This window comes from Chanodichthys erythropterus, chromosome 6, assembly GCF_024489055.1.
Source record: "Chanodichthys erythropterus isolate Z2021 chromosome 6, ASM2448905v1, whole genome shotgun sequence".
NCBI classification, from domain to species: Eukaryota; Metazoa; Chordata; class Actinopteri; order Cypriniformes; family Xenocyprididae; genus Chanodichthys; species Chanodichthys erythropterus.
In genome coordinates, this window is record NC_090226.1 from 17535442 (window position 1) to 17679620 (window position 144179).

The 144179-nt window shown below is 35.7% G+C and overlaps 7 protein-coding genes across 19 annotated transcripts; 6 read left to right on the forward strand and 1 right to left on the reverse strand.

The window, feature by feature from the left end:
• The first annotated feature begins 2842 nt into the window (after positions 1 to 2842).
• qrich1 (glutamine-rich 1) lies at positions 2843 to 14075 on the forward strand. 5 transcript variants are annotated; one of them, XM_067388317.1, is made up of 13 exons: positions 2843 to 3023; positions 4238 to 4514; positions 4606 to 4686; positions 5094 to 5141; positions 6637 to 6774; positions 6854 to 7570; positions 7741 to 7900; positions 9561 to 9715; positions 9816 to 9930; positions 10011 to 10119; positions 10199 to 10350; positions 13015 to 13105; positions 13194 to 14073. In XM_067388317.1, the coding sequence occupies exons 2-13, from the start codon at positions 4266 to 4268 to the stop codon at positions 13381 to 13383; spliced, it is 2205 nt and encodes a 734-aa protein (XP_067244418.1). In that variant the 5' UTR covers positions 2843 to 3023; positions 4238 to 4265; the 3' UTR covers positions 13384 to 14073. The 5 variants fall into 5 exon arrangements, with proteins under 5 accessions (XP_067244418.1, XP_067244420.1, XP_067244422.1 ...); XM_067388319.1 differs by having other exon boundaries at positions 4606 to 4680; XM_067388318.1 differs by lacking the exon at positions 2843 to 3023 and adding an exon at positions 3300 to 3448 and having other exon boundaries at positions 13194 to 14075.
• A 539-nt stretch (positions 14076 to 14614) lies between these two features.
• Positions 14615 to 20287, reverse strand: rpusd4 (RNA pseudouridine synthase D4). Its single transcript, XM_067388322.1, has 7 exons — positions 19924 to 20287; positions 19652 to 19817; positions 19163 to 19367; positions 18854 to 18947; positions 16277 to 16427; positions 15984 to 16081; positions 14615 to 14953 (listed from the first exon to the last, which is right to left on the reverse strand). The coding sequence occupies exons 1-7, from the start codon at positions 20086 to 20088 to the stop codon at positions 14756 to 14758; spliced, it is 1077 nt and encodes a 358-aa protein (XP_067244423.1). The 5' UTR covers positions 20089 to 20287; the 3' UTR covers positions 14615 to 14755.
• A 547-nt stretch (positions 20288 to 20834) lies between these two features.
• On the forward strand, positions 20835 to 34227 carry twf2b (twinfilin actin-binding protein 2b). 2 transcript variants are annotated; one of them, XM_067388323.1, is made up of 11 exons: positions 20835 to 21384; positions 22010 to 22221; positions 22991 to 23068; positions 25739 to 25917; positions 26081 to 26176; positions 28690 to 28794; positions 29008 to 29049; positions 29548 to 29667; positions 31533 to 31683; positions 31800 to 31921; positions 33869 to 34227. In XM_067388323.1, exons 2-11 carry the CDS (start codon positions 22197 to 22199, stop codon positions 34034 to 34036), a joined length of 1086 nt encoding a protein of 361 aa, XP_067244424.1. In that variant the 5' UTR covers positions 20835 to 21384; positions 22010 to 22196; the 3' UTR covers positions 34037 to 34227. The 2 variants fall into 2 exon arrangements, with proteins under 2 accessions (XP_067244424.1, XP_067244426.1); XM_067388325.1 differs by lacking the exons at positions 20835 to 21384; positions 22010 to 22221 and having other exon boundaries at positions 23031 to 23068; positions 25744 to 25917; positions 33869 to 34226.
• Positions 34228 to 35325: 1098 nt separating this feature from the next.
• On the forward strand, positions 35326 to 42466 carry cishb (cytokine inducible SH2-containing protein b). Its single transcript, XM_067388326.1, has 3 exons — positions 35326 to 35852; positions 36945 to 37104; positions 41537 to 42466. The coding sequence occupies exons 1-3, from the start codon at positions 35841 to 35843 to the stop codon at positions 42010 to 42012; spliced, it is 648 nt and encodes a 215-aa protein (XP_067244427.1). The 5' UTR covers positions 35326 to 35840; the 3' UTR covers positions 42013 to 42466.
• A 2560-nt stretch (positions 42467 to 45026) lies between these two features.
• uba3 (ubiquitin-like modifier activating enzyme 3) lies at positions 45027 to 59586 on the forward strand. Of its 3 annotated transcripts, XM_067387346.1 has the most exons (18): positions 45250 to 45302; positions 45436 to 45474; positions 45910 to 46030; positions 49068 to 49148; positions 49273 to 49355; positions 49447 to 49527; positions 53163 to 53206; positions 53365 to 53429; positions 53569 to 53724; positions 53809 to 53911; positions 54040 to 54153; positions 55199 to 55252; positions 55364 to 55400; positions 55491 to 55572; positions 55669 to 55769; positions 58306 to 58369; positions 58684 to 58738; positions 58854 to 59586. In XM_067387346.1, the coding sequence occupies exons 1-18, from the start codon at positions 45283 to 45285 to the stop codon at positions 58940 to 58942; spliced, it is 1389 nt and encodes a 462-aa protein (XP_067243447.1). In that variant the 5' UTR covers positions 45250 to 45282; the 3' UTR covers positions 58943 to 59586. The 3 variants fall into 3 exon arrangements, with proteins under 3 accessions (XP_067243449.1, XP_067243447.1, XP_067243448.1); XM_067387348.1 differs by lacking the exons at positions 45250 to 45302; positions 45436 to 45474 and adding an exon at positions 45027 to 45045; XM_067387347.1 differs by lacking the exon at positions 45436 to 45474 and having other exon boundaries at positions 45265 to 45302.
• Positions 59587 to 60417: 831 nt separating this feature from the next.
• Positions 60418 to 73065, forward strand: tmf1 (TATA element modulatory factor 1). 4 transcript variants are annotated; one of them, XM_067388330.1, is made up of 18 exons: positions 60789 to 60923; positions 61246 to 61325; positions 61878 to 63196; positions 63794 to 63897; positions 65295 to 65421; positions 65514 to 65619; positions 65762 to 65904; positions 66039 to 66205; positions 66334 to 66490; positions 68334 to 68426; positions 69163 to 69319; positions 69441 to 69633; positions 69713 to 69782; positions 69872 to 69964; positions 70159 to 70281; positions 70368 to 70523; positions 70688 to 70813; positions 72082 to 73065. In XM_067388330.1, the coding sequence occupies exons 2-18, from the start codon at positions 61271 to 61273 to the stop codon at positions 72220 to 72222; spliced, it is 3330 nt and encodes a 1109-aa protein (XP_067244431.1). In that variant the 5' UTR covers positions 60789 to 60923; positions 61246 to 61270; the 3' UTR covers positions 72223 to 73065. The 4 variants fall into 4 exon arrangements, with proteins under 4 accessions (XP_067244428.1, XP_067244429.1, XP_067244431.1 ...); XM_067388327.1 differs by lacking the exon at positions 61246 to 61325 and having other exon boundaries at positions 60418 to 60923; XM_067388328.1 differs by lacking the exon at positions 61246 to 61325 and having other exon boundaries at positions 60418 to 60923; positions 70371 to 70523.
• Positions 73066 to 73245: 180 nt separating this feature from the next.
• Positions 73246 to 91881, forward strand: eogt (EGF domain-specific O-linked N-acetylglucosamine (GlcNAc) transferase). 3 transcript variants are annotated; one of them, XM_067388331.1, is made up of 16 exons: positions 73246 to 73566; positions 76181 to 76414; positions 76631 to 76731; positions 78793 to 78901; positions 79121 to 79215; positions 79367 to 79471; positions 80496 to 80602; positions 80699 to 80802; positions 83973 to 84065; positions 84149 to 84220; positions 84485 to 84571; positions 85917 to 85985; positions 86179 to 86240; positions 86325 to 86444; positions 87974 to 88076; positions 90995 to 91881. In XM_067388331.1, exons 2-16 carry the CDS (start codon positions 76217 to 76219, stop codon positions 91139 to 91141), a joined length of 1572 nt encoding a protein of 523 aa, XP_067244432.1. In that variant the 5' UTR covers positions 73246 to 73566; positions 76181 to 76216; the 3' UTR covers positions 91142 to 91881. The 3 variants fall into 3 exon arrangements, with proteins under 3 accessions (XP_067244432.1, XP_067244433.1, XP_067244434.1); XM_067388332.1 differs by lacking the exons at positions 73246 to 73566; positions 85917 to 85985 and having other exon boundaries at positions 75448 to 76414; XM_067388333.1 differs by lacking the exons at positions 73246 to 73566; positions 83973 to 84065; positions 84149 to 84220 and having other exon boundaries at positions 75450 to 76414.
• Positions 91882 to 144179: the final 52298 nt, after the last annotated feature.

Sequence of the window (144179 nt, forward strand, 5' to 3'; positions counted from 1 at the left end):
GGGGCTTAACGTGTTACTCACAGTAGAGACAACATGGTGGATTTAACCAGATCTCATTTGAATATATGTCAAACACTCACACACAAACCCACATAGAGAAGAGGGATTTTACCTTCTTCTGGCTTGAAAACGTTTTAAAGTAAAAATAGTTTATGCACATAATAATTAAAGCACATTATTTGACATAATATTGTATCGCAAAAATAATATTGAGGTAAAAATAATAATGCTATATGAGTATTATATTCCCCCAAGGAGGTTCTATGTGAATCATATGCAAATAAAAACATGAAAATAAAAATAAAATAATTTAAAATGCATTATATTGGTATAAATTATTGGCTTGAGGTCTTTTCATCAATATACTGGGATAGCTTGAACAGTTTGAGTGATGCTTTCAAAAAAATCTAATTATTTATATTTATTAAAATATCTATTCAACTATTATCAGTCGAAAATTTCACAATAATCCCCAAAAGCACTTTGCAAGAATGAGGATAGGGAATTATACCTAATTATGATTTCACTATATTGAAGATAAATATTTTCTGATATTTATGTGCTCTATGGATTGTGAAGAGTTATGTTTATCCAAATTATAGGACAGGGTCATTGTGGGGTTAAGAGAGAGACCGTGGGAATTAACTCTTTCTGAACTCATAACAGTTATTTGACATACGACATACAGTATATCTCACCCGGTCCACCTTAAGAGCTCAGTCAGGCAGGCTTTTGCAGGGCGATCAGGGGGAGGCCCTCACAGACACATGCTTAGCACTTTAAGGCGGACTGGAGCGAATAAAGCTTCGCTTAAAGGCACAAGCACGCTGAAATGGCATATACTGAATGACTTTTTTACTCGCTCTGATACGCAACGTAATCATAAAGCATTACATCCGTTCAAAATTATTTTGTTGCCTTTAGTTACCTTGCTCTCGTTACTAAAAGAAAGTAAGTTACAATGCAATTATAAGCAGTTGGTCCACAAAATGTATGGAAAACAAACACATGGGGGGAAAGCATCTAATTTACTACTGTTTGAAAATACCAAACAGCCTTTATAATGAGTTTCATCATATTGGTGTAGCCTATAAGTTATACCATGAGCATAGCAATGGACAGCGTACATAGGTCTGTATGTTTTGGGAAGCAGTTTAACATAAAGTGCCATATGGAGCGAGTGCGCGCACCCGTGCACTGCACCAGTGTTGCCATGTCCGCTAAATTATAAGCGATTTTGACGGTTTTTATTATTATTATTATTATTTTATATAATTATCATAATCATTATAATTATCAGTCCCTGATTGAGTTTGTGGACTTATTTCCAGAACACAGCAGCGTTTTTGAGGTGTTTGGCTCCCTGTAGAATGATAAAGTGACCAACAGTGAATCTATGAAATATACTCTTGACACAATAATCATTATACAAATTGTTACATCAATTTAGAATTGTGAAATCAACTAAGAAATCAGTAGATTAATAGGGGAATATGTAAATCAAGTAAACATTGAATTGTGATGGTAAATAGATCATTGATAATCTAAAGATAACCATAAATAAACAAATTAAAAATATAATACTTAGTTTAGTTCAGAATTCAGTTCTGTATATACTCAACATAGGTATTACTACTACTACTAACAGCAATTATTATTATTAGGCCTATCATCATTGTTAGAAAAAGCTTATTAAAGGGTTAGTTCACCCAAAAATGAAAATTCTGTCATTTATTACTCACCCTCATGCCGTTCAACACCTGTAAGACCTTCGTTAATCTTCGGAACACAAATGAAGATATTTTAGTTAAAATCCAATGGCTCCGTGAGGCCTTCAGAGGGAGAAATGACATTTCCACTCTCAAGATCCATAAAGGTACTAAAATACTAAAAACATGTTTAAATCAGTTCATGTGAGTACAGTGGTACAGTAATTCAATATTAATATTACAAAAAACAAAATAACGACTTATATAGTGATGGCCGATTTCAAAACACTGCTTCAGAAAGCATCGGAGCATAATGAATCAGCATGTCGAAGCTGTTCGGATCGCCAAAGTCACGTGATTTCAGCAGTTTGGCTATCTGAATCATGATTTGACACGCTGATTCATTATGCTCCGAAGCTTCCTGAAGCAGTGTTTTGAAATCTGCCATCACTAAATAAGTCATTATTTTGTTTTTTTTTGGAACACCAAAAATATTCTCGTCGCTTTATAATATTAATATTGAACCGCTGTACTCACATGAACTTATTTAAATATGCTTTTAGTACATTAATTGATCTTGAAAGTGGAAATGTTATTGCTCCCTATGGAGGCCTCACGGAGCCATCGGATTTTAACCAAAATATCTTAATTTGTGTTCTGAAAATGAACAAAGGTCTTACGGGTGTGGAACGGCATGAGGGTGAGTAATAAATTACATTAATTTCATTTTTGGGTGAACTAACCCTTTAAAACGCAGTTATCAAGTATTTTATTACCTTTTTATTATTTCTCTATTATCGTTTTCACTAAATATTATATTTTAACTTGATTATTTATCTTATCTTTTTATTGTCTTAACTTTATTATTAATCAGATTATTTTCATACCTTTTGATTATCAAAATATTCATTCTGTTTTTCTGTGTATCTTTGTGTTACAAATTAGTTATTGATTTCTCAGTTGATTATTGAGCAGCATATATGGGTTCCCGATAAATGTATCCCTTGATTTTCCTCTTAATTCTGCTTATTATGCATATTAGTTAAATTTTGGGTTTCCCCCTCGTGATCTGGCCAGATCTGGCAACACTGTGCTCCGCGTTCATGGCATTGTGAATGTGCGTGCGGCAGCAGTGGAGCCGGAAGGGGGAGCTGCGATTCCGTCCCCGCCTTCACGCTACAGGACAGCCCGGGGTCTAGCGCTGTCACAGCAGGCCTACTTCCGTCAGCTCTATCGCAAACATCATTATTAAAAAAATAACATTTACAGCCATCCAAGCCGTCCAAGCAGCGCGTTTGTGTATTTTTCAATACGGTAGGACATATCTGCACTCGGCCGCATCGGGGATTTTACTGTTTCATTTATGTGTGTAGCAGAATAAGCACACGTCACGACATAAATAGCACTTAAATAAAGACAAATGTGTTTGAATGCAAAAATAACGAGATATAGCAAAGCAAACGGACTTTACATATGCATGGTCAGATTTAGTTGAGCTTTAGTGGGGTTTTTGTTTTTTGAACGGCGTGTTTTGGCGGAAATTGCTTTGGCTTTTATTTAAGGTAGCATGGGATGATTAGCACGCGAGCTCACGTTAGCCATTCAACTGTGCGCGCGTTGCCGCATATACTGTGGGAATAATGGCTAATATCACACAGCAGCATATCATAAATCGATTCGACATCGTAATGCAAGTTCTTGCACCTTTTTTGTTGATTTTGAAGTTTCGTTTGACAAAGGTTAGCGATTTAGCATTAATGCTAGCATATTTTCTAGGCAAAAGCATTGAGGTGTCCAGTATGCGACCATAAACACTCCTATTTTACAATCACATAATGTTACCTATTGCTCATGTCTCCTAATTTTAAAAAAAAATGTAATATTTGATCGTTCAGAATGAGGTTTGATTTGTGATTTTGAAAACAACCTCAATACAACTATTTATATTTTGCTCGAGGGGGTCCAAAGTCCAGCAAGGTTATATAGGCTGTTTCTATCTGAATGCTTTATACACAGAGCTCTTCATCTCTACTAAATCACATGAAACACCTTTAGCCTCCAGTTTATACAGTTATATCTACATGCAGATTTCAAATGTTTATGGCTGGATTGCCCGCTGGTGCATTATACAAAATGAAATTAGATCTGCATTGTGCAGAGATTGTGTTGATACGTCATATGCCAATGTAGAAATAGCAGCCATACAAATGATCTTATATTACTGTTTTTCATATTCAAAAAGATGCAGTGCAATTTTACCTGTTAACATTTTTTTTAATGCCTATATGCTTTTCACGTGTATGTGTATAGTTGGTTTTGAGCCGTTAGTCTAGGTGTGTATGCACAATTTTTACATTAATAATCTATACATAGAAATGACCTGTCAAAACACATTAATTATGACTATAATTTTCCAAAGAATAATAATTGCTTTAATTTAGTCCTTTGAAGATCATGCAAAACAAAAATTAATTTTGTCAAATTTTGACTGGTAGTGTTAATATTTATACCCCTTTTTTGTGTTCCAGGCTCCTGTGCAGGGTGGATTGACCTGTCATGAATGAGCCCATTGAAGGCGGTGCGATCTCGTTCGACGAGTATGTGCGGCAGAAGGCGCGCACTATACCTCAGCACCGCATGAAAGAGTTTCTGGAGTCGCTGGCCTCCAAAGGCCCAGAGGTGCTGCAGGAGTTCAGTCAGCAGACCAGCGGCACCACCACCACTATGGTGTACCAGCAGGGTGCCAACTGCATCTACACGGACAGCACAGAGGTGGCAGGGTCGTTGTTGGAGCTGGCATGTCCGGTATGAATAGAATCATTTTTTTTTTATTGTTGTTTTAGCTGTTACTTGAGAAGTTAACTAAGTAGTCACATTTTTTTTAATCTTTGCGCAGGTACAGGTGACGTCTACACAGATCTCCCCCCAGCTGGCTGCAGCTGTGCATCAAGCTTCTGAACAGCAGATCCAAGTACAGGTTTGACTCTGTCATTCTGTTTTTGTGCATCTTATCTACAGGGCAGTTATACAAAGTTTGCCAGGCAAACTGACGTTGTTGGATTAAAGTCGTGCTAGTCTTTTCTTCCCTATTGTGACGTATATCAGAGTGAAACGGCTTCTCGAACAAGTAGTAGTGTGTAGGTTGGGACTTGATTGTTATGAAAAGAGAAGAGATGTTTAAGTACAATTTTAATTTTTTTTTTTTTTTCTTAAAAAAATAACGATGTGCACAGATAAATCATTTATAAGAAATACTGCAATATTCCATAAAAAATAAGAATTCATTTTGATTTCATGGTGACTTTTAAAGAGATGGTTCACCTAAGAATTAAAATTCTGTATCACCATCATGCTGTTCCAAATCTGTATAACTTTTCTTGTTAGGAACACAAAATAAGATGTTTTGAAGAATGTTGGTCACCAACAGTTTTGGTAAGCATTGATGTTGAATGTATGAAAAAACAAAATAAGAGACAGGATAGAAAATAGCTTTTTACTTCTAAATGAGGATGTTTTTGTTGTAAAAAATCTTGCTGGCATTATAAGAGGACCTCAAAGAACATTATAACATTTTTAAAAGTGCAGTTCATGAACCCTTTAAAATATGTTTTTAATACTTTTATTCAGCAAGGATGCAATAAATTGATCAAAAGTAACAGTAAAACCATTTAAAATGTTACAAAAAAAAATCAAATTTCAAATACAAGTTTAAAACACAAAATTTCAAATAAATGCTGTTCCTTGCTGTTCTTCTGAATTTTCTATTCCTCAAAAAAAAAAAAAAAAAAATTCCTGAAAAACTTGTATCACAGTTTCTATATATATATATATATATATATAATTAAGCTCAACAAATTTTAAACATTGATAAGAAATATTAGTTGAACACTAAATCATTAAAAATATTTTTTTTCCCTTTTAGGCATGTGACGGTATCAAATTTTCATGTTGAGATAATTGTTGAAGCTTTTATCATGGTATATGGTATTATCACCATATTGAAATGAGTTGAAAAAAGTTTGTCATACTACATGTAACAAAAAGAACTTTCAACATATAAATACAATAAAGCAATACACAAAAAATGTATAAAGTAAACAAACCTTTCAAACAGATTAAAGTGCAAAAGAATCACAAAGAAAAATGGTATTACTTTACAATAAGGTCTCATTAGTTAATGCATTAACTAACATTAACAATGAGCAATAGCTACAGTTGTTACAGTTAAAAATACAACTTATTTCATGTTAGCTCAGGTCCATTTAAATAATACAGTAATGACTTGATTTTAAAAATGTGTTATTAAATGTTGAAATTAAGATTAATGTTCTAGAAGTATTTTTCATTGTCAGTTTGTTAACTCATGAATTAAATAATGTTGAATAATGGAGTTTTATTGTAAAGTGTGACTGAACAGTAAAGAATTAGAACATCTGATTGGCTGTTTAAAACATTTAAATACTGTAGCAGCTGAAGTGTTTTGGGGGGGTAACCGCTGCATTTCTCCTGTTGCATCAGCGCCATCTGCTGTCAGAGAGTGAACGTGCACTTTCATTCAGAGCGTCTCCTTGTTTACATCAGTGCGAGTGCCTCTTTGATGCAGCATACAGCAGTGTTGTGCATTTTAAACGGTTGATAGGTAAAGTGTTCTTAAAATGCATTCTAAAAATCTGAATAATTCATAATAAATAATTATTTGTGGTATTTTGAAGTGCTCACTATAACAATATCACGCATTTTCATTATTGTGAAATATCGTATTACCGTATACTGGCACATGTCCATTCCATTTACAAAAAGAAAATACACACCAGTGTGCAAATTTTTCAGGAAAACAATGACGTACATGACAAAACACCTTACTTCAGGCCATTGGGCCATTTTGTGGTACCCTTCTGTAAATACCTCTCCATCTCCCCATTGGCAGGTGCAGATCCAGGGTGAGCAGGGTCAGACAGTTGGTCAGGTACTTCAGGTGGCGTCTCCCACCCAACAGCAGCTACAAGGAGTTACCACAACACAGCTGGTACAACAGGGGGAACTTACAGAGGAACAACAACAACAGGTAATGCACACAAATAGATGATCAGCTTCTACAGTTTATGTATTTTAGATTCATATCGTAACCTGCGTATGTCTCTCAGATCCAGGCTCAGCTGGTGGCAGCAGTTGCCGGAGGTCAGCAGATTCAGATTCAAACTGTGGAGGCTCTGTCCCCCCCTCAGCAGCAGGGCTCCCCTAGGGAGGCAGAGAGACGACCTGGAGCCTCACCTGCTGTCCTCCAGCCTGCAAAGAAACGCAAGGTAGACGTCCCAACAGTTGTGTCCTACTCGCTTCCTCAAGGGCAGCAGCTGGCTACTGTACTGGCCATCCCACAGGGCCAACAGCAGGGCTACTTGTCACTTCGACCAGATCTGCTGACCGTTGATAGCACTCATCTCTACAGTGCCACTGGTACCATCACAGGCCCAGCGGGTGAGACCTGGACCATACCCGTGTACTCAGCCCCACAGCAGCAAGGCGTGGCCCACATCGCCATCCCTCAGGAGGCCTACAGCACCGTGCAGGTACAGGCCTCACCTACCGATAAAGACAAAGACAAGATGGTAATTGGTGCGTCTCAGGCTGCCGGGGCAGTGGCTGTTCCGGTGTCTGGCTCAGGAGTGACCACTCAGGAGGAAGTTGTACATTCGCTGTTCCCAGCACAGTTTATGAATGGAAACATTCACATCCCTGTAGCAGTGCAGACTGTAGGGGGCGCTTACACTGGGACAACACAGGCCCTTCATATATGGGATCCGCAGCAGCAGCAGCAGCACATACAGGATGGGGAGGCTCAGGAACAACAGCTCCACCTGCAGGTGAATATATTCTAGGAGGAATCCTGCATGCTTGAGTATTCATAGCTTCCATGCCATCTTAAGTAATTTTGGATTTTTTTAGCAGGTGATGTGCATTTAACTGTAGTGAAAATTTAGCATCACTTCTTTGGCATAGTAATGTGTCAATGATGATGTTCTGTGTTTATCAGGCGCAGACAGAGGCGGAACCACAAGTGGAACCTCCTCCTGAGCTGGTCCTCCCAAATACGCTGAAGCCTGAGGAAGGACTGGAGGTGTGGAGGCTTTGGGTTCAGCGCAAAAATGATGAGCTGGACAAGAATGAACAAAATAAGCTGGCACCTATTGGACGTGAGTTTGTTTCTGTCTCTACCTCTCTTTTTATATACCGCCACTCAATATAAGGTTGGCACTATACTAAAATTTCAGTAGTTGATAGCAATATGAGTGAAATTTCATGGTAAAATAAAGCAACAGCCTTCGAAAATTTCTCAATTTTGTGTGCGCGTGCACTTGTAAGTATTCAAAAGCAGCTTCCAGTCTGCACTTGGGTACAGAATTGAGTCAGTAGTTGGTACTACTTTATTTATATATTTGTTTGTTTGTCAGTTTTAGTATTGGTAGTTCTTAAGTGTTTTAAGGTGCCCCTATTATGCTATTTGGAAGGTTCCTAATTCTGTTTAGGAGGTCTCCTACAACAGGTTTACATGCATCAAAGGTCAAAAACACTTTCATTTTCTCATAATATAAATTGCACATCACCACATTTTTAAATGATTCTTAAACGACTTGTCGGATGATTCAGTCTCTTTAAATCCCTCCTTTCTGTGAGCCTGCTCTGCTCCGATTGGCCAGACGGCCCAGTCTGTTGTGATTGGTCTATTTCTTACAGCACGTGTCGGAAGCAAAACGCCCATTATCATAACTGGTTCAGCTCCGGAGCTTCCTAAATCTCAGCAGCTGTACACACTGTAAAGACGGTAACAATGGCATTGATTTTACCATATCGATCCGAGCGCAATGATGAAATATTGGAAGAACTAGTTAATCGACCCGAACCTTCAGCAGGACGTTTCTCAGCGATATTCTACTCAGTTTGACGTTCATCATAAGATGTTGCAACTGTAATTCCTCACCATCAGCATTGTGTATGTTCATCAACAAACTGATGTGTATATTTCCAATTTATTGTGGTGTCATGGAAACTATATTATTAACAGTGCATATGCTAGTCGAGCACTACCGTGAATGACTAATGCAACATTAAAGTTTGTAAAACATCTTGCTCCATTCTTTATCATTATTCAGAGTAGTAAGAACGACAGACAATATGCATTAATAGACTCAGGTGACACTGCATGAAAGGTAATTTTCAAAAATTCATAATAGGGGCACTTTAATTCTGCATGGTCACTAGAGTGTTAATACATCCGTTTAAAATGTATTACATTTTTTAAAGAATGTTTTACAGTCACTATTTAATATCTTATATCTTGAAAAGTATATAAAGGTAAACTTGTAAAAAATGTTATTTGCTGTTTTGGTGTAATTCTTTCATGAATAAATACAGCTAAAAACTGTAACTTGAAAACATATAATTTTTAAAGAGTAGAAAGAGAAATTAATGTTTTTTTTTTTTTGTTTGTTTTTTTTGCAAGGATGCAATAAATTGACCAAAAGTGACAGTAAAGACATTTAGAATGTTACGAAAGATTTCAAATAAATGCTGTATATATAATAAATAAAGGCGGTTTCCACAAAAATGTTAAGCATCACAACTGTTTTCAACATTCAACAACATTAAAACAAATCTTACTGAACCCAAACTTTTGAACAGTAGTGGATAATATATTTCTTTTGTCACAAAATTGCTTGTTTTTTTTTTTTTATAAATCTATTTAAGTCTTTAAAGGTCTTAAATTTAATTCCCTTAAACATGTCGAGTCCATGGTCAAAACTGAACTATTTTTGTCAAGCCTTTTGTGATGTTTATTAATATCTGTCTCTGCAGGTCGACAGCCACTGCGCTTCCAGGACGATCTTGTGTCAAGTTCAGTGGGCGAGTTGAACTTGGCTCTGTCCCTGATGACCCAAGAGGCTCGTGGGCTGGAGGGGGAGCCATTTGAGCCTGATTCACTATACTATGTATTTTTATGTATACAGAAAGTATGTCCTATTTCTCCTTACGTAATGCCTTCTTTTGGTTCTACTGTTTGTTGGATCTTTTGTTTGCATAAGCTGATTTCGTTTTCTTGTATTTGTACAGTACATGTTTGAGAATGGTAGGGTAGACGACATTTTCTCTGATCAGTACTACAGCCGGTTTTGTCAGTGTTTACACAAAATTCTCGAGGAGTGGAGGCCCAGTGTTCACCCTCTTGGTAAGTAGTATGTATGTGTATTGAAATGATCTACTTTGGAGTCTTGTGTAGTGTATGTTGATTGTCATTGTATTTGCCAGGCTATATTATCCCAAGTCATGTGACCGAGGAGATGCTGTGGGAGTGTAAGCAGCTTGGAGCTCATTCTCCATCCACTCTTCTTACTACACTGATGTACTTCAACACCAAGTGAGCCTCTTTTCATTCTCAATTCTTTAAAGATTGTGGCAGTGAGTGCTCCGGGGTTTAAAATGTTGCCTCTGCACAGGTACTTTCACTTGACTACAGTTGAGCAGCATATGAAAGTGGCCTTCTCCAAAGTGCTCAGACACACTAAGAAGAACCCCACCAACCCTAAAGACAAGAGTACCAGCATCCGCTACCTGAAAGGAGTCGGGCCCCACCATGTTGGACAGAAAGGTTAGCCATTATATAAGGCTGGATGTTGTCACGTTTCAAGATAAATATAAACTTTACACTTACGTATTGTGTACACTACTGTTTAAAAGTTTGGGATCAGTAAGAATCCTTTTGTTTTGAAAATGGTTTTTGAAAGTAGTTTCCTATAATGCTCACTATTGTTTTCTGTTTCAATATGTCAAATTGTAATTTATCCCTGTGATATCATTACTCCAGTCTTCAGTGTCACATGATCTTTCAGAAATCATTCTAATATGCTGATTTGCTGCTCAAGAAACATTTCTTTTCATTATCAATGTTGATAACAGTTGTGCTGCGTAATGTTAAAATGTTTCCAAAGTTATAATTAACATTGATCAACCAATATGGGTGTAATACTAGTTGTCAAAAGTACCGACTTTGCTACCATAGGTACTGAAATTTTTAAAATATGACGCTTTGAGCGCTGTTGAGCGGATTCATAAATACCTCTGATTTGCCATTGTGTTGATGCGCTAATCGGATATGTCTGTGATCGGCTACAGTGATCAAGGCATGGGAGTGTTTGAAAGCACAAGGAAGTGTTTGAATTCGAAAGCAGGAGCATTTCAAAGCAGGCGACTATCAGTGGACCGGTTCGCGATAGACGCCTGCTTTCAACACATCTGTGTAAGCACTCAGTGAAGAGTTTCACTGATGACTATTTACAACGTTTTTGAAGCGTTGATCATTGTAGCCAATCACAGACGTATCCGATGAGCGCGTGAACAGTGGCCAATCAGAGGTGTTTACGAATCCGCTCAATGGGTCTCATTCATGAAACATTCGTAAATATACGAGTAAATATGTGATTTGCGCGTAAAGAGACCTTCCCGAAAACTGTTCTCCTAATTCACAAATACTTCGTAAACGTCAGAAGTGATAGTGAAATGTGTGTGCGTGTTAATGAATTCCAATCAGTCGTAAATGGGACGCACGTGCACGCTCATTCTCAATTACCATAAATCCCGCCCATTAAATCCGACTGACAACTATATATGGGCATCATATTATGACACCAAACGAAGGATTTTGGCCATTTTATAGGAAACAATTTCCATGACAATTAAGGGGCCATTAGTTTGCCCAGCCCTATTGAAATCAATTCATTATTTGATTAAAGTGCTCCGTTTGCAGATGCTATTACTGGCTCTCAGAATAAAAGTAAAAAGAAAAAACGTATGTAATTACTATAAATAATATTTTTTCAAAATGCTGTCTAATGTACCTTATTAAGATGAATTAAAATGCAGGCTTATTAAGGAGCAAAACGGTCGGATGTTAAACACACTATTTACGCGTGGCTGGGAGCAGGTGTAGATTTCTTTCATACCAACTAACATTTGGAAAATACGAACATTTTAATGAATCCGAAAATTACGCCAGAACCACTTTACACACGATTTACACAAAAATTCGTTCTGCTCGTTTTTCATGAATGAGACCCAATATTTTTTAAAAGTTTGTACTTTTGACAACTCTATGTAATACTACAGCTGTATCTATTAGGGGTGTAACGGTACACAGAAGTCATGGTTCAGTACAAACCTCGGTTTTGGGGTCACCTTTCAGTACAATAGCAAAAATGGTCACTTTAGTTTTAGGGTCCAACTCTCATTAGTAACTAACTATTAACTTCTGCCTCAAACCCCTAATTACTGCTTATTAAGGTTAAGTTTAGGTATTGGGTAGGATTATGGGATGTAGAATATGATCATGCAGAATAAGGCATTAATATCTTTATAAGTACTAATAAACAGCCAATGTCTTTGTAATATGCATGTTAAGCATCAAATCCACAATACAAGGTTTCTTTTCATTTATTTTGAACACAGTAGTGCAAATCAGTTTGTTCCACCTAGTGGCATTTAGTCCCCTAGTTGGTGCAGTACAGCCTCCTTAAGTGTATGAAGCACTAAGTAGTAAACAGTAATGCACTGTTGAATTGGTCATATTTTTTTTTTGCAGGGCTGATTAAAAAACAGAAAGAGTTTGGTCACAATCGGCTACAAAAATGAAAAGCATCTCATGTTATAAAAGTACAAAATAAACAGAATAATGGAAAATAAAATGTGTGCATTAGGAGTGTTACTATTTGCTCCACTTAAATTATATTTAAACATTCAAAGTTTTAGCCCAACCATTCTATACTTAATTTTCAGTGTACCGCTACGTTTTGCACACATTTCGAAGCACGAGCCTTCCAAAGTATACTCCTTTGTCCGTGAGCACAGAAAGACTTATTCGATGCATGCATTTAGAGGTCATTCGCATATGCGCCGTTCTTCTTCTGCTCTTTTTCCTGTTGTAGCAAACAGTGTTGCATTACCGTGCACACCCCCTTCTGGATTGGAGTATAGATCGTCTGTGACTGACTGTATTCGTCGTCTTACTGCATGAACCAAACCGTGACGTCTGTACCATACGGTTCGGGATGAATACATGTACCGTTACACCGCTAGTATCAATAGTAACTGGTAACAAAAAAAAAAATCCAGCCCTGGTCATGGAAATTTCTAAATTATGCCTGTATTATAACTGAAGACATTAGAAATACTTTTGTGTTATTGTTCTGTGAACAACTGGAAAAGTTTATTGGTCAAAAACTCTGGAAAGTTATAAATATCATCTTTTTTTTGGTTCTAGTGACAGATGACATGTACGCAGAACAGGCTGAGGACCCAGAGAACCCGCTGCGTTGTCCTATCAAACTCTATGACTTTTACCTCTTCAAATGGTGAGCCACTGATTTTATCAAATATGTATATTATAAAATAACTTTCCTTTTCTGCCTCTCCCTCATTTTTTTTATTGTCTGTCCTCAGCCCTCAGACTGCCAAGGGTCGTAATGACACGTATTACCTGACGCCAGAGCCAGTTGTGGCACCGAACAGCCCTATTTGGTACTCCACTCAGCCAATCACGAGCGAGCAACTGGAGCACATGCTAACACGCATCATGATGGTGCGGGAAATCCAGGAGATAATATCCATTGCGCAGGCCAATGTACACTGAGACAAGATGAGGGCAAAGAAAAGAAATCAAGATGGAATAAGAGAGAGCAGCTTTCTCCATCTTGCCATCATCATCTCCTTTTTTCAAAGAGACTGAATCAAGTTGCCTCTGCAGCCTCTCCTTATATTCATTCATGATTAAAAGGAAAGCGAGAGGTTCAAGAGGGGTTTTCAATGAACTGGACATACATACGGGCCTTTTTTTGTTTTAGATACAGGAACCTACTTCTGTTTGTTCGCCTAATGGCCATTGAAACGTATTTGCCCAGATCCCTTGATGTGTGCATTTTCTCTTTCTGCCATGTATGTTACGCTCCATCTGTCTTCACACTGTCTTCTCTCTCTGTTTATTTTCTGTAAGGATCTGGTGTTTTTTAAGACCGCAGGCTAAACTGAAGTCGTTATTGGCAGTGGACTGGAATACCATGTGATTGTCAGGTGAATATACATTTAAAAACATGGCCTCATTGATCTGTAATGCCTAACATAACCCCCGCTCACCCCCAGGAGCTTGCAGTAGCAGAGTTCACGTACCTGAGGAGTGTATTATACATGAAGAATTTTTGGTTCTGTTTTTATTTTTTTTATATATATACATGCATCTATGGTAACCTGATATGTATTGATATTATAGTGGTGCTGGAGAATCGAAGCCTGTCTTTTCAAACATGCTTTTTTGTACAGTGAATTACCTGTATGTGTCGTCTTTGACCCTTTCAGCAGCCTTTGGGCAATTCTGCCACACAAACGCACATGGGCCTCATTCATGACATAGTTCACTAAACTATTATCATTACATGCATTATTGAATTGAATGCTACAGTTATTTTGCAAAGGATTTGCACAAGGCATGCCGGTATTAAAATGATACCCACTGAGAATTATATTCATTATGGCAGATTTACTGAAATAGCACACATTAATCTACCAAAACACTAAACTATAATTTCAGCAACTATAAAATTCAGCAAACTTCCAAATAATTTAGAATCAGGCAAAACAAGAATTAAACTAAAGATATTTCTTATTTTAAATTTACGCCCTCAACAGTTTTTTTTTTTTTTTTAAAGTCTTAAACCCTGGATGTATGAGGAAAACAAATTTGCATTTTCTAGATCTGGAAAACTCATTAAATGGTACAGATTTAGTGTGGCTCGGTAGTTTGCGCAGTCATAATTCACTCAAGTCTTACAGGTTTGGCAAAAATGTAATTTTTCTCCATTAAACGTTTTCAATGATCTTTTATTACAAAGTCTGGAACCAAAAACGTCAGAGCGCACGAAATCTGGTTTGTACATGACCTTTTCTACAAAGTCAGATCCAATGCAACTGTTAACACTTTTCAAAAGGAGTTAATAGCTATGTGATCCACTTCATTCTTTTCCCGGTAGTGGGATCTGTAGTCTCTTTAAGGTGTTGGTGAAGTATTTAGGAAGGGGGCAGGACACTGTAATGTCGCCTTGACCTTTGACCCGTGGCAGAACGATCCTTCGGGAGTGCAGGTGAAGAGGGAGATATCGTGTTTTACTCTGCACCAGACCCAGCCGTCGCAGTGTGCCCTCTGGCAGCTTCTGTAATCCGAAATATGAGACCCACATGTGGTCAGTCTTCAAACGTGACAATGAGTCATGTCTCAAGAAAACACTACACCACCTCTTGATGATTCATTATTAACACAACACTTACGATGTTCATATACTGTTGTAAAAACTAGACCATGACTTGACTAGTGGCTCACTTTGTTGTGTGCCAACAAGCTTGGATTATAAGCAAAGGTTCTTTAAAAATATGCATGGTTTAAATCATTTTTAATCTGGAAATACTCTACCATTTAAAAGTTTGGGATCAATAAGATTTTTTTTTTTTTTGTAATAACTGCATTAAAGGGATAGTTCAGGTCTCGTGACCCTCAAGTTGTTCTAAACCTGTACAAGTTTTGTTCTGTTGAACACAAAAGAAGATATTTTGAAGAATGTTGGTAATCAAACAGTTGATGGTACCATTCAAGAATGGTACCATCTTGAACAGTGGCCAATGGTACATTCTTCAAAATATCTTCTTTTGTGTTCAACAGAACAAAGAAACTTGTACAGGTTTAGAACAACTTGATTAAATGATGAAAGAACTTATTTTTGGGTGAACTGTCCCTTTAAATTAAAAAAAGGACAGTGAAGACATTTATAATGTTACACAATTTTTCTATTTCAAATAAATGTTGTTTTGAAATTCAAAACAACTATTCATCAAAAGAATCCTGAAAAAATATGATGGTTTCCACAAAAATATTAAGCAGCACAACTATTTTCAACATTGATTAATAATAAAAATATTTCTTGAGCACCAAATCAGTATATTAGAATGATTTCTGAACGATCATGTGACACTGAAGTAATGATGCTAAACATTCATATTTTTCATGGCAAGAAGAAATTACATTTTAAAATATATTACATTGAAAATAGTTATTTAAAATGTAATAATATTTCACACTACTGTTTTTACTGTATTTTTCATCAAATAAATGCAGCCTTGCTAAGCATAAGAGACTTTCAAAAAACCAGTGCTACAACACTTGCTCTAACATTGTAATATTTATCATACCTGGGGTGCTAGTTTGTTCCAGTGAGCATATTTATGGTCTCCAAGAATGGGGCAGGTCAAAGCAAGAGCCATGTGCACTCGAAGTTGGTTTTTTACACCTAAAACAAACATTATAAGTGGTTATGGTCATCATATGTTTACATTCCTTCATTTAAATTAATAAAAAAACCAGGGAAGTTACATTATATATGGGCAAACTTAGTTACATTTATAATAATTAGGAAGTATAAGGCACAATTAGGAATGACACTCTGAGTTGGGTAAGCTTTTCACATGTCATGGTCAGTCAGTACCTGTGACAGGCTGTAGTTCCACCAAGCTGCAGCCACTAGTGCTGTCCAGAACCCGATACTGTGTGACTGCATTTTGTGCCTGCCGATTAGCTCTCACCCTGGTCACTCCATCTCCCTCGTCATTCACTTTGAACAATGGGCTCAGACCCATCTGAGCAGAATAAACATGATTCTTCACATTAATTCTAGTAATGTAAGAAAACTGGAGAACATCCTATTCTTAAAGTCAACAATTTTCTAAGTGCATCATGTTGATTTTATTGTGAAGAATTCATCTATGGATGTTTCTTTTTTTGACCTCATAATGTTTAATCAAAATTTCTCTAGTGTTGTATGTTGGACTTATCCAATCATTAAGTCTGTTTAAACCCTGCCCCTTTCTTACAATAGATTGAAACAGTCAGGTTCCGACTGCATTCAGTTTCTCCATGGGGAAATTGAAAACTAGTGTTGTCAAAAGCACTGACCGCGATACCAAGTCGGTACTGAAATATGATGCTTTGAGCGCTGTAGAGCGGTTTCGTAAACACCTCTGATTGGCCATTGTGTTCATTCGCTCATCAGATGTGTCTGTGATTGGCTACAATGATCAACTCATGGGAGCATTTGAAAGCACACGGAAGTGTTTGAATTTGAAAGCGTTTTGAGAGCAGGCGTCTTATCAGCAGGATCGCCAATCACAGACATATCTGATGAGCGCGTGAACACAATGGCCAATCAGAGGTGTTTATGAATCTGCTCAACAGCGCTAAAAAGCGTCACATTTTTAAAATTTCAGAACCGACTTGGTATTGCGGTCAGTACTTTTGACAACACTATTGTAAACATTTAAAGACAGACCTGAGTTCAGAGGTTGTTAATCCATGATATATGCTTTTATTGAAGCCATCTGTATGCATTATTTCAACTTATTTTAAAAATAAGTGTGTTTAACAATTAATGGAGAAAAACTGCATTATCCACGATTAGGGATGGGCATATCGATATGAAGTATCGATATATCGATACGGACGTTTAGTATCGAAAGTATCGATACTCAAATAAAAATATCGATACTAAGGTGTGTTTTTTTTTTAACCAGTGATTTTGTTTAATTAACAATAAATTTAATGCATACAATATGCATTGAATTGGACAAATAACCTATGTTAGTGAATAACTGTGCAGTAGAACTATTTTCCTGCTCATCTGAACACGCAAATGCTGCAAGTCAGAACCAATCAATCGCAGAAAGCGTTCGCTCACTTGCCGACACTACATTCAAATGGCTGCATGAGTTTAATATTGTAAGAAACCATTGATGCTTTTGGGAAACGCAGGCCTGAACATTGCTTAACAGCAGACAGAACAACATAATAGGTTTGAGTTATTTCACAACAAACAAAATGAAATAGTAGCCTACATAGTTTTTGCAATTACATTTATTTAAATTGAACATTAAAAGTTCGTACTGATGTTCTGTTCTGTAACTACACTATTAGAATACAAAGTTTGCATTTTATGTGTGCAACAGCCTGTCACTGGCAGTCCCTTATGAAACTGAACCATTACTACAGTGACCATAGTTCAGCTAAGCCTATAGTATTTGTAGATTTCCATGGTTACCACAACAAATAAACATTTTAACCATGTGTAAACAAAAATATAATCTAATAAATTGCAATTAACGCACATTGAATGTTAAAATACCTTTCAAATATAATTATTATATTTTTACTCATAGTAATTCAATAATTTAAGGACTTAAATTCAGATTAAAGGGTATCGTATCGGTAACGATATCAGCGATTTTGGCCTTGAAAGTATCGGTATCGTATCGAAAACAAAATAAGTGGTATCGCCCATCCCTACCCACGATGCTGTACAGAAAATTACACCAATCAGAGAATCGCAACAACTAAACCCTTTCCAAAAGAGCTCTTTAGCTCCGCCCACTGCCATGAACCACCATAAATTATTTAATCGAATAGCTCTCTCTACGGTCTCAAAATACTTAAATATTTTAATACATTTTACAATGAACTTAAAATATATTATTTTTATAAACATAATCAACAACTTTAAATAGTTTTATATTTCTCTATTGTTTTAAATTTGATTATGTTATTCACAATGCTTTATGGGATTGTAGTTCTTTCCCTATTGAAGCCGTTAAGTACACAGTCTTGTACCTTTGTATTTTAATTGTATTTTTTGCTTCATGCAAAACAATGTAATGCTGTGATACATCTCGTAACTGGTTGGCTTGGTTCTTGGTTTATAACAAAAAAATATAAAATTAAAATATAATATTATAAAAAAATTTTTTTTTAAGATGTCTGTGGAGAAAATGAATGGAAAATATGCATCCGGAACAAACGCCAATGAAAAAGTGGGCGGCACTAATGTTATCTATTGGCTGCAAACTCAGATTCAGATCTGCCCCCATCCAATGGAAAGAACCAAGCCTCGCCCTACATTTAATTATTTTTTCAATACTCTGTTTCACTCAGATGTCAATACAGAAAAAAAAAAAAATCTGTTACTTTATGGGGTCTTTAAAAACAGGTTGTTTTTATGAATACAATGTTATATTACCTTAAAATGCGGCTGAGGTCCCATGACCTCCTTCTCTATAATGGGAATGTCAATCACTCCCTCTGAAGGAACAGGCACACCTACAGTGACCGCCCTGAACAAAACAATATGCTTAATATGTTAAGTAGGTGATATGTTGTGTAGGTTATGCTGGTAGTGGTACATCAGAATCAACTGAAAATAAGGAAAAAATGTTGCACTAGACAAGCACTACCACAATGGCTTACTATCAAATTAGCCTTACAAAAAACAATTATTATAAATTGCATCCAATTAAAGACAAGCAACAAATACAGGTTTTGAACTTACATAAATGTCCTTTCCACTTTGTGTGATCTGATGAGTGTTTGTACATGTTCAGCTGCTTCCTCTGTTTTAGCCAGGATCAAAACACCAGTAGATTCTTTTTTTAGACTGTGGCAAAAATGCAACTGTGATCCTGCCTGCATGCCATCAGTTATCTTTGCCAGCAAAGGCAGACACTCTGCAATGCAGTTTCTGATGCCATCTACATCTATAAGAATGGAGCAGGCAAATTAAGGAATATATTAGTATATTAAATGATCTGTCTTCAACACTGTATTAGCTGATTACATTAAATGTTTTTTTCAACTAATATTTTTATATAGAAATAAATGTTGCATAATTTAAAAGTGAATATTATCTAGTACCATAAAATCTCTTCAATATACAAAATATTTCAGAATAATTAATAATAAATATTATTGAAACAAAATTTAGTACATTCATTCAATTAATAAGTAATACCAGAAGGTTAATGAGATGTCAAATACTCACTATGCAAAGGGACACCATATGGTTTATTTATGGCGATTATGTTTTGGTCTTCATAAAGCATGCTCCTGTAAAGAGCTTTTGTGAGCACACTAGGATGAATAGACTGAAGCTGCTGAGTGAACTGTTTGAGTTCATTCACTCTGTTCTGTAGAGGTGACACCGGAACCTTTGGAGAGGAACGAAAAAACACGGAACATAAATGGTTGCACATAAATTCACTTTAGTCAAAACGGTCAAAACAGAAAATACATGTATAAACAAACGTAGCCAACCTCATTTTTGTCATCTGTCCGTTTTTCTTTTTCACCCCGGAGTCTGTTCGCGATATCTGCTGCTTTCAGTCCTGTTTTCCGGTTAGAAGCGACGGTCTCAGTCTTTGAAGCTGTGGCATACGCTCTCATGAGCATCGTATATGTCACCTCACGTGCGTGTCGCATTTTCACAGATCAACAGTTCAAAACTAACTCCCTTTCTATAAACCTGCGCCACGAGATCTTACATCACTCATTGCTATATATATCAGATTGAAAATGTGAGTATGACAGCTAAAGCCGAGTAATCAGGCGGAAACTAAAACACAGATGTAAAATCAGATGAGCAAGGAGAAATAATGCACAACAGTTCAAAATAAAAGTCACTAGACAGCCTAATATAATACAAAATCAAACAGAAATTTCGTTTATTTTATTTACAACATGTTTTACAGAATAATTATTTACACAATGTTTTCACTAAAATCTGCTCAATAGAACAATTCGTTCCATTATGGTATGTTTTTGATTCATTAAGAAGAAGCGACTCAAAAGAGTCATTTGTTCTGGAATCTGACTAGTCGAGCTGTATGATTTTAATTAATAATAATAAAAAAAAAAAAAGAATAGTTCGGTGCTGTTTGTTATTTTCAATTCATGAATCTTTCCTTAGACCAATTTGTTATAGAAAAAACAAACATAATGTCAGAGTAAGCCAAGTTCTTAAAATATTATTTACAGTATCAGGTTGGGTTAGATATTTAGATTTTTTTTTTTATCCAGCTGGACACTTAAGTTACTCACAATTTATGAATTTCATTGCATAAAATACTAAGCCATATGTTATTACAGATATTAATCTAAAAAAAAAAAAAAAAAAAAAAGTAGTGGATGAATGACAGTTCAAATAAAATATTTGGACAAATTAAATATTAATTTTATTGAATATTAAATACAAATGTAATACCAAACTAGCAAAAGTATGGACATATACGCTATTTTATTCACAAAATGATTTGATTCACAAAAATTGGCTCATAAGAGTCATTCGTTTTGAGAATCAGACTACACTGGTGCATGTTTCTGATTCACAAAAAAGAACCACTCATAAAGTCATAAAAAACTGAACTGCTTCTGAATGTTTCAGCCCTATTTGTCAGTAAAAAGTTTGATAAACAGGGTTGCAACCATACAAAATGTAGGCTAATATGAACAACAGTATAATTTAATTTGTAAATTTGGCATGCTTTCTTAAAGAGGGCTGAGATTAAAAACAGGGTGAAATCATTCTAAATATTGTCTAGCAATGCATACGGACAAGTGTATAGTTAATGTTAAAATTAAAAGTGTGGTATGTGAAAAAGAAAGAGAATCTATGTGTGCATCTTTGGAGGGAGGGCTGCGCTGAATAATGAATAATGGCTGGGTTTGTGCTCACAACTGACTGAATTAAACATGAAGCCAACACTAGCAAACTCACAGGTAAGTTCTCTCTCTCTTTATACACATAAATAATATTAGATTTAAACATTTTTGTCCTTTAGATGCTGACAAAATAACTCCCCCTGAAACACTTTTTAAAAACACAACAAGGCACTTTTTCCTTCAATCAAATCTCAAGCATAATCTCAAATAGTGGTAGAAACAGTTTACCATTAGAAATGGCTTTTCGGTAGCTGGTTAGGTTGTCTAAATGAACAGCCTGTCCTGCTGGTTGGGGGTCAGCAGTCGCCTGCACGGTATCTCATGTCAGCCTGATGGAATTTGAGCTCGCACAGGCCGCTGGTTTATATGCTCCTATCAGGTCCTCGATGTGTGTGAGTGATAATGTGCCATTTCTTTTCACAAATGGAAGGTTGCATAACTGTTTGTAGAAGAGCAAGACAGATAGATAATGCCCAGACTCTCCATTACAGTAGCAGTACAGTACAGCCTTTTCTTTTACACCAGAGCAGCATGCATCATGCAGCTCATCACAGATAACAGATGTTGTCATTCACTTTATACCCCATTAGGGCCACCAGTGATGGGTGAATAATACTAGATAGGTGGTGTGCTGGAACTCATCCCCTGACAGGTGTAATATTAGGCTACACATCTTTCTCAGTTCCGCAGATCGAGTTTCAAACAGGATTCCCCAGGTAAGATGCTTAAGGGGCGTTGATGTCATTGTACGGAAGTGAGTTGGACCACACTGCTGGGCACAGATAGCAGTGCCACTGAAGACAATAGGAGGACATCGTGGGAGTTACAACAGGAATTCGGACTGAGCTGGAGCATCACCGGCACTTGGGATGTCGCATCAGACTGGTATACATGGTAAGCACGAAGAAATCTTTATTTCAATACCCTGTAGCCCATATGGATGTATAGTATTTGAGTAAAACCACTTTATATACTTTTAGTGAAAGGGAAGCATGATTTTGTAATATGCAAAATGAAAGATGTTTGGAATGACACCTGTAAAAGCTCCAGATTAAAAAAAAAAAAAAAAATAGTGCATCAAAACCTTATATTAACCTTTCTCAGATTTCCATGGAGTCTATGTGCAAATATATATACATTTGAAGGCAAAGGGAATTATCTTTAAAAAAAAGAAAACTTTTATGTTTTGTGTAGGAAAATTGCTTTACTCTTGGTTTTAGCAAACACACATTTAGTATATATATATATATAGTTATTCAGAGGTATTTATAGTTATAAAGGTTTGAAATACAAATTATAATATTAGACTTTGTTTTATGTGAATGATGATGGGAGGTAATTTAAGCTTACGGGCGGAAGCGCCGCTCCTCATCCATCTCACCTGCACCTACATCATTTATGAGTCCTGATGCCCTGTTACCATGGTGAGGCCAAGAATGAGGCACAGGCCGCACAGTGTGGAAGCAGTGTAAAATTTCCTTTGTTTCAGTCAATTTTCTTTTCTTTTTTTTTGTTTTAACTAAGTGCTAATGTAAGAATTTATAATATGAAATATGATGGGATGGTCACTTTAGTATTTTAATATGACATATGGCAGAATTATTCTGTTTTAACCACTGTATATTTTCTCTCCTGTATTGTCATACCTCTCTGCTGAAACCAGCAACTCCAGACTTGAGAGAGTTCCTCATGAAGGCGAGAAGAGGAGCTGTCAGAGCGATGAAGATTGTTATAAGGAGCGGTGAGTAGGAGCATGTGTTTGTGAGAACTTCCCTATGTATATTTCAATACTGATATTTCAATACACTGAGGATGGTTTGGTTTGAGCATAAATATTGAGGGAGCTTTTAATTAGTTTAGTGCTATTTGCACTTTCCAAAACATACTGTAGAATTCACTAAGTAAAAATTTTATTTTATAGAGTACCACAGGTTGGTCACAATTAGATATCATATAGTTGCCTCAAAAATAGATTTAAATTTAAATGCATTAGATAAATTATCAAAATATATCTACAAGCAATAAATTATGCTAGACATTTGACTTACATTTTTAAGTCTTTTTGCAAGGTCATGCATGTTTAGTGGATGTATGAAGTTAGTACCCTTGTGAAATTACATATTTAAGTTAATATATTTTAAATGTTCTAAATTGCAACTTGATCAGACAATAGAAGTCATTATGAAATTACTTAGTCCCAGTGCCAGTCCTAGATTTCTGGGGGGCCTAAGCAAAACTTTGTCAGGGGGCCTCTGTCAGTGTGTTCATAAACCCCCCCAAAATGACTTAATCTGTACTTTAAGAGTAGTTTCACTGTCAATAAATGTGTTTATAAATATTTATTTATACAATAAAAAAAGAAAATTACAAACAATAGGACAAATACAAAAGAAAAAAGATAAAAATTTAAAAAAAATGTAGCCTACTAAAAATAATAGCATACTATACAGAAATTGAAAAAAGTAATCAAATATAAAAACAACAACAACAAAAATCATATGAATTAAATATACATTGATTGAAGTTACTAAAGTTATATAGTGGAGAGCATTGAATGGTTCTCTTGTTTTCTTTTGTTGTTTGATTAACATTAAATGACAGACAAAGCAGTTGGTTTTTTAGACTGCTGTCACTTTAAAACTGAAAGCACAGATCTACTATAATGGCAATAAATTGATTACATCCCCAACTGTTCACTTAATAAATAATGGACTGCATTTAAGTGAAAACTCGACCGACATTCGGTATTATATATATATATATATATATATATATATATATATATATAGATAGATAGATAGATAGATAGATAGATAGATAGATAGATAGATAGATAGATAGATAGATAGATAGATATTTTTTTGTCGCTTAATCGCACACCTCACCTATACTTGACTTGTCCGTGTTTCACTCTGTCTCGGATCACAAGCACAGAAAGCCACCTGGGGAACAGTATTCTTTCGCAGCTAAATACGCTTTTAACTTTTTTTTAGTATCGAGCACTTCCGGCAGGAGACTGTATATTATGATTTCATGAACGTCACGTTACATGATTTGACTGATTTGGATGTGAGAAAGAATGCGGTATTGTTTTTTCATAATCGTTGGAAGCCAAGATCAAAAATGAAACTAAACTTCTATTAAAGGTGCTCTAAGTGATCCTGGGTGGAGTAACTTCCTGTTGACGTTCAGAGTGTTGTCAAACAAAACAGAGGCTAGCTAGACCCTCCCTCCTCCTCCTCCTCCCCCTCCCCTCCGTGCTTCCTGAAACAGTCATGAACGCGCATTTAAAATCATTCTTGTTGGTTATTGGCTGGAGCATGTTTATTATGTTTTGTGGTCCAGGCTGCACCAGTTTGTTTTTATTGCCATTTTCGAAGCTTGTGGCAACTACAGAGACGTTTTTTCACAGTGTGAGACCTTTTCAGGGAAAAGGCAACTAGCGGATAGTGAGGAGATGTTTGCTGCATGTGACAAAAAATGTTTTTGCCTAAAAACGCGTGACATAGAGCACCTTTAATTACACAGCACTAGTCATTAAATCATCTTTGAGTGCAAGGGGGCCTCCTGGTGGTTCGGGGGAAACAGAAGTTGCAATAGTCTTTTCTTTCCTATTGTGACATTTATATGAGTGAAACGGCTTCTCAAACTAGAAAAAATGTGGCACAGGACTTGATTTTATCCAGGAATAGATTGGATCATTGGGTGGTTGTGGTTTGCTATTGGTCGATCTCATGTTTGTCTCATGTTACGCCAGTAAACACATCATCAGAAAAGAGAAGACTGCAAGTAGGAGGGGAAGTTATTTTGATTAAAGATTACGAGGGCACATGATTTAATGATGTGCATGATAAATAATTTATGTAAAAAGAAAAGAAACAAGAATTATCAGTTTTGATTTCATTGGGATTTCATTTTAACATGCAATTTAGTGCTCGGAAACAATACGTACTCTTTTTAGATAAGTACTCTTTTTAAAAATTATACTTAAGTGTACTTCTTTTTCACAAGGGTACCACCCAAGTTCCCATGGGGGTGTTCATCGTTTAGGTTTTGTTTTATCATTTAAAACCAAAAAATAATATATATATATATATATATATATATATATATATATATATATATATATATATATATATATATATATATATATATATATTTATAAGATTATTTTTAAGAGTAACAACTTGTACCTTAACAAATATATTTTAGTCACTAGCTGACCCTAAATAATGTCAAGTAAAAGGTGAAGATAAATTGGACTGTGGAATGTTACACATGCAGTGTGTGATAGCAGTGGCACCATGCTGTTTTTGGACCCAGACTGATAGTCAGTGCATTTATCTGGGCCTACTGCAAGTAGTCAAGGTGTGTATGTGTATGTGTGTGTATCTGTCTGTGTGTGTTTCAGAGCAGCTGGTGTTGGGAGCATACAGAGAGGTTTCTCAGAGCTGGGATCAGGACTATGACGCATGTGTCCTGCCCATGCTGGACGGCCTAGAACCCTGTTATATCCTCTACCGCCTCGACTCACAGAACCAGCTGGGATATGAGTGGTTGTTTATCTCCTGGTCACCAGACCAGTCACCAGTAAGTAGGAAACACATGATAAAGTGAAATGTGCGCTCAATACAAACTTGCACCCACTCAGTCAGTCTATAAATATAAATAATGGTCCCTTTAGCCCCTTGGGTGTAAAATACCACAAATTACCTTTCTGAATGACAATACCCATTTATTCTACACCAAACAGGTGAGGTTAAAGATGGTGTATGCTGCTACCCGAGCCACACTGAAGAAAGAGTTCGGAGGAAGTCACATAACTGATGAGCTTTTTGGAACAGTCCAGGTGTGTAAACCGGTTAATTTAGCATGAATTTATTTTATAATTTCACCTGTATATATTAAAAATTAGTTATCAAGAGTGCTTCAAATACAAAAGCAGAGGAAGTGACAGTATATTTGACTGAATCCCTCTCGTTTTTGAATTCCATTCCAATCAATCTCTCTATTTTTTCCCTTTTTGGAAAGTCATGGAAAAGCTATCATGGATTTTTTAATTTCCTTTTGGGAACGCAAAAATCACATCTGTATCTGATTGCTGATATTCTAGTAGTATTCCAGAGAGTTCATCATTATGTTATGCCTGAATGTCACATCTTACCAATCAGAATATAACATTCCAGAGAGTTGTGTAATATGAATTATTTAATATTATCTAATAATATGTTTTCCTGACATATTACACTACCGGTCAAAAGATTTTGAACGGTAAGATATTTTAATGATTTTAAAAGTTTTTTCTGCTCACCAAGCAGAATTATTTGATCCAAAAATACAGCAAAAACAGTAATATTGTGAAATATTTTTACAATTTAAAATAACTGTTTTCTATTTGAATATATTCTAAAATGCAATTTATGTGATGGCAAGCTGAATTTTCAGCATCATTACTCCAGTCTTCAGTGTCACATGATCCTTCAGAAATCATTCTAATGTGCTGATTTGCTGCTTAAAAAACATTTATTATTATTATCAATGTTGAAAACAGTTGTGTATAATTTTTTTCAGGATTATTTGATGAATAGAAAGTTCAAACGAACAGCATTTATCTGAAATAGAAAGCTTTTGCAACATTATAAATGTCTATACTGTCACATTTGATCAATTTTAATGCATTCTTGCTGAATAAAAGTATTAATTTATTTAATTTCTTTCCAAAAAAAAAAAAAAAACGTTTGAATGGTAGTGTATAAAGTTACAAAAGCTTTGTATTTCAAATAAATGCTGTTCTTTTGAACTTTCTATTCATCAATTAATCCTGAAATGTACAATGTAACTGTTTTCAACACTGATAATAAATAATGTTTCTTGAGCAGCAAATCAGCATATTAGAATGATTTCTGAAGGATCATGTGACACTGAAGACTGGAGTAATGATGCTGAAAATTCAGCTTTGCATCACAGGAATAAATTGCATTTTAAAATCAAATAGAAAACAGTTATTTTAAATAGTAAAAATATTTCACAATATTAATGTTTTTGCTTTATATTTTGGATCAAATAAATGAAGCCTTGGTGAACAGAAGAGACTTCTTTTAAAAACATAAAAAAAAATCTGCAACTGTATAGTGTACCTTTGTCCATTTGTTTTCTGCTTTAGATACTTAAAATAGATTCTTTGTTGGAGAATGTTTAACATCCATGGAATCTTTCCATTCCACAAATTATACTTTACAGTGGAAAACGTTACTTCAGAACATTAAAATGATCTTCACACTTAAGAAAAAATGGTTCTTTTAAGAACTGACAGGTTCTTTGGAGAACCAAAAATGGTTCTTCTATGGCATCACTGTAAAAACCCAGATTTGGAGGCTTTTTTTAAAAGAGAAAATTAGTTCTTTTAAGAACTGTTCACTGAAATCTTTTTTGGGGGGAACCCAAAATGATTCTTCTATGGCATCACTGTGAAAAAAAACAACTTTTGGATCCTTTATTTAAAGGGTTAGTTCACCCAAAAATGAAAATAATGTCATTAATTACTTACCCTCATGCCGTTCCACACCCGTAAGTCCTTCATTAATCTTCAGAACACAAATTAAGATATTTTTGTTGAAATCCGATGGCTCCATGAGGCCTCCATAGTCAGCAATGATATTTCCTCTCTCAAAATCCATAAAGGTACTAAAAACATATTTAAATCAGTTCATGTGAGTACAGTGGTTCACATCTTAAGAGTTTAGATGTGATTTTTCTTTTTTGCTGGGTTAACAACAGTAAACCTACTATGAGCAAATGTTTTCTGTTCACTCACCTTTGTTCAGGTTCCTTCAGCTCACATGTTAAAGGGATAGTTCACCCAAAAATGAAAATTTGATGTTTATCTTACCCCCAGGGCATCCAAGATGTAGGTGACTTTGTTTCTTCAGTAGAACACAAATGATGATTTTTAACTCCAGTCTGTCAGTTGTATAATGCATGTCAACGGTAACAAAATCTATGAGAGTAAAAAAAACATGCACAGACAAATCCAAATTAAACCCTGCGGCTCGTGACGACACATTGATATCCTAAGACACGAAACGATCAGTTTGTGCAAGAAACTGAACAGTATTTATATAATTTTTTACCTCTAATACACCACTATGTCCAGCTGCCTTGAGCGCGCGCACGGCATCATACAGCATTTTGTTACCATTTTGTTACGATTGTGTTCTACTAAAAAAAACAAAGTCACCTACATCTTGGATGCCCTGGGGGTAAGCAGATAAACATCACATTTTCATTTTTGGGTGAACTATCCCTTTAGGAGTGTGATGATGTGTCATCTAAGTAAGCACTATTTACTGTTCTGACCTACAGGAAGACATCTGTTTCCAAGGTTATCTACGACATCTATCCTCCTCCTCCAGCCCGGTCCCCCTCACCACTGCTGAGCAACAACTCCATCAGATTAAAATAACAGAGGTGAGGAAGGCCCAAAAAAAGTAAATCGCTGCATACCAAAACTGAATATCTTACAGTTTTTATCTTACTTTAATATCTAATAAATTAATGTATTTCTTAACAATGCACCTAACAGGACAAAGTGGCACGGGTAAGTGTCCTGTGATTCATTTTGTTTTCAAGTGTGCGAGTACTAAGTGGATTTACACTAAACTTTTATACTTTTCTGTTTAGGACGAGCGAAGACGAGTTGCCACTGTAAGTGGACAAGCAAAGGTAGCCTCAGCTCTCTATTCGCATTAAAAATATAATTAGAAATGTGTATATATGAGTTATGTATATATATATGTATATGTGTATATATATATATATATATATATATATATATATATATATATATATATATATATATATGTGTATATATGTATATATATATATATATATATATATATATATATATATATATATATATATATATATATATATATATATATATATATATATATATATATATATATATATATATATATATATATATATATATATATATATATATATATATATATATATATATATATATATATATATATATATATATATATATATATATATATATATATATATATATATATATATATATATATATATATATATATATATATATATATATATATATATATATATATATATATATATATATATATATATATATATATATATAATGTGTGTGTGTGTGTGTGTGTGTGTGTGTGTGTGTGTGTGTTTCTGATACAGACAGAGATCAGCGTGGAGAGTAAAAATCCAACTTTACAGGGTTTGGCGTTCCCATTGCAAGAGGAGGCTAAGCATGCTTTACAGCAACTTAAACACAAACGTATCAATTACATTCAACTAGTAAGTTCCACACGCATACACTATACATACATTTATTTTTAAATGTAGGTTCAAAAGCAAAATGTTCAGACTGCCACTTATACCTTTAACAGTAGAGGATGCACTGAATAAGCACATTTAAAGGTGCCCTAGAACTTCTTTTTAAAAGATGTAATATAAGTCTAAGGTGTCCCCTGAATGTGTCTGTGAAGTTTTAGCTCAAAATACCCTATAGATTTTTTTTTAATTCATTTTTTTAACTGCCTATTTTGGGGCATCATTAACTATGCACCGATATATAGGTTGCGGCCCCTTTAATTCTCGTGCTCCCCCTCCCCCGGAGCTCGCACTTGCCTTGAACAGCATAAACGCAGTTTACACAGCTAATATAACCCTCAAAATGGATCTTTACAAGTTCGTCATGCATACTGCATGCATACATTGGATCATGTAAGTATAGTATTTATTTGGATGTTTACATTTGATTCTGAATGAGTTTGAGGCTGTGCTCCGTGGCTAACGGCTAATGCTACACTGAGATTTATAAAGAATGAAGTTGTGTTTATGAATTATACAGACTGCAAGTGTTTAAAAATGAAAATAGCGACGGCTCTCTTGTCTCCGTGAATACAGTAAGAAACGATGGTAACTTTAACCACATTTAACAGTACATTAGCAACATGTTAAGGAAACATTTAGAAAGACAATTCACAAATATCACTAAAAATATCATGTTATCATGGATCATGTCAGTTATTATTGCTCCATCTGCCATTTTCCGTTGTTGGTATTGCTTGCTTACCTAGTCTGATGATTCAGCTGTGCACATCCAGACGTTAATACTGGCTGCCCTTGTGTAATGCCTTGATCATGGGCTGGCATATGCAAATATTTGGGGGCGTACACCCCGACTGTTATGGAACAGTCGCTGTTATGTTGAGATTCGCCTGTTCTTCTGAGGTCTTTTAAACAAATGAGATTTATATAAGAAGGAGGAAACAATGGAGTTTGAAACTCAGTGTAGGTCTTTTCCATGTACTGAACTCTTGTTATTCAACTATGCCAATATAAATTCAATATTTAATTCTAGGGCACCTTTAACGATATGCATTATGCATTCTGCATTCAAATAAGTTGCTTTTCATAATACTGGTATTGAATATCCTGTATATTTTGCGGGTTTTTAAAACAGGATTCTCTGCATACTAATATTTTTCTGTATAAATTAGGAAACAATACAACTAAATTCAAAATATGCATAATGCAGTAAACATATACTGTCATTCAAAAGTTTGGGGTTGGTAAGATTTTTAAAATATTTTCAAATAAAATTCTTATGCTCAACGAGGCTGCATTTATTTGACCAAAAAAATATAGTAATATTTTTAAATATTATTACAATTTAAAATATCTGTTTTCTATATTTTAAAATGTAATTTATTCCTGTGATGTCAAAGCCGATTTTTAGCAGTCTGCAGTGTCACATGATCCTTTAGAAATCATTAAAATATGCTGATTTGCTGCTCAAGAAACATTTCTCATTATTATCAATGTTGAAAACAGTTGTGCTGCTTAATATTTTTGCGGAAACCGCAAAAATTTTTTCAGGATTCTTTGGTGAAAAGAAAGTTCAAAAGAACAGAGAAATCTTTTGTAACATTATAAATGTTTTAACTGCCAATTTTGGTCAATTTAATATATCCTTGCTTAATAAAATACATTTTTGTTAAAAAAAACAAAACAAAACTTACTGATCCCAAACTTTGAATGGTAGTGTACATATTTACATTACCGCATAGAATATTATGCATGCTGCAATCCATATAATCTACATAATCCCAATCACAAAGCACTTTTTTTTTTTTTTTTACTGTGTCATCTTTAAGAGGCTGGACACTGAACGAGAGACAATTGAGCTGGTCCACACTATTCCTACAGAGACCAAAGAGCTGCCAAGCAGAATCCCCACTGATGCCCCACGATACCACTTCTTCCTGTACAAACACACCCATCAAGGACAGCCTCTGGAAGCTGTAGGTTAGTGTCAAGATATTAATTAACTATTTTCTGACCATATCAGAATCAGCTTCCATAGTAATGATGTTTCCACAAAGCTAATGTTTGTCATGTTTATGCTTGAATATGTGGACCAGTTTTCATCTACTCCATGCCTGGGTACAGTTGTAGCATCAAAGAAAGGATGCTCTACTCCAGCTGTAAGAATCGACTGCTGGATGAGGTAGAGAGAGACTATCACATAGAGATCGCCAAAAAGGTACAGTAACAACAACAAATGGTCCTAATACTGTACAGTATGTTTTTCAAGTTAGCTGTTGAAGAGTACAAGCTTTGACCTGAGTAGAAGAGTACAAGTAAAAACAATCATTTAACTTTACTTGAGTATGTTGGAACAGAATACTTTACTGTAAATATGTTTCCATAATACTTTATTCTTATATATATATATATATAATTTCCATATACAGTACTGTGCAAAAGTCTTAAGCCACCACCAGCTTTGTTGTTTTAGCAACCATCCATATTTATTTTTCAGTCTCTTTATTACGATACAAACAGAAAATACAGGAAGTATGTACACAAAATGTAAAACAAATTCTGAACTAAATTATTTCTTTAAACAAAAATCAGTTATTTAGTGTGACCTCCTGGTCTTATTCCATTTTCTCAAAAAAGAAACTGAGAAACTTCTCATCAGATTTTGAAAGTTTTCTTGGCCTTCCAGTCCTTTTCCATCCTATTTATGTTTAAGAGAGCCTGTTCCTGCTATTGCTCAAGGGGAGGTCAATAAATACTTGCCACTTTAGCCTATAAAAGCTGTTTTCCCCCATTTTTTTATACTGCATACAAATCTACTGTATTTTCTGTTTATATTCTAATGAAGAGACTGAGAAATAATTATATATTGTCATTATATCACTGCTAATACAACATCTAAGACTTTTGCTCAGTACTGTATATATACATATGTGTGTGTATCGTAAATTAAAAATAAATAATATATTCAGCTATATAAGTAAAATCACAGTACCTTGAACTTTACTTTTATTAAGAAATTGCTATTGGCCACAACTGGTTATTCATCCTAGACTCAAGTATGAACATATTAAATTCAGACATGATCCGTCTATAAACATCTTTATTGTGTCAACATCAAATAAGAATATAATGAGCTGAATAAAGTGGCCGAATTTACAGTTTAACAATTTCCGTTAACATGTTTCAGGATATTGGTTTAAGTTGAACATATGGTATGCCTTTCAAAGAGAGAACGTGATGTGTGTGTGATTACACAGGTTACTCTGCACAGTTTGTGCTTGAGATTCCTTAATGCGAACCACCCTACTTTCATCCATCAATAGATTAAAAAAGTTACTTTTAAATACATAAGAACAGTTAAATTTGACTGCTTATGTGTATGTTATTGGTTACATATACAATACATTTTAATAAAGTAAAACCTAAATTAGTGAATATATGCTATTAGAATATATACTATTGTTCAAAATCATTCTAATATGTTGATTTTGTGCTCAGGAAACATTTGTCATTATTATCAATGTTAAAAACAGTTTTGCTGCTTAATATTGTAAACCATGATACATTTTTTTCAGGATTCTATGATGAATAGAAAGTTTAATTGAACAGCATTTATTTGAAATAGATATATTTTGTAACATGTCTTTACTGTCATTTTGATACATTTAATGCATCCTTGCTGAATAAAGTATTAATTTATAAAAAAAAAAAAAAAAAAAAAAAAATATATATATATATATATATATATATATATATATATATATATATATATATATATATATATATTTTTTTTTTTTTGTTAATAAATTAATACTTTATTAATACATTAAATGTATCAAAATGACAGTAAAGACATGTTACAAAATATATCTATTTCAAATAGATATATATATATACATATATATATATATATATATATATATATATATATATATATATATATATATATATATATATATATATATATATATATATATATATATATATATATATATATATATATATATATATATATATATATATATATATATATATATATATATATATATCTTACTGACCCCAAACTTTTGAAAGGTAGTGTAACTTCATAGAGCATTACTTTTTGACATTCTAATCAAATATTAATGCTAATTTCAGTTAATCTGTTTATGTGTCATGTGTGTAGATGGAGATTGATAGTGGAGAGGGGTTGACGGAGGATTTCCTGTATGAAGAGGTGTACCCGAAGCAGCACGCTCTGAAACAAGCCTTCACCAAGCCAAAGGGCCCTACAGGGAAACGAGGGAACAAGCGTCTAATCAAAGGAGCGGGAGAGAATGGAGATGAGAGCTAGAATCATACTGTCAACAAATGTAAAATGACACCGGATACACGTTTAATTTCCCCCTCAATGTTCTGTAGCCTATTTCTTGTCTGAGCTTTCCATTTCTTTGTTAGTATTATTTTTTATGTTAGATTTTAACTAATCTTCTTTCACTCTGAAACACATTTTCACACGGTTTTCAAGGCCACATAAATGTGTTGTTTAGGTGATGATTTTTATGTTATAATTAAAATAAAATCTATTAGTCTGTCTTATTAAATCTCAGTTTTTGTTTTACTATGGAACAGCATTTTGTTAACACTTTTAGCACTTTTTTTTGGTAAAGCACATTTTAACTGCTGAAAAGAAAATTGTATTATATATATATATTATATGTATATATATATAATACATAAATATATATATATATATATATATATATATATATATATATATATATATAATATATATATATATATATATATATATATATATATATATATATATATAATATACGTCAAACCAAAAATTATTCAGACATTTTGCATATTTTTGATATATTTTTACTAGTGGGTGCAGGACACTATAGTTCATATGTGAGGATAGCAAAATCAAAATAAACTGTGACATATTATACCCAAAATTCTTCATACAGTGGACTACCAGTAAAACTGATACAAATTTGGAATCAAAAATTATTTAGACACTTTGACTTGACCATGATAATTTTTTTTCTGACAGTTTAACTCTGAGTGAGATCTTGTCACATTGTAGTATTACCATTTTTTTTAAACTCTAGTGAATAAAATGAATATATATATATATATATATATATATATATATATATATATATATATATATATATATATATATATATATATATATAGCACATAATAAATAATTTTGGGGGCTTAAAAATATTACTGGGATTTTATTTATTAGCCTATTTTTTATTTTATTGATATAATTTTATTTATTATTTATTATAAACATCTTTCCATGTTTTTTTTTATGGGTATGACTATTAAAGGGTTAACTCAAGCGCTGATCCAAGGCCTGATTAGTTACCAGGATGTTAGACGTTATTAACAATGTGACAAACATTCTGGCAATACACATTTTCTGGAATTAGACTACCCTGCACTACGCTTACCTTGCAGTCACCTCCCATCACAGCCCTTACTATATCTCAGAGATCTCTCAGTCCATGCAGCTGGCGCAGAGGTCAATTTCAGCGACTGTTTCAGCATTCCTGGAAAGCTCTGTACTGGGAAAGTCATCCGCAGCTGAAACCGGCCCGGGCGCTTCGTCAACGGCACTCTGCAGCCAATGGAAACGCAGCGCCCGATGATGAGGCCGCGAGCGCTGAGATGTAGCGCAGTTCTTGGAATGAGATTCCTAGAACGCGCGTCAACTCATGAAACGGCCAAACGTGAGGCAAAGGCGTTTCTTACTGCTCTTATTTCAGGAAAATAATAAACCACCAAACCAAACGACCTTTTACTCTTATGAAATTACTACTATAAAGCTCTTTTGTTATTCTTCGTCAATCTCGCCCTCATTTCGCTTTGCACTTCCCTGGAGAATATTTGGCAAAGAAGGCTCGTTCGGGATAGACAACATTTGGGAATATCCCTTATGTAAAATGTTTAGGTTTTAACGCGATTTCCTCGGTTTGTGGCGCTTTGTCGCCATTATAGCACTGATGAAACAATGTCAGCAGCTTTGGCACGCGACTGGACTTGGATTCGCGTAAATTTTAGCGCCTGTAAATCTTCAAACTGTCATCTTCCATTCTGCTGTCTGTCGGTGACGTGCCGAAGGTGACGATTTTATGCCGGCAAAGGTAAGAAATCTATCTATTTGTCTTATTGAATATCTTTTTAGTTTCTTAGAAACTGTCAAGTGGCCAGACCTGTTTGATGGGTTCATTAGTTTTTGATGAACTGAGGAGTGGTTACATTTAGCTATGCAATAATTAATTTGCTTCGATCTTGTTGAACATCCTGTTAAAATAATCCTGTGAAAATTCCTGCCGCTGCTTATGATGTTTCGAAATTGAACATCTCATCTAAGTGCCTTTTTAACAAATTTAAATAGGCTAAACGTATATACATTTATAGAGGCACAGAATTCAGCTATTTAGCTATTTTATGTTATTAATGAAATGCATTTTTAAATGTATTTTTGAAAATGTTTTAAATTGTGGTTCTGTTGTTTTCCAACACCATCATTCTAGAATTTGGATCTGAGTTTTAGCATTTTATGGACTCGATAACATGCCTGTGATTATATTTTACAGTTTGTGTAAATATAAAATCTTTAAAAAAATACAACTTAGTGTCTATATAAGAAAACAATTCAATCTTTTGAGAAACAATCAGTTATCTCAATCCCTAAAAGCTCTGTTTGTAAATTCTGTTGCTCTCATTCACAGAGAAAGCCACATTTCTAAATGTCACCTTATGTCTTCTCAGAAATGAGTGTTTAAAAATGCTGCCTTAACCACTGATGTCATGATAATTATTTATCATATTGTACTTCTTAAGAAAGGACAGATTTTGACTCACTGACGTTGAAACAGAAATAAAAACAATCATTCCTATAACATATCGATCTGATTTATAATGTTTTACTGTTTGTGACTTGTTGTATTGTAAGATCTGTTGTTTACCCTGCTGCTTTCCACTGAAATTCTTGCCACATGGTGTAAATAGCATTTGAGTGCATTCTCTTGTTCTTGGCACACTGTACTTCCTTTGTTTGTTCAAACTTTGAGTTCAGTTGAAATTATAAATGACAAAAGACTGATATAGAAAGAGCAGCACAACACTTTTTAACCTTTGAACTTTTAGCTCTGCTATCTCCCCTCATGTCATTTTGACATGTAGAAAAATGTTGATTACATATCAAGATGTGTTTTTTATTCCATATGAAGAAATCTTCAGGAATGGTTGCAAGGGGTACAAGTGCTCGAAATGAGAGGGACGAATCAGAAGTTCAACAAATCCAGCAGTCCCAAGCAGCTCCCTGCTCTTGGGCCCCAGCTGAGGACTTGCGGTTCATCACCACCACCTTTCAGCACCTACACACCTCAGGTACACCTATAGTCTTAAAAAGTGACCTGCAGACACTATAAATATATAAAGAGAACAGTCATTCTGTTTTGTTTATATTTTATAAGACGTACTTCATAATCCTTATTGCATCAGTCAAGTGTCAGCAACTATCAGGTCAAATTCCTTCCATCTTAACTGGCCAATAAAAACCTAATCAGTTTCTGATTTAGAACAAACATGACAAAACAAAACAATGTACAGTTTCAAAAGATCATAATCGTTTTAAATTTTATGAAGAATACTTTATGATCAAGGTTCTAACGTGTATACAGCAACAGTTTATCTCTGTTCTGATTAATTATTAATAAATAAAACAAATAATTTAATTATTATTGTCAAATTATTATTCTAATTTATAATAATTTCATTTATTTGTAATATTAGTTTAATTATTTGTTATTTTTTCTAAATCAATATGATTAATATTATTTATTAAAAAATACTATATTTTAAAATGTAATTTATTCCTGTGATGGCAAAGCTGAATTTTCCGCATCAATACTCCAGTCTTCAGTGTCACATGATCTTTCAGAAATCATTCTAATATGCTACTTTTGTGCCCAAGAAAAATTTATTATTATTATTATCAATGTTGAAAAACTATGGTGCCTTTAAAGGGACATAGTTAAGAAAAAGGAAAAAAAGGAGATGGAAGACAGGAGGTAAAATAATTAGTCAATGCTTTTGTGTTCTCTCACAAATGTTTTGCATTTCCCCAAAACACTTTGTGTTTACTCTCAAAAAGTTTGCATTCCCTTGGAAAACTTAGCATTCCCTCTCAAACATATTGCGAGTGACAACAAAGTTTCTCAAAGGAACGCAAACATTTTACGAGTGAATGCGAAGTTTCTTGAAGGAACGCAAACATTTTACGAGTGAAAGTGAAGTTTCTCGAAAGAACGCCAATATTTTGCTAGTGAACGTAATGTTTCTTTTGAGAACGCAAACAATTTCCGAGCGAATGCAAAGTTTTTGGGGAAACGCAAACATTTTGTGAGTAAACGCAAAGTTTCTGGAAGGTACGCAAACAGTTTGCGAGTGAACGTGAAGTTTCTCGAAGGAATGCAAACATATTGCGAGCGAACTCAAAGTTTCTCGAAGTAATGCAAACATATTGCGAGCGAACTCGAAGTTTCTTGAAGGAACGCAAACATATTGCGAGCAAAGTCGAAGGAACGCAAAGATATTGTGAGTAAACGCAAAGTTTCTTGAAGGAACGCAAACATTTTGCAAGCAAATGTAATGTTTCTTTTGAGAACGCAAACAATTTCCAAGCGAATGCAAAGTTTTTGGGGGAAAGCAAACATTTTGTGAGTAAACGCAGAGTTTCTGGAAGGAACGCAAACATTTTGCAAGCGAACGTGAAGTTTCTCGAAGGAGCGCAAACATATTGCGAGCGAATTCGAAGTTTCTTGAAGGAATGCAAACATTTTGCGAGTGAACTCGAAGTTTCTCGAAGGAACGCAAACATTTTGCGAGTGAACGTGAAGTTTCTCGAAGGAATGCAAACATTTTGCGAGTGAACGTGAAGTTTCTCGAAGGAATGCAAACATATTGCGAGCGAACTCAAAGTTTCTCGAAGGAATGCAAACATTTTGCAAGTGAACGTGAAGTTTCTCGAAGGAATGCAAACATTTTGCGAGTGAACTCGAAGTTTCTCGAAGGAACGCAAACATATTGCGAGTGAACTCGAAGTTTCTCGAAGGAACGCAAACATTTTGCGAGTGAACGTGAAGTTTCTCGAAGGAATGCAAACATATTGCGAGCGAACTCAAAGTTTCTCGAAGTAATGCAAACATATTGCGAGCGAACGCAAAGTTTCTTGAAGGAACGCAAACATTTTGCAAGCAAATGTAATGTTTCTTTTGAGAACGCAAACAATTTCCAAGCGAATGCAAAGTTTTTGGGGGAAAGCAAACATTTTGTGAGTAAACGCAGAGTTTCTGGAAGGAACGCAAACATTTTGCAAGCGAACGTGAAGTTTCTCGAAGGAGCGCAAACATATTGCGAGCGAATTCGAAGTTTCTTGAAGGAATGCAAACATTTTGCGAGTGAACTCGAAGTTTCTCGAAGGAACGCAAACATTTTGCGAGTGAACGTGAAGTTTCTCGAAGGAATGCAAACATTTTGCGAGTGAACGTGAAGTTTCTCGAAGGAATGCAAACATTTTGCGAGTGAACGTGAAGTTTCTCGAAGGAATGCAAACATATTGCGAGCGAACTCAAAGTTTCTCGAAGGAACGCAAACATTTTGCGAGCGAACTCGAAGTTTCTTGAAGGAACGCAAATATATTGCGAGTGAACTCAAAGTTTCTCTAAGGAACACAAACATATTGCGAGTGACCGCGAAGTTTCTCGAAGGAACGCAAACATTTGGCGAGTGAAAGCGAAGTTACTAGAAGGAACGCAAACATTTTGCGAGTGAACGTGAAGCTTCTCGAAGGAATGCAAACATTTTGCGAGTGAACGTGAAGTTTCTCGAAGGAATGCAAACATTTTGCGAGTGAACGTGAAGTTTCTCGAAGGAATGCAAACATTTTGCGAGTGAACGTGAAGTTTCTCGAAGGAATGCAAACATATTGCGAGCGAACTCAAAGTTTCTCGAAGGAACGCAAACATTTTGCGAGCGAACTCGAAGTTTCTTGAAGGAACGCAAATATATTGCGAGTGAACTCAAAGTTTCTCTAAGGAACACAAACATATTGCGAGTGACCGCGAAGTTTCTCGAAGGAACGCAAACATTTGGCGAGTGAAAGCGAAGTTACTAGAAGGAACGCAAACATTTTGCGAGTGAACGTGAAGCTTCTCGAAGGTACACAAACATATTGTGAGCGAACTCAAAGTTTCTCTAAGGAACACAAACATATTGCGAGTGACCGCAAAGTTTCTCGAAGGAACGCAAACATTTTGCAAGCGAACGTAATGTTTCTTTTGAGAACGTAAACAATTTCCGAGCGAATGTACAGTTTTAGGGGGATACGCAAAGTTTCTGGAAGGAACGCAAACATTTTGCAAGCAAACATGAAGTTTCTCGAAGGAATGCTACCATTTTGCGAGTGAACGTGAAGCTTCTCGAAGGTACACAAACATATTGCGAGTGAACTCGAAGTTTCTTGAAGGAACGCAAACATATTGCGAGTAAACGCAAAGTTTCTCGAAGGAACGCAAACATTTTGCAAGCGAACATAATGTTTCTTTTGAGAACGTAAACAATTTCTGAGAGAATGCAAAGTTTTTGGGGGAACGCAAACATTTTGTGAGTAAACGCAAAGTTTCTGGAAGGAACGTAACAATTTGTGAACGAATGCCAAGTTTCTCGGGGGAACACAAACATTTTGTGAGTGAACACAAAGTTTCTCGGGGGAACGCAAACATTTTGTGAGTGAACGCTAAGTTTCTCAGGGGAACACAAACAATTTCCGAGTGAATGCAAAGTTTTTGGGGGAACGCAAACATTTAGTGAGTAAACGCAAACATTTTGTGAGTAAACGCAAACATTTTGTGAGTAAACGCAAAGTTTCTTGAAGGAATGCAAACATTTTGTGAGCAAACACAAAGTTTCTTGAGGGATCGGAAACATTTGTGAGAGAACGCAGAAGCACTGACTTATTATTTTTCTTACAAAATACTAAAAACCTTTTTCTACATACACTAACTCTATCAAAACAGCACACCTGATTCTAAATAAAGTTGTTTTGTCAAAACACTAGCACTAGTTTAGTAGCACTAGTAGCACTAGTAGCATGAACATATAGTCAGAGCACATGTCAAAATACTAACAGTTGATGGCATTACGAAAACTGCATTACTTGTCATGTTTCAATTCTGCCTATAGAATAAAAAAGTATAAATTGTGACTTTTTTTCTCAGAATTGTGAAATATAAACTAGGAATTGAGAGAAAGAAATCAGAATTGTGAGATGAAAAGTCACTATTTTTTATTTTCTATGCATAGCAGAAATAAGCTTTTATAGGTTCTACATGTATAAGGGGGAAAAGCATAGAGATGCACAATCCAGTACATATTCTTCCTCCTCTCCCCTTACTCCTCTCCTCCCTTGTCCTGATCCAACTACTCCACTCCTCCTTCAACTATTCCTCTCCCTAGACATTTTCTTCTCTCTCTGCTCCTCTGTGTTGTCCTGCATCCACACTGAACAAAACCAATTCAGAGTCCTATTTTACTGTGTCCAAGTTATGAAAAAAAAAAAACTTCAACACCTGACTATGCCTCCAACTGAGATTAGAATCTGCTATTTCTCAATATTTCAGTTATCTGCTAATTAAAAACTGCTTATCAGTTGTTTCAGTATTTTTTTTTATATTTTTCAATACTTATGAGCTGCTGTTGTTGCAGAAATGTTGTTAGCAATTGAAAAAAACTGTAATAAATAAGTTTCTTTATGTTTTAGGATGGTACTGGGGTGGTATGACAGCCAGTGAGGCAAGGAATGCCCTCAGTGGAACTTCAGAAGGTACTTTCCTTGTGCGTGACAGCAGCCATCCACTCTACCTCTTTACTCTCTCCATAAAGACCCAAAGAGGCCCAACTAATGTCCGCGTAGAATACGACAGTGGCCGATTCCGTCTCGATTCCAGTTTTCCAGCCCGATCTTGCCTGTTGTCCTTTTCTGCTCTTCCTAGTCTTGTGCAGCACTACGCATCCACAAGTCAAGAGGAGGAGAGGAAAGCAGAAGAACATCACATGGTGTCAAAAGACAATGGCATCCTGCTGAAGCTCAGGAAGCCTCTCCACAGGCCTCAGGCCTTTCCAACATTACAGCACCTTACACGCCTCGCTATAAACAGAAACACTGATTCCCATACACAGCTGCCGCTGCCACGGCCATTGTTGCTTTACTTACAAGAATACCCCTTTCAGGTTTGAGGACACTTGGGGAGGACACTGGTGCATTTTAGTGGTGCAGATCCATGAAGTCGCAAATCTTGCTGCCCGGCAGGATTGTGGATCCTCATATTATTGTCATATGAAGAAATGTGCATTCGTGCAAATAAACAAGGACTACTTTGTGTAAATTTTTTTAAAAAAATATTTGTAAATATTTCTCTTTTTAGTAAACAAAAATGTTTCTATAACTTTCTGTGCTTCCAAGTGTTCATGGAGCTCCAAAACTACATACTTCCATCACCGGAACATTGGAAAAATAAAATATCAAAACCAGTACACATAAATAATACTGTATCTTGAGTATCCTGAGTAATACTGTGTCTGTGTAATTTCTAACAAAAGTGACATAAAGTGTCAGAAACCATCACAGATGCCCTGGCAATATGGGACATGCTGTCAGTTCATAGGCCTTTATTTGACAGAATACATTTAACTAGACGACAACATCATTCTAGGAATGATTTTTTTCTCACACACTCCAAACACACAAATAAAATGTACAATTTAACATAAGAACAAACAAAAAAATAAAAAGTATTTAAATGTGTGCAGGACAATGACCTCAATTTTACATTTTCAAACACCATATATTTTCCATACTAATAATTTGCATAAACAAGCATGTAATATTTTGAAAAATATTATGACATTTGATAGCCATAGGATCTTGTAAACTAACAATGGCAGTGACATATTTTAAGATCTGTCAGTGCAAGTTTCTTTCAGTTAAAACAGCTCAAACATGCATTTTAGTCTAGGACTAGCTTAAGCCTTGTCTGTGAAACCAGGGCTATGAATTACAACTGTCCTACTCTAAAAACAGGCTAACAGTCATTTTAAGTGAATAATACTACATGTATTACAAAAATAATACATTTTTCATTATAAAAATTATAATACGCCTACAATAAAATTTAAAATACAAGCAACTCACTTGTTATTATACTAAACTTATAATGTCAAAATTATGACTTAGAAGTCTGGTTTCACAGGCAGGGCTTAGATCAATTAGGACATTTAAGTAGCTTTTAGAAATGTGCCTTAGGAAAAAACAAAAAACAAACAAACAAAAATAGCTACTAATGTGCATTTTGAGACAAAACATTTTTAAGATATGTCAGTGCAAGTTGATTTAAGGTAAAACAACTCAAACATGCAATTTAGTCTGGGACTAGGCTTAAGATTTGTCTTTGAAACCGGGGGTTAATGTCATAATTTTTACTTTTTATGTCATAACTTTGTCACAGTCATGACAAACTAAGTCTTAGTAGGCTATGTCATAATTTAGACTAATTTAGACTTTTTATGTCATAATCAGTGTTTGGGGGCAATTGCATTACAAGAAAGACGATTTACCTAATCAGATTACTTTTTTCAGCAAGCTATCTAGTAAAGTAATGCATTAATTTTAAATTTACTTTAGTTACTTTTCCAAATAAGTAACGCAAGTTACTTTGTTTTTCCATAACTGACACCTCTTCTTTCCTCATGTTGGGAGAAACCGTCAGAGAGAATGTGCAGAGGTGTTGTGTGTGCTGTGTACATGATGGTTATTGTAGTTCTAATCTAGACTAAATGTGTGCATGCATTCACTCATCTCACTTGCACAAAATTAATAAAAACAGGGAAATGCAAACTGCAAACCTGCAATAAATATGCTTTACGTACTTAATATAACTTTATTAACTTTATTATCTTTAGTTAAAGGTGCTAAAGAGGATCTTTTTGTCGACTGAGAAACCAAAGACTGTTAGTGAGTTTTTGAAATGAGCGCATGCGTAAGAACAACCCCCCTCCTTCACAGGGAACGCCTCACAAAACTCGTGCACGAATATTGGAACACGAGTGTTTACGAGTGTTTTATTCGCTGTGTCATGTTAGTGGATTCATTATGTCGGACTCACCGCAGGTAACTCGGTGTCTGCAGTTGTTATTCCTGTCTCCTGACAAAAACATTGCATGCAGCGCCTGTGGAGTGTGGAAAGTTACTGGAGCGCGCAGTCACGCTCGTCGAACGTCATGGCAGTGATTGACAAGCCAGAGGGCCAATCGGCGCACGTCTCTCACAAGGAACGTCACGGCAGTGATTGACAAACCAGAGGGCCAATCGGCGCACGTCTCTCACAAGGAACGTCACGGCAGTGATTGACAAACCAGAGGGCCAATCGTTTATGCGATGATCGCGTAAACGATTGGCTGATGTTTTTAAGGCCCTACCTCGTGCACAGATGATGTATATTAATATTATTCCTTTCAGTGCACCTAATAAATAGTCTTTTATCAGTTAGTAAAGACAGTTTCAAGTAATATTACAAAAATGTATAAAACAAAACATCCTCTGTAGCACCTTTAATTGTTGGAAAGAGAGTTTGAACTTTCTTTTCTTGCGTCCTGCAATCGAGATTGGCAGCAGCAGCAAGCACAGCTGAAAGGTTTGTTTGAGCGGCGCCCTCTACTGTACAGACGTGAATTTGCATTTCATTCAAGCTTCACTTTTGGTGTATAAGGGCCTTTTAAATTTGGCAAAATAGAACTTGTTTTGTTTTTTTTGTTTTTCTTATTAAAAGCAATCAAGCAAGCTCAGCCATGATGAGAAAACGTAACGCATTACTTTCCATAAAACGTAACTAAGTAATGCAATTAGTTACTTTTTTAGGGAGTAACGAGCCTACCTTTAAAAGTAACGTAACAGCTCATAAATAATTATGACATAAAATCGTCTTAGTATGTTATACTTTTGCCTTTTTGTCATATTTTAGACTTTTTAATATCATAAGACCTATTTTATGTCATAATTTCACCTGTTTATCTCATTATTATGACTTAAGTATATCATAATTTTCACTTTTTATCTCATAACTACGACTTTTTTTTTTAATTCCATAATGGTAATTTAACAAAGCAATATGTTCTTATGTGTATAAACTCCTTCCATAGTGTTCAGTGATAGGCTGCAGAGCGGATGTTGATCGCTGCGCTCTGATGGATTCAGTTCAGTGAAGGATTCGCCAGGTCAGACTGATTCAAACCGTCTTTTTGAGCTGTTAACTGAAAAACTGCCTTATTTGTGCCCTATTTTTTGTTTATTCACATTAAAATATTTGTTACTAGAATATTTTAAATGATCTGTCAAACGGCTTGAACGCAAGAGTCGAGACTTTTATGTTGAAAATAACAGTGTGCGTCAGGTGGAAAGCAGTTTTTCCTTGTCATAAGGTTGCGCATTTCACTTTGAACCTCTATGACAATATGGCGGAAGGAGAGGAGCCGTAAGTGAAATTTTATACAAAGCTGCTCATAAATCCCTCGTAACAGTGCTTGTAGTTCAATCAACAGGACGCAAGAACGTTAACTTGCGGGTAGCAGAGCATGAATGAACCTTCTTTTATTCTCTCTTTTTAGGGAGAAGAAAAGAAGGAGAATAGAGGAGCTGAATGAGAAGTTAGTGAAATGAAAGATGAGAATTTAGATGTGGCAGCCAGCAGGTTTGCTTTTGGGAGGTGTTAATTCTTAATATTAGCTTTGTCTATAATCCAGACACTTTTCGGACATTATTTTGAACAGCTCTCCGCATACACTGTAAATAAAATACTATACAATCTGTCTGAAAGCTAGCAAAACCTCCAAACACTGCTGTTTGAACACATGCCATAATGTTCTTTCTTTCTTAAAATATAACACAAAACACCTTCTTTGTATTAATTATGACACTTACCTAAAGTCAGTGCCAACCAACCCCTAGCTTAATTGTATATACAATACAATATATTGTATATTATGTTATGCTGTTTATTATGTGTGAATGTGTTTTTAAATTATTAAATAATCTGCGTGATGTGTGTGCTGTGTAGTTAAATATCTATACTTTTTCCACAGCATGGTTGTGGATGGAGGGAGTGGGGATGGCAGTGACTGGCAGGGAAGATGGGACCATGTCACAAAGTTCTTAGAGAGAGCTGGACCCTTCACTCATCCGGATTTTGAACCCAGCACTGAGGTAAGATGTAAATCATAATATATAATATAATATAATATAATATAATATAATATAATATAATATACATTTCACAACCCTTTTAGAAATATATATGTTAATCTATGCCCACTTTTAGGGAGATAAGAACAAAGTTCAGCTGTGAAGGCATAATAACAGAACAATAACAATGTTTTTCTCAGCCTAGAGTACATAATGGCTGCTTTAAAACTAACAGACAGGCCACAGACTATGTGCACTGTTCTTTACTTCTCACCAAATAATAAAAAAGCCATTTTATACATAATTTTTCTGCCTGTAAATGTCCATGCCTGATAAGACTGTGTTTGGGCTGAGATTATAACGGAGTTATTACATTATTCTAATTACATTGATAAAGATTTATGCTGAAAATGATTATGCACGTGACTTAGGGTCATTTTTCTTCTGTGTAGCTACATGCTACATGCAGAACATTTGATTTTGTGTTTCTAAACCCGGGGGCATCAGCAAACTTCCAAGATGAAAACGTGAATGAATTAAAAAACAAAACAAGCATTAAAATAAGGCAAAACATCTAAAAAAATCTAAATATTTATTGTTTTATTTCAACCCCTCAACAACTGTTTAGTAAAACCTGGATATATGAAGAAACCGAATGTTAAAAGTGGGATTTATACACCTTGAAAAGTCATGTAAATTAATAAAGTTCTTAATTAATACAATTCTTAATACAAAAACATTGTATTATTCAAATTACTATATATATATATATATATATGATTCTCATAGCCAGCGATTCGATATTTTCCGATAACTCAAAAAGTTCTGGATTACGATTATGATACGATTCGATCAATATTTCGATATTTTGAGCCTATTTTACACAACCAGTTAAATTTTTATTAACTCACAACTGCAAAATATATAACAAACATTTATTTAAAAATTTCACATCCTGAACCCTGATTGGGACATCCACAAATAAAAAATTCACAAAGTAATGACAGCTTATGACATGACAACAGTCAAGAAAGTATTTTAGTTCTGTGCTAAAATGTGTAATGTCAAAAAACTGATAAATAAGGAATACATATATACACACACATAATTAAAAGACATTTCATTTAAATGTATAGCACAGGTTTTTAATGAAGCAACAACATATTATAGGTAGGACAAAACAAGACAGGCTATTAATATTCTTTCATTGTGCAAATGTATTATAAAGGTTCTAATACAGAGCAGCACAAAGCACTTGTGCGCATCCCGTGTGCAGAATGATGCGCTTAAAGCAACACAGAGTCGCAGTGCGCAGCGCTCCTATGCGGCAGTTTATTGACCATATTCTTTCAGTGACAGTTCCATCAACTGTCCAGAGTGTGTTTCACAAGTTCTGAAAGGTAGTTTAAATGAGAATGCAGGCGTTGGTGATAATGCATAGACTGATATTGTGTGAAAATGTGGGGTGTTAAAACAAAGGTGCCTCTATAATTAGCCCACAGGTATCAATTTTTTACGCATTGCATCGATGCATCGGATCGTTAGACATTAGATCGATGTATCGATCTATATCGATGTATTGTTTCACCCCTATATATATATAGTTATGCCAAGCTTTAAAATATTTTATAAGGTAGAAACTGTGAGTCAGCATGAAGTTGCGATTGTGACATACAGTACAGTCCAAAAGTTTGGAACCACTAAGATTTTTAATGTTTTTAAAAGAAGTTTCATCTGCTCACCAAGGCTACATTTATTTAATTAAAAATACAGTAAAAACAGTAATATTGTGAAATATTATTACAATTTAAAATAACTGTTTTCTATTTGAATATATTTCACAAAGTAATTTATTTCTGTGATGGCAAAGCTGAATTTTCAGCATCATTACTCCAGTCTTCAGTGTCACATGATCCTTCAGAAATCATTCTAATATGCTGATCTGCTGCTCAAGAAACATTTGATGTGTACAATTGTACAAAATATTTGTGTACAATATTTTTTTTCAGGATTATTTGATGAATAGAAAGTTCAAAAGAATAGTGTTTATCTGAAATCTAATCTTTTGTAACATTATAAATGTCTTTACTGCCACTTTTGATTGATTTAATGCATCCTTGCTGAATAAAAGTATTCATTTCTTTCATTTCTTTTCAAAAAAATAAAAATAAAAATTCTTACTGACCCCAAACTTTTGAACGGTAGTGTATAATGCTACAGAAGCTTTGTATTTCAGATAAATGCTGTTCTTTTGAACTTTCTATTCATCAAGGAATCCTGAAAAAAACAAAAAGTACACAACTGTTTTCAACATTGAAAATAATCATAAATGTTTATTGAGCAGCAAATCAGCATATTAGAATGATTTCTGAAGGATCATGTGACACTGAAGACTGGAGTAACGATGCTGAAAATTCAGCTTTGCATCACAGGAATAAATTACTTTGTCAAATATATTTAAATAGTATACAGTTATTTTAAATTGTAATAATATTTCACAATATTACAGTTTTTTTACTGTATTTTTAATTAAATAAATGTAGACGACGAAACTTCTTTTAAAAACATAAAAAATCTTAGTGGTTCCAAACTTTTGGACTGTACTGTATATCTGAGTGAAACGGTGTCTCGAACAAGATCAGGGTGGGATTTGATTTTGGATTGTTGTGGTCCGCTGTGATGTCATGTGAGTGACAGATTGTCCACCCTCACTCCAAAAAATATGTCAAAAGAAAAGAGATGAGATGTCACTGCAAGAGGGAGGAGAAGTTATTTTGCTTAAAGATTATGAGAGCACATTAATTTTTCAAAAACAAATAATGATAAATAATAGGGATAAATAATTTATAACAAATACTGCAGTATTCCATTAAAAATAAGAATTTTCAATTTTGATTTCATGGTGACTTAAAAAAAATCCTTATCCTTAATTTATATCCTGTATATCTCAAACAATTGGAAGAGTCATGGGGCCATTATTTCTCAAATATTGTTGTGGATAATGGAGTCAAAAGTAGTTATAGTTTACTTTCAATAAAATGTGCACATCTTCTTCCAGTCTCTCCAGTTTTTGTTGGACACTTGCAAAATTCTGGTTATTGGAGCTGGTGGACTTGGATGTGAGCTGCTCAAAGATCTGGTACAGTCCTTGTTGTGCTGCATTTGTTCCTATTCTTGAATGACAGCTGCAATACTCTAGTTGCAAAGAGGCTAATAGCTGTGTTTTGTCTTATGCTCCTATATGATACAATTTCATCACCCAGGCCTTGTCAGGGTTTCGACACATTCATGTGGTGGACATGGACACCATTGATGTTTCCAACCTCAACAGACAGTTCCTCTTCAGGTTAATCTTAGTCAGCTAATAGATGCCTTTTTTCAAACCTATTCTTGTTCTTTTTTTTAATAATGTAAATTGCTTGCTCTTGTATCTATAGACCAAATGATGTGGGCCGACCAAAGGCAGAGGTTGCAGCGGACTTTGTAAATGGCCGGATCCCAGGGTGCAGTGTTGTCCCGTATCCTTTTCTTGTGGAAATGCTGATATAATTAAGTTGGCTTGAAAAAGCCAACTTACTGATCTACGTCTTAAGCTTATTATTATTCTTCTTAGACTAAATTTCTAAATGCATCTCCTCCTAGACTGTTCAAGCTACAACCACCAAACTCGGACTAGACCTTCAGACTGTTCTGACTTAGTGTGCTATATCTTTTCAGACTGATCCGACTTACGGTTTTCCTAAAAATGCTGATTAAACCTGGAAAAAACTCCCATTGACTTTCATTGAACTGCCTTGGCTGATCTGAACATTCCGTCCAACTGTCAAAATTCAAATTCAAACACACAGACTCAATTAAACTGCCATTCCTATTTCCAAGCCATTTAAACTCATTCAAACTCATTCAAACTCATTCTATCTATCTATCTATCTATCTATCTATCTATCTATCTATCTATCTATCTATCTATCTATCTATCTATCTATCTATCTATCTATCTAAATCTAACTCTATCAAACTAAATCTATCTATGTAAATCTAACTCTATCAAACTAAATCTATCTATCTAAATCTAAATCTATCAAACTAAATCTATCTATCTATCTATCTATCTATCTATCTATCTATCTATCTATCTATCTATCTATCTATCTATCTATCTATCTATCTATCTATCTATCTATCTATCTATCTATCTATCTATCATCTATCTATTTCTCTTTCTAATCTAATCTATCTATCTATATATCGATCTATATATCTATCTATCTATCTATCTATCTATCTATCTATCTATCTATCTATCTATCTATCTATCTATCTATCTATCTATCTATCTATCTATCTATCTATCTATCAAACTAAATCTATCTATCTATCTAAATCTAAATCTATCAAACTAAATCTATCTATCTATCTATTTCTCTTTCTAATCTATCTATCTATCTATCTATTTCTCTTTCTAATCTATCTATCTATCTATTTCTCTTTCTTATCTATCTATCTATCTATCTATCAAACTAAATCTATCTATCTATCTATCTATTTCTCTTTTTAATCTATCTATCTCTATCTATCTATCAAACTAAATCTATCTATCTATCTATCTATCTATCTATCTATCTATCTATCTATCTATCTATCTATTTCTCTTTTTAATCTATCTATCTCTATCTATCTATCAAACTAAATCTATCTATCTATCTATCTATCTATCTATCTATCTATCTATCTATCTATCTATCTATCTATCTATCTATCTATCTATCTATCTATCTATCTATCTATCTATCTATCTATCTATCTATCTATCCCTTCTCATCTATCTATCAATCTCTTTCTTCTCATCTATCACTTTTCATCTATCCATCTATCACTTCTCATCTATCTCTCTTCTCATCTATCACTTCTCATCTATCTCTCTATCTATCTATCTATCTATCTATCTATCTATCTATCTATCTATCTATCTATCTATATATCTATATATCTATCTATTTCTCTTTCTAATCTATCTATCTATCTATCAAACTAAATCTATCTATCTATCTATCTATCTATCTATCTATCTATCTATCTATCTATCTATCTATCTATCTATCTATCTATCTATCTATCTATCTATCTATCTATCTATCTATCTATCTATCTATCTATCTATCTATCTATCTATCTATTTCTCTTTCTAATCTATATCTATCTATCTATCTATCTATCTATCTATCTATCTATCTATCTATCTATCTATCTATCTATCTATCTATCTATCTATCTATCTATCTATCTATCTATCTATCTATCTATCTTTCTTCTCATCTATCACTTCTCATCTATCAATCTATCTATCTATCTATCTTCTCATCTATCACTTCTCATCTATCTCTCTTCTCATCTATCACTTCTCATCTATCTCTCTATCTATCTATCTATCTATGATCAACTCTCATAGCAACCACCCAAACCAACCTAGCAACCACCCAGAACACCATGGCAACTGCATAGCAACCACACAAATCACCCTGGCATCATCCTAGCAACCAGCCTGGATACAATAGCAACCACATAGCAACACCATGGCAACCACCCCGAGTACCCTAGCAACCGCATAGCAACACCCTAGCAACCGCCCCGAGTACCCTGGCAACTGCATAGCAACACCCTAGCAACCACCCCGAGTACCCTAGCAACAGCATAGCAACACCTTAGCAACCACCCCGAGTACCCTAGCAACACCTTAGCAACCACCCCGAGTACCCTAGCAACACCCTAACAACCACCCAGAGTACCCTAGCAACCGCATAGCAACACCCTAGCAACCACCCGAGTACCCTAGCAACCGCATAGCAACACCTTATCAACCGCCCCGAGTACCCTAGCAACCGCAAAGCAACACCCTAGCAACCACCCCGAGTACCCTAGCAACCGCATAGCAACACCCTAGCAACCACCCCGAGTACCCTAGCAACACCTTAGCAACCACCCCGAGTACCCTAGCAACCGCATAGCAACACCTTAGCAACCAGCCCGAGTACCCTAGCAACTGCATAGCAACACCATAGCAACCAAACAGAGTGCACTAGCAACCATTTTGCAAAATCTGTATCTCTGCATCAGAACATCGTCCAGACATGGGGGTTGGTTTATATTGTCAAGCAGCCTTTGGAGTATCATCACTGGTAGCTGCCAAGCCACTCCCTAGCAACCAAACAGAGTACCCTAGCAACCGTTTTGCAAAATCTATATCTCTGCATCAGTACATCGTAGAGACATGGCGGTTGGCTCTTTTGACTCATGCTAGCAATCTGGACTTCCAACATGCTAGCAGTGAATAGCTACATGCTAATAGTGATTAGCTAAAAAAAAAAAAAAAAATAGTGATTAGCTAAGTGCTAAAGTGGGCTAAGAACATGCTAATAACTCTATAAAAACTCCATAGTATCCATCTGTGACAATTACCAATCTATCTATCTATCTATCTAATAAAACTTAAACTTTCAAACTTCAAACTTTTAAAACTTCTTCAAACTTTCTGTCTATGCTTTTTCAAGCCAACTTAAAGTTTGTCTTCAAACTTTTTTATCTAGTTTATTGTTTGATACACTATCATATAAAAGTTTGGGGTCAGTGAGATTATTATTACAATTTATAAAATAAATTAATACTTTTATTCAGCAAGGTTGCATTAAATTGATCAAATGACAGTAATATTTCTATTTCAAATAAATGGCACTCTTTTGAATGTTAATCTATTTGTCAAAGAATCCTGAAAAAAATTGTATCATGTTTTCCACAAAAAATATTAAGCAGCACAATGTTTCCAGCATTAATATTAGGAAAAGGTTCTTGTGCACAAAATCAGCATTCCTGAAGGATCATGTGACACTGAAGATTAATGATGCTGAAAATTCAGCTTTATCATCACAGGAATAAATTACATTTTTAAATACTATATTAGAAAGTTACTGTAAGTTAAGTTTGACTGTATTTTTGATCAAATAAATTCAGCTTTGGCGAGCATAAGAGACTTCAAAAATCATTAAAAAAATCCTACTTACCCCAAAGTTTTCAACTTTTCAAGACCCCAAACTTGTTAGTGTATATGTTATATTGATGTGTGTCAAAATATTTGCATTTACCTTAATAAGAAATACAGACATTTTAAGAAAATCCAGGACTTGGATGAGGCATTTTACAAGCGTAATTACCACCTAACTATTTTACATTTGTCTGCTTTTTTGGCAATAACATGTGACACAATTGTTCTATATTGTCAGACTAATTATTATGACACTTTTTTTGTTTTGGACAGTTTTTTTATTTTGAAATCTGATGTAACTGTCTTTGTTTCTGCATAGAATTTCACATAGTAGTCTGTGGCCTGGACTCTGTTGTTGCCAGAAGATGGATGAATGGCATGCTGGTATGTATTTACTTTAATAAACATTCAACAATCCGTTTATACAAATTTATAGAGACAAAGTCTTCTATATGTCAAGTAAAAAAATAGTGTTTCTATATTGTAAGAATTGCTTTTGTGCATTTTGCTTTCTCCTTTTCAGCTATCTCTGCTGATTTATGAAGATGGTGTCCTAGATCCCAGCTCCATTATTCCTCTAATAGATGGTGGCACAGAGGGCTTCAAGGGAAATGCCAGAGTCATTCTTCCGGGCATGACAGCTTGCATTGATTGCACACTGGAGCTTTACCCCCCACAGGTGCATACTCTGATTTTGTGTTAAGTTGAGTTTCAAAAGCCTTTTGTCAATACTTAAATTTTTATTTTTTTTTGCCCTACACAGATAAACTTCCCAATGTGCACTATAGCCTCTATGCCACGGTTACCTGAACATTGTGTTGAATATGTCCGCATGCTGCTTTGGCCCAAAGACAAGCCTTTTGGAGGTACATTAATTCACAGTATCTGCATGGGTGCTCTGCTACCTGTGGGTGCACAACCACAGACTGATACTTTGGTTATACTGCTGCTAAGTAGCCTACTAATGTTTCAGATTTTAATGTATTTTCTTCAGATGGTGTGGCGCTAGATGGTGATGATCCAAATCACATCCAGTGGGTGTACCAGAAATCTCTGGAGAGAGCAGCAGAGTTTAACATCACTGGGGTGACTTACAGACTCACTCAGGGTAAGTGAGACTGGCCTGCTCAGCAGACCTTTATCAGGCATTTCGTGAAATCCTCTCGTTTATTGACCAGCTTCTATCCTCTCCCTCTTATGCTTTGGGCCTACAATAAGAATGTCAGTTTTGTTCAATTTCAAAAAAATTGTTCATTCATTTTACAATGCTGGACAGACAGTCAGACAACCTCTCTGATACAACAGTGTCTCTGAACTCAGCTGAAATGTATATAATTGTATATCATCAGTATAAAAATTATAATTCATGTCATATTTCTGAATTAGGTTGCCCAATGGAAGCATGTATAATGAAAATAAAAGTGGCCCAAGAATTGATCCATGAGGAACACCAAAACCCCAAATTATTTAATGTCTTTGATATATAGTCACCTCTAATTAATAACTAAAAAGTTTTTGATCAAATAAATGCAGGCTTGGTGATCATAACGCTGCATCCAAAATCCAATACTTCCTTACGTGATAGTTACAAAGTGGTGGATGTAGCTCTTCTGAATTTAGTTCATACTATATAGAACATACTTTTTTAATTGTCTAGAAGTAAGTTCTAATTTAAATGTAGTACCTACACAGTATACAATTTCAGATGCAGCGTTCGAGACTTTAAAAAAAAAAAAAAAAAAAACCTTACTGACCCCAAACTTTTGAATGATGGTGTATAAACCTTGAAACAGAACTTTATAGGTCCCAGGACCACTTATTGGGAAACCAAACCATATTTAGGGACTAGAATATCAGAGAAAAACTTTGGGAGTCTTTTGATTTGGGACAACCATTCAGAACACCTTAACAGTCATCTAGCAACATTCTAGCAATGTTCTAGCAAACATTCAGAGCATTGTAGCAACAGCATACTAATGCCCTGGTATCATGGTGCATGCTTTTGCACAGGCAAGCACCAATCAAATTTCCTTTAGAGAAAATGTCTTTGAATTTATACTTATAATCATACATTTTGCTGATTGTGAGTGATTGTTCAGAAGCTCCTATTGTTTGGAAGTAGATGTTGATGTACCACCTCACTTGTGTTTCAGGGGTCGTGAAAAGAATAATTCCTGCTGTGGCTTCTACAAATGCTGTTATTGCTGGTATGCTGACATTGCAAATGTTCTCTGGTCTTGGCATGTTTTAAAGGCTATTGTTTTTCAGTAAATTGAGCTGTAACTGAAGGTAAAATTTCTTTTTCTTACACATTTCAGCTGCTTGTGCCACAGAGGTTTTCAAAATTGCTTCAAGGTAAGTTATAATGGTATATTGCCCAGAAGAGAGCTTTGATTTCGGTGTTCATTCACATCTCTCATTTGTTCTTTTACCTTTGCCGAACAGCGCCTATGTTCCCTTGAACAATTACCTGGTGTTCAATGATGTTGATGGGCTGTACACGTACACCTTTGAGGCTGAGAGAAAGGTGAGTGATTTGAAGTACATAACTATGAAAAAATAGACATTAATGCTAAATAAAAAAATCAACACAGCTTAAATATTATCCATGTTGTACGTGTAGGAGAACTGTTCTGCCTGCAGTCAGGTGCCACAGGACCTGCAGTTCCCACCTTCAGCTAAACTACAGGATGTTCTGGACTATTTGACTGAGAATGCCGCTCTGTGAGTCACAAAGTTCCTTAAAGTTCACCCATGGTTCCTGAACATAATGCCTTATTGTAACTGTTACATTCAGAAAACAAGCACATATATACAGTATCTCAAATAAATGAGTACACCCCTCACAAGAAATGACACTTTGCTACAATATAAAGTAGTGAGTGTACAGCTTGTATAACAGTGTAAATTTGCTGTCCCTTCAAAATAACTCAACACACAGACATTAATGTCTTAACCGCTGGCCACAAAAGTGAGTACACCCCTAAGTGAAAATGTCCAAATTGGGCCCAATTAGCCATTTTCTCTCCCCCGGTGTCATGTGACTCGTTAGTGTTACAAGGTCTCAGGTGTGAATGGGGAGCAGGTGTGTTAAATTTGGTGTTATCGCTCTCACTCTCTCATACCGGTCACTGGAAGTTCAACATGGCACCTCATGGCAAAGAACTCTCTGGGGATCTGAAAAAAAGTATTGTTGCTCTACATAAAGATGGTGTAGGCTATAAGAAGATTGCCAAGACCCTGAAACTGAGCTGCAGCACAGTGGCCAAGACCATACAGCGGTTTAACTGGACAGGCTTCGCCATGGTCGACCAAAGAAGTTGAGTGCACATGCTCAGTGTCAAATCCAGAGGTTGTGTTTGGGAAATAGACGTATGAGTGCTGCCAGCATTGCTGTCGTCCCAGAAGGAAGTCTCTTCTAAAGATGATGCACAAGAAAGCCCACAAACAGTTTGCTGAAGACAAGCAGACTAAGGACATGGATTACTGGAGCCATGTCCTGTGGTCTGATGAGACCAAAATAAACGTATTTGGTTCAGATGGTGTCAAGCGTGTGTGGCGGCAACCAGTTGAGGAGTACAAAGACAAGTGTGTCTTGCCTACAGTCAAGCATGGTGGTGGGAGTGTCATGGTCTGGGGCTGCATGAGTGCTGCCGGCACTGGGGAGCTACAGTTCATTGAGGGAACCATGAAGGAGCAGAGCATGATCCCCTTCCTTCGGAGACTGGGCCACAGGACAGTATTTCAACATGATAACGACCCCAAACACACCTCCTAGACGACCACTGCCTTGCTAAAGAAGCTGAGGGTAAGGTGATGGACTGGCCAAGAATGTCTCCAGACCTAAACCCTATTGAGCAACTGTGGGGCATCCTCAAATGGAAGGTGGAGGAGCGCAAGGTCTCTAACATCCACCAGCTCCATGATGTCGAGTGGAAGAGGACTCCAGTGGCAACCTGTGAAGCTCTGGGGCCAGTTGCACCAGCTGTGCGCAAGTTACAGCGTAGACTAGTTTTGACGTAAATGGGCACTATGTTACAACTTGCGCACTACTAAATATTTTTGTGTTGCACCATTAAACTTAGTTGAAGCGTAACTCTACGTATACACTAAATATTTACGGAAGCCTCCTATCAGGAGTAACGGTTGGAATAAAATAGCAGACTGACTGAACTGCATCAATAAGCTCTTGTTTTACCTGACAGACTTCATTCTTTACACATATATGATGCTGCTGACATTTACACTCTTAAATTTTAAGAGAGAGAACATCATGTGAAAAGATTACTTTGTTAGACACTCTTCAACACGAACCCGTTAAACAGCGCGCCGCTGTGTGCATCGGTCCTATCACTCCGTGTTGTGCATGTCAAATAAAATCAGTCATAATCAATAAATGTAATTTCTTATGTTTTTTATTGATCCTTATTAATTTCGTTTCAAATACAGTTTCTGAATGTTATTTACATATAAAAACATTTATGATTAAGTAGTAGGCTATTATATTTAATGGGAACTTATTTTTACTGTTAGCTACGTGAGGCAAAATAAGTCAGAATGAAGGATAAACTGAAATTCACGGAATTTCAACAACTTCTGCTCCTGTATTTGAAGGATCACTGAAGGTAAACGTCATATTATGCGACTACGCATTACTTTACAGAGACCTTACGAGCTACTAGCTACGTTCTGCCTTAAGAACAAATGGTGCAACCGAACAAAGTACAGAGTTAGTTACAAACTAGCTAGTAGTTACTAAGCCACTAGTGTGGACTTTACGTTCCAATTTAAGAAAGAACTTACGAACGGCTGGTGCAACCCTACCCTGGTGAACTCCATGCAAGAGGGTTAAGGCAGTGCTGGAAAATAATGGTGGCCACACAAAATATTGACACTTTGGGCCCAATTTGGACATTTTCACTTAGGGGTGTACTCACTTTTGTGGCCAGCGGTTTATGCTGTTAAACAAGCTGTACACTCACTACTTTACATTGTAGCAAAGTGTAATTTCTTCTGTGTTGTCACATGAAAGGATATAATAAAATATTTACAAAAATGTGTGGGGTGTAGTGTTCCTCTGTGTTTTGGTGTTCCTCTGTGAGATACTGTGTACACACACACGACAGGAAATTTGGAAAAAAAAAAATGGTGTAAAGCAAGCAAAAAATGTCTCCATATTTGTTAGCTCTTAACTTCTCTTAAGCAACTTTCTACATATTCCACCTCATTGCAATAACAATGACTCTTTTTTTCCCCCTAGTCAAATGAAGTCTCCCGCCATCACTACAACTTTGGATGGAAAAAACAAAACTCTGTATTTACAGGTTAAATATTTTCTAACATTTACCAGATTGGTCATAAAATGTATCACCTGAATGTATTTTAGATTTTCTATCTTATGTTAAGTTCAAATGTTATATATTATAATGTAAATTTTATGGATGATAATGACCTTTTTGTTTGCCATGTAAATGGCCATGATGCTAACATGGCATAAAAACTTAATAAACAAACAAACAAACAAACCAGATTGGTCATAATTTAGTTAGATTTGATTTCAGTTTTCTTTGCATACATTTTATGCATTAGATGTATATTTAAAGTTGGTACATCTGAATCTGTTTGGATTTATTTTCAGACTGTGGCATCTATTGAAGAGAGAACGCGACCAAATCTAAGCAAAACACTGAAAGGTGATTGAAAGTCTTCTGTCAAATCATGTAGTATATGTACCTTATTTAATAATTTGTGTATTTCAAAATTATATTGGTGTTGTTTAACCAATTAAATGCCTTCTTGTGTTTGCAGAGCTTGGACTAGTGGATGGCCAAGAGCTGGCAGTGGCTGATGTCACCACTCCTCAGACTATGCTCTTCAAGCTCAACTTCATCTCATAGGACAAATGATTAATTCTTATGGACAGTGGTTATTGCAGTCACCATCAAAATGAAGCAGACTTGGAAATGTAGTCTGTAAGCTCCATGTTTCAGTGCATCAACAGTGGCACACATGCACATGCTCAGTTGGAGTTGCTGTGGTTTGGATTTAGCTTTTTTGGTCAACTCTGTCCATCAAAGACACTTACAGAAGGCGATTGTTTCGTTGTCTTGCACTGCTATAGCCGTAGGAGTCTTTTTGGTGGATTTCTTTTTATGCAAACTGTTTATCTATTTATTTTGTTGTTGTGCATTCAAACCAGTTTGACAGTATCTTGTTCAGTGTCTTGTAGAAAAAAAGAAATCATTCATGTTTTGAATTAAAATTGGAAATCTTATTTTAAACAAGTATTGAAGTCCTAGTCCTGTAATGTTTTCCTAACTTTAAATTTAAAATATCCTTTTACCCAATTTGTGAATAAATTTACTTGGTTAAATATTTAAAAAGGCTCAAAAAAGGCTCAATCTCCAGAATAAAAATATTTTGTAGACAAATACAGAATGTTGCATTGTCAATGTAATGTTAAGGCATTTGGTATACTGTACTGTCTTATGTGGCATTGTCATGTAATACAAATTTACAGAAATATAGTGCAGACTCTTATCCACAAGGTCAGACCTCAGTGTCTTTATTTAAATGTTCATTTGGACAAGTCGCATCATCACACAACAATGGATAAAACTACAACAAACTGACATGAATTAAGCTACAGTTATTATTTTTTTGATAAACTGGATCACTAGTGTCCCATTAATTCTTTAAAACTAATAGCATACAAGTCAATAAGTTTGACGTATTTACAGTAAAGCATTGATAATAAGCCATTTTATGTTCAGTCAGTAAATTGACTTTGTCAGTTTTTTTATTTTAAGAGATTTCAACCCAAATACTATAGTCATTTATAGTAAATAATATAGTGTTTTTGAACCATACTATAGTAAATTGTAGTATACTGTATATATTATAGTAGTATTTACAATACTTTAATGACTGCTACAGGATACTGTAGTATTACAGCGAACTGATAAACTGTAATAAATACTGCAGTATACTTTTTTACCACAGTAAAATGTAGTGTATTATAGTATAATATATCATATAGTTGTAGAAAACTTAGTACAATATTGGGTAAAGTAATTTGTTTAGATTACTATAGTTGTTATATTAGCAACTATAGAATTATCACAACAAATTAATTCAAGTAATTTACTGCAGTATGGTTAAAAAAAACTGGGAGTTTTGGGATACTTTCGTTTACTTTTTTTTTTTAATAAACACAACGCACCGACATTCGTAGCACATAACTTAATATGTTACTGTAATATATACGATATAGTATAAAGTTATAGTAAATTATACAATTTTATAAAAATAATAATAATAATTTGGACGTCGGTGACGTGGCCCTGACGTCACGTACAGGATAGGTTGTTGATGCTACGTGGATGGGAAGTAGTTCTCGAGCTGCCAGAGGAAACCTAAACAAAACAATGCGAAGAAGTCTAACCTAGACGCCGAGTAGCGCGAAAGCAAAGAAAAAATGTCGCCCAGTCGATCGTTTATTTATATATATTGTCTACTTTCATTTTAGCATGGAATAATGTCGACTGTCAGCGAATTGTCAGTTGTTTTGCGAACAGAATTAGCCGCCAAGCTAATGTGGACAGCGGCCTAAGTGATAAACGCACCAACCTGTTCCGGCTTTTAGTGTGGAATAAACGTGCTCTCATTTGGGATGCTTTTAATAATGTGTTTTATTTAGACATTCAGTGGACTGTCGCACAACCGGGTGGAAGTAAAGCAATATGAGTTGGTTCAACGCGTCACAGCTGTCTAGTTTTGCCAAACAAGCTCTGACAACTGCTCAGAAATCCATCGACAGAGTTCTGGACATTAAAGAAGAGGAGCAGTGGGGTGACACGACCGAACCGACCTTTGCTGGTAAATTTAGCAATAGATGATTCACAGTCCAGATAGGGTGTCATCGTCAGTGACAATTACTGCACAACATTAGAGATATAATGCTTCATGCTAATATGTTTCTGCAGGCTACAGTCCCAAAACGGACACACACATACATATTTTGTAGCTGACTACATACATGTTGCATAATCCATATCCAGTCAGCTAGCTCAGATAACTTTAAACGCACATGGATACACTTCCGCAGAACTGAAAAATAAAAGTCTCTACAGAAGTCATTCAGACAGAATCACAAACCAAAGCCAACATGAAACTTCTTCAAGACAATCTTTGTTTCCAGGAAGAAACCACCTGATATCACAAAAATGCCACTAAAGAATACAAAAGAGTTTGCCATTTTGATGTATTGTGTTTCCAAAGGTGGGATTTGTTTTCTTCCTTTAGTTTATGTGTGGAATTATTAAATAGAGATGTATGATTCAGTAGCTTTATGCTTGATCTGTTTTGGTTATGAAGCTGCTTCATATATAAACATTGATCAATATACATGCATAGAGCTTGTCAGATGTGGTAAAAGCAAGGAAGCTAATTGTATTTGTTTGACGTGCGAGAATACGGGTTTGTTCTCACGTGCCAAGGAAGTATGGATGAGCTTGAGATTACTTTTTGAACGTTTTGGTTTCATGGACTTTCAAATACTATTAATACTATTGGAGAATAAAATTTATACTGAATTGAGCTGGATAATGACACTTGTAAATCTTCTTATTGCTGAAATAGAGTTTTTCTTAATTGATGAACTTTGCAACATTAACACTGTTATTTTCCTGTTTATTTATTAAACTGCTTTGACACAATCTGAATTGTATAAAGCTCTATATAAATAAGTGTGATTTGACATTACATAACCGTTTCTTTAAAATATACTTGTCTTGCATTTTGTTGAATTTTTTTGTTTGGCTAATTTTTCAGATCCACCAGGCAAGCTGGTATCAACAGGATGGGCTATGAACCAGTGGAACTCGCCCTCTGAGGAACATATCAAGACTCTCCCTCCATCATCTGAGGCCATTACTAAGCCTGTCACAAGGACCGTGGTTGATGAATCGGAGGACTTCTTCAGTGCCTTTCTGCCTCATGGGGATGTACAAACTGTAAGCAACACTAAAGTGGTGTCTGTGCCACCTGCCAAGTCGAACCGCAGGCTACGGGAAAAAGCAGAAAAGGAGAAGGAGCTGGAAGTCGGTGATTCACAAGGTCAGACAGACCTCAGTAAATGCGGCAGCCAGGAAAATATTGAGATAAAGCCAACTGAGACGGAGCTTTTGGAGCAAAATTCATCCTCGGCTGATGAGCAGTTACAACCAGAACTGGTTGTTCCTGCTTCAATCGTTGCACTGGAAGAAGCTGCCGAACAGGAAACCAGCGAGGACCGGACAGAGTCAGATGGCTTGGTTATAACTTCAGATGTCACACTCACAAATGTACCTTTATCCTCCTCAGAGGCCGAATCTGCTGGTGTGTTTGAACCAGCTTTGACCATCGAGACCAAAAATCCAGTAAAAACCTCGCCTGTTCCTTCTAAAGAAATCCTTTTAGAATCCAAAGACGCTAAATCAGAGGACAGACAAAGCAACACCCCGTCTCCCCCTGTTAGTGCCTTCTCTTCTGGTACTTCCACTACCAGCGACATAGAGGTTTTGGACCACGAGAGTGTGTTAAGCGAGAGCTCGGCCAGCTCCAGACAGGAGACCGCAGAGGCTAAAGCTGGTCTGCACCTAATGCAAGGCTCTTTCCAACTGCTCTCCGCCTCAACGTGCAGCGACTTCCCTCGTTTGGATGAATACCCAAAACTCACAGAAAGCTGCGGCTCCTCTTCTGACGCCTTTGAGCGTATTGACTCGTTTAGCGTGCAGTCGCTAGACAGCCGCAGTGTCAGCGAAGTGAATTCTGATGACGAGATCCCAGGCAACCGCACATTAGCCTCTATCACGGCCGGACCTTTGCCTGCTCCTGCTCAGTCAGCGACAGAGACTAAACAGGATGAAGAGGAGGGTATAACCGAGTCAATGAATGACCATTCACTGGATGATAATGAGATGGAGGAGAGCGGCCGCAGTGCAACGCCAGTGAACTGTGAGCAGACGGATGAGCTGCAGGAAGGCGAACAGGAAACTGAATTTGACCTCAGGCTGACCAACCAAAAAACTTATGTGAATGAAACAGCAATATCGCAGAGTACTGAAGAGAAACTGGGAGATTCACCCTGTCAGATTTTTGAGCTCCAGAAGGTTGGAATAATACATAAACATTTATGTATATATAAAAATATAATATAATATAATATAATATAATATAATATAATATAATATAATATAATATAATATAATATAATATAATATAATATAATAATTATTACAACATCAAAAAACAAACCAATAAAATTGTGAAATATTATTACAATCTAAAGTAACTGTTTTCTATTTTAATATATTTTAAAATGTAATTTTTTCCTATGATTGTAAAGCTGTATTTTCAGCATCATTACTTCAGTCTTCAGTGTTACATGACCTTTCATGAATCATTCTAATATGCTGATTTGATACTCAAGAAACATTTCTTTTTTTTTAATCAATGTTGAAAACAGTGCTGCTTAATATTTTTGTGGAAACATTTTTTTCAGGATTTTGTTTTTATGAATAGAGTTCAAAAGAGCAGCCTTTACTGTTACTTTAGATCAATTTAATGCACTCTTGCTGAATAAAAATATTTAAAAAAAATCTTATTAAAACCAAATAATTTTTTACATTATATTTATATTTTTATATTATATTTTTTATGTGTCATGGAATAAACATTGTTATTTTTGTTTTTCTTGATGTCCCCAGATTATTGAGGAGCTTTCTAGCCGTCTAGAGAAGAGAGAATCACAGTTGCTTGTGGTCAGTAAAGACAAGGCCAGACTTGAGGAGGAGTGTGACAATCTCAAAGAGTGAGTTGAGGAACATGTGCTCCAGAAAACCATCTGCTGTTGTGTTTTCTTGAATGATAAATGGTTGCAATAGCTAACTAGGGCATAGAAACAGCTGGAGACAAAATCATTTTTACAGTTTGATGAAAAGATTAGCTAACAAAACACTTATTAGTATACATTTGACATGCAGTATGTCAACACCTTTCAACATACACATAGCATAAAAATGGGATTCCAATAATTTGTTATTGTACAGATTATCGTCTTGAATTCTCTGTAGGTTGCCTTGTTTTTAGGGTGTTAATCTTATCCTGTTTAAGACATTTAAACAGAATAAGACTTATTTCTTTTATAAACTTCTTACATGCCTGTTGAATTAGACTTAATGGGATAGTTCATTCAAAAATGAAAATTACCCCATGATTTACTCACCCTCAAGCCATCTAAGATCAGATGAATACAATCTGAGATATATTTAAAAATACATTTTTTTCCAAACTACAGTAGTTAACATTTGAAGTGGATCAAAAAAGTTCACCAAAGTTGTCCTAAGAACTAAGCTGTCCTAAGAAGGTTTTAGGACAACTTTGATGATAGGTTTTGATCCACTTCAAATGTTGACTACTATATATAATTGCAGTGAATGGGGAGCCGAATGGAGGGACATGGCTCCAGGGGGTTAATAAAGGCCTTCTGAAGCAAAGCGATGGGTTTTTGTAAGAAAAATATCTATATTTAAACTTTTATAATCTAAAATAACTAGATTAGCAGACGACCGTACACATACTGCTTAAGTCAACTTGCGCCACAATGGTAACCCATGACGCAGTATATCATGTAGGATGTAGGAGTAGCGTAAGCTTAGATGCCTCTCGCAGTTTAAACAAATCGGGCTAGGTAACAAACTCTCTTATATCGAAATCCTCTGACATTTCTCTTTAAAATTTCTCGTTTTAGACAAATTTGTGACTTTTTTTGTTTTGCTCTATCCTCTGCACCTCCATGTTCTTCATTACATCATGAGTCAGGTCAGAGGTCACTCTTCCACCGTGAATCGATGCGTACAGCCGTCTGCCAGAAGCTAGTTATTATAGTTAATAAAGTTGTAAATATGGATTTTTTTTTTTAAACCCATCGCTTTGCTTCAGAAGGTGTTTATTAACCTCCCAGAGCTGTGTGGAGTACTTTTATGATGGATGGATGCACTCTTTTGCTTCAAAATCGCCCCCCCCCCATTCACTACCATTATAAAGTTTGGAAGAGCCAGGATATTATTAAATGTATCTCCAATTGTGTTCGTCTGAAAGAAGATACACAGAAGTCATATACAACTAGGATGGCTTGAGGGTGAGTAAATCATGGGATAAATTTCATTTTGGGTGAACTAACCCTTTAACAAGACCTGTGTTTCACAGTGAGATGATCAGCTTAAAGGAAGAAAGCTCAGCTGTTCAGTCTTTAAAAGATGAGTTCACTCAACGCATAGCTGAAGCTGAGAGGAAAGCTCAACTCGCCTGCAAGGAGAGAGACATCGCCAAAAAGGTGTCCATTTTTTATTGTTGTTTTAAATTTATATAATTCTTACAACCCTAGTCTTGTTTTGCATTGAAATGTATCATATGTCATGATCACAGGAAATTAAGGGCCTCAGAGAAGAACTGGCAAGCAGGTTAAACTCAAGTGAGACTTTGGAACTGATAAAAGAGAAAGAGGAACAGATCCGAGAGCTTCTAGAAGAAGGTGAGTGTTCTAGGCTGTTTTAAGTGTTCAACGAGACCTTGACTAGGATGATCAAATCAAGATAAAACTTTTACTTTGTGATCCTAGAAGGATCTGGGTATTTGCTAAGGGTGTGTTTGTTTACTTGTTTCTTTCTGATTAGGTGAGAAACTGTCCAAGCAGCAGTTGCAGCACTCCAACATCATAAAGAAACTGCGTGTGAAAGAGAAAGAGAGTGATACACAGATCACCAAACAGACCAAAAAACTGAAGGAACTGGAAGAAGAACTAAAACACTTGCAGCAGGTCAGGTCAACCTTCAATCAAAAGCTGTGTTTATAAAAGAAGCATGTTTACAGTTGTAAAATATATTCAGTGTTCATATCAAACACCAGCAGAATAAGAAGAGAATGTTGAGGTTTGTACAATGTTAATTGTAGGTTTTGGATGGTAAGGAGGAAGTAGAAAAGCAGCACAGAGAGAACATTAAGAAGCTGAATGCTGTGGTGGAGCGGCAGGAGAAGGAATTGAGTAAACTACAGACCAGCGACGAGGAGCTTCAGGAAAAGAACCGCAGTTTACAGGCAGCCCTTGACAGCTCCTACAAGTAAATAAATGCCACATAATTGACTTCATGCTAGTAGACAGTATACTTATTCACTGTCCTATTATCACTGCAGTTCTGGTGGTGGTCATCTCCCAGTTTGTTGATTTGATTCATTTTTCCCTGTCTAGAGAGTTGGCAGAGTTGCACAAGGCCAATGCCACCAAGGATAGTGAGGCCCAGGAACTGGCGCTGAACAGAGAGGTGCAGGCGAAAGAAGAGCTGAGTCTGGCTTTGGAGAAAGTCCAAGAAGAGTCTCGCCTACAACAAGAGGCACTGGCCAATCAGGTAATTTATGTTTTTTTTTTTTTTTTTTGTCAAAATGCTTATTTTTATTTTATGTTATCATTATCATATTATTATTATGAGTTGCACAGACTAGTCGACTTTAATGCTCTGCCATGACACTTTAAAGGGTTAGTTCACCCAAAAATGAAAATTATGTCATTAATGACTCACCCTCATGTCGTCCCAAACCCGTAAGACCTCCGTTCATCTTCAGAACACAGTTTAAGATATTTTAGATTTGGTCAGAGAGCTTTCTGTCCCTCTACTGAAAATCTATGTACGGTAGACTGTCCATGTCCAGAAAGATAATAAAAACATCTTCAAAGTAGTCCATGTGACATCAGTGGGTTAGTTAGAATTTGTTGAAGCATCGAAAATACATTTTGGTCCAAAAATAACAAAAACTACGACTTTATTCAGCATTGTCTTCTCTTCCGGGTCGGTTGTCAATCCGTGTTCACGACTCCGCTTCTTTTTCTTCTTTCCTGTTTTACAGCGGTTGGCATCCAGCTTATTGGTGCATTACCGCCCCCTTCTGCTCCGGATTTAGGACATCCACGACATGCACACCTACGCACTATTTAAAAAAAAAATAGCAATACCAAAATACAAACAATGTAGAATAGCTTGAATACAGCGTGCGTCTCCCTCAGACTGTAAACGAAGCTCGGGCGCACCGGATAACACGTCAGCAGCGTCACTTTCCAGAGCAGAAGGGGGGTGGTAATGAACCAATAAGCTGGATGCCAACCGCCATAAAACAGGAAAGAAGAAGAAGCAGCATCACTGTGGAGTGAAAGCGGATATACAACAGACCCGGAAGAGAAGACAATGCTGAATAAAGTAATAGTTTTTGTTATTTTTGGACCAAAATGTATTTTAGATGCTTCAAAAACTTCTAACTAACCCACTGATGTCACATGGACTACTTTGAAGATGTTTTTATTACCTTTCTGGACATGGACAGTATACCGTACATAAATTTTCAATGGAGGGACAGAAAGCTCTCAGACTAAATCTTAATCTGTGTTCGAAGATGAAAGGAGGTTTTACGGGTTTGGAACGACATGAGGGTGAGTCATTAATGACATCATTTTCATTTTTGGGTGAACTAACCCTTTAAGCTTGAGGTTGACTAGTTGCTGATCATGGCCTATAGAGGGCGCAACAGGATAAGAAATCTTTGAAGTCCACTTCTATGCTTTTCCAAACAGTTATAACATAAATAAATACTCTGAGAGCGCTTCACAAGATATATTTGATTATATCATCTGAATGCTTAAAACTGTTCGGCGTTCTAAACTAATAAATGTATGCTGCACTGTAACGGACACACATACATACAGACAGTTACTTACTTGTACATCACGCGCAGTTCGCACACACGCAGAATCATTCAGTTGCGTAGAAATGTATTGTCAACACTGTTCTGTGATTTATCAATAAAATAGCTCAGAAATTGAAAAGTTCTAGCATATGTTTCCTAGTAACTAAAACCCACAGCTTTGCTATTAGGGGAGAGATATCTCAGAGTATCTCAGCTTGAGGTTCAGGCTTATTTGTTCATTAATGACATCATCGGCGACTAGTCAACGTCAACTCAACTTTCATCACATAAATGTTGACTTTAAAAAAACTGAAGTCGTTATTATTATTAGATAAGATTTTACTGGATTTCTTTTCTCTGTGCTTTAGCAATATTTAAATGTTTGCTTAAATATTTTGAGGCACTTTGTGTAATTTATTCTGTGGTTACTTATCTAGTTTTACATGCTTTACTTTTTAATCCCCAAATTCTAGCTTTCGTGTCTATATGTGACTGTTTTTTTTTTTTTTTTTTGAGGTGGCGGATTTGAGGCTGGCTCTACAGAGGGCTGAACAGCAGCAGGCCAAGAAGGAAGATTACCTGAGAGAGGAGATCAGTGAGTTACAGCAGGTAACCAGAACACCTTACATACAGCTTAATAGAGTTATTGCATTATTTATTTCATTTCAGCTATTGTAAACTTGGGCAACCTACTATAAGCTCAAGACTATTGAATTTTTGTTAAAGGAAGTATCTTCCTGATTTAAGGAGAAAAAAGACAAGTTCTATTATCTCTACAAAACCCCAGAGGTATAAAAAATTCAAATAGTTAACAATGAATTTTTTTCTGCACATTAAATATGTACAATACCATTCAAACATTTGGGGTCAATAAGATTTTTTTATTTAAGAAATGAATATTTTTATTCAACAAGAATGCATTAAATTAATAAAAAGCGACAAACATTTATAATGTTACAAAAGATTTCTATTTCAAATAAACACTGTTCTTTTGAACTTTATATTAATCAAAGAATCCTGTAAAAGATGCATCACGGTTTCCACAAAAATACTAATCATCACAACTGTATTTAACACTGATAATAAGAAATGTTTCTTGAGCACCAAATCAGTATATTAGAATAATTTCTGAAGGGATTGTGTATAGTACTGAAGATTTCTATTTTACTTTAAAATAGAAAACAGTTGTTTTAATTTGTGATATTTCATAATATTACTGTAGTTTTGATCAAGTAAATGCAGCCTCTGTGAGCATAAGAGAAATCTTTCAAAAAATCTTACCGACCCTAATTTTTTGAACGGCAGTGCAGGTGATGGTTATGCAGTAATTTTTCCTCTTCAACAGAGGTTGCAAGAAGCAGAGACCAGAAACCAGGAACTTAGCCAAAGTGTTACATCAGCAACACGGCCCCTCCTGCGGCAGATAGAGAACCTCCAGGCCACACTTGGTGCCCAGACAGCATCATGGGAAAAACTAGAGAAGAACATCTCTGACCGCTTAGGTGAGACTTGCTTGTTTTGAATGAGCAAAGTGGCTTTTGTCATTTGTTAAATCTGAGGTTTTCAAACAATAAACCACATGACATTCACCAGTTGTTTTCACTTGTCATTCTCTCCTCTCAGCTGATGCCCAAGCCCAGCTTGCTGTTTCTATAGAGAAAGAGCGTTCTGCTACAGAGGAGCTACTAGCCATCCGAGCACAGATAGCATCTTTAGAATCCCAGGCTTCCTCGTTGAGGCAGGAGAAGGGACGTCTGCAGGGGCAGCTGGATGCAGAGAGGACGCGGCGGGAAAAACTGGAGGATGACTTTAGCAGGTAGGAGATGTGTTTAACCTTGAAAAAGAAGCTAGCATTTTAAGTGCCACTATTCTCACACTGATTTTTGTATGTGTAGGGAGCGTGTAGAGCTGGAGAATCTTAAAGGGGAACACGCACGAGTCTCAGAAGAGGCAAAAAAGGATAAGGTACGGTTTGCTCTTTGAACACTTTAGACAGAACATATATATATATATATACAATCATTCTCAATGTCTGTATTATTTGTCCTTTTCAGTTGCTTCTCACCAACCAACTGGAAATGGAAAAAATGAAGGTGGAACAGGAGAAGAAGAAATGCTACCTTGCACAAGAGGCCCTCAAAGAAAAGGTTTTGCATGAAAAGACCAGACTCTGCTTTTGTATTCTGAATCTTTCCTTCAAAAATAGTTAAAATAATAATTTCATACAAGGTCCAAAATGAAATTTTTATCAGACCAAGCAGTTAATATAACTGTGGCATAAAATCAACTACTTTCATGCGTCTAAAATGAGGGTCTCTGTGTTTTTTTTTTTTTTCATCAGGAGAGGAAGTCTTTAAGTCTGTCTGTGACTGATGCTCCAGCGTCCTCCACTCCCTCACTGTCCCGCTCCAGTTCTGTTAGTGGGGCTGAGCATGCTGGCTTACCGTCCTCCATTTTCTCACAGGTACATTAGTCTCACCCCTATCCGCACCTATTTAGATGCAGGGAAAATATCTCACAGTTTGTCACAATCGCTTGTGTTTTTTCTAGCAGGAGGATTCTCTGGACCATTCTTTCAGCACTATGACCATGTCCATCAGTGGGACTAACCTATATGAGGCGGCTCGACTGGGTGGTGGATCCAGCATCATTGAGAGCCTGCAATCTCAGCTCAAACTCAGAGAGGGCGAGATAGCTCAGCTGCAGGTGCACCTTTTAATAGAATAGTCTTTCATCCTGTGCAAAATTACATCCAGGTTTGGAAGATTATAAATTTACTGTAATGTTTAGAATGAGTAATATACCTTTGTGTTAAAAAGATTAATATTTTATGTACTAATTTGGATTCAATTTTTTGGGTTATTCGCAAGATGGAGATTGCTAGTCTAGAGAGAAGTCGCACTGTGATGGCGGAAGAGCTTGTGCGACTGACCAATCAGAATGATGAGATGGAGGATAAAGTGAAGGAAATCCCTAGACTGAAAGTGCAACTGAAGGTGAACACAAGCAAAATGCTCATTTACAGCATAGAGAACTGTAGGCAGTTTGTAACAGACCGCTACAAATTTACCTGCCATCTTTTGGCTACGTCTACACTAATCCAAATACATTTGAAAACGCATCTTTTTCTCTATGTTTTGGCGTTCAGTTCTGTGAAAACTGAGCTTTTTGAAGATGCTTTCCCAAGTGGATAAATGCGAAAACACTGTTTATATAAAATGTAGGTATATTAAATTAAGGTAAATTTGCTCGCTCATGAGGCCCTTCGCGGTTTGGACCATACATTGAAATTTGAGTGTGACCTGAACGCACCAGGTGAGATTTTGCTAATAAAGTGATCATATCAGAAGAATAGCTTGAGAACTTTATGTGAGCTTTTATTATGTTTTATGCATGCGCAGTTAGATTATTTAAGCGTCTTCAGATGTTTCAGTGTGGACGAGAAACTTTTGGAAAATGCTTGAAAACGCTAGTGTGGATGGAGAACATTTTGAAACGAAAACGCAGTTTTCAAATGTATCCGGATTAGTGTATCTATAAGACTTTGATGTGTCAACAATAAGAGGACATTAATATATCTGCATTTGGTTATTATTTCAAATTTTAAGTGTTTGCATTTAGTTATCAAAATAGATATATACTACCATTCAGTGTTTTGGGGTCATTTTTTAAAATGTTTATGAATTATGATCACCAAGGCTGCATTTATTTGATCAGAAATACAGCAAAATCAACAAGATTGTGAAATATTTTTAACTTTTTTAAATAACCGTTTTCTATTTTAATACATTTTTAATTTTTAATACAATTCTTATGATGGCAAAGCTGATTTTTCAGCATCATTACTCCAGTCTTCAGAAATCATTCTGAAACATTTCTTATTATTATCAATTCTTATATGAAAAGTACATTTATTTGAAATAGAATTTTTTGTAACATTAAAAATGTCTTTGCTGACACGTTTTTTGTGTCCTTGCTGAATAAAAGTACTGATTTCTTTAAAACAAAAAAAACTACTGACCCCAAACTTTTGAACTGTAATATAAACTGTAGTATAAATGGTTAAATTCTTTTTCCTCATGCCGAGAAAAATTGTTCCCCATTACAGTTACTCTCTGTATCCAAAATGTATTGATTTTTTTTTTTTATTCTGTTTTGTTATTCCTCGTAGAGGATCCTAAAAGATTACCTAACAAGCACAGTAATAGGTATAAGGCTTTAACCTGTTAGTTAAACACTGACCATCCGTTTGTGTGCATCACAGGATCTTGAACAAAGGCACAACACAATCCTGCAGATGTATGGAGAGAAGGCAGAGGAGGCGGAAGAGCTGCGTCTGGACCTGGAGGATGTGAAGAACATGTACAAAACGCAAATAGATGAACTGTTAAAAAATCAAAAATAATAGATTCTGCAAAAGGACTGGCTCACACTGACTTAAACAGAGCTTTACTGTAGGAGTAATTGTGCTTCGCATCTCAGAGCATTGGTAATAATAGACCAAGTAATTTAAATGTATTTTTTTCTGAGAAAATGTTCACCATATTTCAAGGGTCATATAGTATATAGTTATTTAAGATGTGATTCCTCTCACGGTTGTGGGATTTTATTTGAAGTCATTTTTTTCTCAGTAAATAACCATTTTTGGTTTAAGGAATGACATGACTGTCTATCAGTGTATAGGTTTGGTGGTTTCTTAACACTTGAATTTGCACAATGAAGCGAGAGTTTAGACTTTCTGCGTTTGTAATCATTGAATTAATTGCTATATTTTCCTCTGATCTTCATCCTCTGGACTGCACATCTTACTGCTAAGCAGATGATTTGCTGTTGACTGTCTCTTCACGTTGTGAAAACACATAAACATGCTTTCCAGATAATTCCAGGGTACCACGCGTCTTTCAATACGCTTAAGTTAGTAGATTTAAAGTTAAGTTTTGCACTCATTTTTATCCCATGTCGAGCTGATTGAGTTTTAGTGATGAAGGGGTCCACGGAAATATTTCACTGTCATATTCTATGAGATATGATCTCTGTAAATCATACATTACAGTCAGGACTGTCTGATGTCACTAAGATCCTCCCTGTGTATCTTCAATATTTGCTGCACACATGTAAATAAAGTAAGCGATATGTATTGGGCAGGGTCAATTTGTTTTCCAGCCTTGTTAATGTGTTTAATGTTTAATCATTACTAAGATATTACTTTTAGTTATATAGTAATATATTAGTAGTTGTAGCATTGATAATAATCTCTGCTTTATTGTTGTTTTAATGTTTAATAACTAGGATATTAGTTATATAACAAAGATTAATAATAATTTCTGCTTTTATTTGTTTTCCAGCTGTATTGTTTTAATGTTATATTATATATTAACAATTATTATTATTAATCTCTGCTTCCATTTATTCTATTTATTAATGGTTCTAATGTTTAATATTTACTAAGGTATTTTTAATTGAATAGTAACAAATGTATTATTATTAGGGCCTATTTATTTATCAATGTCTGCTTTCATTTGTTTTCTAGATTTATTCATGACAAATAATTACACAGATATTATTTTTAGTTATAAAGTAACGAATATATTGTTAATTACTGAGCATTCTTGGACGTCTACTTAATTAATACATTAATGAATGAGCGCCCTCGTGCGGTTCCGAACAGTAACACATGCCGGCTGATGGTTTCCGGTAGTATGGCGACTGCATCCCTAAATGCTCCCATTGCTTTAGTTTCTCCAAGGAGGTAAGCATATGATTAATATTTTTTGTTAGCACTGTGACTATTCATTTTAACTTGCTTAGAACTACTAAAAGTCAGAACAACGTTAATTTCCTCTTGTGGGTATATGTTTTGTATCGCTGGTAAAGGCAGCTGATATAACTGATGGTGGGACAGCTTTAAGAGCCTCGGACCCTGGCAACGTGTGAAGTCGTTTTGGTTGTCGCGGTCCCCACCTCAGCTTGTACTATTATAAATTTTGTTATATGTTATTTTGGCATCGTGGTGTGCATCTGGGAATCGCAGCTCTGTAGTTTGACTGCTACCTTAATAAAATAAAAATAAAAAACTTGTGTAAACTTGTGTAATTTCACTAACTTTTCCCATGTATGGGCAGATATACAGAGTTTGGACAGGAATCCAGTTCTGTAGGGCATTTAATTGAGCTGCTCCATGAAGCGTATGATTGGAAAACAGTGCGTCTTTGTTAATCTATTTGATCTGCCCTGTCTAGACAAATCGCATTAGAAACTGAATTTAGAAGTGACGAACCTAATAGTTCAACCTCGCGTGGTAATCATACTATGCCAGAAGTTACTCAGAATCTTTCTGTCATTGTGTTAAACATCTTTTTAGTACACAGCTCTTGTAATTCCGAGAGTTTTATTGTAGCATTTTGGCGTAAACTTTGATTGTCGTGGTGATTTGAGCAATTAATATGTTCATTTGGAGTTCTCCGGTCACATTTGCACACTGTGGGCGTGTTTTTTCCCACGGTTTTTAATTATGTAATAATCTGTAATTACGTTGTCATAATTACAAGGCAACACAGGAAAGCAGTTCATTTCCCCTTGCAAAAAATCACCACAGCTTCTACCAAAATATCATAGTTAAAGATCAAATATTTTCACTAGTAGGCCTAGCCTATGTTAATTTATTAACGTTGACAAATCAATTTAGCTAATGGCACTTTCCATTTTAGTGTCCATTACTTATTTTTAAAGTCACAAATTGTATGTTTATGTTGTGATTGTGATTATTTGCTAAACTATTATTTAATATTAAATTATTTAACGTTACCATGAAAATAAAGTATTTTGTAGTGGCCTGTCCCACATCAGAGGTAATAATATAAACTAATAGAACAATGTCATAATTTTGACATAATGCATTGAATTAATATTTTAATAACTAATTTTTGTACAAGAAGTAGTAATATTCTATGAACTCTTTATACAGCATGGTAGGAAACAAATAATCTGATTCCATTTTTAGTAAATTGTACAGAAATTGTAGCGTTGAATGGCTCAAACGTTCAAAGTTATTGTATAAAACAAATATGTATAGAAAAAATCATACAAACCAACACAGTAACAGTTTAATTTACAGGTTTATTTAATTTGTATTAATTAATTAATTTGATATTTAATTATTTTTTGCTAGAAAGTGAAATAAATCGCATGAATTAAAGGTGCTAAAGAGGATCTTTTCGTCGACTGAGAAACCAAAGACTGTTACTGAGTTTTTGAAATGAGCGCATGCGTAAGAACAACCCCCCCTCCTTTCGAGGGAACGCCTCCCAGAACTTGTGCACGAGTATTGGAACACGAGTGTTTACCACCGGCATTCGCTGTGTCATGTTAGTGGATTCATTATGTCGGACTCACCACAGGTAACTCATAATCTGCAGTTGTTACTCCTGTCTCCTGACAAAAACATTGCATGCGGCGCCTGTGGAGTGTGGAAAGTTACTGGAGCGCGCAGCCACGCTCGTCTCTCACAAGGAACGTCACGGCAGTGATTGACAAGCCAGAGGGCCAATCGTTTATGCGATGATCGCGTAAACGATTGGCTGATGTTTTTAAGGCCCTACCTCGTGCACAGATGATGTATATTAATATTATTCCTTTCAGTGCACCTAATAAATAGTCTTTTATCAGTTAGTAAAGACAGTTTCAAGTAATATTGCAAAAATGTATAAAATAAAACATCCTCTTTAGCACCTTTAAATGATGTTAATAATGGGAACAAATGGGAAATTAATCAATTTTAAAGCTTCCTTTTACATTTTGAAAAATCTGCATAAAGAAAAAGTGCTTATTTTCTCTAGCGCATCAAACAAATGATCAATTGTGATTTAACAATAAACGTATTTTGGCTGATTCCATTCAGGTACATTGCAGAAATGCTATGAAAAATAAGAACAAACCGAGGCAGGCGTTATGATTGAGTAGAAATAGTTTGCAATCTTTTATAAATCTTATCAGAAAACAGAATTTCATAATGTTTTTATATAGAAATCCCCACAGTTATGGATTCAAAATTAGTTATCAACCCATATCAGAGAACATACATGACCATCATTTCTGTAGAATGTTCACTTGTTTTTCTATTAATTTCCCTCAATCCTGGCATTATTGCTTAAACAATTGAAGGAAAAAGGTCACTAATATTTCCTGTGGTAGGAGTTTCACATGGAGTAAGATCCGTTCATTTGCAGGTTCCCACACTGTTGTTACTTCCAGAGCTTTGGTGTTTGTCCTCCCCTGTAAACCATTAGTTTTCTTTCTCTAAACACTCTTGTGCTCTCTCTCTCTCTGTCTGTCTGTCTTTCTCATAAATGATTGTTGGTGGTGAGAGCCAGTGTGGTTCCTTCCATGTGGCTTGAGGGACTATGCTGCTGCTGGTAGCTCTGTGTCTGGTCTGCACTTATAAAACCATCTCCGCCACAGACAGCGTTCAGAACAGCAGCCGCACGCCACAGCTGGACTACAGCAGCCTGGCGCTGCCTCAGCAGCATATTCCATTCTTTCTGCACAACAACAAACCATTGGCCAAACTCTGCAAGGAGGACCCGCTTTGCCCTTTTAAAGTAAGCTATTTCCTCTTGTTTCTTATGTAATGTCTACCAAAGTTGGGTTAGAAGTAAGTGGGATATTTTTCCGAAGGCATTGTCATACATCAACTATAATGGTGGATTAGAGGCTGTTCTTTCTGGTATAACATTAATAGTAATTTCTAGTGTTGTGTATACGCTTTACTATCATTAGATGATTATAAACGGGATGTTCTCTGTTGGCTGTGACAGGATGCTCTGTTGTTCAAGAAGGCCTGCTGGGGGTACGAGAAGAGCTGCTCCGCTGAGCACAGATTCAGCTATCCTGTGTGCACCAGTCTTGACTCAGGATGGTATGCCTTTCTTCGCTTAGCTACATTTTTCTTTAACACTTTTTTGTTTTCCCACCATCAAATTACCCAAGACAGTTCATCGAAAAATGACAACTGTCATCATTTACTCACCCTCAAAGCTCAGAATTTGTGTGGGACACTTTTTGGTGAAGGTAGCCTTTGACACAGTCTATTGTTAATGTACGGAAAAGAGCAGCATGAATCATTTTCAAAATATCTTCTTTTGTGGATGACAAACATTTGGAATGACATCGACATGAGGCTAGTAAGTGTTGACACATATTATATTTTTGGTTGAATATCAAGCAATATTAGCAGATATTTGTTTCTTTTAAAGTCTTGGGGTCTGTAAGATTGTTTAAGGTTTTTGAAAGAATTCTCTTTTGTGCACCAAAGCATGGATTTTATCAGTGAAAACAGTAATTATTTTTGTTTTTATTTTTTAATTTAATAATTAATAAAATTGTAATATTTTAAAATGTAATTTATACCTGTGATGGCAAAGCTGAATTTTCAGCATCATTACTTCAGTCTTCAGCATCACATGATCCTTAAGAAATCATTCTAATATGCTGATTTGATGCTCAAGAAACATATCGTATTATTATCAATGTTGAAAACACTTTCACTTCTGAATATATTTTTTCAGGATTCATTGATCAATATGAAGTTCAAAAGAGCAGCATTGATTTGAAATAATCTTTTGTAACATTGTAAATGTCTATACTCTCACTTTTGATCAATTTATAGTGTCTTTGCTGAATAAAACTATTAATTTCTTTACAAACCCTGACCCTGTTTTTCAAATTTTTCATTAAAATGTAATTAGTTAATAATTACTACATGAAATAAGCCTATCGTGAACTAACAATGAAGACATTTTTTTTTTACAGAATTTATGAATCTAGGTTAATGTCAATTTATAATTATAAAACAGATAGTTCCGTTCCTTGATTCTGATTGGTTGAAACGCGTTCGAAGCCATTGTAAAATTCCCGAAAACATACAGCTGACCGCATTACATAAGTATTGCTGCGCCACTGAATGTGTATGTTGCTGCGTCTGTCTTAGCAACCAACCACTCTTAGCAATGTAAACATAATGTTTGTTCTCTACTGATTTTGTTCATTGAAGCTTACTGCATTATGTAGAAGAGTATTGTGAGAGAGATATCGAGTGACCGAGTGCATTCAAATGCAATTTTCCTTCAGGTCAGTCCTATGTTCATTTGAATATCCGCTGCGATCTTGTCCTTTTAACATTTAATGGGGTTTCCCGTACCCTGCTGACACTGACAGCGCTAGTCAAAGCATTTATCATTTGTGTCTTGTTCCGTGTTCACAACAAATTTCAATATAAAAGTCTTTGCGACTGAGTGACTCGCTCACAAAAACAACTTTGCCGCCATCTAATGGTGTAATAATGTAACTTCTGTTGCTGTTCACAGTCAGGGACTATTTTTTCCAGCGGAAGGAGCTTTTATTAATTTTACTTTTTGAAAGTTGCATTGATTCATATTTTTTGGCTTTAATATTTGTATAGTGTGGTAACCGTTTTATAAAAGCAATAAGCCCAGTGAAGCCGTGGTTTACAGTGAACAACGCTCTGCGTCGTGCCTAACAACACCCCTTAGCTGTTATAAATTCGCTGTAAACCATGGCTTCATGGGGCTTATTGCTTTAATATACTGCTGTTTATTCATTGTCAATTCATCTTTATTCATAATGCATTAATTAACATTAATAAATACGTCTTGACATTTTAAAAATACATTAATTTTATGAATTGAACTGTATTGTGAAGTGTTACCCAATTATGCTTGTTAAATATTTATATTATATTTTCAGATGAAATACAGTATGTCACTGCTGTCACTTGTTGAAGGTTCATGTCAAGTGTTTCTTTGCACCTGTGTCTTACACATATTTTCTCAATTTGCACTGTTGTGTTTCCCCTGTATCACTCAAGTACTTCAAGGAGCACTTCTTATGACTTCATCTTCAATACAAAGACAACTTTTTGCTACTCTAAACAGTGCTACTGTCTGTCTTCTTTCTTTAGGGCGAGCTCTATTCAGGCTGCCCAGGAACTGTTCTGGAAACAGGCAGATTTTGGCTATGTGAGGGAGCGTTTCAGTGAGATGAAGACATTGTGCAAGCCGTCGAGTCCTGTGAGTTTCCCTCTTCTACCTCACCTTCCTCTGTGCTTTTTGTTCATCAAGCCTTAAACTCATTTACTCCGTTTTTACCGTGGTAAAGTTCTTTGCTCACCTCCAGAGCTTTGAGCATGAGCTTAAGACATAAGGGCTGTTTTAAATGTTACTGCTTCAACATGTCCAAACAATACTGGGAACAAACATGCAAATACATGTTTGAAACTTTTTTTAAAGGGCGATTCCTCTCTGAAGTGTTCCAGTCATATGCGGTTCTGCAGAGCCACAAATCTGTATTTGGACCTGAGGAGTCCCCGCAGGGGTCACGAGAGGTCAGTGACCTCCTCTAGGGTCGCTGGACGTCAAGGAAAATGCAAAACTCTTTGAAATTGTTTTCTCTCTGGAAGAACTGTGAGAACTTCCTGTCTAAATGTGTTCTCTTTCTTTCTCGCTCTCCATCTCTCTTCCTCTATGTCACTGCAGGTATAAAGAGGATTTCCTGGAACAGGGTGAGATCGGTGGTCACTGCAGCCTTAATAGTAAAGCACTAGATGCAGAAGGGACACACAAGAGTCCTCTTCAGTCTTGGTAAATAACTCATGTTCAAAATAAAAAACTTCATGGACATTTATTGTATTAATATATTTCTTTACCTTTATTGCAATATATATATATATATATATATATATATATATATATATATATATATATATATATATATATATATATATATATTTTTTTTTTATTTACTTTTTAGATGTATTAAATTAAATTGTATTAAAAAGTGACAATAAGAATTATAATGTTACAAGATATTTTAATAAAAAAAAAATTCTGTTCTTTTGAACTTTATGGTCAAAAAAAAATCTCCACAGAATTGTTGAGAAATGCAACTGTTTTCAACATTAATATTAATAATAAATGTTTCTTGAGCAGCAAATCAGCGTATTCTTATTATTTCTGAAGGATCATGTGACACTGAAGACGGAAGTAATGATGCTGAAAATTCAGCTTTGCGTCACAGGAATAAATTACATTTTGAAATAGATCAAAATAGAAAGCAGTTATTTTAAATTTGAAGTATATTTCACAGTTTATTGTGTTTTTGATCAAATAAATTCAGTCTTGGTCAGCATAAAAGACTTATTTAAAAAATCTTACTGATTCCAAACATTTGAACAGTGAAATATATCTGCGTATGTCTCTACAATCACCCAAAATATAATTTCTGTCATCATTTACTCAACTTATGCCATTTAAAACTGTTTGTCGTTCACAAAAGGAGATATTTAAAAAAATGTTCATGCTGCTCTTTTTCATAAAATAAAAACAGACCGTGATCAATGGCTACCTCCTCCAAAAAGTGCCATAAAATTGCCCCATATGACTTGTGGGCTATATAAGTCCATTCAATAGTTTTTAGGGCAAGTAAATGTCATTTTAAGATGAACTATACTGCTTATTTGCAGGAAAATGTACCCTTTTTACAGACTGTGATGGCATATCGGACATCTTTCTCTCTTCTGACCAACATAATCAGTGTGAAAAGGGTCTGTATAAAAACAGACTTTTATGTTCATGCCAAGACAACTTCTTGTTTTTCCTCTCTCAGGTTTGCTGAATTGCAGACATACTCAGAGCTTGACTTCCACTCCCTGGACGATGGCCATTGTGATGTTATAATTGATAGACCAACCGTCTTCATGAAGCTTGATGCAGGTAAACTTTTTGTGTGAACAAAGCAACTTTTTGTTTATTCTCCACAAAGGCTAAGGTTTTTAAAAAAAACATGCATGCTTCGCTTGTCTTTTGCAGGAGTGAACATGTACCATCATTTCTGTGACTTTGTTAACCTCTACATCTCTCAACACCTCAACAATTCCTTCAGCCGTGACATAAACATTGTCATGTGGGACACAGTAAGTGTTCATCTCTCTTAAACACACAAACATTGTTTGCTTCTAATATGTCATCCAGTAAATCATCAACCATGAGGGTTTAGAGAGAATTTCTTACAAACACCCACAGAAGGTTTGTTGTTTAAACCATCTGCCAGTTTGAGGAGGTGTGCAGTTCCTAAAAGAGAGAGATAAAAAGGAAACAGTGGGCTGAAAATAAAGTGACTTACGAGAAAACGTTATCCTGCCTATTGTTCAGACGATGGTATTTCAAGGGGTGAGGAAGAGGGAAAATGAAGGGCTGTGGAGAAAGAGAGACACCTTTTTTTGTATGAAACTATGTGAATGAATTACAATGCAAAATAAAATCCACCTTGTAATATTATTATATATGTGTGTACTTGAGAATTGAGTTTGTAACTGTGTCTAAAGCTATGGGATTTACAACCACATTTACATAAAGTCTTGAAATGTCCCATTCACACAGCAACTTACAATAGCATTTCCAATACTGTCTGTATGAATCTGCAACAGGAGCCAAGCCCATATTCTCAACCATAGCGACAGTGACCAAAATAATATCAAAGGTTTTTTGTGCGTTTAGTTAAAGAATGTGGTTGTCACTCCTATAAATAACTGATCTGTGTGTGAACCATATTAGGACTCAAATACAGGACTGACGGCTATATTCTGTTGCTGTGTGAACGTGGCTGTTGTGTCTAGACTTTGCATGGTCCTTTAGGGTTTTAGTTTCAATAGTAGATCAAGAGAGATTAGGAAAATAAGGATTAGAATCTGTAATCCAATCCAGTTAAGATAAGTTTAGGTAAGGTAATGACTTTTAATTCCTGTTTGATTGAATTCATTGGATATTACACGCCTTTTGATGACAAATCATGATGGCTATTTTTATTATGCAGACGCGTGAATGATATTTGGTTTCACAAAGCTATCATACAGTACTGGTTAAAAGTTTAGGATTAATAATTTTTTTTTAGAAAGAAATGAACGCTTTATTTAGCAAGGACACATTAAACTGATTAAAAGTGACAGTATAGACATTTATAATTTTACAAATGATTTTTAATTTAAATAAATTATGTTTCTTCCTTATGTTAATAATTATGTTTCTTCAGCAGCAAATCAGCATATAAGAATGATTTCTGAAGAATCATGTGATGCTGAAGACTGGAGTAATGACTGATGAAAATTCAGCTTTGCCATCACAGGAATAAATTAAAATAGAGAATAGAAGACATTTTGCAATTTCACTATATTTTTGATAGTGTGCGCAAGTCACATAGATTACTTTCATGATACTTTATTAGTATATTTATCCATTTTGGAGCTTGACACTGTCAATTTTGTGTTCACCTGGAAATCTTTCTAATTTAACTTTTTAATAAGGAAGTACCTTCAATAAACAGACTATATACAGTTACAATAGAGTGGCCCAGGGATGACGCGTTTTTGTAGGCCAACCCGGAAGTTAGCAGCGCACGGGTTCCCTCGGTTGAAAGCTTATGAATTTTTCCCATAGACTTTTGGAAAATCGCAGAAAATAAGCTCTGTGTTTAACAAAGGGTTATGACACTTACACGTTTTGTCTATCAAGATAATCTTTACAAGTTAACACAACATTTAAAGATTTTGAAGCCTAAATAAAGTCGTCAGATATAAAAAGCTAACAGCAGGCTATAAACGGACTACAGCACACCATAGTCACGGATCAACGTCATCACCACAAAACTTCCTCAAACTGTATTTAAAAAACAACTTTATTTATAAACATGCTCGCTGATTATGATCTGCGCTGTTATGAATACTTATCCACTTTTTCATGAGAAATGCTGTCCAAATGTCCCGTTTTTAATGATGACGTCTAAAGTCCCCGCCAAAGGAAGTAGTCCCTTTTAGCAACTTGTTAGCAACCGCCGATTTTAAGACATAGATCAAAACGTGAAAGTATTTAGAGGCTTTGTTAACCACACACCTTATTTCAGGCGATTTAGCAAAAACCCATTAAAAAAACCCATAGACTTTACGGCGTTGGAACCGGAAGTCCTAAAATGCTAACTTGCTTCCGGGTTTTGCCTACAAAAATGCGTCATCCCTGGGGCACTCTATTACTACATTTTAAAGACCCCTGTGGTGTTTATATATGTATGTGGTGCACAGTTATATACAGTATGTATACATACTTTAAGACAAACCATGTGGAAATTCATCAGTCAATACCAAAGGTTCAAAGTAACATGGCTGAATTAAACCAATATTTCCACTTGCCATCATGTAGTGTTTGCTATAGTTGACCGAGTGGATCAGGTATTCTGAGCTGGTGTGATTGAGCGGAGGTGGGGACTAATATGCATATTCATGAAATCATGTATACTAAATGAAGCAAGGGTGTAGATTAGTTACATTCAAGCTCTTTTAAGGCGTGAAGAAATTATTTTCACAGGAAAAAACTTGTCATTTTGATTATAAGAGATACGTTTTTAAAGGGTTAGTTCACCCAAAAATGAAAATTCTGTCATTAATTACTCACCCTCGTGTCGTTCCACACCTGTAAGACCTTCATTCATCTTCAGAACACAAATGAAGATATTTTTATATCTTAATTAACACGTTCAATGCCCAGAAAGAGTGTGTATCAAACTGCCACTGCCAAGTCACTTGACTTCAGTAAATGAGGCCTTGTTACATTGTAAGTGTTTCGAAACATTTCAAAATTTCAATGGTTCATGTGACTTTGGCAGTTTGATACGCGCTCCAAAAGATTCGTAAAGCTTCGAAGCTTCATGAAGCAGTGTTCTGAATCACCCATCACTAGATATTGTTGAATAAAGTTGTTATTCTCATCGCTTCATAACATTAAGGTTGAACCACTGTAGTCACAGTAACTTTTTTGAATATGTTTTTAGTAGCTTTCTGGGCATCTGAAAGTGTTAATTATCTTACTGTCAGTGCAGACCTCACTGAGCCATCTGATTTTATCAAAAATATCTTAATTTGTGTTCTGAAGATGAATGAAGGTCTTACGGGTGTGGAACAACATGAGGGTGAGTAAATAATGACAGAATTTTCATTTTTGGCTGAACTAACCCTTTAAGGGACAAAATTATTGATTGCAGGGGAACTTTACAAAAAAACAAACTTCAGTCCATTAATTGAGTTGTTTTGTCTGTCAGAGTGTGTATGGATATGGAGACCTGTTCAGTGAAACATGGCGGGCTTTCACAGATTATGACATCATTCACCTCAAAAACTTTGACTCCAAAAGGGTAAAAGACTTTTACTCCACATCACTATTCACACTTTTATCAGCATCTGAGTGGTGCTATTTAAAAGTTTGTGTTTTTCACAGGTGTGTTTTAGAGACGCGTTTTTCTCTCTCCTTCCAAGAATGCGATATGGCCTTTTCTACAACACTCCTCTTGTATGTATCCTGTTTTTTTCCCCCCATTTAGCATTTGTTCATCTCATCATGTTCATCTGCTGTCTTCTTGTCTATGTTAATGCATCTCTGTGTGACATCTGTGGATGCTGTGCATGTGATATAGAATATTTGCCTTGTGTGAGACTGAACTCATCTGGTGCTGTCGCTCAAATCATCCTCATATTAATGATTGTGCGTCGCTGCTCTCTGTGTGCAAATGACATGTAGAGAAGATTTAACTGACAGATGTTTGTAATTTGATAGATCTCTGACTGCCACAGTGAGGGGCTGTTTAAGGCGTTTTCCCAGCATGTCCTTTATCGACTCAGTATCCCACAAGATGGACCGAAGGTAAACATGTTTGAACTCCCACACACACACACACACACACACACACACACACACACACACACACACACACACACACACACACACACACACACACACACACACACACACACACACACACACACACACACACACACACACAATACTGATTATGATTGATTCCTGTATTCTAATAATAGAGAGACAGTCATACTCTCTGAATGAGATACTAATATATCTATATGTGTTTGATAATGTCAAAACAAAACAGATTTGTGAAAGAGTGATTTAAAAAATAGATTGTTATGTGATGTTATGAACATAACAATTTCAGAATATGCACAGGAAACAGTTTATATAGTGTGTAAATTGTTTATATATATATTGTTTATATAATTTATGCTCTATCTAAACTTTCTTGCACTAATTTTGAAATTGTTATGCTCATAAAATCACATAACCTCGTGAATTTCCTCTTTCAATTTTTTTTGTCTTCCTGACTAATTCAACACACATAGATATAAAAAAGATTTTAAAATATTTTAAAAATATTCTTATAAGTTTAAATAAATAATTTTTAAATTGAATGTATTATTATTATTAATAATAAATTAAACTTAAATATAATTTTATTTTAAATATTACATCTATTTTATTTCTTATTAATTTAAATAAATAATTATTAAATTTTAATTTCATATTATATTATTTATTTCGTTTTAAATATAAAATTAATTTTAATTCTCAGACTTCTAAATAATTTAAATAATATTATTTATTATTATATTTTAAATATCAGATTATTTTATGTCTTTATCAATTTAAATAAATAATTATTAAATTATAATTTTATATAAATATATATTTTTTAATTTTAGAATAATTTTATCTCTTATTAATTTAAATAAATAATTATTTATAATTTGTATTATTTTTTTATTGTTTTATTATAAATAATATTAAATTCATTTTAATCCTTATACTTTTAAATGCATAAATTATAATATTATAATATAATATTATGGCTATAGTTTCAATATTTTTTGCCACAGGCTTTTGTGTAGGAAGATTAGCAATAATGTTTAGATTAAATTCACACTTATAATAGTTTATTCATTGTTATGAATATACCATCTGCCACTAGATGGCACTGTTGTACAATTTATTCCCTCACACGATCTCTGTCAATGAGGGAGTCCACTTCTTTCTTATCACACTGTCACACATATTATGTACATTACATTAAATTATACATTCTCATGTCTGAATGTATTTTTAAAATGAATTATACGTTACAAAATATTTAGCTTAAGATATAAATGTGTGTTGAAATATGTACGAAATCCATAATGTCCTTCTGCTCTGTCAGGAGCGCCAAGTCCGTGTCACTCTGTTGGCAAGAAGCACTGAGTACCGTAGGATAATAAACCAGCAGGAGGTGAATGCTCTCTCTCTCTCTCTCTTTGCTCATCATTGATTTATCACTCTGCTTCCTTAACTGCCCATTTAAACTCTTATTTGCTGGAGACCCCTGCTTGGTAAAAAGCCTCGATTTACTTGGCCTCTGTCCACATGAGTGTGAGGTCTCGTTAATCACCCTCTGAATCCCCGCTGTGTGTGTGTGTGTGCAGCTTATCAATGCCCTGAAGACTGTGCCTTTATTCGAGGTCAAGCTGGTGGATTACAAATTCAAGTGAGTTATTCAGTCTTTGTTGTTTTTAAATGTAGCGATTTCTTTGGTGTTTGCGTGATTGAAATCTGATGTGTGTATTCTTAGAGAGATGCCGTTTCTGGAACAGATCCACGTCACACACAACTCTGATATCTTCATTGGGATGCATGGAGCCGGTCTGACCCACCTCCTCTTTCTTCCTGACTGGGCCGTAATATTTGAATTGTATGTAACTCTCTGCTTTCTAAGTGATCTGTGTGGCCAGCTATGCTGTCAGTCTGAGGAATGTGAACACATCTTCACTCCACTTCAATTTTAAGTTTTAGAGGCACTTTAAAACCCTATAAACAGTTATTGGTGACAGTCTGCAGTGTTTAATAATGTTTATACCATTTGGAGAAGTCATACTTTTTGAACATGATTGTAACCCAAAAGGTTAAAAGTTAGAAACAATTTATAGAAAACAAAACTAAAACTGTATTCTGAGTTATAAATGACAAATGTGAGAAGCATAAGCATAGACATTAGCATGGTTGATGGAAGTCCTGAGAAGAAAATGCATTATTTGTTCTGATGTGTTTTCTTGTTAGTTTGAGTTCATTTTGACTTTAATTTTTGGCTTAAAAATGTCTAATATCCATGATGAAGCACAATAAAATAAAGCTCATAAATGGCTTTTGTTACCTCCAGACCAAGAAAAAAACTCCAGATATTTGAATCGCAATTTTGAGAAAACTATTATATTGAGAAAATTATGGTGCGATTATGACAAAGTGACAGAAAGCTCTTATGCTCATCAAGGCTGCATTCATTTGATCAAAATACAGTAAAACATTAATATTGTGAAATATTATTACAATTTAAAATTATACTTTATGTACTTCAATATATTTTAAAGTGTAGTTTATTCCTGTGATGGCAAAGCTCAGAGTCACATGATGATCCTTCAGAAATCATTCTAATATGCTGATTTGCTGCTCAAGAAACATTTATTATTATTAATAATGTTGAAAACAGTTGTGCTGCTTAATATTTTTCAGGAAACCATGATAAATTGAATAGAATGTTCAAAAACACAGCATTTATTTGAAATATAAATATTTTGTAACATTATAAATGCCTTTACTGTCACTTTTGATCAATATAATGTGTTCTTGCTGAATAAAAATATTAATTTCTTTCAAAAAACCAACATCTTACTGATCAGAAACATTTGAATGGTAGTGTACTTAAAACAAGGACCATCACCACCATACACATTGAAGTGGAAACAGCAAAATGGTCAATTATTATAGGTTTTCCAGTTACTTAAAATTGTATCTCTAGACTTTATCTTTTTTATCTTTAACTTATCCCCTGATAACCACAAATCATGGACATTTGGTTGCATTCTTGCTTTAAAAGTTTGTTTCCTCTTCACTACTGATAAATGAATACATCACAGCTCACTTCAGAGCGCTGTTTTCCCGCGACACCTATCTGTATGTGTTAAGACGTATACATCTGTGCATCTGACACCCATGTCATGTTATACATCTTCCCGACACTCATGTGGATGCAGTCGAGCTTCTGTGCTGTACAATGTACTTTTTAATGTGTGTTACGGAGGAGGGAAGCATCTGACTGTGTCTGTGTGTGACAGTGAAATACAGCCTAATTAAACAGTTATCCATCAAACGGAGTCTGCGGAGGCTTTGTGGGCCACTGCCTGCTAAGTTTGGGACATAAAACATCCCTCTTTCTTTATTCCACAGGTACAACTGTCAAGATGAGAGCTGCTACCGTGATCTGGCCCGACTGAGGGGAGTCCATTACATGACTTGGCAGAAAAGGGACAAAGTGTTCCCCCAGGATAAGGTGAAGAGAGCACACACACACAGTCAAACCTGTACATCGCTGCCAGTTTATATAATTTAATTCCAATATTCCTATAAAGTACCAAAATCACATTCGGTGTGAGTGATGTTAATACATCCTAATAGAGAATATGAATATATTTAATTTTAATTCTGTAATAGGAATATTTGAATGGTAGTGTACTTATATATATACACACACACACACTCAGCGCACATTTTATTAGGTACACCTTTTTAGTACCGGGTTAGACCCTCTTTTGCCTTAAGAACTGCCTAAATTCTTTGTGGCATTGATTCAACAAGGCTCTGAAACCGTGATCTGAGATCACGCAGTTGCTGCAGATTTGTCGGCTGCACATCCATGATGCGAATCTCCCGCTCTACCACATCCCAAAGATGCTCTAGTGGATTGAGATCTGGTGAGTGTGGAGGCCATTTGAGTGTAGTGAACTCATTGTTATGTTCAGGAAACCAGTTTGAGATGATTTGAGCTTTATGACATGGTGTGTTATCCTGCTGGAAGTAGCCATCAGAAGATGGTCATAAAGGGATGGACATGGTCAGAAACTATACTCAGGTAGGCTGTGGCATTTAAACGATGCTCATTTGGTACTAAGTGGCCCAAAGTTTGCCAAGAAAATATCTCCCACACCATTACACCACCACCAGTATGAACTGTTGATACAAGGCAGGATGGATCCATGCTTTCATGATTTTTACGCCAAATTCTGACCCTAACACCTGTATGTTGCGGCAGAAATCTAGACTCATCAGATCAGGTGATGTTTTTCTGATCTTCTATTGTCCAATTCTGGTGAGTTTTGTGAATTGTGGCCTCAGTTTCCTGTTCTCAGCTGACAGGAATGGCACCTGGTGTGATCTTCTGCTGCTGTAGCCCATCTGCTGCAAGGTTTGACGTGTTGTGCGTTCAGAGATGCTGTTCTGCAGAACTCAGTTGTAAGGAGTGGTTATTTGAGTTACTATCAGCTCAGACCAGTCTTGCCATTCTCCTCTGACCTCTGCCATTAACAAGGCATTTTTGCTGACAGAACTGCCGCTCATTGGATATTTTCTCTTTTTCAGACCATTCTTTGTAAACCCTAGAGATGGTTGTGCATGAAAATCCCAGCAGATCAGCAGTTTCTGAAATAATCAGACCAGCCCGTCTGGAACAAACAACCATGCCACGTTCAAAGTCACTTAAATCATCTTTCTTCCCCATTCTGATGCTCAATTTGAAATTCAGCAGTTGCTGTCATGTGATTGGTTGATTAGATATCTGCATTATTGAGCAGTTTAACAGGTGTACCTAATAAAGTGGCCGGTGAATATGTATATTTCAATCATGACAACTCTCGGAAGATTTTTAGCATGGTATTGGATATGACAATGTTAATGTATTTGGTCTTGGTGGAATAGATCTACAACGCTGCTGCTGAATTGCTTCTGCTGTAGATTATTGCTGTTGTAGAGCAAGTACAGGAACTTGCTACTGCCAATACATACGCTGATACGCTGCTCTGAGTAAGACATAGTGCTTCTGCACAAATAGCGTTTATTAATAACCATAGCAGATCTATACAGGTGGAGCTGGGGAAGGTCGAGGGTTTTAGAGGAACTCTGAAGCGCACTGCAAACTGCTATAGTGAATGTACAAAACTTTTTAAATGTGTGAGCAACAAGCTCATTGGCTGCAGATCAGCTTGTGCCAAATAGTTAATGCTGTAATTATCATCAGCTTGGTAAAGACAAATTAGCCTGTGCCATCTAGAGTTTCATGACTGAACTATGTATATATATATATATATATACAGTACAGTCCAAAAGTTTGGAACCACTAAGATTTTTTATGTTTTTAAAAGAAGTTTCGTCTGCTCACCAAGGCTACATTTATTTAATTAAAAATACAGTAAAAAACAGTAATATTGTGAAATATTATTACAATTTAAAATAACTGTGTACTATTTGAATATATTTGACAAAGTAATTTATTCCTGTGATGCAAAGCTGAATTTTCAGCATCGTTACTCCAGTCTTCAGTGTCACATGATCCTTCAGAAATCATTCTAATATGATGATTTGCTGCTCAATAAACATTTATGATTATTTTCAATGTTGAAAACAGTTGTGTACTTTTTTTCAGGATTCCTTGATGAATAGAAAGTTCAAAAGAACAGCATTACAAGGATGCATTAAATCAATCAAAAGTGGCAGTAAAGACATTTATAATGTTACAAAAGATTAGATTTCAGATAAACACTTCTTTTGAACTTTCTATTCATCAAATAATCCTGAAAAAAAATATTGTACACAAATATTTTGTACAATTGTACACATTAAATGTTTCTTGAGCAGCAGATCAGCATATTAGAATGATTTCTGAAGGATCATGTGACACTGAAGACTGGAGTAATGATGCTGAAAATTCAGCTTTGCATCACAGGAATAAATTACTTTGTGAAATATATTCAAATAGAAAACAGTTATTTAAAACTGTAATAATATTAAACAATATTACTGTTTTTACTGTATTTTTAATTAAATAAATGTAGCCTTGGTGAGCAGACGAAACTTCTTTTAAAAACATTAAAAATCTTAGTGGTTCCAAACTTTTGGACTGTACTGTATATATATATATATATATATATATATATATATATATATATATATATATATATATATATATATATATATATATATATATATATATATATATATATATATATATATATAATTACATTATTAAAAATCAAAAGTTGTATCTGACCTGTTAGTATTAACTAACAATGAACATTTGTAACATTACAAAGACTGTAACAAATGTAGTGATCTTTGTTTGTAAATATTAGTTGATATAGTATGTGTGTTTATTATATTATATTATATTTTTTTTACTAATATTCTGTTCTGTCTCAGGGTCATCACCCTACTCTTGGGGAACATCCTAAGTTTACCAACTACACTTTTGACGTAGAGGAGTTCATGCGATTAGTCCTTCTAGCGGCCGAACATGTGACCCGGCACCCGGAGTGGCGCGCAAAACAAGCCCGAGATGAACTGTAGCCTTTAAAACATGGAACATCTCCTGCAAGGATGAACAATGAACACACTCCTACGAACTCTCTGCACTCTTATACTCCTATAGCTGTGCTAACGAAAAGCAAATGGCTAATATGTGAAAGCACATTTTACTTTCAGAAAAAAAAGCATCTTCTCTGATCCTGTTACATTCTGAAGCTGTTACAGTCTGCACATGGAGGTGCTGAGTATGTTGTTAAAAGACTTCAGCAGATGTATAGTTTCGACGTATTTTGTGTGGTTTGTACCTATCCTCAGGTATATGTGGGCTTTTTATAGAGACTACACTTTTACACCTGATTTAAGTGCAGCTTTGTGATTTATTTCAAACTTGCTATGGGTTGAATTTCAATACAGTTTATAAGACACCTTTAGACAGCATCCCCCCCTTTGGGTACTGAACTAATGTTGAGTCCACCCACATAGATTTTTATGACAGTTAAACCACATTTAAAGCATTTTTATTTTGCTTTTAAATGCATTAAGGCAAGGGAGATGACTTCAGCTTCATATTTATTACAGTGTCAGCTACTTTCTTATTTGTGGTCATTTTGTAAATGCAAAATACTCCAGTTCTGTATTGCTTCTGTATTTTTTATCAGTATTAAAATGTGTCTGAACATTTCAAAAGTTGCTGGAAAGGGTCTGAATGTTAAGTTCTGGTTTGAATCAAAGTATTTAATGAAATCTTATCATGATATTTAATTATTATTATTATTATTAGGTCTCAGTGTTTTTGAAAACATATGTTTTGTATTTGTATGCATTTGGAAACTGAAATGAAGCTATTTAAAACATTTTTTTGTCTGTGATATTTCATCATTCTCACATACATTGAGATATAATGACATACATGAAACGTTATATATGGATATCACTATATTTAACGTCAGTCATTACAAGAATGGTATTCAGTGGTTTTGCACTTGACATATTTCTGCTGTTCTCTCTGTGTTTCATAATGTAAGGCTCTATATGACAGCAAAAGTGCACTGGTTTGCTGCCACTGCCATTAATCTCTGTGACCTCAAAGCTCAAATAGGGGATGCAAGGACACAGGAAAAACCTATGAAATTATTACCAGTTAAAACAGTATATCATTTGAAACATTTTAATTAGCAGAAAATGAAACACCTGGAATATTTCTTAATAAATTGCAAGCTTTTCATGTTACATATAGCACCCAGAGACATGACAAAAAAATAACAAATAACATTTATTTACAAAAAAAACCCTAATTTTTATTTAAATGTGATAAAATTAAATAAATTCCGTCTTTAAAAAATGCAAGTGTAATATTTTATCCATTATATTAAAATTAATATTACATGATGGAGATGGAGACCTGAAAAAAATGTAACGAATAATCACATTGACTCGCTCTTGCACTTGTATATTACGACCGCTAGATGGCGCTATAACACCATTAATGATTCTGCATCATCTGATTCAAGCGTCCACCAGACGCTGATGTCCCTTCTCGCTGCATTCATCCTAACTGTAAGATTAACTCTGGAAAGTTTGTGAAATCCATTATATATAATTTTAGGACAATAATTTAGATAGTTTTAACACTTTAGCTATGCTCTTCGTTCTCACACCGAGTTTTCCACAGTCTTGTACCTCGTACGCACTTGTCAGAGGTAAATGATAAAGTAACGTGGCTTTCATTGTCTCTCGGTTGTTATAGAAAGGCTAAATGAGTATGTGCTCGAACACAGGCAGTTTATTACAAACGGCGGGCTGCACTTGCTCTATAATTACTGCTAGTAACAGAGCTATAGTCGCGCGCGTGAAGGATTATGCTCCGTCTCACTGCTTTCTAATGATGAACCCTACACAGCTAATAACGCCAGCCCTTTCCCTTCATGTCTTATTCAGTGAATTCTTTCTCCTCGCGCGGGTGGCCTTATTTTGTCGTGTTTAAAGTAATGGGATGTCACTGGTGGAATTGTTTGGGAGTGAGCAATTATTACCACCCTCCTTCCTCTCACTTCTGCTGAAGAAATGTGCTCCCAAAACCGTATATCCTTTCTACACACACTGCACCATGTAAATAAGCGTTACCTCAGCAGCTTTGGAGAGGAAGCTTAATGATTATAGTTGTCGTTCCTCGAAATGTATGTCTTTTCTGTTTCGGAAAGGTAATTTATGAAGTAAATTTCTTAATTCACACGATGATTTTATCATTATAAGTGTTAGTAAATGACATGGTGTCGTCTCAGGCTAAATTTGAATGTTTTTATATGTATAGCTGTGCCTTTAAGTAACGGTTGACAGCTTTAGTTCATTTAGTCATTCGTTTTTTTGCTCAAGGTCATGCCACTAAGGTGTCTATTTTATCCCTATTCTAATAACTTTTATTTCTCTATACTTTAAGTTGTAAAAAATGATATGATCAGTAAGTAATGGCAACTTATGTTTTTACATTACTTATAGATATAGATAGATAGATAGATACTAAAATAAGCAATTTTATGAGGGATTATAAGATCATAAGAGATTCAAGTTGGTTTAATATAATTTAAGTTGCAATGACTTGTACAACTAAGTTGATTATACTTAAAAATGGATTAGACTTAAGTTCAGTTGCTGCCTTTAATTTTTAAGTTAAAATAGGTGGAAATTGTTTACAAACTTGTGCTGGAAAAACATAAAACATATACAGTGTGACAAAAACAGGACAAACGTGTGTTTGAAGAGTTTATTTAATCATTTTATTAAACAGTACTTATGGTATTACTGAAAAACGGTAACCTAAAAATTGTAACGTCTAAATTAACTGATTTTATTCAAGTCAAAAATATTAGTCAACATCCCTGAATCTAACTAAATACATTTATTTATACCAATAAAGCAAATTGATGCATTAAGTCTTGTAGAAATAGATCTTTAAGGTAGTTATTGCAAGATACCACTTTTTAGTGTAAGAGGATCAATGTGTAACATTTTTAAAATATGTTAAATAAAATCTAAAATTATACAGAGACAAATTTCAAATATAAATACTAGCTTTTAAAATTTGATATATTTATTCATACAAATTACTATTTTTATTTCCATATTATTTAATTAAAATGTAATAAATAAATACAAATTAAATACTTTTTTTTTTTTTTGCTGATTCCTTTAGTAACACATCAAGTAAAAGTCGGTGTTCGCTTTTCATTGTCACGGTTTGCACATTTGTTCATTAGAGACTCTTTTAATGGAATGCCCCAAAAAACAAAAACAAAAAAAAACAATGCATGATTTAAGGAAAAATTAATATTTATTATTGCCAAAATCTGTCTGGTTGTTTGTGGGCCCAACTTTCCTGTCTGGTCCTGCTGTCTCTTTGCTCTATATGACACCCATTCTCTTTTATCCTTCTTCCCTGAGTGTCAGTATTTCAGGAAATGAATTTTCGCTCTGACTTTCGACAGAGTGATCTTTCGGCACTGTTCAGTTATGATTCTCCCATTCTTCCCTGCTTTGGAACCTAGATTAGATTTGTTTGTTATCATCCATCACCCATTCCCATTGTCTTCATGCATAATATCCATTATCCTGCGTGTATCAACGTGGCTTAATCTGATTCATCTCACGAAGAAAAAAAAAATTCTCACCACTGAACAGAAATAAATCAATTACCAACAGCTCATCTTACATACCCACTTCTACAGGCGTCCCACAAAGCAAGAAAACATTCTCTTTCAGAGGATAAATGTGGAAATATTGATTGTGTTGGAAGAAATATTCCTCAAGTTATGATCAGACATTTCCATAATGCTCAGTCCTCTGAGAGAACGATCTCAGAAGGAAGAAGTCTCAGCGGGGATCCTATAACACAAGCTCTCTGATAAAAGACATTTGTGCCCTTTCCTCCAATTCGACTCTGTCAGCATTATTACGACTTGTATTCTCTCATATGCCAGTTGTACATCAAATGCTGTAAGCCATATGCAAAACATTCATTCTTGGGGCTGTGGGAAAGTCAGTCTGAAGCATCCAACTTACTTAACTAAGGAAAGGAAGTCCATTTTCGAAAGCAAGATTTGCTGTCCATGGTGCTGAAACGAACTCAATAACGGCCAATTGTATTCGCTGCCTTGTTGTTTTGTAGATTAGGCTAAATTTTTTTATTTCTCCTTTCCTCACAGAGATGTAAATTACAGAATATTATGCAATGACAAGTGCAGGAATCATCAATTCTCTGTTACATGCACTTATATATGTGGATTAAGTACAATTGATATATCTTTTGAACTGGTCGAACATTCAGATCAACCAAGTCTGGTGCTTCTCACTTTATCACTTCTATCCTAATCACATCTAAGTATTCTGCGCATGGCGCCACAACATGTGATGACTCCATACATTCTTTCTGCAAAAGTGCAATTGGCCAGCAATTTTGCCCGAGGTCCGTGAAAACAAGTAGCGAACATCTAGAGAGCTTCACAAGGTTGTTTGTGGTTAATATTTTATTAGCTAAATGTCCGGGCCAAAGAGGCTGTTCAATGTTGAAAATAAATAGCAAGGAATATTGAGTGCAATGGCAGTACTTTTAAATTGAGGATTCAAATGGGTTATATTTCTTGTTGTACCGAATACCCCTTTCATCTCTTTTTTTTTTTTCCTATACCTGGAGGAGACAAAGATTCCAATTTCCTAGCCTAGACGAGCGGGATTGGAGATGCATATCAAAGGGTAGTTTTTGTGTAGCTTAACACAGGACTTTTATATCCCTCCTTAAGTCAGACACCAGTGTGATGAGGAAAAAATACAAAATTTCAAGAGTGTCAGATGTTAAACCTCTAAACTACATATGACCTTTTGGTGTAGGATATGGCAGGGGAATCCAGAACCCTTAATGGAGATTTCATTTCACCTGCCAGGCTCAACCTTGAGGGGTGTCAGGCTGTGATTGGCTATTGATAACATCATTTGCCACATGATAGAAATCTAAAGAGTCTCCGGCTATGAGACAGAACGACATAGACAAAATCGATCTTTAAAGGATTAACCTGTTTGAGCGCGTGGTTTAAACCCGAGGCAGGCAGGTTGGAGGTGTAAAAAAAATGAAAAACCTTTTCACTCACTTTTTTGGCAGGCTGTCGTTATAGTACAGCCGTTCACTTCAACACTTAAAGCTATGACATCAGTTAGCGTGGCTACTTGAAAGATCGCGCGCGCGGGGCGGGGGTGCAGCCGACGCACGTGCGCGGAATAAGCAAGGCAAGTTCGCAGTTCTCTTGTCAAATCGATCGCAGCTCGGGAGGAGTGTGCGAGGCGCAGTTATCATCGCAGACTTCCTCATCACTCACAGTCCCAGCGGTTCCGCAGGAAGACAGCTGTTAATAACCTAACAAGCAAGCCTGGAACATTATAAGGCCATTAGTCTACTAACCCCCATATGGATTTACGCACTTCTTTTCTGAGATTCAACCGCTGACGGTGCTTTTTCTTTTTCGTCCTCTGTTATTCATCCCGTCGGTGATGTTTGGGGAAGAGACTCGCAAAATAATGGGCAAATTCGGTTTGTGAACTCTCCGTTTCGCTCTCCGTGTGATGGACAGGCGGCTATTGAGTTCGAGCTTTGGCTGGAGTGAGTAGAAAGTAAGCTCGTTTAAAACAAACATCAGTCTTCAGGACTCCTGTCACATTTGAAGCAAGGAGAATGCCCTCGCTTTCATAAACGGAGGTAAACTGCTTCTCATTCTCTCTTTTGGCTCGTTCTTCAGCTTAAACAGTGACATTGATTAGTTGTTGGCTGCAAATTGATATTGGCTGGGTTTCTAGAAGCGCTAAGTAGAGCGTTACTGCGCTTTCCCAAAAGCATTGTTATCTGTATTAACACGTAAAAACGGCCGTAAACTGCGTGCAACTTAAACATATATATATTCTTTGTATTTGTATTGTTTTTTGCTGTATATCCGAGTCAATTGATATTTAATAGGCTAAATAGCATGCAGTTTGTTCAGTACAATGATACTGTACACAAATTAAATTATTATGTCTTGATAAAAATCGCATTTAAAAACGACACTCTGCAGTCTGCGCATGCCACGTGACAAGCTTAATTTGAACAGGCAGAACTTTTATGTGGGCCTACTTTGATAAACAAATAATCAATTGCAAAAGAGATATACATTAATGCCATTTATTGTCACTAGAAAACATGTAAGAACGCAATAGTTTTTTTATAAGTAAAAATATTCTTAAAAGATTTGACTGACAGTGTGCTAAATGAGCGCCTCCCACTCTTTCTTCCTCCTCCTCCTCCTCCTCATCCTCTTCTTCATTCAGTGGCAGGTTCACATGTTGCATGGTGGCAGTGCATGTGCTTAGACACCAAACCAGTTGATCTATGAATACACAATACATATTCATTGTAATGCTTTCCTTCATAGGAGCAGAACAAATAAGTGAGAGCGACATAGATCCTTTATGATTATCCACATAACGCGCGCTGCCATTTATTGTTAATAAATGTTTAATAACTTTTAGCTCATCTACAAGATGATGCGCAATTTCCATGTTCCAATCTTCTGTGCATATTGGACATAATTTCGGCCTTTGTTCAGCATCTTTGGACCTTAAACCTCCCGTAACGACGCAATTAAAGCTGTACTTGATAACGAACGAGATCTACGTCCCGGTTAAAGAAAAAGTAGCATTTTTTCCCCCACACATGTACATAGCATATAGATTTCAAGAAGGAGTTTAAAACATTTAAGTCATGATAAAAGTTAGCCAGAGTACGTATTTTCACCTTTCTTCAAATTGACGCAAACGAACAGAAGTCGCGTTCGCCAGTGGAGGTAACCATAACAACACCGCGCTCACGCGCTTTCCATCGCTATCACTTTTCTAGGCTGTACATAAAACGTAATATTACTTTATCATAGATTTGTATATCACAAATAAACTTTTAAACATTATTTTAGATAATTGACGCCGCGTTTGTAGCGATTACAGATTACAATTCGCGCAGCGCCAGATGAACCTCGACAGATTGCGCACGAAAAAATACATTTAAATTAATTAATAATTTATTTGAATTCTTTATAATAGTCGCCCCACACTGAAGCCATTGTATTCGCACACTTGTATGAAACGCTTTAGTTGTGGTGTCTGAGCTGCACCTATCGAAACAGCGAAACATTCGCGATTCGCTGATCTGGCGCTTTAAATGGTCTCTCAAGCTGCGCGGCTGAAGCGCGATGTACTGACAGCGCGTGCCGCCTGGACTAAACGCACCAACCTCCTCACATCATGTAGTAATTGCTCTTCATTTTCATCTCCACCCATTTCCCGCTTCCCTGCCATTTGTTCTGTCCAATAAGTATTGAGAGCGAGTAATTGTCCCCCCTTTGTTTCGCGTCCTCCGCGGCGCGCTGCAGAGACAGTCGTGTCATTAGTTCAGCTGAGGTTGGGCGAGAAATATAAAGCGACTTAATTGTCATCGACACTCACATTAACAGCCAAGCAGCACAGCTGAGCCCAGCGGAGATTGTTCAATGAAACCTGTGCGTAAGAAGAGCTACACATGTATTTTTCCAACTCTGTCACACACACACAGTCATCCCTTTCATTTGGGCCTTGAATCACAGTGTTCCCTTTGAGAGAGATGTAGGAGAGAAAGAGGGTGAGAGAGAGCATGTGCCCTGTGGAAGAGCACATCTGGGCGGCTGCCTGCAGTCGATTGGTTTCCCCTTTTGATGTCAGTTCTGTTTCAGCATTAAAGGCATAATATGTAAGATTTTTATATTAAAATATCCAAAAACCACTTGCACAGTGTTGTATATTTCGTTCAGCTGTGTACTTGCATTATCCTAAATGTTTCCAAGAATTTGTAAATTCAGAGAAATTTTAAATTAGTGCCCGTCCCTCCCTTGTCACTTGTCGCCTGTCAGTGACGTAATGTCTGCATTATCCTTGGTTTTCTTGTACTGCATAGTAACCATGGCAACAGACGCGACAGCTGTATAATATCTAGCGGCACACTGTTGTTGTTTCGTTCAAAGCAAATTTTGGGACTAAAGGAGAAATAAAAGGAGGATCAATATCTGCGTTGCGTTTCCGAGATGGTGAGAGTTTTGCGACAACTTTGACTTGACAGAGTCACGTTATTAGACAGGGTAAACAAATGTTGGCTACATAAGACTAATCAATGTTATATAGCTCAACACAATGAAATGTTAGAATATCATCAGTACGATATTCTAATGTTGATCTAGCTTACTGTTAAGTCTCACACAGCCAACAAACTAATACATAAAATAACATTACACTTTCAACACGTTTAACGTTACTCAAATGCAGTTTATAACGTGAGACCAAATGAAACAGTGCTGCGTTACCTCACAATTTTAATTCGTCAAATAAACTGACCTGTATGAGAAGTATTTTAGCTTTGAGAGTAGTTCGGTAGAATAAAATGTCCTCATTCATTTTTATCCCCTGGGATTCGCGCGTGGCACTGATATCTGTCTCTCATTAGCAATCGCGCCCGCGATTCTTGGCCACGCCCTGCTTCATACCACACTCATGTTAAAAACATGAATGCGTTCACTAATCCATAAACATTATTTCCCCATAAACATTATTAGATATATGGAAATGACGACGAGCTCCATGATTCCACGCTTATTCACTGCGTCATCAATATACGCCTTTGATATTGTTTTGATGAGTTTAGTGACCCCTAGCGGCGAAAAAAACATGTTGTGCCTTTAACTCGTAACCTGCAGTGCTCTTTTCTTTTCCTTTCTTTTCTTTTCTTTTCTTTTCTTTTCTTTTCTTTTCTTTTCTTTTCTTGTGTTTTATCGTTGTATTGTCACATGACAACAAAATGACTTCCAGCATTGACTTCTAAGGAAAATGATATGCTGTCCTTTATGATGATTCATTCATTCATTCATTATAGATCTTTTATTAATAGATTGACCCGTATACAATTGCAGTTGACCTTAATATTTAGGCTAGGTTTTTGGATAATTACCCTTAGAAACACATTATAAGGCATAAATCTATATAATTGAAGTACATGCACTTTAAAAAAATATGTTTTGCGATATAGCCATTTCAACTTATGTGTTGAATTTTGGTTTAGAGATAACTAGATTGTCCAGACAACACAAAATTTTAAGTTTTCTTGTCTTCAGCTACACTGAAAGTTGAATAAACAAGTCTAATTGTTTTAACTCAAAAACGTATGTTGAAACAACTGCTTTAGATTTTCTGCTGAATGAACAAGTATAATTGTTGTTTTAGTAAACTAAACTAAACTAAACTAAACTTGTACAACTGATTTGTATAACACATTTTAATTGGTTATATATATATGAAATACATTTTGTAAATGAGATATATGGGGGACGTGTCATCTTCATATACAAGGGAGGGGTGTGATGGGATGGAGAGGGGGAACGAGGGATGCTCGGGGGGATCTCTGATAGATAAGGCACGGATTGTGAGCAGCTCAGCTGGTCAGATCTGCTCTCTGAGCTCTGAGCTGGCATTAGCCGATCCACTCTGTGCTGCCGTGATGGATGGATGCTCTTAGAACGGACAAGGACCGGGGAGAGAGAGGCAGAGTGAGAGAGCATCACACAAAGAGAGATGGTGGGAGGGTCATTAAAGAGAAGGAGGGAGTGATATAAATCGAAAGGGGTGAGAAAGAATTAATGATGGAGGGAGAGACAGAGTGAGAGATTCACGAGGAACAGAAGGCAGTGATGGGAAAGTCTCTCATCTGTAAATGAGATTGTCCCTGATGGCCATTTTCTCCCCCAGTTCGCTCATTCCTCTTTCCCTCACAAACCTCAATGCTCCACTGGACGCAGGTCTCAATACCGGGCTCCGCGAGTGCTGACAGTGAAAAACAGAGACACTGGAGGGAATCGGGCCTCGGGAGGCTCTTTTGTATTTTCCTCTCTCTCACATAGTCACTTCACGCCACTTGGCCCTGAAACCTTAAAAACAAGGGAGGTCTGAGAGGGCACATTAGTCAACAAAAAAGTTTAAGGGAAACAGAGTTGAAAGCGCAAAAATACATCAGAGCTATAAAATACTAAAGCAAGCACACAAAGAAATACATAAAGAAATAAACTGCGGGGAAACAGTTTTGATTACACAGCTATCTGGTGTACCTGATTCCAATTGGCAAATCGCAGTGGTCAGATATTTCCAAAAATTCACTATCTTTCATATCAACGCTGTATCACACTGCTCATCCGGGTAACTAAAACCAGTGCTACTTTCATGTTCTCATATCACACCGTGGACTTGCTCTTTCTTGTTTCATACAAGTGCAACTGGCAGCATCTTGCATGCATCTCAGTTATGGATTGCAGTAAAAATCACCTCAGATTAGACTATTAATATTACTGTAATACTGTGCGATGTTTGTGTTGTTGCTTGGTTGATTGTTTTGCTCATTGTATTGTACTTTTAGGATAATAGCGTGGTAAATTACACAATAATATATATATATAACCACGGTTATCGTTGAACAACCCTAATATATATATATATATATATATATATATATATATATATATATATATATATATTAGGGTTGTTCAACGATAACCGTGGTTATCGTGTACAAAATAAGAGTCTGTGTTTATGAAATATATGTCAGTTTGTTTTGTGTATTATTATTATGTATATAAATATACACACATACATGTGTATATTTAAGAAAAATATGTTATATTTCTATACAAATATTTACATTTATATATAATTTAAATATATAAAAATAAAAATATATAAATATATATATATATATATATATATATATATATATATATATATATATATATATATATATATATATATATATATATATATATATATATATATATATATATATGTTTATATATTGATAATAAGTTTTTTCATTTTTTCAGGAAAACATCTCATGGTATATGTACAGTATATGGAATGACTGTGCGTTATCCCTTACATAATGAACTCACCATATGACAAAACTGTATATTTGCCCGCTGTCCCTGCATGCAGCTGATCTTTTGTACTATTTTTTTTGTCTATTTATTTACTAATTTGTTAAGCAGGATGATATAGCCAATCAATCATCACAAAATAACTAAAAAAACACAATACAATAACTTCTTAATATTTAAAAAAGCGTTAGTAAATAGTATATAACATACACATTTCACAACCTTGGAATTATTAGGTTCTATCTGCATTCTGAGCAGTTTTTAGATTTTTTTTCTTCCTCCCAGATTTTTCGCATTTCATACTCCTTTTTAAATAGAAACTTTTTGTTTTCTAAAAAAGACCCATTATGTGATGTAAAAAAAAAAAAAAAAACATCACATAATGTAAATAAGAGTATGCGAATAACTTTTGACAAAAATGTCCATGATTTTTGTATATGTATTATGATATTCTTTGAAATACATTGCAGTACCACACACATACTATATGAATGTGGTAATCATTCAGTAACATGATCTATTTCAACGTACCATCTGACTTTACCATGGTACTTCACTTTTTTTGTAAGGGTACTGGCTCATATTCCTATCCATTATCTCTTCTGTCATATTTTTTTCCTTTTGACATAACTTTACAATTTTTACTGTCTGTCCAGATGGTATTAAATAGCGTTGGAGCCCTCCTGCTTTCTGCAGTGAGTGGTGGTTTGGATTGGTTTATTCTACTCAGAATGGATGACACCCATTTCAATGGGATTTGCTTTAAATAACAGGCTAAAGGAAAAAGCTCTTTGGCTTTAGCATGGGATACATCGAATAGGCACACACTTCAGTCTGATCTGAGCAGTGTCAGTGAGAGCTGTCAGATTTAAATTAAAATATGTTGAGGTGTTACCACACCAGAAGCCAGCGCTATTGTGTTAAGAAAAAGACACACACACGCATACACAATACACACAATAACTCCGCAGAACAATATAACCCCTAACCATAGGTTACTCTTCTTAGTGGATTGGGTTGCTTTGGCATAAGGTAAAGCAATGCCTTCAGTATTCAGGTTACAACTCTGAAAGAAAAGAATAAGCTATTAAATGTGCATCAGTTTTGTGGGCGGCTTTAAGTGCTTTTGTGGCCCAAGCAAATGGAACCGAAATGTTTCTTTTCAATTGTAGAGATTCTCAGTCAGCTCACAACAATCTCTATCGATAAACCTGTTTTGTCTTTTCAGTGGCTCATATGAGCTTTCAAATCTATTGTGAGGATTGAAATCTCAAGAGGTGGAGAGTCTATAAACTGCATGTGTCTAGGCTTCTACACACACCTGCTGACAAATACTGTTTTGTTGAAAATACATGGTCAGAATCATTTGACACATGCATTTGTCACCTGAGTACAGACCTTGAGCCATTCAGGCTGTATTAAAATGTGCTTGAATACATAACAATTCAGGTGCGTCATGCACTTTTATGAAAAGGCACAAAAGACATGGCCAAACAAAAACATTTAACAAACTATCCCCCTTTATATTAAGTGTTTAACTAACATTTAAACAAATAATTTGATACAATTATTGTGTACACTCATGTTTTTACATTATATTTAAATACCTGTTTGTAATTACAGCTGTAACTAATTTATGTAAATACATCTATAATTACATCATTGACCCTTCCCGTACACTTTAACCCACCCTTAAACCTAGTCATTCCACCAAACCCGTATTCCACCTCATTAGCAGCAAAAGTGTTTTGTATTACAACATGAACACAATAAGTAACAATTATTTTTGGTAACACTTTAGTTTAGGGTCCAATTCTCACTATTAACTAGTTGCTTGTATTACTAGGAATTTGGCTGTTTGTTAGTACTTATACAGCACATATTAACGCGTTTGTGTTTGTGATTTAACACATCTTTGTATGTCTGATGTGCACGTTTGTAATGATTATGGTTAATCCGAATGATGGATGACTGTGTGATTAACTAAAGCTCACATGCACTGGTTTGCTCACTGCAGTTGAGTGAGAGCATCTCTGTGCAGTGTAAGGTGTTTAAGGCATTAAGCCTGATTTTTAAAGCAATAAGCCACTCAAGGCCATGCATTACAGTAATTTTACAATGGCTAAGGGATGTTCTTAGGATGTAAATGAAGCTGAGTGCTTAAAGGGTTAGTTTACCCAAAAATAAACATTACTCACCCTCATGTCATTCCACACCCATAAGACAATTCGTTCATCTTCGGAACACAAATTAATATCTTTTTGATGAAATCCGAGGGTATCTGAAAAACACATAGGCAGCAACGTTATTGCACCTTTTGAGGTCCAGAAAGGAAGTAAAAACATGGTTAAAATAGTCAATGTGACTACAGTGGTTGAACCTTAATTTTATTAAGCGAAGAGAATACATTTTGTGTGCAAAAACAAAACAAAAATAAAGACTTTATTCAACAATTTGAATAAAGTATCGGCCAAAGCAGAACACGTGAGCAGCACGACGCATGCATGTGATGCTGACGCAGGAGCCGGCCAATAATGAGTCGGCGTTCGGACGTAAACTAACCCTTTTAAACCTCCTTAAACACAGTAAAATCCCTGTAACGCACAGCCTCAAGTGGTTTATTGTGTTCAAAAAAGCAGCAAAAATGATAAAGATGTCCATATCCCTATGAATTAGTCACTGGGGTTTTTTTTTTTTTTTTTTGTGCTCATCTGTGCTTGGTTTCCAGTTTTGATTCATTCAAACATCAACTTTGTTTCTGATATTTCTCCTAAAAGAGCATTTTTTTTTCTTTGAAGAGAAACGTGAGGAGCAGGTCTTGCAATTTTCTGTCCGTTTAACTTTTTTGCTGTCTAGCAGAACCAATTAAGATATTAATGAGATCTCGCTTATAATTTTATTTTCCTAATGTCATGAAGTCTTGAAGATTTTGAATCAAATTTACAAAATTTTAGACACTGTGTACTTTAAAAAGATGATTTTTACAGTGATTTTACTACAGCTAAGGGACGTTCTTAGCATTTCACATTTCTAAAATCCAGTAAAATCACTGTAACACACAGCCTCGAGTGGCTTATTGTGTTAAAAAAAATGGTGCCAGCAGCAAAATTATAAAGATGCCAATATCCCAATGAATTAGAGTCACTGGGGTTTTCAGTTTTATACAAGTCTCTGTATGAGCATATGTAAATCCAAAGATTTTTCACTTTGCTGAGTAACTTGGGAGTTTGGATTGAGTGTGAGTGTGTGTCTTGATGTGTATAAAAGCCAGTGTGTGTAAAAGGGAGAATAAGTACGAGAGGTTAGACGGCCGTGCTCCTGAGGGAACACAGCAATACGGTGTTACACTCCAGAGCCCCACAGACAAATTAATTCACTTATTGACACCGCTGACACATCTCAGTGACTTTGTAAAATTAACAATTGATCACACTCACTTGCTCTTTCTCTCCTTTTTTCTTATCCTGTCTCCGTTCCCCCTTTCTCCTTCGGCCGGTCTCTTTGCACGCCTGGCACGTTTAGTCATTATTATAATTACGCCGGCAGCCTGCGGGAGTCTGGTCATTAGCGATAGAGGGGTGTGAGATAATCGGGACAGTGGCCGGCCTCAGCACGCCTTTGCAGGGATGAGGGCAAGGAGAAAGACCCTGGCTCCGACAGCGGCGGACCACTCTCATTGATTGTCCAAATCCACATCCAAACAGGACATAGTGGCAGGGTCACAAAACACAGGGACAATAAAAAAGAGCAGTGCATTTATCACAGAGAGAAAGAGAAAGAGGACACAAGTAGAATATGGTGACAGGCTGTTTGGTTTTACTGCTGTACACTTTCTGACATTTGTTTAATTTAATGGATGAGACATAGATCAGAATGGGCTTGGATATTTTAGATATGCTGTTGGTGGACTTTTCACTAATCCACAGATCCGTGAATGGTTTCGCGTTTTGTGTATTGGTTGGGGGTCAAGTCTTCATTATTGTATTGACATTCGGCTATTGTGATTCCCAGTGCATTTTTTATTTGCTCAGCAGTTATTTGGTTCCCAGTTCAGATGTTTCTCCTGAAAATTTCATACAAATAAAACAAAAAAGAAACAAATTTGACCACTAGTTAAGTAAAAAAAAAAAAAAAAAAAATTACATTTTGATTTTGAAAGAGAATGAGGAGTGATATCTTATTCTTTGTGTGATATCTTATTCTGAGTGATAGCTTATAATTTTTCCCCTAATGGTCATAATGAAGTCTAATTTACAAAATTTCACACACTGAAAAGTAAAACTTTTCAAAGATGATTTTTTGGTGTGTGCTGACCTGATGCTAAGGCATTTTAGAGTCGGACAGATGGCTGAGAGATGTTGCGCAATGCTGTCAAGTGGTAAATGGTGTGATTGTAAAAATAAATGGACATTTTTGTGTGTGATTTTGCTTGTGCCTGTAATATGTTTGAGAGAGTCTAGTAATATAGCAGATTGTACTGCTTTGGGGCAGAAAGTTTATTAGCCTGTAAGTGCTATAGTTACGCTTTACCTTCATAAAGCACACAGTCTAGTACCTGCTGTCTAGGTTTATAATTTTACACACACACTGAAATCTGATGGAGGACTGTTTTAATATAGACCTTATAAAAAAGACATTTTTTTAGAAATAAATGAAGACATTCAAATAAATGAGGACATTTTTAAGTAATTTTTGCCACCAACAGTAACCAAAAGCACAAGCAGTCATACATACAAATTAAACAATTGGGAGTAATTTGTTTAAAAATGAAAATATGGACTAAATACAAAAGACACAACTTGTAAATTAACAAATGAAGCAGCAAAGCATCTCATTGTGTTAAAATGAGGTCATCATACTGAACTTCATGGAGCTTGAACATCAGAGCAAAGCTAATTGGACAGTTAAGAGCGTCTGGGCTGTCTCAAGATACTGCCGTAAGAAGCAGCACCTCAGAACTTCAGCTTAATACTAACTCCACATCTAATTCTGAGGGTTTAAATGTGATGTGTTGAAGACACACAGGTGCTTCTTTTAAAGTTATAAGGCAAGCATGTACGCACACACGCATAAAGCCCTGGAAGGAAGACTCTGGTTACAGATATTTCTTTTTGCTGGGTCTGTGAGGAAATGGAAGAGAGGAAAAAAAAAAAAACTGTCTGGTGGAGTCATTGGATCTTGGGGACTGTGACTCCCGTCTGAGCAACAGGCTTCGGATGGGACTTAAGTGCAATGAAGATCAATTCTTCTGTAACTTTAACTCAGTACCCTTGTAATCATATTACCCTTGGGCTTGATACAAAAGAGAAAAAAATATTGTAGTTCAAGACTGCGTTAGAGCAGACAGTATAGAGATTTGCTTAGATACATACATTTTTATACCTGAAGCATACCTGCTTACAAATTCTGTTTTGGTGTAGACACAGCACATGGTGAAATTTGTGAAAATCTGTTCTTACAACTCTTACACATGCATTTGTCTCCAGGCATAGTACAGACTTTGAGCCATTCAAGTTGTATGAATCCACCTTATTCCTGAAGAGCCTACCGCATTTTGAATTATGGGTGGCACGTCCGGTTTGAGGAACTTCCATCCAAAAAGACTCATGAATCATTTCAAATCATAAGGTCGCCCTACAAATAAAGCTTATCCGTCAGTTTGACTGAATGAGCTGTCAGTTTTCCTTCATGTTTTATTTACAGACATCATGAGAATAACGTAAAGCTTGGTATATAAATGTTATAACAAGAATATCTATGGCAAGAGCTCTTTTCAGTCGCTGCATTCAGTCGTTGCTTCCACTGTATGAAAAAGGACAACATATACTGCACATTTGTGGTCTGTTCTCCTGATTTAATTTATGATATATCCCATTAATGAATGCACAAAGAATCTCTTGTTTTTCTCCTCAAATCCTCACGTCTCTTTCCAGGTTTGTTTTCACGGGTAAATACAATTCATTATCTGTCAAAATGACAGAAATCACTTTGAAATAGTATCACTCAATGCTGAAATTAATGAACATTTTTGATTAAGGTAACAAATGTTACATTATATATATTGCTACAGTGATATTTAACCCGTCTGTTATTGCTGTGGAAAGAATTGAGCTTTTGGGGTTATTCATGGTCTGTTGAAAGTACCTTGTTGATGCTTTTACACTTTTAAACGTCCTTTTAATGTTTAATGGTTGAAGGGTGAGTAGAATGATGTCATCTCATTGTACCCTGTTTAAACAAAACGTATTATTGCGTTCATACAGCGAGCATTTCACTGATTGTTTACAGCTTAATGAAAGTTACACCCACGATTCGCACAAAAGCGTCATGGGGCATAAGAATAAGGTGGATATGTTTTTAAATCAGTGAAGTCATGCATGTTTTAGGCCTGAGAGACATGGTCAAACAAATAAGTTATGAAGTAAAATATCTAGCTTCCGCCAGACCGCCTTCTGTATTCAACTTAAGAAAAAAACGGAACTGGCGTCATGTCAGTTTAAGCTTTTTTAAGTAGCGTAAGCTTTTTGAACTGAGAGAGTTTTACACTTTCTTTGTGCGTTGAATATGGAAGGTGGTCTGGTGGAAGCTAGATATTTTACTTTCTAACTTGTTAAATATGGATATTTTGTTACACAAAAGCATCACTTCACTTTAGAAGGACTTTATTAACCCCCCGGAGCCATGTGGAGTACGTTTATGATGGATGGATGTGGATGGATGCACTTTCTTGAGCTTCAAACTCGTGACCCCTGTTCACTGCCATTATAAAGTTCGGATGCGTCAGGATCTTTATTAATATATCTCCAATTGTGTTCATCAGAAAGTAGAAAGTCATATACACCTAAGATGGCTTGAGGGTGAGTAAAGCTTGGGCTAATTTTCATTTGAAAGTGAACTAATCCTTTAAATGAAAACTGTTTTGCGATTAGAATGTTGAGTTTTATATATATATATACTTCTGTTCCACGACAGTTTTCCAGCATCCCTCCACCACTCCAACTCCTCACTCTTAACTATTTCCTATCCCAACCAGGGATGGGAGAGTACTCTGGGTCCGAGCTTGAAGCCCTCCCCTCAGACAGCACAGCAAATATTCATACTTATTACTATATCTGATTATGTGTAAGGGTCAACTTGTAAAATATTTTTATAAGGTAAATTGTAAAGGTAAATGTATATAGCCTTGTGTCATTTTGTAGATTAAACTTAGAGGGAAAATCTCTCACTGCTACACTGCTCCAATATTCTCTAAGATAATCACACACACACACACACACACACACGCACAAACTTGTAAATACATATTAAAATGAGATGCGGTATAGTGCAGGGTGGTGAAATTGCCTGCTTATCTCCAATAATATCGGCTGAGTGAGAGCTGATGTACTCATCTGCAAGCACACTGATACGGCAGGGTCAGCAGTGCGGAAACTCCCCGTGTCGGTTCGGATTGGCTGTCTGAGCTTTACTGCAAGCTTCCCCGCAGATGCTTGTGCACATAAACGCACGCGCCGATATTGCCTGGAGACGTGGGAATGCAGCAGGCTGGAAATGTTTCAATGAAAAGCCAGATAAATGCACCGGAGGCCTCGGCCTCCCACCGCATTTCAATATTGTGCATTTTTCCAGAAATCCGAGATGCTTTTAAGAACTTCTGTTGGCCCTCATGCCGTTTGGGCTCATTTTTGGCGGGGCCTCTCATCGGAAAGATAGAGTTGTTTTGCAGGGATTCATTTTTCTGCTCTGTTTGAGCCCTGGAGTATGAAATGGCATATTTAGGATCAAGTCTGTTGTTGCAAATGGCTTCTGTGCGTGTATGTGTGTGTGTTTGTAAAAGAGGGAGAGCAAAAATGAGCGAGAGAGTGAAAGGGCACAGGAAAGTTGACAGAACGGCAACTTTTTTTGAACACATTGTGTCTCCAGGTTCAACTTACACATGTACTGTACAGTATTACCCTGTGGGATAAAATTAGATAATATAATGGAAAGACTAGCATCATTTAAATCCGCTTACATGTTCGCTTGGGTACAGGAAAATGTTACACTTGGTTAAAATTGTAAATAACATTATGATACTACATTATAATATTTGTTTAAAGTGGGTCAAAAAATCAATCAATTTAAGTCAAAAGGGTGTAATACTTTATTCTATACAGCATAAAAAAATAGTTTACTCAAAAAAGAAAATTCTGTCTTTATTTGCTTATTCTCATGTCTTTCTGACTTTATTTCTCCTGCACACGAAAGGAGGTCATTTATTAAATATTTACTTAAATAACAATGTGAGCTTTATACACCTGTCCAGTAGGTGGCAGAAATGGAAGAACATTTTACTTGCTTCTTCTGGTGTTTTAAAGGCTGTTGCAAACTAATGTAAAAGGTGCATTTTTACTACCTACTGTAATGGAGTGTAAAGCACTGGCTGGCCCACAGCAGAGCAGTGGCAGCTGCCATGATTTCACTGTACAATAGTTTAAATATCCCTTATTTTTCACCAAAAATCACTGAAGCAGTTTGAAAATGATCTATCAGCCACATACACTATTTTTGCTGAAGTACAATATATTGCCATTACGTTTAGTTTACAAATAAGAAAGAAAGTCATACAGGTTTTAGAAGGACATGGCAATACTTAGATTTTTGGGCAAACTGTCTATCTTTTTAATATATTTAAGTTATAGTAAGGCATTAGTGGGTTGATTTCCCCAAAAATTGTAAACACAGCTGCTCTATAGACCATTTTGGTCTACAGTTACATCACTTGCAGTTGTGGTGGCAGAAAAACAGTGGTAACAAGTGGAGGAAAACAAGCACGGATTAAGAGAAAAAAAATCCTGTTGTACCTTTGGAAGTTAGAATCAGAATGCAAAAATAGTGCAGATGGTATTCATTTTTATAGAATATATCATCGCCGAAGTTGCCTTTTGAAGCTAAACACAGATATTTTTGGTTGCCAGCCATTAAACAGACACACTGGACTAATGAAACCTGCGATGATTAGTCTACAATTAAAGCGTGAATTTGAAGTAAACAATAGATCTTCATAATATTCACATATGCAGTTTATAATGTAACCTTTAAACGTACAACATCTCACAGTTCTGAGTTTTCTCACAATTGTGAGTTTATATCTCCAAATTCGGACATTATAACTTGCGATTGTGAGTTTATACTACAATTATGAGGAAAAAAGTCTGAATTGAGGTATATAAACTTGCAGTTCTCAAGGAAAAAAGATTTATATCTCTCAATTATGATTTTTCTTCTCAGAATTGCGTGATATAAACTCAAAATGACCTTTTTTATTCTTCCATAGACTGATGACCCACCCATCATAGTCATAAATTCTCAACCAGCATTGTGGAATCTGGGGTGTAGCTATCTTTTTGTCCATATAAACCTTAAAGTGCGGTCACATTTACCATTGCATGGTGAATTTCACACTATTAAGAGTTTCGCTTGAGGGTGAAAGATTTTCCCAAGCCGATTTCGCAGCATGTTCAAGTCACATGGATTGTCCATGCTGACCAACACAAAGCAGGTTGGTTTGAAAGTGACTTTGGTGTGAGCTGTGCTTCATACGTCACTACACTGTTGACAGAAGACAACAGACAATGTTGCTAATGTGCCCCTTTCGTCAGGGTGCCAATTGTTCAGCTGACGAAATATATTTCTAAATGCCCTTCAGAAGACAAAAACTCCATAAAACAAAAAAGGTGACTGCTTATGATTTAAATGACTTATGATCTAGAAACTGAATCTGTTTAGTTTAGTTACAGTACCAACATTTTACAAAATATCAGAAGAAGGAAAGTAATACAGGTTTGGAACAACATGAGGGTGAGTAAATGACAGAATTATAATTTTAGCGTGAACTATCTCTTTAAAGAAAGTACAACTCATTGAACAGGCTGTTTTTTACAACTTAGTTTTCATTAGCATAAAATGCATTAGCATTAGCATATGCTATCTAGCATGACTAATGTCTTTTAGGTGAAATTCTACAGAAAAGACAGCCAGTTTAACATCCCAAATAGTTATTTCAACCCGATTTACTCTTTACTTCCAATTTGCTTGTCACGTTAGTAGTAGGTAAACAAGCAGTTATCAACAAACCAATAGTTCTTTCCTCAATTAGTTTTTCATTTTATTGCAAGACTGATATTTCAAAAAGGGTTTTATTATCATCAGCCAGCCAGGCATGTAATATTGGAGTCCATATCATTTTGGTGCACCCCACTTCTGAGAGACTCGGAAATTCAATTCACAATTCACTGGTCAATTTAAATGACTCCGTCTAGCAGGTATGTACAGTCGGGGCTGTGCTTTATTTTCGACAGGAAAATAGGCCAAGTATTCCACCTTGGGATGTGAGCCACGACGTGTTGCCTCACCTGCATGTGTGTTTATATTTAATGCTTCAGTTGTGAGTTCTGGGCAGGAGATGACGGCATTAAATGCAGGGCACAGTTCTTTATCTTAGTCAGAGGTGGCTTTGAGCCGCTGCATGTCAATGAAGCACAGTTGTGCGCGTCCGAGTGTGTGCGTGGCTTTGTGTTTGTCATTAAGGTTAAGCCAAATGCAAATCAAAGCAATCTCCTGACAGACCTTCCTACGCAGACCGTCCCACTTCACGTAATGATCAACTCGGTCTGTTCTGTTGAAGAGTCCTTCAGTTAATACACTAATAAATACCACACACACATATTCGCCTGTGAGCAAATACAGGTGAATTTGCATGAGTTCAGGGCAATTAGAGGTGTTGTGCAGAAGAATGGTGTGAAGATAACAGGATGATTTACTATGTCATGACAGTGGAAGGCAGTGTGTGTATGTGTGTAAAGGTGCGTAGTCAGCTTTTGTGTGCATCCTTATGCACACCGTTATGGGTTTCTCTAATGAATGTGTCAGAATACAAAGCTGTTAGTAATGCTGTTGTGTGTCTGTCTGTGTAAAGAGAATGGACAATGTGCTGCTGTCTTTGGCTCAGCATGTCTATTCATCAGTCTCACACACACACACACCTGCACATGCTAATGCTGGATGTGTTGTTGGATGAGGTCTCGTTTCATGGGTTCATTTTCATTCAAAGCAATTCTCAATGTATCCACAAGGGGACAGAGTGACCTCATTCAGAAACATTTCAGAGCTCATTCAGATCTTCAGATCTAGAAAACATTTCCAAGTCACATTTAAGTAATAATAGTAATAAAAATAAATGTTTATGACAATTGAGTGTGTATATTATAATATATATGTATGTATATAAAATAACCTGCATTCTGGATATGTTGGAACGTATTTTAAATTTGAATAAAATGAAAACTAAAAGACTTTCAAATCACATGAGCCTATATTTTATTCACAATAGAACATAGATAACATATTATTACATAGTGCCTTCCAAAACATGCAAGCTGCCCCATACCGTATGCACTTATGCACCCCCATACCATCAGAGATGCTGGCTTTTGAACTGAACGCTGATAACACACTAGAAGGTCCCCCTCCTCTTCATCCCAGAGGACACAGAGTCCGTGATTTCCAACAAGAATGTCAGATTTGGACTCGCCTGACCATATAACACTTTTCCACTTTGAAACAGTCAATTTTTAATGAGTCTTGGCCCACAGGACACAACGGCGCTTCTGGACCATGTTCACATATGGCTTCCTTTTTGCATGATAGAGCTTTAGTTGGCATCTGCAGATGGTATGGCGGATTGTGTTTACCGACAGTGGTTTCTGGAAGTATTCCTGCACTCATTTAGTAATGCCATTGTCACAATCATGCCGATGAGTGATGCAGTGTCGTCTTATTAAGGTCTTTGGCCTTGTCCCTGATTTCCCCAGTTTCTCTGAATCTTTTGATGATGGTATGCACTGTAGATGATGAGATTGGCAAAGCCTTTGCAATTTGACATTGAGGAACATTTGTTTTTAAAGTATTCCTTAATCTTTTTACATACGTTTTCGCAGCTCTGCCCATCTTTACTTCTGAGAGACTCTGCCTCTCTAAGACATCCCTTTTATAGCTAATCATGTTACAGACCTGATATCAATTAACTTAATTAGTTGCTAGATGTTCTCCCAGCAGAATCTTTTCAAAATTTCTTGCTTTTTCAGCCATTTGTTGCCCCCGTGCCAACTTTTTTGAGACCTGTAGCAGGCATCTAATTTGAAATGAGCTCATTTAGTGGATAAAACTGTAAAATTTCTCAGTTTAAACATTTGTTATATTGGCTCGCGTGATTTGAAAGTCTTTTAGTTTTCATTTTATTCAAATTTAAAAAACGTCCCAACATTTCTGGAATTTGGGTTGTATATATATGATAACACTTTATTTTAAGGTCACTTTCTTAAACATAAACCCACATGCGCCCTCTACTGTAGAGACGTGAATTTGCATTTACTTCAGCCTGAGGCTTATTCATTTCATTTCTGATGTGAAAGGTACGGTGGCCCAGTAGTGCACAACACAACGAAATCAAAAAAGCAAACATAAGTTCACAACACAACGAAATCAAGCCACGACACAACGAAATCAAGCCACAACACAACGGAAATGCTCCCGACCACTTGGGGGCTCTCAGAGCTTGGTAATATTAGTATTAGTTTATAAAGTCGACAGTCTTACAAAGATATCAATTCCATGATTAGTTTTAAGTATGTAGACATTGTATATCGACATGAAATATTAATTATAAATCAACTACGTCCACAATAGTTTCATATTTATACTTGTGAATGATTTGACACGATACCGCGAAGTATGATGAAGGGAATGTCTGCCAATTCCACCAAGTCATTCAAACATATATTTTGTATTCATAACAATGACTTTGTTTAACATTTAAAATCAAATTCCAAAGCTTGTTAGTTCCTGTTGGTAAGACTGACAAGCTTTGGAATTTGAGTATGTCTGTTTTTAAATGTTACAAGTAATTTTAATGAATACAAATTATACGTTTTAACCCCTTGGTGGAATTGTCAGACGTTCCCTTCATCATGTGCCGTGATAGCGCGTCAAATCATTCACAGGTATAAATATGAAGCTATTGTGAACGTAGGTGATTTTGAATTAATATTTCATGTGGATATACGGTGGTTACATACTGTTTAAACTAATCGTGGTATTGATATTACTGCCGACTCTATAGAACAGTGGCAAGGAAAACTAACTTTACCGAGCTCTGAGAGCCCCCTAGTGGTCGGGAGCATTTCCGTTGTGTTGTGGCTTGATTTCGTTGTGTTGTGGCTTTATTCCGTTCTGTTGTGGCTTTATTCCATTGTGTTGTGGCTTGATATCGTTGTGTTGTGGCTTTATTTCGTTGTGTTGTGGCTTTATTTCATTGTGTTGTGGCTTGATTTCATTGTGTTGTGGCTTTATTTCGTTGTGTTGTGGCTTTATTTCGTTGTGTTGTGGCTCAATTTCGTTGTGTTGTGGCTTGATTTCGTTCTGTTGTGGCTTGATTTCGTTGTGTTGTGGCTTTATTTCGTTGTGTTGTGGCTTGATTTCATTCTGTTGTGGCTTTATTTCGTTGTGTTGTGGCTTTATTTCGTTCTGTTGTGGCTTTATTTCGTTGTGTTGTGGCTTTATTCCATTGAGTTGTGGTTTTATTTCGTTGTGTTGTGGCTTTATTCCGTTGTGTTGTGGCTTGATTTTGTTGTGTTGTGGCTTTATTCCGTTGTGCTGTGGCTCGATTTCGTTGTGTTGTGACTCGATTTCGTTCTGTTGTGGCTTTATTTCGTTGTGTTGTGGCTTTATTCCATTGAGTTGTGGCTTTATTTCGTTGTGTTGTGGCTTGATTTTGTTGTGTTGTGGCTTTATTCCGTTCTGTTGTGGCTTTATTCCGTTGTGTTGTGGCTTTATTTCGTTGTGTTGTGGCTCAATTTCGTTGTGTTGTGGCTTGATTTCGTTGTGTTGTGGCTTGATTTCGTTGTGTTGTGGCTTTATTTCGTTGTGTTGTGGCTTTATTTCGTTGTGTTGTGGCTTTATTTCATTGTGTTGTGGCTTGATTTCATTGTGTTGTGGCTTTATTTCGTTGTGTTGTGGCTTTATTTCGTTGTGTTGTGGCTCAATTTCGTTGTGTTGTGGCTTGATTTCGTTCTGTTGTGGCTTGATTTCGTTGTGTTGTGGCTTTATTTCGTTGTGTTGTGGCTTGATTTCATTCTGTTGTGGCTTTATTTCGTTGTGTTGTGGCTTTATTTCGTTGTGTTGTGGCTTTATTTCATTGTGTTGTGGCTTGATTTCATTCTGTTGTGGCTTTATTTCGTTGTGTTGTGGCTTGATTTCGTTCTGTTGTGGCTTGATTTCGTTGTGTTGTGGCTTTATTTCGTTGTGTTGTGGCTTGATTTCATTCTGTTGTGGCTTTATTTCGTTGTGTTGTGGCTTTATTTCGTTGTGTTGTGGCTTTATTTCGTTGTGTTGTGGCTTGATTTCATTCTGTTGTGGCTTTATTTCGTTGTGTTGTGGCTTTATTTCGTTGTGTTGTGGCTTTATTTCGTTGTGTTGTGGCTTTATTTCGTTGTGTTGTGGCTTCATTTCGTTGTGTTGTGGCTTTATTTCGTTGTGTTGTGGCTTCATTTCATTCTGTTGTGGCTTTATTTCGTTGTGTTGTGGCTTTATTTCGTTGTGTTGTGGCTTTATTTCGTTGTGTTGTGGCTTGATTTCATTCTGTTGTGGCTTTATTTCGTTGTGTTGTGGCTTTATTTCGTTGTGTTGTGGCTTTATTTCGTTGTGTTGTGGCTTGATTTCATTCTGTTGTGGCTTTATTTCGTTGTGTTGTGGCTTTATTTCGTTGTGTTGTGGCTTTATTTCGTTGTGTTGTGGCTTCATTTCGTTGTGTTGTGGCTTTATTTCGTTGTGTTGTGGCTTCATTTCGTTGTGTTGTGGCTTTATTCCGTTGCGTTGTAAACTTATGTTTGCTTTTTGGATTTCGTTGTGTTGTGCACTACTGGTGCAACAACAAACAGCCCAGCCCAGATGTAACGCATTACTTTCCATAAAAAGTAACTAAATTAGTTACTAAATTACTTACTTTTTTAGGGAGTAATGCAATATTGTAATGCATCACTTTTAAAAATCAAGCGTATAGTGTCAGTTCTGGCAGACACGTCAGTCAAGCTCGCGTCAGCTGATCCATGCCATCCAATAGGGATGTGTTTCAGATTAAACCACGTCTTTCAAATACACCTTCCAGCATTCAGATGCTGCCCGTGGCCCAGCACTGCACCTCTGCTCATGTAATCCGGGTTATTGTTGTTGTTATTAATTCCTCATGTCTGTTTATTTCTCTTCAGGTGATGTTCATGTGCGTTTTTAATACTTATGTATCAGTTACTGTGAGATGTCCCTGTTCAATTATTTTGCTAAACTGTTCTGATTCCTGGGGGGAATGTATCGCTGCGCTCCCTGCTCTGTCTAGGCATGGCTCCTTAAATGAGTGGGGAGTTTTGCCCAGAACAGTACCATACCAGTGCCAACCTTAAATCCCTATCACTATTGCTATTGCTTATTTCCATCGTTTAAATTGTTTTATTACTAACGTTCTTTGTTATCATTAATAAATCTTTGACGATAGTGGTCTGTCAGAAATAACTTTCCCCAACACTGGTAATAACAACATGTTCTTACTATAGTAATAACTGTAAATTATGCATAATTACAGGTAACTAACCCTAAACTTAACCCTAACCATAACTCTATAGTTAGTGCATGTAGTACATTATATTACATTTAGTGTTTTATATTACATACTTAATATTACACACACACACACACACACACACATATACACACACACACACACACACAACACACCAGTAATAGAAGCTGAGAGGAATGCGTGCTTCAAAAATTACATTATTCATGTGAACAAATAATAAGTCAAGTGCATATATTTGACATAAACCTCATATAATGGTTGCAGACAATATAGATGTTAATGATGGTACATTTTTCATGTTGTCGTCTGTGTGCTGTGGGCTACACTTCCCATGCTACTCAGTATTCATTTTGTAATCCTCTTCGGACTATCAAGGTAAAAGAGTCGAGCAGGAATCTGACCTGGTCGTTTTGAGTTTTTACCTGAGTCGGTTTGCCCTCAGCAGCTTTTATTCATGGACATGTTCACTGCGCATGTGCAGCTGTGTATTGGCATGTCTATATATATTTATGCCAATATGCCTTGAAAGAAGCAGAGAAAAAGAGAAAATGAATGCGTGTGTATGCGGTTGAACTTGCAAGATCGGTGGTCTCTGTGAGTATGTGATGTGGTTGTGAGATGACTTCGAGCCCGGGGGTAGGTGAACTACAGTAAACAATATATCAGTCCCATCTCTGTGGCCCCACCGCCTGTGTGCGTGTGCGGGGTTGCCTTTGAAGAACAGGGGTTGCATCGTGCCCTGAGGGTGGATATCCCTCTCTGAAGCTGCCCTTCTTTTGCTTACCCCATCCATGTTTCTCTAATGCTCAGCTCCATCAGTACTTTTACTCCCTCTCTGTCCTCAGACCGTCCATCTCATCTCAGGACTTTTTCTTTCTTTCTTTCCAATTTCATGTTTCATCAGTGCTGTTCTATTATATTAAGTGGCCTTAACTACTATGTACTTACATCAAAAAATAAGTACAATGTACTTATTGGGTTCATATTGAATTGCAAAACACTTTTGCTGCTTTTGAGGTGGGATACGGGTTTGGTGGTATGGGTAGGTTTAAGGGTTGGGGTAAGGTGTAAGGGATGGGTCAACAGTGTAATTATAAATGTAATCACAGAAATTAATTACAGATGTAATAACATGCAGGTGTTTTTAAAATATAAGTACAATGTAAAAACATGTATGTACACAATAAGTGCATTGTATCAAATGATTCATTTAAATGTAAGTACATAGTAGTTAAGGCCACTTAATATAAAGTGGGACCAATACTTTTTTAATTTTGTTATATGAAGTTCACATAACAGTTTTGAATTATTTTTGCTATTTTCAAATGCTTTTTATATGCATATTTTATTGTTTAACCCTTGCCCTATACCGAGACTTGCAGTCTTAATTAATATTTTTAGGATGAATATTAGTATTTTATTACATTTTATATTAGTTTAAACAAAGGGAAACAATTATATATATATATATATATATATATATATATATATATATATATATATATATATATATATATATAAATAATATAATATTATAATAATAAATTTATAATAAATAAAATATTTATTATAAATAATATAATAAATAACTCATTTCAATATATAATGTGTGGAAACTGTTTACATTTTAAAACAAATTACAACTGTATCACAGTGGTGCTGTTATGTGGCCCATTTTTAAAAAAATGTAATTTTAAAATGTGAAAATGTGATTTTATTTTATTATTTATTTATTCATTTTTAAATTCAGCACTCAAAATTCAGACTTTTCTTGTTATTTTATTTTACATCTCAGTCCTTTAGTGTGTGAGGCAATTCAATATCTCCACTACTTAAAGGGTTAGTTCACCCAAAAATAAAAATTCTGTCATTAATTACTTACCCTCATTTTGTTCCACACCTGTAAGACCTTTGTTCATCTTCGGAACACAAATTAAGATATTTTTGATGAAATCCGATGGCTCAGTGAGGCCTCCATTGTCAGCAAGATAATTAACACTTTCAGATTCCCAGAATGCTACTAAAGATGTATTTAAAACAGTTCATGTGACTACAGTGGTTCAACCTTAATGTTATGAAGCGACAAGAATACTTTTTGTGTGCCCAAAAAAAACAAACAAACATAATAATTATTTAACAATATGATTGGCGATTTCAAAACACGGCTTCATGAAGCTTCGAAGCTTTGCAAATCTTTTGTTTCGAATCAGTGGTTCGGAGCGTGTATCAAACTGCCAAAGTCACGCCCCCCAGTGGTGAACTATTGAAATTTCAAAACACTTATGATGTAACAAAGCCTCGTTTACTGAAATCACGTGACTTTGGCAGTGTGATACGCGCTCCAAACCACTGATTCGAAACAAAAGATTCGTAAAGCTTTGAATCTTCATGTAGTAGTGTTGTGAAATCGCCCATCACTAGATAATGTTGAATAAAGTCGTTATTTTATCTTTTTGGCACACAAAAAGTATTATTGTTGCTTCATAACAGTAAGGATGAACCACTGTAGTCACATGAACTGTTTTAAATATGTCTTCAGCAGCTTTCTGGGCATTTGAAAGTGTTAATTATCTGGCAATGGAGGCCTCACTGAGCCATTTTATCAAAAAATATCTTAATTTGTGTTCTGAAGATGAACGAAGGTCTTATGGGTGTAGAACGACATGAGGGTGAGTAAATAATGACATAATTTTTATTTTTGGGTGAACTAACCCTTTAAACAATTAATTCTATGTTGACACGACCATCTAAAAAGTATGACAATATTATTTAATTGCTTGTATTCATGATACATATAATTTTATCTATTAAATTGGTGTTAGCAAGACAATTAAGTCATTTGAGTCTGTGATTTGAGATGTGGAGGAAATTACATTTGCTCATTATGAGAAAAAAAAAACTCTTCAAAATGACATAGTTCTCTTGTCATGCATGTACAGTACATCCATTATAAGTAGACAAATTAAACGAACTAGTGATTTGTTTTAGAGGAGTTTCAAATCTCATTTCCCAGAAGACCAGAAGTGCCTATATTGAAGAAATACACGTGTACTGCTTCTTCTCTTGACCTCATCCCTCTCTTTCTTCCTTCTGTCTTCTCAGGATCTGAACATTGTTTGAGGACGCAAGTGAAGACAGAGGAGGACAAAGGAGGAGACATGGCTGGCTCACTGGGAAGAGAGTGATCAGAGAACACAGGAAAGAAAGGTAACACAGTTGACATATTCTCACAACTTTGAGGCAGATGTGTATACTTTTTAATGCTTTTCCTCCCCTTCTTTCTCCCTCTTTCTGCTGGTCTCTTTGTAGATGCAGCTGTGGGGGCGGTCAGTGTGGCCGTTGCAGGTTATACTCTTGGTCACCTTGGTAATGTGCTCGTGCCAGTCTGCTTCTGCAGGTACACGGACTCTACGGGGACACACAGGTATGCCAGTGCCCCGTTGGCTTAATTACAGGAGAATATGTATTTATGAACACAAGGCAGATCTTCTGGTGTACTCTCACACTGCAAGTCCAAAGCAGACTGATTATTGATACTCAGAAGACTATCATTCACAAGAATTACAAATATTTTGGGAATAAGTTACCACTTGTCCTTCATCTGGGTTGCACTTACAATGGAAGTGAATAGTGAATTGTCAATCTGTAAATATTAAAATACTCACTGTTTCAAGTGTTGTCATAATTATGTAAACAATCACTTGCTAAACTTTTGTTAAGTTATATGTAATTTTACAAATTTGTTGCCATGATGGAATTCCATGAGAAAAGCAGCAATGATAGTCAATGATTCTTCACATCATCTTATTAAGGAATTTGAAAAATTGCCGTCAGGAAGGCTCTAATAAAAAATATATAATTCCATTGTCAATTGGTTTATCGATTAATTTAAAGGTGCCCTAGAAATAAAAATTTAATTTACCTTGGCATAGTTGAATAACAAGAGTTCAGTACATGGAAATGACATACAGTGAGTCTCAAACTCCATTGTTTCCTCCTTCTTATGTAAATCTCATTTGTTTAAAAGACCTCCGAAGAACAGGCGAATCTCAACATTACACCGGCTGTTACGTAACATTCGGGATCATTAATATGTACGCCCCCAATATTTGCATATGCCATCCCATGTTCAAGGCATTAGACAAGGGCAGCCAGTATTAACGTCTGGATCTGTGCACAGCTGAATCAACAGACTAGGTAAGCAAGCAAGAACAATAGCGAAAAATGGCAGATGGAGCATTAATAACTGACATGATCCATGATAACATGATATTTTTATTTGTAAACTGTCTTTCTAAAAGTTTCGTTAGCATGTTGCTAATGTACTGTTAAATGTGGTTAAAGTTACCATCGTTTATTACTGTATTCACGGATACAAGACTGACGTTAATTTCATTTTTTAAACACTTGCAGTCTAGTATAATTCATAAACACAACTTCATTCTTTATAAATCTCTCCAACAGTGTGTAATGTTAGCTTTAGCCACGGAGCACCATCAAACTCATTCAGAATCAAATGTAAACATCCAAATAAATACCATACTTACGCGATTAGACATGCTGCATAATGAACACTTTGTAAAGATCCATTTTGAGGGTTATATTAGCTGAGTGAACTTTGTTTATGCTATTTAAGGCAGTCGCGAGCTCCGGGGGCGTGAAGCACGAGAATTTAAAGGGGCCACAGCCTGAATCGGCGCATATGTAATGATGCCCATAAATAGGCAGTTAAAAAAATGAATAAAAAAAATCTATGGGGTATTTTGAGCTGAAACTTCACAGACACATTCAGGGGACACCTTAGACTTATATTACATCTTTTGAAAACACGTTCTATGGTACCTTTAATTCAAGTTATTTGTATAGTGCTATTCATATTGTTTTTAAAGTAGCTTTACAGAAAATGCTTAGAATGCTGATAATTTTTACAGATAATTAAAAAAATTTGTTGACATTAGTGTTTTTCTCTATTATGGATTTATTGTGTTTTTGCTGGGGAAAAGTTACTTTTAAAAATAATGCGTTATAATGTTGTATGACTCCCTACAAAAAGTAACTGTTACTTTTTATGGAAAGTAATGCATTAAGTTACTTTTACGATACTTTTTCTCACCAGGGCTGAGCTTGCTTGATTGTTTTTAAAGGGTTAGTTCACCCAAAAATGACAATTCTGTCATTTATTACTCACCCTCATGTTGTTCCACACCCTTAAGACTTTCGTTCATCTTCAGAACACAAATTAAGATATTTTTGATGAAATCCGAGAGGTGTATGGCTCATCCATAGACGGCAATTTAACAACCACTGTCAAGGTCCAGAAAGGTACTAAAGACATCATTAAAATAGTCCACGTGACTGCAGTGGTCCAACCTTAATGTTATGAAGTGATGAAGTGATGCTCAAAAACAAAACAAAAATAACAACATTTTAATTAATAATCTCTTCCATGTCAGTTTCCTATGTAGTTGACACAGCGAAGACTTCTGTGTTTACGTCCGAATGGCAGCTCATTATTGGCCGCCTCCTGCGTCACACACATACATTGTGCTGCTCACGTGAACAGCGTCACCCAATACTGAGCTGGCGTTCGGACGTAAACATGGGAGCGCTGCACTGTGCTTACTGTGTCTACTGCATAAGAGACTGCCAGGGAAGAGAAGAGATTATTTAACAAAGTTACATTTTTGTTATGTTTTTGCACACAAAAAGTATGTCACTTCATAACATAAAGGTTGAACCACTGTAGTCACGTGGACTATTTTAACAATATACCTTTCTGGACCTTGAAAGTGTTAATTATAATGCTGTCTAAAGACGAGTCATATACCTCTGGGGTATACAAGGATGAGGAGAGCTGTCAGTCAATAAATGGAAAAACAAAGTAAATTACGTTACCTATTTGAAAAAAGTAACTCAGATATTTAGTTGTAAATTTAAAATTAACACATCATTTACTAGTTACTTGAAAAATGCAATCTGTAACTCACCTTACTTGTATTGCGTTACCCCCAACACTGGTTTTGAATAAGCTGCATGTGTATGTTGTGGGGGTCAAAAACAAATTTCCATGAGATAGATAATAAATAGTCAAATAACATCTTAATATGGCTATAAAAATGACAAGAACAAATTTACAGCTCAAATAATACATATGTTTCACATTTCTGCTTTTAAAACTTCTAAAAATGGGCTCCAGTCACTTCCATTGTAAAGTGCTTCATCGCCTTTTCTGTTAATTTTGTTGAAATGATTTTTTGTGGTAATCAACATTATGCCTCTATAATGTTGGTGATTAAGCTTAACCTGTATGGAACTTAGAATATGATGTGATGATTTTTTTCCCAAAGGCCTTAATAATAAAAAAAAAAACAAACAAACAAGATATGACATCCATAGTATGTAAGGTAGTACAACTAGATCTCTTTTATCAAATCCAAAAGGTTATGATTATATTTTGCTACATATAAAGGTCTTTTAAAGATTTTGAAGTGTCAAATGGTCATTCGGTTTAACCGTCCAAAGGCCAATACAGCCATTTCATTTGTGATTAAAATATTTAAAAATGTAATAAATGTATATATTTTTTATTCTGGCATGATTTTATATCATCGTAGATCAACATAGTGCAAAATGGTATTAAAATTATGTGTAGAAGTCATTGCTTTGTTATGAGAAAAATGTCCAGAAAAATGAATTTCATTGATGTCATTCGGAGTAACCAATATCATGTGACAGGATGTGGCATCATTCAGACACCTGCAAGGGACCACATGGTCATGAAGTAAATTAACTAACTCTCTTTTAAATATTTGAAAAATTCATGTTTTCACTTGCTTATACGCATGTCCCGGACCATCAGGTCATTTGGTACAACCGCTATAAAACATGGAAAATTTTGTAATATTTTAAAAACTTGTGCTAAATATAAGATGTTTGATTGTCGTTTTGCTAGCTAGATATCAGCCTGTTAGCATTGTTTGAAAATATCGTAATTCGGTATAACCAAAAGTGTCATTCGGTAAAATTGAAATTTTGGTTAAAACGAATTACTTTTTTGGTGACAAATTTTGTCCATCTTGTAAAAAATGACAAAAGAAGTGTTAACTGATTATAAAAACCACATAATCTCATTAACACTTAATAAAACTTAAAAATTTATTATATCTCCATTAGGATTTTTTACACTTTTAAAAACCTTATACGTCAATAACCCAAATATTTTGGCTAATTTGGTGATGCTTTCAGCTACAGTACCAATAAGAGTGCAATAATTTTTTAATCACATTTCACCATATTTAAATCCATTCCACAAATTGTTCTCCAAAATTATTGTGTAGCAAATAATAATAAAAAATCCTCAGATTCCATCCACCCAGTGAGTGTGAACCGCAGAGGATGTCAGCGAACCTTTCAACATCAGTTTGTTTTTTCAGCTCATAAAGGACATTTAACAAGGCTTGAGCTCTAATATAAACACATAATTACAGTTATTGTCCATGCTGTCCTGTTCAGGAGATTAAAAGCAGGTCGTTTGCATCCATATCATATTTATATGATAGTGCTCCTGCCCTGCAGTAACATTAAAACGGACAGAAGCAAAGTCATTCTCTTCATTAGAGTTCATGCCTCTGCAGTAAGGAGTTTTTAGTGAAGGGACAATTTAGTAATGACTATATTAATATGTATGATCTTAAATGGTCAGGTAATAAACTCTTTACACCTCTGCGTGCCTCTGTACACACACACACACACACACACACACATACACACACACACACACAAATACGTACCCTCTTCGTAAAAAAGAGCGAGGGTAACTAAAATAATGTCCACTTCCCCACGCTAATTGACACCCACGAGCTAACTAATTCTGATTTGCATAATTCATGAAAGCTTCCCTCATGGCGACGAAGTGACCAGCAGTACATAAATATTTTAGCATGCCAAAAGGTCAGACTCCGGCTCTTTCGCTGAATCATTCATATTATGCAAAATCCTTCCCCAATGTCAGTGTTGCTCCAGATAATTATCACACTTTCTTTAATTACGACTTCTCTTTGTTTAGTTGTTGCTAATGCAAGGTGACCTTTTCGCTGAGACAGAAATGCCACCAGCATCTCGAGCCGGTCTGACTGATGATGTTACTTTTCATTTTGACGGGGAGAAGAGGTTACTTTTCTAACGGAGGTGTTTTAATCAGCTCTGTGCTAATTACAGCAGCAGTATGTTGTGAAGGTCATGAAGGATTTCAGATTTCATATACCACCAAAGTGGATGTCATCGATGGTTTTAGGCCTATCGTTAATTTCAAGGGAGACTCTTGTTAATTGGGAAAAAATTGTTTGTTGTGAAATTGTATATATATTCAGGAGAACAAAAGAATATAGAGAAATGCTGGCAAAAATTGTATTGCCAACACTTTTTGCGATTCTTTGCTCCTTTTGCTATGCAGTGTTTATGTCAGGGAAAGTTTCAGAGTAACTTTTTGCTCTGGCTGGCCACACGGTGCAACTTTGTACCTCAATAATGCTAAAAGAAAGAAAAAAAAAATGTAATAATAAAAAAAAAATGTGATTTAGATGTTGGAGAAGCGGCCTGGAGAGTAGAGCATATGTACTGGTGTTTTTGCACAGGCGATCATACTCTAATCTCTATTATTAAAAAAAGCACTAAAAACACTATATATTGTATATTTATATATTGTATAACATTATAGATAATATTTTAATGCATTATAAAATATGTTTTAAATCATACAAATGAATTAATGCTTTTATTCATCAAGGATGCATTAACTGATAAAAAGTGACAGTAAAAATGTTACAAAACATTTCTATATCAAATAAATTCTGCTCTTTTGAATCTAATATTTATCCTGAATCATGAAAAAAAGTAAAGCAACTGTGATAAAAAAGTATATATATATATATATATATATATATATATATATATATATATATATATATATATATATATATATATATTGCACCAAATCAGCATCATGTGAAACTGAAGAGTGAAGACTGATGAAATGGCTGCTGAAAGATATGAAGATTTAAAAAAAAAAAGTTTTATATATGCTTAGGTATATGGCTTTATAAAAAATATATATTTATACAAACATGCTATATGTACATTATTATATTATATATTGTATATTATATATATATATATATATATATATATATATATATATATATATATATATATATATATATATATATTAAATACAGTTAATAAAAAGATCGTATATATGTATTAAATACAATTATATATATATATATATAAATATATAAATATATATATATATATATAAGTGTATTTAATATATATATACAATCTTTATATAAAGTGTATTTAATATATATATATATATTAAAAAGTTGGAATTATGCTTTTTACTTATTACAAAAGTGTAATTAACTGTTATGATATTATACATAATGACTATACAAAACATCAGTTGTGCAATTAGTATGTTAATAACACTTGGATCTAAAAAATAGCCTCTGTCACATTTCAGTTTTACCTTGAGAAAAGCAAGTTCTTCATTGCAGTGCCACTTGTGGCCACATGGTGGCTCTGAAGCTCTATAAATGCCTGTACAGGAATAACCTCTCATGTGTTTGAATGAGAAGCAGTAATGGGTCATTTGTAAAGTTCTCCTGTGGAAACATGGACACTAATGGGAATGGATGGTCTGAATCTCACCCAAACGAGGCAAGGGCCGTTGACTGATGGTTGACACTGAAACCAGACACTATAACTAACAACCACTTTTTCTTGTCATGCTTGTCCATGCTTGCAGGTAAATAGAGACAATAGCGTGCAAGCGGCTGCCTTTGTTCCTGTCTGCTGTAATAGGCCCTTACATAGCAAACACCGAAGGCCAACAAAGTCCCAATGCGCACTGCATTTAATGAGTAAACACACATTCGCCAACATGCATGCCTACACGAGCCATTCGTGGCCATTTTTCGACACATTTTTTCAGCCTCCATATAGTAGTGTGTCAAAGTGAGTTGCCTGGAGCCAAAGGCCACCCACTCTGAGATCTCATTTGTGTTATGTGAGCTGTGCTTTGGTGTATGCCAGTCTTGGCTGTTCTTATACTCATGACATGAAGATTAAACACAAGTTCAAACGTCCATGCAACATTGTTCAAGCTTGTGATGACATTTGACACATCCAATTAAAAACAACAGCTAACCTGGAGCTATTACCTGGCCTGAGTAATGAAGGTGTGTGGAACATGTCAGCTGGGCTCAGGTAGTACATTATGGGTGTTCTTGTTAGAAAGCTTGTTAGTTTCATTTTGTCACGCTGCACATTTTCTTCTGTCATGGACAAAGACTTTCATCCGTTACTGCATGTTCTTTCTTCAACACAGAACCAATCATCACCTGAGGTGTTATTTTATAAAATTCACATACAGAATATCCTATTTTAAATTAGGAAAAAACTATGGATGGATCGATTGAAAACAAGATACAATACAGCTACTAGAAAGAAAACATTTCTGCATAGTGCTTACTGAACATGAATGCTGTTATGATTTTGAAACATTGCTCTTACTCATCAAATGATCAATTTTAGTATTATTATAATATTGCATGATCTATTTTAGCTTGTCTGCATGCTATAGATTATTTTTTTTTAAAGAAATTGATCATTTTATTCTGCATGGATGCATTACATTGATCAAGACATTTATGATGTTACAAAAGATTATAAAATCTTTATATACATTAAATAATTCTTGGAAAAAGTTATCACAATTTTCACAAAATATTAAGCAGTACAACTGTTTAATATTAATTAACATTATATATATATATATATATATATATATATATATATATATATATATATATATATATATATATATATATATACAGTATTATATAAATTATAATACGTAATTATATAATTATGTAAAAAACATATATATATATATATATATATATATATATATATATATATATATATATATATATATATATATATATATAATATGTTAATTACTTTCACAGTTTAACTGTTCCAGTCTTTGTTACATGATTAGTGTTGAGACTTGATTAGTAATGCAATTAATCAAATAAATGCATAGCGATATTTGCAGAAAAATTAAGATAATTTTAAGGCATTACGTTATTGTGGCAGACAAAAAGCATTGAATAGACATTTTTGTGGCTTCCAGAAAATTAAAAAAAAAAAGCAAGCAACAAAAAGTCCATACTCATGCTGTTGCTTTCTGTAAAAAAAATCTGTAAAAGATTTTACTTATGGGTCAGAGGGCAGGATTAATTGCTTTATTTTTAGCACATATTTTTTCATATAATTAATCTCACTAAATTAACACGTTACTTTGACAGCCCTACCCTTGGCGCACTCATTGTCATCGCAATCAACCGAGTTCCCTCAGAGTCACAAAATGTCTGCCCTTTTGGTACTGTCATGCCAGTCAGCTATTGACAGGAGAAAGACATGCTTCTGATAAATCACACAAAGGCACACTCGCCTCGCGCTGTCAGAATATATCAATCGCCTGGCTGCCCCATCAGCTCAAGGTAATGGCGTTTAGCTCGACACCCAGATGCGTCCGCCACAGGGATAGAGACAGTTAGCCATGCTTGAAATCTTATTTGATTTCAGGCTGATCTGAGATTTATTACTCTGAGACCATCATAACAGCGCTTTAAAATCCAGAACAAGATGGCTACGGTGGAATGCTGAGCGGTTAATTCCAGTGTTGCGGTCCTGGAGGAGAAGCCACGAAAAAATCTCACGATTATCCCCAGAGTCTGCTCACTGTGCTTAATGGTGCGGCGGAGAATCTTACAAATGACTTCTGCTGCCAAGTGTGTAAAAAGAGCCACATACAGAAAAAGGCTTATTCAGATGCATTTAAGCTGTTCATACAGCACAAATTTTTCATGCCTGTTTGGTCGTTATTAGCTTATAATGGCAAGTTTACAAGCAATCTTTTCCACTCACTGAGATCTCATTTTTGTGGCTTGTTGGTTGGTGTAGTCCCCAGGGCCGAAGATGTGTCAGATGAAGTTGCCTGAGTGTTCAAGATGTGGCGCCTGCCTGTGTGTGAGAAAGGTGTAAGACATGAGTGATAGTGTGAGACCTTCGTCCTCTTGTTGGCTGCATGATTTCTCTGCCCAGTATGTTGTTAAATCCAGGGAATTGCTCATCAGTTTAACTTTACATGACTGTTAATGGCAGATAACGGGTTGTTGTGCACGCTAATGTGCCATAGTAAGCAAGCGAACAAGCTACTTAATAAGGAATAGTGCTCATAGTGCTCTTAGTGCTCATGTCTTTCCTGTGACCCTATTCTGCCAGTAGGAGGCAGTATGGCCTTTGTTTTTTGGGGTTTGGTGGTGATGGGGTGTCTTCCCATGAGTGGTGAGCCTCCAACCTCTTGCTTTTATGCACACTAACAAGGCACACACAACCCACATACACACATGCATGTGCAGACTGGAAGGAATATAAAACATTTGTGCTTCTATATATATATATATAGAAGCACAAATGTTTTATATTCCTTATTCAAATGTTCACAGAATACACTTGAAATCACATTTAACCATTCTGCACCCTTAAATATAAGTTCCAATTACCATAAAAAGGGTTTAAGTGACTTATTTGATAGGTATTTATAACACTTAGCCATCAGCACTTGATCATACGTTCTCTCAACATTTGTGCCATAACAAATGTGTTTTATAAACACTCAGTTACAGCGGCCAGAGAACAACTGATGCAATAATGTCAAGAGCCCAATTAAAGCCAATACTGACCTCAAAGATGGTAACTTCAAATGAATCATCATATAAATAAATCATCATCTAAACCTCTGTTAATTCTCATTAACGAGTTTGTTTGCCCATATAATCTGTAGGGTATTAGGTTAGCTAATTTGGCCTGCTGTCCACTGAGGAGGGGCTCAATGAAGCAGCTTCATTTTTGCAATATCACTTGAAACTGTCTTTACTAACTGATAAAAGACTATTTATTAGGTACACTGAAAGGAATAATATTAATATACATCATCTGTGCACAAGGTAAGGCCTTAACATCAGCCAATCGTTTACGTGATCATCGTGTAAACGATTGGCCCTCTGGCTTGTCAATCACTGCCGTGGCGTTCCTTGTGAGAGACGAGCGCGGCTGCGCGCTCCAGTAACTTTCCACACTCCACAGGCGCCGCATGCAATGTTTTTGTCAGGAGACAGGAGTAACAACTGCAGATTATGAGTTACCTGCGGTGAGTCCGACATAATGAATCCACTAACACGACACAGCGAATGTCGGTGGTAAACACTCGTGTTCCAATACTCGTGAACGAGTTTTGGGAGGCATTCCCTCAAAATGAGCTGTGAAGGAGGGGGGTTGTTCTTACGCATGCGCTCATTTCAAAAACTCACTAACAGTCTTTGGTTTCTCAGTCGACGAAAAGATCCTCTTTAGCACCTTTAATGTCTTCTTTTATCTTTAGTTGATTTCATCGAAGGCTGTAACTGAACTTAGTTGTAGTTCTTGTATTTCTCTTTCCTTCAGTGATTCTGCTTGTTAACAGCAGGTGTTCATCATTAATGTTCAGTCATCACTTAATAATCTCATTTACTCCAACACTACTTCAATGGTACTTTAACTCAGTAGTGTGCACACACATGAACACTAAGCAGTGTTAATTTAACCTGGGCATTTATCTGCATACTATTACATAATCCACCTATTTCATTTATGTATGACTGACAAATATGAATCACATCAAGTTTATTTTATATCTCAATGCAAAACCATTGTTTTTTTTTGTTTGTTTTTTTTTTTCTCTTCACCATGTCCCTTTAGGAGCTCCATAGCATATTAGAATGCAAAGTTTCTGGGGGGAACACAAACATTTTGCAAGAAAGCAAAGTTTCTTGATGAATGCAAAAATATTTTTTCCTCCCATCTCATATTTATTTCATCACCATTTCTCTTTAGGGACTTTGTAATATGCTGATTTGGTGCTCAAGAAACATTTGTTATTATTATCAACGTTTCAATATTCTTATTATTGAACCATAATGAATGTTTTGCAGACTGCTTGAGATACAAGAATTCTGATAAATTGACTTTAACAAGGAATAATCTTTTGCTTTTGACATGAAATGTTGTAATCCAGTCAAACTATGGTATTTTGGTGCAAATTCATTTAAAAGAAGTGGACAGGTTGCATGACCTACCCTCGTTCTTGAGAACCAAGAACAAATTTACAAGTAAAAAGTAAAAAAGCAATTATATAACCCATACCTTTAGCCGAGTTTTGTGTGTGTCAATGTCCAAAGAAAAATCTGGGTCCTGAACCCAAACCATTTGAGATCACTGCTTTAATGAGCCCAAAATCCACTGATAACTTGAAACAGTAACTTGAAAAACTTGTCATCTAAAAAACCCCAAACAAACAACAAAACAAAACAAGGCAACTTTATTAATTTTCTTTACATTTTTCTAAGTTAAGTGTTTTTATCTAATATTTACTTTTTATTTTTTCAGTTACCAAAATGTTTTTTCAATATGTTTTAATTTTAGCTTAACAACATGAACACTGTAATGCTTCAGATTCAAACTCACATATCACAAACACTTTTTTTCAGATAAAATTCATACATGTGCCAAGTTCCCCCACCCCCTCATCTCCAGAACACAGAGGCACAGCATCCATCATTCATTATCTCTCCAATACCCATGCAGCATCCGACGTGAGGCCCCGTGGTGTCAGTCATAGTCGCAGTTAGAGATCTGCCCTTATCTGTTGTTTATCCAGTGATGTCGGGGCTGACAGAGACGGAGCGCATCGGGCCCTCGAGTGGCACGCACACGGGCATCCAGCCTGTAAGCATTCGCCCCCTGGACTCAACACGCTTCCTCTAATTAAAGCCCAGTCGGCAGGGTCCATGTTGGACAGAGAGGACAGGGTGAGGGGGGTAATGTGGCTACACGTGGAGCCTCAAGGGAAGAGGGGAGAGAGGTGAGTACAGGAGAAAATGGAAAAAGAAAGAAGAGTAGAAAGAATGAGGCCTTTCTAAGCTGAGGAGAACCACCTTTCCCAGGAGGAAGCTGTCAAACAAACTCCACATCATAGCGGGAGCGGGAGTTCACGGCCTGATGAAATGGAAACCACCATGTTGTTCTGTGTATTTGTGTGTGCGGAGCCACCACATCTGATTTAGATCGTGTGTACATTAAAAGTTTTACAGGATTTCATATTAGTTATAATTCTTTATTGCATTGCATTTCACTTAGAAACATAAAAATAAAACAAACAAACAACAAAATAAAACACGGCAACATTTCTAATTTTTGTTTACATTTTTTTTTTTAAAGTTTAAGTATTTCATCTAATATTTACATTTTATTTTTTCAGCTTTAATTCAGTTCTGTCATGAAATCTGAGATTGGCATGGTAATACGGCAATGTTAATGTATTTGTTTTTGGTGGAATTGATCTGCTACACTTCTGCTGCTGTAGAGCAAGTACCGAGACTTGCTACTGCCAATACATTCACAGACATAGCTGTGAGCATGTAAGACATGCTGCACATATAACATACATATAATAACCCCCCGTAGCATATCTATACAGGTGGAGCTGGGGAAGGTGGAGGGTTTCTGGAAACGCCCTGCAGATTGCTAACAGCAAACACTACCAGTATTTGAATGTTGAGCCGCAGCTCATTGGCCGCTAATGCAGCAGCAACCAATCAGCTGTGCTATGTAGATAACAATGTGATCGCTACCAAATTGAGTTAAGGACCTGTCAGCCTGTGCCATCTAAAGTTCATGACAGAACTAGATATTTACCAAAATGATTCTTCAATAGTTTTAGTTTTAGCTTAAAGGGTTAGTTCACCCAGAAATTAAAATTCTGTCATTTATTACTCACCCTCATGCCGTTCCACACCCGTAAGACCTTCATTCATCTTCTGAACACAAATTAAGATATTTTTGTTGAAATCCGATGGCTCCATGAGGCCTCCATAAGAAGCAATGTCACTTCCTCTCTCAAGATCCATAAAGGTACTAAAAACATATTTAAATCGGTTCATGTGAGTACAGTGATTCACTATTAATTTTATAAAGCGACGAGAATATTTTTGGAGCGCCAAAAATTACAAAATAACGACTTATTTAGTGATGGCCGATTTCAAAACACTGCTTCAGGAAGCTTCGGAGCATAATGAATCAGTGTATTGAATTTGCTGTTCGGAGCGCCAAAGTCACGTGATTTCAGCCGTTGGCAGTTTGACACGCGATCTGAATCGTGATTCGACACATTGATTCATTATGCTCCGATGCTTCATGAAGCAGTGTTTTGAAATCGGCCATCACTATATAAGTCATTATTTTGTTATTTTTTGGCGCTCCAAAAATATTCTCGTCGCTTTATAATATTAATTTTGATCCACTGTACTCACATGAACTGATTTAAATATGTTTTAGTACCTTTATGGATCTTGAGAGAGGAAGTGACATTGCTTCCTATGGAGGCCTCAACGGAGCCAACGGATTTCAACTAAAATATCTTAATTTGTTTTCTGAAGATTAACGAAGGTCTTACGGGTGTGGAACGGCATGAGGGTGAGTAATAAATGACAGAATTTTCATTTTTGGGTGAACCAACCCTTTAACAACATGAACACTGTATTGCTTCAGATACAAAATCCCATATCACAAATCACAAAATAACATATCACAAACATTTTTCAGATATGTGCCTCTCTTTCCAAAAATATCCCCCACCCCCTCATCTCCAGAATACAGAGGCACAGCATCCATCATTCATTATCTCTCCTATACCCGTGCAGGATCCGACGTGAGGCCCCGTGGTGTCAGTCATAGTCACAGTTAGAGATCTGCCCTTATCTGTTGGCATGTAGTTGCAAAGTTACTTACAGTTAGATTACTTTTTTTCAAGTAACTAGTAAAGTAATGCATTACTTTAATATTTACAAAAAAATATCTGAGCTATTTTTTCAAAAAGTAACTCAAGTTACCTAGTTTTCCCATTTATTGACTGACAGCTCCCCTGTCTAAATTTTGAGGGAAATCAGGAGTAAGTGCAGTGGCGTTGTGTGCGCTGTGTGAACATGGTTATTTTAGACTAGTCCTAGACTTAATGTGAGCATATATTTACTCATTTACTACTTCTCCTGGTTCCTATTCCAGAATGGCAGCAAAGGCTTGTTTGTTTGAACTGCGGCCTGTACTGTACTGGCGTGAATGTGCATTTCCCTCAGCCTGAGGCTTATTCATTTCACTTTTGGTGTGAAAGGCCCTTTACATTTGCCCAAAATAGAACATTTTTGTTGTTATAAAAACAAACAAACAACCCAGCCCATATTAGAAAGAGTAATGCAAAAGTAATGTAAAGCATTCCTTTCCATAAAAAGTAACCAAGTAATGCAATTAGTTACTGTTTTAGAGAGTAACGCAATACTGTAATGTATTACTTTTTAAAAGTAACTTTCCCCAAAGCTGGTTAGTAGAATGTCACCAGTGTTACCACCAGTGGGAAAAAAAGACATCTCAAGACATCCATTTCAGCTTAAAATCACTTGAATGCATATCACATCGCAAAAGGAATTTCTAAACTTATTAGTAACTTCGTAAGAGGCAATATATTGCATGACCTTTCTTGCATTTCTTACTGTTTTGTATTAAAGACATGATGTGTCACTGGAATGTGTTTTTAATGTATTTCCAGGCCTTTCTGGTCATTCTATTCACCTTTTATTAAATATCTAACCTTAGGGGCCTTATACAGAATGCAGTTTTGTGTTCCACTGCATTGCTTTTCCATTTGTTTCTATGTAAATATGCACAAGTCTAGCATTATAAAAACAGTTTTTGATAATGGCCCCTTATTCTGTTCTGTAATGAATGTTGGCTAGCAATCTCCCAAGAGAAGGAAGCCACTCACCTCAAATCCATGTCACCTGGTTGCTCTTTCTCGTGACAGCAGGACAGATGGTTATGCCACATATAAATATATCAGTAAACCCAGACTGACTAGTCACTTTTGTATTTAAGGAATGCTAATGGTGTTTGAAAACTTCATCTACACTGTGATTTAAATCATTTGGATATGTTATTTTCCACAGCCACCTGTTATATAGCAGCTTTAACCATGTCATAATGCATTTTGGCAATTCATATTACCACATTGCAGCAACATTGAAACATTACTCGATACTCACACACCTCACATATTAGAGGAGCCTGTGTTTCTTGGAGACAAATCTTGGCTGTAATTGAGCACTCATGTTAGACTGGCTGTAAAATAAAATCCAATGCTTGCTTAAATGATTTATTTTTCACTCCGAACAGCTCTGTGTTCATTATGTACTGCTAGGAGGAGAGGGAAAGAGAGTAAACAGGGACTTGGGAGCCCTTTAGATGCTTAGATGCTGCCACTCTCATTTAATATAGATGCTGTTTCTTATATTGGGTGGGTTATTATTATTAATGGTTAGGGTTAAATCCATAAGAAAACCTTTAAATAACTTTATTTACATCTAAACACAAATAAAGTTGACATTTCCTCTTTTGATCTCTCACGCTCTTCCTCCGCTAACTGCTAGAAATAGACTTTACATGCTAATGTTAGAGTTCCTCTAGCTAGGAAACAGAAAAGCAGCATGTATTGATATTTGCTCTAAGTAATTTTTTTTTTATCTTTTCTGCAGCTTCGTACCAGGTTAAGCAGGGAACCTGTGAGGTGGTGGCCATCCACCGGTGCTGTAATAAGAACAAGATTGAGGAACGTTCGCAGACCGTCAAGTGCTCCTGTTTCCCAGGTCAGGTGGCCGGCACGACTCGTGCGCAGCCATCTTGTGTGGAGGGTAAGCGCTCTTCATGTGTGGATATTCATTTAGGAGATTATTTTACAATAAATTTAAAGGGGTTATGAACTGCATTGTTTTTATAATGTTCTCTGAGGTCCACTTATAATGTTATCAAGATTTTTACATCCAAAAAACATCCTAATTTAGAAGTAATTAGCCATTTTCTATCCTGTTTTTGACCCTTTCTTTCAAACACTCCATTTGATGGGCGTGACGCATTCAAGACATGGAAGTAAATGCCCACTGCTATGATTGGGTAACAATTTTGCATGTAAAAATAAGTAAGTACTTGGAGTTAAAACACACTTGGTGTTTTGTGTAAATGGAATTATAAATGAATGTACCATTGTTTGTCACACTGTCATACTTATAGGCTATTCCTAGTACATCCTTTTCGATTAAGTGAAAAACGTACACATTGTCATTTGCAGCATGTTTTAAATAAAATTCTAAAATTTCATCCGTATCTGATAATCAAATGCATTAACCCCATAAATTCCGGAGCAAAGGCAAGAACAGCAAATCACAACTAACAGTGCACATCAAACAATCTGTATCACACAAAGTAATAGTGACACATGATAAAAACAGTGTTATTTACGCTTGTATGTTGCAACATTACTGTCGAATCCAGTGTAGTCGGCATTGCATCATCTTTTATTTTCAGTCTCTCTGAAAAGCCTGCGTCAAACTATCTTCCGCAGTAAAACGAAGCAAACAACTGAACAGTGTCTTACTGATGTGATCTGACTGGAACTTCGTTAAAAATAAAGTTTATCCATGCTTTCTATGTGCCCATACACATAATAAATATACAAAAGTAATGAGAATAATACAGCGAATAATACAATGGCTCAATTTACTGTACCTTGGTATTGTCATCCATCTCTGGTGATCCGTTCATATGTGATAAGCACAGACAAAGTACATTTATATCTAATATTAATGTCTCCTGTGACCTGATTTTGTTAAATATTAGGTGTATTTTGATATCATAGGCGTTATCCGTGTGACAAATGTGACTACACTGTCCTTTGCTCCATCTCTTCTCTATTAGCAAAAGGTTTAGGACAAGAGAGTGTAGTTTGGGTGATGAAGGAGGTTTAAATGTGTCCCTTCGGTCATGCCGTACGCTCTTTAGTTATGAAGGCAAGAGGGCGAATGCTGGCAGCCATTTTTCTTCTTTGTCTTCTTTGACACCTGAGACAAAAGACCCCAATAGAAAGTAGGGAGGGCTGCACCAGGGGAGGTATTCCATGTTATGACTTTCATGGCTCTCTTTGACTATAGTTCATGTAATGACAAAAATGGGTCCTATGCACATTTTGTATTTTCCACAGATGTAAGGCAACAGGACTGTATTATGGAGGCACAAGGAATCTGATGTAACTGAGAGTAAGACAAGCAAAACTATAAAAAGGATAAAATACACAAACATAGGGATAAATGGTTGGGATGTTGATTAATTGTCTAAATTTCATACTTTGATTAAATAATTTGAATGAATACATTCATTATTCGGCCAATTAACAAGACAAATAATATATTTAAATATATAGATATCAGTAACACTGTAAAATATAATTACTTTTACTATTATTAATGCTAAAGCTGAATTTTCAGCATTATTACTCTAGTCTTCAGTGTCACATGATCCTTCAGACATCATTCAAATAGTGATTTTGTGGTGAAATGCTACATATATATATATATATATATATATATATATATATATATATATATATATGCATTGTTAGTTTATAATATTGTATAGTATGTTATTATATGTATGTATGTATGTGAAACAAAATGGAGTTTCTTTTTTTCGTTTAAGCTTCTTTTAAAACTTCTGGTATACGTAGAATGACAGAAAGAGAGTTGGAGAGGCAGTGTGTGAGCTCACATCAGAGGTCATGTAGGCTTTGTGCTATATAAGAGAGAGTCAGTATGATTGACCTGTGTTTTTTGCAGTGAAGGAGAGAGCGGAGGGAGGGTCATTTTCCTCTATCAACACTGCTCGATCTCTAGATCCCTCAGACTATCAGTCTCACCTTCTCCCTCAGGAACACACGGCCCTAGAGAGGGAGGTCACACAAGAACATATTCTCCACTTCTGAAGCTTCATAAATATCTAATACTCAGCACACAGTTAGGGAGTAGCTAACTAGAAGTAGTGACATGACTAACTACATTTTTCAGTAGCTTAGCAATTGTGGAGCTTTTCCAGAAAGAAGCAATTTTTCCAACAAGTACTGGTGTAGCATGATAAACTGCTTTAAGTCACATTATATGACTTCAGTTCTGTGCTACAGTTCCCATGTGTGTAAAGCAAAAATGAAAGAAAAAAACACATATTAAAGGGTTAGTTCACCCAAAAATGAAAATTCTGTCATTAATTACTCACCCTCATGTTGTTCCAACCCCATAAGACCTTCATCTTCGGAAAACAAATTTAACACCAATTTAACCACCACTTTCAAGGTCCAGAAAGTTACTAAAGACATCGTTAAAATGGTCCATGTGACTGCAGTGGTTCAACCTTAATTTTAGGAAGCGACTAGAATAGTTTGATCCACTGGAGTCACGTTGACTTTTTTAACAAAGTCCTTAGTACCTTTCTGGACCTTGAAAGTGGTGGTTAAATACAGGTAGCTGTCTATGTGGGATAAAAAAAAAAAAAAAAACTCTTGGATTTCATCAAAAATATCTTAATTTATGTTCTGAAGATGAACGAAGGTCATGTGGAACGACATGAGGGTTAGTAATTAATGACAGGATTTTCATTTTTTGGTGAACTAACCCTTTAAGCTGCAAAACGTGAACATTGTTTAAAAATGTTTATTGATCATGTGACACTGAAGACTGGAGTAATAATGCTGGAAATTCAGCTTTACCATCACAGGAATAAATTACATTTTAAATATAATGAAATAGAAAACATTCATTTTAAATGGTAATAATATGTCTTAAGATTACTGTTTTAACTGTATCTATGATCAAATAAACGCAACCTTGGTAAGCATAAGAGACTACTTTTAAAAACGACCCCAAACTTTGAAATGATTGTGCATTTAGTTATTTTTGTTAGCAGCTTTCTACCTTAAGGTTTACTATCAAATGATTAGCTGATGAATTTGGCTGCAGTTTAACTAGCATGTACAGTGACTTAGCAAACTACATTTTTAATTGTTTTCATGCAAAAAATCAAAATCTCAGAGGTTTTTGTCCTGCAAATGTCACTTTGCACACCATACAGTATTTTTTAAATACAGTGTTAAGGAGAGAGAGAGAGAGAGAGAGAGAGAGAGAGAGAAATATGTGATAGGAATAATTGTGACTTTCCTGTAATATACTGCAGGAGATTGAGTTCCTGTGCTGTTTTAGATTTGTATTGTGTTGTTTCTCTGTTTGGCCATTAGATGGCACTTTACCCATTCACATATCATTAAAGCATCAGTGAAAAGCCACAAAGGAGCCTTAGAAGAGCTGAAAGAAACTTCATTCAAATCTCAGAGGATGAGATTTGAACTATACCTTCTTATGGCAAATCAACTAGGATCAGAATTCGATCAATGATGTACTGAGAACTTGGACTTTAAATCTCATTCAGTGAGAAAGTAATAAATTAGGGATTAAATATCTCTGCCGTCTGATGTATTGGTCCTTCGGTACTCTGTTCTGGCTGGAACCGTATCTCTAGTCACTCCTCTGTGAGCTCTTGAGTCTCTGCAGGCCTCTGCCGACCTGCCCATTAAAATCTCATTAGAAGCAGCGAAGGGAAGGTGGAGAGAGATTCCCTTTGGCGCTCTGTTGGGGAGATCTGCTTTACTCTGCATGAGGGCCTCTCTTTCTGCCCTGTGTGCCCAGGATTTCGGGCTCGAGGGGAGTCCCCTCTGAGCTTCTGCCATCTGTGATTTGGGTATCAGCACTCAGCCACACATCCAGGAACTTCAAGGCCCTGTCTAATAAGTCCAGGACTTAGATCATCTAGGCATTTTGTCCACAGAAAGCTCAATGATTCAAACATAAGCCTGGGTTTATTTTGTGATAGATAGATAGATGATAGATAGATAGATAGATAGATAGATAGATAGATAGATAGATAGATAGATAGATAGATAGATAGATAGATAGATAGATAGATAGATAGATAGATAGATAGATAGATAGATAGATAGATAGATGTGACAAACAAGCTTAGTACACTTAATCAACCAGTTTGGTCAGCAAATTTAATTTGGCTTTGTAACTTTTTATCAATTCAGCCAATAAAATGTCCTTTAACATAATTACTTTCAGTACTCTAGCCCAATTTTCTGCATTGATTCCATTTGTTATTGCTGTGTCCTTGTATAAACATCGGTTTAAACGGTGATTAGTTTCATTAGTGTTTGCATGGAATAGATTAGAAACATGCAAAAGTGAATGACATATCTTATGTGTCATTTACAACCAGAATGCACCTTATTCCATGTCATGTGCCAATGTAAGGTTGAAGTTACATTTATGCAGTGGCAGATGTGAAGAAAACCCACGGTGACTTTATTGATGCACAGCGAGTTGCGTGTCGGATTCGTGAGCTGAAATGCCTGCTGTTAAATAAATAGGTCGTTGGGGTCAGGTGTGTTTCCTGCGCTTCTCCTCTGGCATATCCTTAAGGACACAAATGTGCTGTTAGCCTGCAGAGACTGATACTGAATTAATACACTGCATTAATGTGTGTCAAAGGCAGAATCTGTAGCTAAGCTGATAGTGTTGTAAATTAGGTCATTTCAAGCTTTGTGCTGCTGAGACAGTGCTGGGTAATCTAATAGACGGGTATAAATGGATTTGGATTGATAATAGGGAGTTTTGAGTCTCTGGCGCATAACCACAATGTGAGGTGTGTTATCTAGTTGGAATGCACACACATATGCATGTACAGATATACTTTATTGTTTAGCAGTCCCATTAATCTTAGGTATGCCTACTGCAAAATTCACTTGTGCTGTGCAAATGTGTATATTTGTGAACTTTTTTTTTTGTTTACTCGCATTCTTTGTATAAATTTATTCTTTGTTAGCTTGATTCATTCTTTACATGCTGAAGTCTAGAAACATAGTTACATTTGTAGTGTGTAATTTCTATCCTATAAGTGTAAAAAAAATGGAATTACAACAATAGAGTGCCACAAGGATGACATTTTTGTTAGCATTTTAGCATGTGTTAGCATTTTAGCTATTCCGGTTCCACTGTGCTGAAGTCAATGCTTTATTTTGAATGCATTTTGGTCAAATGCCTGAGATAAGTTCAAGATATTTTCATGTTTTATTCTTGTGATTTTTTTTGAAGCTTTTACTTGTCTTCAAAAAAGCTGTTTGCTAACAAGTGGCTAAATGGGACTACAGAGGCAGTTAGGATGTTAAATTTCAATATGGCGAACAGGTAAACTCATCACTAGTCTGCTTTTGCAGCCTTGTTAATAATAATTTTATAATAGTGCTCATGCACACTATTCTAACTCAAACTATCAGGGAAAATGTTCTTTATTTTTTATTTTTGGTAAAGTCTAAAAGAGTTGTCAGATGCTTATGCTGCGTTCACGTCACCTCGTATTTACCGGATTCTTGAAATGACAACACGTGACGTTATATTCGGAGCTGTTCACGTCCTCGGACTGGAAATTATGCGTTTCCATGGCACCACTATCAACGCCTAAATGAATCTACAGCGGTCAGGTGGTACAGCGGCCACGTGGTACATGTGGGAGCTTTCAGAAAACTCCCAGCTTACAAGCTGTAATTACGAGCTCTACGAGGACGTGAATGCTTTTTACAAGCTGGAATCTCGTAACTAGAGGAATTCCGAGGCCGCGTGAACGCACCTTTAACAGTGGTGACGTTAAAGTCATGTGACCATAGTATAGTTCATTTATAGCCTACATTTAGCTTTTTCATTTTGCCTACTATATTTAGGCTTCAAAATTCATTTAGAAATTAAAGGGTTAGTTCACCCAAAAATGAAAATAATATAATTTATTACTCACCCTCATGTCGTTTCACACCCGTAAGACCTTCGTTCATCTTCGGAACACAAATTAAGATATTTTTGATGAAATCCGAAGGCTCAGTGAGGCCTCTATTGAGAGCAAAGCCACTGAACCTCTCAAGGTCCAGAAAGGTACTAAAAACATATTTAAAACAGTTCATGTGAGTACAGTGGTTCAATATTAATATTATAAAGTGACAAGAATACTTTTGTGTGCACCAATAAAACAAAATAATGACTTTTCAACAATATCTCATGATGACAGATTCAAAACACTGCTTCATGAAGCTTTTGAGCTTTACGAATATTTTGTTTCAAATTAGTGATTCGGATATCCTATCAAACGGCTAAACTGCCAAAATCATGTGACTTTGGCGCCCCGAACCACTGATTCGATTTGTAAAGCCCCAAAGCAGTGTTTTGAAAGCGGCCATCACTAGATATTGTTGAAAAGTCATAATTGTGTTTTTTTGGTGCACAAAAAGTATTCTCGTTGCTTTATAATATTAAGGTTGAACCACTGAACTCACATGAACTGTTTTAATTATGTTTTTGGTACCTATCTGGACTTTGAGAGGTTCAGTGGCTTTGCTCTCACTCTGATTTCATCAAAAATATCTTAATTTGTGTTCCAAAGATGAACGAAGGTCTTACAGGTGTGTAACGACATGATGGTAGGTAATAAATCACAGAAGTTTGTTTATGAAGATTATCATAATGACACAAAAACGTGTAAAGAATCATGAACTTTTGAATTTTGTTGATCACAGAGCTTATTTCTGGAATAATCCAAAAGACAATAGAAAAATCCTGTCGAGTTTTTGTCGAGGTAAGCAGGGTGATGCAAATTTTTTGTTGGCTTTCGAAAATATATCATCACTGCAACACTCTGATGATGGTTGATGGATGATGATCAAACAGGTGCCATTGTTTGGATAAACAGATTATCCCGCCCCAAATGTGCACCATTGATTGAGTCAGTGTTATGTGTCGGGATGCTGAAATAAACAGAGCAATGTTTTGATAGTTTTGATGTTTGAATCCATGTACAAATGTCTTATAGTTGACTAATTTAAACAGATGAACCTCTTTACATATGCAAATCTATGCTGTAAAATTTAAATTGTACACACAGATAGAAATGCCACTGAACTGATTATTTTTTCATTTTCTTTCATTGTCACATATGCATCATATTTGACAAGACAGTAAGACACGTTCTCAAGATGTTCATCCCATCTTGCTCTCTGCTTTTCCCTCTCGCCAGTTTTTTCCAATCTGTCCCTCTCTCAGTTCCTCACTAACATCTTTTCCTGCAGTTTCCTCTGCCACCACATGATGTCAGACACATTTCAATCACAACCCGTTAAAAAAATGTCTGTATCCTGGGTAGTTTCTCACATTTGTAGCAATGACACTATCTAAATCCAACAAGGCGCTATACAGGAAATCAAAGCTTAAATTAG

Coding starts and splice junctions, on each gene's coding strand:
- qrich1 (XM_067388317.1), top strand. CDS start 4,266: ATGAATGAGCCCATTGAAGGCGGTGCGATCTCGTTCGACGAGTATGTG. Junction 7,571..7,740: donor AACAACAGCTCCACCTGCAG/GTGAATATATTC, acceptor TGTGTTTATCAG/GCGCAGACAGAGGCGGAACC. Junction 9,931..10,010: donor GCCCAGTGTTCACCCTCTTG/GTAAGTAGTATG, acceptor TGTATTTGCCAG/GCTATATTATCCCAAGTCAT.
- rpusd4 (XM_067388322.1), bottom strand. CDS start 20,088: ATGCGACACGCACGTGAGGTGACATATACGATGCTCATGAGAGCGTAT. Junction 19,368..19,651: donor ATATGGTGTCCCTTTGCATA/GTGAGTATTTGA, acceptor CCATTCTTATAG/ATGTAGATGGCATCAGAAAC. Junction 16,428..18,853: donor GACCTCAGCCGCATTTTAAG/GTAATATAACAT, acceptor TATTCTGCTCAG/ATGGGTCTGAGCCCATTGTT.
- twf2b (XM_067388323.1), top strand. CDS start 22,197: ATGTCGCATCAGACTGGTATACATG. Junction 29,050..29,547: donor CTGTAAGTGGACAAGCAAAG/GTAGCCTCAGCT, acceptor TTTCTGATACAG/ACAGAGATCAGCGTGGAGAG. Junction 31,684..31,799: donor ACAGCCTCTGGAAGCTGTAG/GTTAGTGTCAAG, acceptor TATGTGGACCAG/TTTTCATCTACTCCATGCCT.
- cishb (XM_067388326.1), top strand. Junction 37,105..41,536: donor TCAGCACCTACACACCTCAG/GTACACCTATAG, acceptor TTTATGTTTTAG/GATGGTACTGGGGTGGTATG.
- uba3 (XM_067387346.1), top strand. CDS start 45,283: ATGGCGGAAGGAGAGGAGCC. Junction 49,528..53,162: donor CCAGGGTGCAGTGTTGTCCC/GTATCCTTTTCT, acceptor TAAGAAATACAG/ACATTTTAAGAAAATCCAGG. Junction 55,401..55,490: donor GTTTTCAAAATTGCTTCAAG/GTAAGTTATAAT, acceptor TTTGCCGAACAG/CGCCTATGTTCCCTTGAACA.
- tmf1 (XM_067388327.1), top strand. CDS start 60,788: ATGAGTTGGTTCAACGCGTCACAGCTGTCTAGTTTTGCCAAACAAGCT. Junction 63,898..65,294: donor GAGTGTGACAATCTCAAAGA/GTGAGTTGAGGA, acceptor TGTGTTTCACAG/TGAGATGATCAGCTTAAAGG. Junction 69,634..69,712: donor CTGGAGGATGACTTTAGCAG/GTAGGAGATGTG, acceptor TTGTATGTGTAG/GGAGCGTGTAGAGCTGGAGA.
- eogt (XM_067388331.1), top strand. CDS start 76,217: ATGCTGCTGCTGGTAGCTCTGTGTCTGGTCTGCACTTATAAAACCATC. Junction 79,472..80,495: donor AAGAGTCCTCTTCAGTCTTG/GTAAATAACTCA, acceptor TTCCTCTCTCAG/GTTTGCTGAATTGCAGACAT. Junction 86,445..87,973: donor TGGGCCGTAATATTTGAATT/GTATGTAACTCT, acceptor TTTATTCCACAG/GTACAACTGTCAAGATGAGA.